Source organism: Nerophis ophidion, linkage group LG19 (assembly GCF_033978795.1).
Source record: "Nerophis ophidion isolate RoL-2023_Sa linkage group LG19, RoL_Noph_v1.0, whole genome shotgun sequence".
NCBI lineage: Eukaryota > Metazoa > Chordata > Actinopteri > Syngnathiformes > Syngnathidae > Nerophis > Nerophis ophidion.
The window spans coordinates 18223734-18344826 of NC_084629.1; the positions used below are offsets into that span (position 1 = coordinate 18223734).

Consider the following 121093-nt stretch of genomic DNA (forward strand, 5'->3'; position numbering starts at 1 on the left):
GTATTTTTTTCACTGAAGCTGAAATATGCAAACTTTATGGGATGCCATTAAAAGTTCAAATGTATCATGTGTGTCAGATCTTGACTTTTTTTGCGCTTCACGTTTCAATACCATGGCCAAAAAAACAAACAAACAAAAAAAATGCCCATTTTGGATCATGTAAAATCACTCATAATTATTTAACACATTTTAAATCCAGTTTAACACATGAAGAAACAATTTCAAACATCCTTTGGTTGGAAAATGTTTCGATAACGGACTTGTGGATTGATACCAGAAGTTTAATTAATCCATTTAATCATTAAAATAATAATAATGAGTGTAATATATATATAATCATATATTACATTATATAGTAATATTATATATAATTAAAAAAATAATACAAATGATAAAAATTAAATGAACAGTTAAATATTTATTTACATTGAATTATATACACATAAATCTGAGATTTTTTTTTACTGACTATATCAATCAATCAATCAATGTTTACTTATATAGCCCTAAATCACTAGTGTCTCAAAGGGCTGCACAAACCACTACAACATCCTAATGATTATTATTGTCAGTAAATTGTGCTATCTGACACATGTATTTACTAAAAGCTTTATCATTAATAAGGACACTTTTATTTTGTTACCAAGCTTACACACCTTGATTTATTTCCGATCATTTCATAGAAACCTGGTGGCGAGCTTAAGAGGATATAACACAATGCATGATGGGACAGTCTGCAAAGCGACAATTCATACATCAAAGTTGATACAAGAGTGCAGATGTAGAAAACGCAGACTCTATGATTCTATCTTAGCTTTTACTCGATCACGTGAATCAGCAGCCGTCCAAAGGTTGTCGGCTCCAAAAATAGAAAGTCTAAAAATGATCATCAAAGTAAAACGTGTCATGATGATTTTTACACTTCCTTTGGAGTGAACCAACTAAATATCCACGGTTAATTTTGTTATTGGACCAATAGGAGGTGGATATTTATGTTTGTATTCACAAAACTCTGTTTAATTGTTCCAATGTTGTTAATATATTCATACATCTGAAATAATGAGAGTTGTGGGTGATTAAAGCCAAATAGTTTGAATTAGTTTTTCCCTAAACATGTTGATGGATTATAAAGCGGATTTTGTTCAATATTGTTGAATTGATCGCAATTAAGCCTGCCAATAAAACATTTATTTGCCTAAAATGTGTCGTATTTGGAATACATCATGATTAACCAGTTAAAGACAAAATCACAAAGGAATAGTTTGCACTAGGGCTGGGCACCGTTCACCTTAGAACCGATACAGTACCAATATCCGGTACCTGGGAATTGATACCCGTACTCAATGATGCCGATTTTCTGTACTTTTGTGTGTGTTAATAATCATTAATTGTCTATTTTTTATTCAAAAATTAGCGGATTTTGTTGTAATATCCCATTTTTGAGTCTCATTTGCAGGTATGAGATCATGTTGCAATTACAGTTGTAAGTCCCAAACATTTGATGGCAGTAGTGTATAGTTTAAAGTGTTTTTGTTGTTGCGCCCTACAAGGTGTTAATCCTGTAAGTATTGTACTTATTACGCATCCCCCTGTGTGTTTGCCAAGTGCATCTTAGTTGTAGTTTTAATTAACGTAGTTGGAATTGTTTGAATGGCAATGTAAAATCGCTAATGCTAATCAGTAGTATGTCAAGAGCAATATATACAAGCATCAAGTTTGTTCATTTTTGGAAAAGTGGAACCTTACTTTGTCTACGTTGGAGCATTTTTTTATTCTGTCAATTTCTTTGTTGCCGTTGAAAGTTGCAACATTACCTTGAGGTAGTTTGGCTGAGTCTGCTCTCAGTGCTGCCTGAGTGACCAAGTGCCTAAATGAATCAACTCACAATTTATCATCAGTTTAGTGTCAGTCTCTGACCATCAAAAATTAAGTAATGACCATTTAAGTGGTGATGGTGAGGAGCAGTTGGCACGGCCAGGCTGCGCCAACTACAAATGGGTATATAAAAGTACTGACCCATCAGCAAATCAGTGTGTCATAATTACCATTTGTACCAATTATGACCAAGATCTGAATTTGTGGGGCCCATGTTGAAAGTTCTGTGGCGAACCATAAGATCAAAGTTTGTCGCCATGCCACGCCCAGATCCTATAACATGGGTAAATTCCTTCACAATTTATCATCGCCCATCTGTGTAGTATCCGTCAATTTAACCGCAACTCGTTTGGTCAAAGTCCCTCGGAGGAGTTCATTAAAGTACGACCCCTGTTTTTGGGATAAAAAATGGCATACGGAAACCTAGATGGCCGACTTTGTGTTTGTTTTCAAATATGGGTTCTAGAGACCTTTACGTGCGTCCTGTCATGATCGACGTCTCCAGCAATTTTCGTGATGATACTTGAATCTTATGGAAGGAGCCATTTTTTTGCAAATTTTTAAGGGGGTGCTGGCGAATCCATTTTTCTAGATTCCGTGTTTGGTAACCACAAAATGTAAACTTTTTTACGTTTTTGGGTCCTCAAAATTGTGCAGTAAAGTGATGATGAAAGTACGATAACATTCTAGAAAGTTTGTATTTAGTATCTAAATCATGGGTATATATATATATATATATATATATATATATATATATATATTATTTTATTTTTTTAAATCCGTTCTTTCTAATTCATTTTCTACCGCTTGTTACTTTTGGTGTCTCCAAGCAGCTCAGGCAAATCATATTGTCATAATCGCGCTTGGACTATTATATATATATATATATATATATATATATATATATATATATATATATATATATATATATATATATATATATATATATATATGCGTTAGGTCAGGAAAAACACAGGGGCTATTTCATCCCTACAAGCCTGTTTCGCAGGTTTCCCAGCTCTTCAGGGGATTTTATTGAAGTGTCTGTGGTTGCTACATATATAAATGCTACATATATATATATAGGGTACATTACATGGGGATGTGTCCATGATGAGACTGGCACAGAAGCAAGGCACTATTGTGTAACAATGGCCACACCCCCATGTAAGGTACCCTATATATATGTATCAACTACGAACTTCAATAAAATCCCCTGAAGAGCAGGGAAACCCGCAAAACAGGCTTGTAGGGATGAAATAGCCTCTGGGTTCTACTCTATCCCGGTATTTAGCACTGTGCAATGTGCATATTATATTAATACCATGAATATCCATCCATCCATTTTCTACTGCTTATTCCCTTTTGGGGTCACAGGGAGCGCTGGCGCCTATCTCAGCTACAATCGGGCGGAAGGCGGGGTACACCCTGGACAAGTCGCCACTTCATCGCAGTACCATGAATATATAATTAAAAGTTATTAGAGTTGAATATCAAGAGCATGGGCAAGTTTGACTCCTACTAAGTGTGGAGAGAATATTTTGCATTTTTCCCATCATGCCTTGCAATGGATTTAAATGGGTATAATTCTGAATTGGATATGGTGGTTGGCTATTTTTTTTTTATAATATCCACAAAGTTCAACGAGCTGGTTGTGTTATGTGTGACCATTTTTGATGACTTTTTGTGTTGTTTGAATTTTTCCATCCTGCGTCATGACTAGGGAAGGTTGTCTGGATTGGGTCATATAATTAAATGCTGTGCCAACTATCCCTAGAAAGTCCACTCCATCGTCACTGGGTGAGTCAGAAACATTGTCCACAAGACAATGACAATAAGGCACCTTTTAGACCGCCTGATGTCTACATTTAACAGGTAAACGCAGTGGGCAACAGTTTCAATAAAGGCCTACTGAAATTAGATTTTCTTATTTAAACAGGCATAGCAGGTTCATTCTATGTGTCATACTTGATCATTTCAAGATATTGCCCTATTTTTGCTGAAAGGATTTAGTCGAAAACATCGACGATAAAGTTCGCAACTTTTGGTGCTGAGAAAAAAGCTTCGCCTTTACCGGAAGTCGCAGACGATGACATCACAAGGGTGAGGGCTCTTCACGTCATCACATTGTTTTTAATGGGAGCCTCCAGCAGCAAGAGCTATTCGGACCAAGAGAATGACAATTTCCCCATTAGTTTGAGCGAGGATGAAAGATTTGTGGATGATGATAAGGATAGCGAAGGACTAGAAAAAAAAATAATAATAAAATAAAATAAATAGCGACGGCTCCGGGCGGTGGCAGTGTGAGCGTTTCAAATTTAATTAGACACATTTACTAGGATATTTTTGGAAGATCCCTTATCTGCTTATTGTTTTAATAGTGTTTTAGTGAGATTGTAAAGACATACCTCGAGGTCGGATGGCTGCGGTGAACACGCAGTGTCTCAGAGAGAAGCCGAGGAGCCAAGCTCACAGCTGCCTATTAAACAGATACTGCAGGAAGACGAATAATCCAATGATGTCTCCGGTAAGATATATATCACAATATTCCCATCCAAAAACATGCTGGTTGACGTAGAGAAACATGTTCGCTTGACCGCTCTGTGTTAAAAACAAAGAAACACCGGCTGTGTCTCGGTGCTAAAGACAGCTGCAATACACCGCTTTCCACCAACAGCATTGTTCTTTATAGTCTCCATTATTAATCGAACAAATTACAAAAGAATCAGCAACACAGAAGTCCAAATTACTGTGTAATTATGCAATGAAAAGAGACGACTTTTAGCCGTAACTGGTGCTGAGCATCGGGGGCGGTACCTCTGGATTGGCAGACCGGGGTGGTGGTCCCTCTCTTTAAGAAGGGCGACCGGAGGGTGTGTTCCAACTATCGTGGGATCACACTCCTCAGCCTACCCGGTAAGGTTTATTCAGGTGTACTGGAGAGGAGGCTACGCCGGATAGTCGAACCTCGGATTCAGGAGGAACAGTGTGGTTTTTGTCCTGGTCGTGGAACTGTGGACCAGCTCTATACTCTCGGCAGCGTTCTTGAGGGTGCATGGGAGTTTGCCCAACCAGTCTACATGTGCTTTGTGGACTTGGAGAAGGCATTCGACCGTGTCCCTCGGGAAGTCCTGTGGGGAGTGCTCAGAGAGTATGGGGTACCGGACTGTCTTATTGTGGCGGTCCGCTCCCTGTATGATCGGTGTCAAAGCTTGGTCCGCATTGCTGGCAGTAAGTCGGACACGTTTCCAGTGAGGGTTGGACTCCGCCAAGGCTGTCCTTTGTCACAGATTCTGTTCATAACTTTTATGGACAGAATTTCTAGGCGCAGTCAAGGCGTTGAGCAGTTCCGGTTTGGTGGCCGCAGGATTAGGTCTCTGCTTTTTGCAGATGATGTGGTCTTGATGGCTTCATCTGGCCGGAATCTTCAGCTCTCACAGGATCGGTTCGCAGCTGAGTGTGAAGCGACCGGAATGAGAATCAGCACCTCCAAGTCCGAGTCCATGGTTCTCACCCGGAAAAGGATGGAGTGCTATCTCCGGGTTGGGCAGGAGACCCTGCCCCAAGTGGAGGAGTTCAAGTACCTAAGAGTCTTGTTCACGAGTGGGGGAAGAGTGGATCGTAAGATCAACAGGCGGATCGGTGCGGCGTCTTCAGTAATGCGGACGTTGTAGCGATCCGTTGTGGTGAAGAAGGAGCTGAGCCGGAAGGCAAAGCTCTCAATTTACCGGTCGATCTACGTTCCCATCCTCACCTATGGTCATGAGCTTTGGGTCATGACCGAAAGGATAAGATCACGGGTACAAGCGGCCGAAATGAGTTTCCTCCGCCGGGTGGCGGGGCTCTCCCTTAGAGATAGGGTGAGAAGCTCTGCCATCCGGGAGGAGCTCAAAGTAAAGCCGCTGCTCCTCCACATCGAGAGGAGCCAGATGAGGTGGCTCGGGCATCTGGTCAGGATGCCACCCGATCATCTCCCTAGGGAGGGGTTTAGGGCACGTCCAACCGGTAGGAGGCCACGGGGAAGACCCAGGACACGTTGGGAAGACCCAGGACACGTTGGGGAGACTAAGTCTCCCGGCTGGCCTGGGAACGCCTCGGGATCCCCCGGGAAGAGCTGGACGAAGTGGCTGGGGAGAGGGAAGTCTGGGCTTCCCTACTTAGGCTGCTGTCCCCGCGACCCGACCTCGGATAAGCGGAAGATGATGGATGGATGGATGGATGGTGTTGAGCTAATATTTCCTGACAGTCCGTGACGTCACGCGAACGCGTCATCATTCCGCGACATTTTCAACAAGAAACTCCACGGAAAATTTAAAATTGCAATTTAGTCAACTAAACCGGCCGTATTGGCATGTGTTGCAATGTTAATATTTCATCATTGATATATAAACTATCAGACTGCGTGGTCGGTAGTAGTGGGTTTCAGTAGGCCTTTAAGTACTGTGACAAATGTGACATTGTCTCACTCTACTGGTCAATAAAGACGGTTGGCTTTTTGTCCAAATTATTTTGTATCAATTGTTCAGTTTTTTAACAGCCGAGTGTGATGTTTGCAGAAAAAATGTCATGGCAACGGTGTGATTGGCCTTCCTGCTAATAGAACCCAAATTGTCTCTTCACTAATCAACACTCGAGAGACAAACAATTACACTCCTGCGTGGGGGCGGGCCCAGCTGTGTGTGTGTGTGTGTAATGTATGCAAAGGAGACATACAACATGAACACAGCCGAGAGTCACTTTGTGCCTTTTCTCTCCTACGTCAAATCAAAGTTCTTATTTGAGAAGATCGATCGAGAAGTTCTACAAAGTCCCTCTGCAGGAATCGAACATCGACAAAACTGGTAGCGAAGGCAAAATCTGACCTGTTCTCGCTGGCCGGGGCGGTGACCCTCTGCGTGGCGTGGCGGTCATCACGACAAGAACCTTGGTGTCCAGGCTGGAGCAGAAGGACCCCATGGTCAAGCGGAGGTTCAAGTCACCTCCGCGTAGGGGCGGACATCCTGCACTCGTGATGCCCTTGGTGGTCTGAGCACATCGCAGCCTATCGAGGGGGAGGAGAAGGACCTGTGGTCTGGGTCATATTATGGGATGGAGAGTTAGGAGCAGAAGTATTTGGACGGTAATGTTGTCTTTCTGCAGTTTGTCATAATTTCTCCTCTCATATATTTCGGGTCGTCATGGATGTGAACAAAAATCTCTACAATGACATTTTTTTGGAGGTTTGACATGTAGACGAGCATTCTTGCTGTATTTATTTCATTTATCGCTTTGCAAAGAAAAATACACAAAAGATGCACGGACTGACAGCAACAAAAAACAAAAACACGTCATTATTAGCGACACACCAGCTAAAAAAAAACATTTTCAAAAATTGCAGGAAGAATTTGCATAATTCAATTCAAAACGACTCTTTCATAGAGAGAAACAGCGGCCTCATGTGGTAAAGTTTGCTACTCCTTGATTTCTTCTGTTGCTCATTGGGACTCCTACTAGAACAGGGGTGTTAAACTCATTTTAGATCCGGGCCACACGGAGAAAAATTTAATTCCGACTGGGCTTGTAAAATCACGGCACGATAACTTAAAAATAAAGACAACTTCAAATAGTTTTCTTTGTTTAAAAAAATAACAAGCACATTCTGAAAATGTACAAATCATAATGTTGTTGTTTTTTTTTTCACTTACATGTAGCGGGTAATAGTATTCTACTTTCATTTGTCGTTTTTTTTACTTTCTGAATAAATTATGTGATGATGTTCATCAGTCAACTCATTGATATTAATTTTCAATCTATGAAGATAAAAAATATTATCAAAATCAAATTACAGAATGTTTATTATGTAGTTTGCTAATTTTCCTTGACGTATGCACTAACAGCATGTCGTTGTTATTTTTTTTTTACATATGTAGCATCATTTACAAAGATCCAAAAAATTGCTATTGCAACAACTAGTGGACACATTTAAAACAGCAGTTTCTTTCATTCAGAAAGGTTCTGCTCATTTTTATACTTGCAAACTCATCTCGCGGGCCAGATAAAACCTGTTTGCAATCCTGTTTTATGTTTGACACCCCTGCACTAGAAGGTGCTTCTGTGTGCTAACAAAAAACAAAAATAGGCAATTTTAGTGACACACCACCTAAACAACACTTCAATTTTTAAAAACTGCACAAAGAATCTGCATAATTCAATTCAAAACGACTCTTTCACAGAGAGAAACAGCGACCTCTTCTGGTAAAGTTTGCTACTCCTTGATTTCTCTCTTTGTTCATTGGGACTCCTTCCACTAGAGGGTGATGCTGGGTGTCAAACACATTTACATCGTAAAAAGATCAAATTCTTCCCTTCGTCTTCTCGAGCGTTTTCAGTGTTTGCTGGCAGCCGTCTTCTCCGCCTGGTACTTCCTCAGCTGGTTCAAGAAGCCGGGGTTGGGGCAGGTGGCAGGCCGGGCTGCCGCGACAACGGAGAGGGCATCGTCGAAGGACCGGTCGTCACAAGACATCAGGTAGCCGATGACTGCCGCCGGAGCCCGAGAGATGCCAGTGTTGCAGTGGACCAAGACCACGCCTTTCTGAGGGCGGCATCACGTTTGTTATTAGCAATGAAATCTTCAACAGAACAATTCAGACCACAAGTGTCAAACGTGCGACCCGTATCCGGCCTGTGAAAAGCTTTAATCTGGCCCGTGTGATGAGTTTGGGGAGTATAGAAATAGCTGCTATTCTAAATGTGTCCTCTTGATGCCGCCATGGCAATTATGGCACACGGTTTATACGGGGGCCAAACAAGCGTGCCAATAAGAGGTTCACAGTAATGCGTGACTGTGGCTCCTCCCCCTCGACCCAAAAGACACTTAAACCCTGCCGCTTACGTTTTCCGCTTTGTGCTTTTGGCACCCTCATTTCCCCAAAATGTCTCTGTCTAAAATGAGAAAAGTGGGCGCAGAGTGTAACTAAACCCTCTTGAATAGTTTGTTGAACTAGCACAGGATTATTGACGAATGAGGTATTTAATACGAGAATAGTGTTTTTGTATTTATTTGGTTCAACCCCAGACAGGCTGTGACTTCAAGTTTATTGTCTTTGCAGATACACCGAGACAACGTTCATTGTGTTCTTAATGGTGTTTTTGCAAAGGCACCATTTTTTTTAATCCAACTTTTTTTTATTGACTTTTTCACATATACAGAAAAAAAGTGCAAGTCGAAACAGTACAATTTTAAAGTCAGTGAATTCTTCATACCTTTACCCCTAAAACCACCCACCCACCCACCCACCCCACTCAGGTCGAACCAACCAGGGACACATGGCACAAACAACAAGTAAGACGAGAAAGACACACACATTCACACATACACCCATACAAGACCAAAAACAGAAAGAGACTAAAAGGAGAGAGAAAGGGAGGAAAAATATAAAAAATAAAATAAATAATACTAATACTAAATAAAAGGGAGATTATTCCTCATCTGCGTCTGGACATAAGTCAAGAGAGTTGACATGCAGTAAGAAAGGACTCCATGAACTTTCAAACACTTGAGCAGAGCCATTTAGTGAAAACCTAAGTTTTTCCAATTTTAAATTGTAAAGAACCTCTTTAATCCAACGCCCGTGTGATGGGGGGTGAGCCAGCTTCCAATTGAACAAGATCAGTCGCCTGGCCAGCAAGGTCGTAAAAGCACAGGGCATGTGTTATCAGGGCATATGCCGAAAATGGCTGACAATGGGTTGGAGGGAAAGTCTTGACCGTATGCCTTTCCGATAGTGTCAAAAATGTCCTCCCATAAGGAACATAATTTAGAGCAGGACCAGAACATATGGACATGATCAGCCGGAGATTGTTTGCATCTATTACAGGTATTGCTAACAGTGGGGTAGATTTTGGATAGTTTTGCATTAGTGTAGTGAATTTTATGGATTACTTTGCATTGGATGAGACCATGACGGGCACAAATCAAGGAGGAGTGGACCAGTTTCAGGGCAGAGTTCCAGAGTTTATCAGATATGTTGATGTTAAGATCGCTCTCCCACGAGGCTGTTATCACTGATAAAGAGTTTGGAGCAACTGAGCTTAAGGAGGTATAAATCACAGAGATACATTTTTTATGATTTGGGCTCAGAGATAGCAATGTATCTATAAGAGTTTCCGGGGGACGATTTGGGAAGTGTGGGAACTGCTTCTTTACGAAGTCCCTCACCTGAAAGAAACGAAAAAGGTGGGAGTTTGGCAAATCGTATTTGGAAGAAAGTTCAGCGAAGGATGAGAACACACCGTCTGTATAGAGGTCTTCCACAGTGGTGATACCGTGATCGTGCCAGGTCATAAATGCGGAGTCGGTAAGGGAAGGTTTAAATAATTGTTTTTTAAGTAGCGGAGTCAAAATAGATGGGCCCTGAAAACCCAAATGTTTCCTTAGCTGGATCCATATTTTCAAGGAGATCGATACAATGGTGTTTGCGCCTTCAAGTTTAAGTGGAAAGGGGAGTGGTGAGCATAAGCAAGAACGTAGTGAAAAGTGTGGAATTGCCGTTTCAAGGGATACCCAGGCCGGGAGGGTCTGAGAGCTTCCATCCATCCAGTATAGGAGTTTCTGTACATTAGCCGCCCAATAGTACTGTCTAAAATTAGGGAGTGCAAGCCCTCCCTCAGATTTGGGAGATTGTAGGACCGACTTGCGGATTCGGGCCGATCCGGCCCCCCATAAAAATTTGGATATTAGGCACCATTTTTTTTACCTCCAACCTGCAGAGTTTTGTCAACAGCAATATTTGGAATATGAACATTTTCAGAAAGTGCTTGTTCCTACTTTTGGCCAAAGTAAAACAAATAAACAAAACAATCTTGAAGTTCTCTTTGTTTTTAAGTTATCACGTAATGACTTTATCGGTGCGGAATAGATTTTCTTCCATTGGGCCTCTGAGCTAAAAATTAGTTTGACAGCGCTGATTTAGACACTTCCAGGCGAATGTGCAGTGCTGCCCGGTGGACACTAGAGGGTGTGAGAGACGAGCAGAAAGGAGGTGAAATCTTAGCTCCGCCTATCAGATGTTGACTGTGTTTAGTTAATAGTTATTTTGTGTCACTGGTTCCTCGTTAACGTCTCTGTTACATCTTCAGCCTGTCACTCACGTCTGGCCTTCACGTCCTAACACTTTAACACCCAATCACAAAAATAAATACATACCATTTGAAGCAAACACATTTTTTTTATTTGTCAGGAATTGAAATACTTTTTTTAAAAGTCCCAAATCAAGACAATTATCCAGATCAGCTCCTAAATGTAATCTCTTTGAGTTTTTAGAACTCTATCGGACATTGTGACATTTCCTGGAAAAAAGGGACCCAACACACATACTGTACAGCAGATTTGTACAGCTAAACGGGTACATATAATTTATACACACATACACATTGGCCCTTTAGACACATTTTTTTTCTCTCAATGTGGTTCCTGAGTCAAAATATTCGCTCAGCTCTGACATAAATCATGCCTCTCAGCTGGATAGAAGAAGGCTGAGGACCTGTTCCGACATGTTGGTACACTTTGACAGCCACTTTAGACTCAGAAATGGCGAGAACGACACAAAAAGTCACGTGGTTCCACCCCCATTTTCTTCGCGAGGATATTGAGTCATTCTTCATCTAAACGGGAATATATGAACATCCTAGCAGTCGGAATCCTAATGACAGCAGACCTCGTACCGTAAGTTATGTTTAATTGTTTGTTGGCTTTCATGAAGTCTGCAGTGAGTAATAATCAGTGATGTTGGAAAAAAGAAAAACGTCGTAAATACGTAAATATTAAATGTTATTATAAAATTTACAACATTACATTACATATATACTTCCATCATGTATATATTACATGTTATTATAAATGTTACAACATTACATATATACTTACATCATGTACATATTACATGTTATTATAAATGTTAATTCATTACATATATACTTACATCATGTATATATTACACATTAGAAATGTTACTACATAACATCATGTATATACTGTATTACATGTTATTATAAATGTTACTACATTACATATATAAATGTTACTACATAACATATATACTAACATCATGTATATATTTCATGTTATTATAAATGTTACTACATTACATAAATACTTATATCATGTATATAAAACCTTAGTGGAGGTATTTCGATGTTTTTAAGGGCCTTATAGTCAGAATAGAGTGACTCTTGTAGGCTACATTCTAAGCAAACTTTTGATCAAATTTATTTAATAGTTAGAATGCGTAAAAAAAAAATCTATCCATCATCATGTCTTTCATAATGCTCCTGAATGGGCAACATTTTTTAAAAACTGCAGTTCCCCCTTAACATTGTTTTAGTCTGTAACAGAACAGATTTAAAGTGCATCAATTTGCCTGAAATAAAAAAATGTTAATCCTCATTTAAACTACACATTTTTCCACTAACTTGTCCCGTTTTAATACTGAAAAACAGAATAAATAAATAATAATAAATCTAAATCAAGATTAACTTGTGAGCAAAATACATGAACCTACATAACAAAAAATGATAAATAGAATAGTGATTTTTTTTAATTTTCCTAATTAAAATGAGCAAATCCAAATTAATGGCTACAACGAGCACATTTTGTAGAGTACAGCTTTTTGAAGAATGATAATGCATGATAATGATAAAGACCATTTCCCGGGATTACAAGCCTCCCTGGCAACGCGCCGCGCCCGCCCCACTATTAGAGTTCACCCCACAAGTTCTACTCTCGTGTGTGACAATGTGTGCGGTCTCGCCTCCACCCGCAGAGACAAATGTGTTTTTTAATCATTAATTAATGTATTTTGTACAGTATATATACACTATCTTCACGTTATTGATATCTACTTATATAGAGTATATAGTAGCAATACACTTTGGATATGTTTGATCGTTACACTTGACAAACTTGTATTTGATATACGGAATTGCAAATGTATATATGGACTACGGATATATGGAGCTACGGTATGTGAATAAATATATCCAGATTTACGGGACACCTTGATTTTGTATTATAATATTATACAGTATTTGATTCTGTTCTGGTTGTCAAAAGTTTATCAAGTTAAGTTAAGTTAAGTTAAAGTACCAATGATTGTCACACACACACCAGGTGTGGTGAAATTTGTCCTCTGCATTTGACCCATCTCCTTGATCACCCCCTGGGAGGTGAGGAGAGCAGTGGGCAGCAGCATTGCCACGCCCGTGAATCATTTTTGGTGATTCAACCCCCAATTCCAACCCTTGACGATGAGTGCCAAGCAGGGAGTTAAAGGGACCCATTTTTAAAGTCTTTGGTATGACTCGGCTGGGATTTGAACTCACAACATACCAATCTCAGGGCGGACACTCTAACCACTAGGCCACTTATCAAGTGCAATGTTCATACGTGTCCAAAGTTTATTACTATTGTATTTGTATTATTATTATATAATTATTATTTAGAACGATGCCGACACTCAAGCGGATTGGATGCTGCGACGTCATCGCCATGACGACAGCGATAAGGAGGGTCATTAGCAGCCAGATGGCCTGCTGGGTAACGTGAGACACTTTTTCAAAGCAAAATCATCAGTCTGATGATGGCTGGAGTTACCACAAAGTGTGCGCACATTTCATCATCGACACACGTCCTGTAATCAAAGCCGGCCGATAGCGCCCTAATGGCCGCGCGCGGTGTCGTGTTCGGGTTAGGGCTAAAACAGCCTGGGTGACCCTGAGATGTGATCCGCACGCCGATGAGGGAAACACGAAACAAAACTTTCATGCATTATTGAGCAGCGCTGGAGGAGCAATGGGACATCTCAGGCTAACATCTTTACATGCTCTCTTTCCTAATCCTTTGCAAGTGGACTATCAACGCATCACATGACATTTCCCTTATTGATTTATTGGGGAAATATGCAATTCCCAGCAGACACAAAACAATAAAACAACGTTGAGAACATGTTGGATTAGGTCCTGACGTGGAGCAACACAAACACAACGTTGAAACAACATGCATTTTGACAACGTTTAATCAATGTTGGGTTCTGACGTTGATTTGCCATTAAAAATTTGGTCATTTTCCAACCAATATTCTACAACTCAAATACAACGTTGAATCAACATGCTTTTTAACAACGTTTAATCAATGTTGAGTTCTGACGTTGATTTGACCATTGAACTTTGGTCATTTGCCAACCAAAGACTTGAATCCAACATTACACAAAAATATTGGGGGTGAAATCCCCATTACTTATTCACGGGCGCGGCACCGCTGCTGCCCACTGCTCCCCTCACCTCCCAGGGATGATCAAGGGTGATAGGTCAAATGCAAAGAATAATTTCGCCACATCTATCATGTGTGTGACAATCATTGGTACTTTAACTTTAATATTGTCTCAATTTAAAAATACAGCTATTTTGCAACGTTGTTTCAAAGTCAGTTTTAAAGGATACAATGTATAATAAATGTTGTATCAATGTTTTGTGCCTGCTGGGTTGGCTCACCGATTATCATTATCATTTTCTGATGGCCACAGTTTGACCTTGGAACAGACCATTTCTATAAACATTGCACAAGTGATGCAAACTTGCTAGTTATACTAAAAAGATCCACTTTTAGCGTGACAACGTCACCAAAGTACCTCCGCCCGAGCCTGCAGGATGAAGTCACAACATTCCTGAAGGTGCGGCACCAGGTCTGTGTCGGGCTGGTCCAGGATGCTGACTGTCTTGTAGACGAACAGGTCGGGGAAGACGTTCTCCACGCCAAATGCCACGTTGAGGATGTGCGACACCTGACGAGCGGGTAGGTAGTTGCCGTCAGAACCGAGTGGGCGGCGTGGGGGTCCGTTTGGAAGACTTACCTTGTGTTTCCTCAAGGTGCTGAAGTCATGCGCAGCGTCCTGAGAACCTGCCCACACGCACAGAAAAATTAGGTTTCTATATAAACCATACAAACGGGTGCGAAGGGACTCACCTAGCAGCAGGTAGGGCTTGACCACGCCCACCTGGAGGTCCCACGAGGTGTCAGGGACGTACCCCAGCATCTTCTCCGGTGCGGCCGGGTCGTCCACCACCGTCATCATCGAGCCTTTCCAGGTCTCGATGATGCGGCGGCCGCTCAGCGATGTCACGCGGGTGCACTGCCTCTTCAGACGCGTGCGAGAGAAACTCTGGATCTCCTCGGTGAGGGACTGCATGACCGGGGTCTGGACTCAAGATGCAGGTGATCCTGGGGAGGGACAATGTTACAAACGCTGTGAGACTTGCAGTGGGCGGGTTTCCAGCTTCCACCTATGCTAACGCGCGTTCTGCTAAAGGTGCATTCCAAGGTTCTGTACCAAGTCTCCCAAATACGTTTGGTTTTGTGCTGCTGCTGGTCATGACACACATTTACCGCCGCCCGCGGATCAGACCTTGTCTTATTTAAGATTCTCTCTTTCTGGGGGGGGGGGGGGGGGGGGAGTCCTCCAAGATTCTTTAGTCTAAAATGATGAGAGGTGACAAGAACTGAAGTTTAACAATTTATCCTACAAATAAGGACACATAACAGAAATATCAGGCCTAGAGAGAAGGGGTCAAGCTTACAAGAGATCAAAGCAATCTCTCTAATTCAGGGCTATTCAACTAGACAATGAAGAGGGCCACAGTTTCAGGAGTCCGAGGGCTCGGAGGCCGGACATCAAAATGTGGATGTTTGGTGAGAAAGTGCCTACGCAGGTTAAATTCCTTTGAGACTTACTTATTTACAAAGTAAACACTGCGCTGTCAATAAATTCGTTATTCCTCCCTCGCTACTCAATTCCAATGTGTACAGCTCGTTAACAGCATGAAGAAACAGAAACTCCAGATGTTATGTTGGGTATTGATGTTCTTTATTCTGAATTATTTTCTTTATTTCCTTTTTTTGTTTTTCATTTCGGATTGTAAAACTGAAATTATAAGGCTAAACTGACCCCGAAAGTGAATAAGCGGTAGAAAATGGATGGATGGATGGATGGATAAACATTACAGAAGTACGGCATCCATTGTATATTTTACATAAATAATGTGTATTTTACCTAAATCATGTCCATTGTGTAATTTACCTAAATAATGTCCCTTGTGTATTTTACATAGTTAATGTCCATTGTGTATTTTACATAAATAATGTCCATTGTGTATTTTACATAAAAAAAGTCCAGTGTATTTTACCGTGTCCATTGTGTATTTTACATAATGTCCATTGTGTATTTTACATATTGTTCATTGTGAATTTTACATAATGTCCATTGTGAATTTTACATAAATAATATCCATTGTGTATTTTACATAGTTAATGTCCATTATTTATTTTACATAAATATCCATTGTTTATTTTACATAAATAATGCCCATTGTGTATTTTACATAAATAATGTCCATTGTGCATTTTACATGGACAAAATAAAAGGTTTGATGTTAATCCATTGACACAACACCATTTTTTTTATGCATATATAAATTAAAAAACATCTACAGTACATCACACAACAATGTATGTGACTCATCACAATTAAACCTGAAGTGCAGCATTCTCGCACTGTACTGGTGAAACTTAGCGCTACATGTATTAAACGACCTTTGAATGCCCGAGTTACTCTTAGTCGTAAAACAACACGACAATGAATACAAAAGAGGCGTCAGCAATTTCAATACAATAAAAACAAAAAATCTTCATACTTACAAAGATTTAACCAAGGTTACACGTGTGGATTTCTACCGTTGTTGCATCTCTGTCTACAGCACTGTGTCCGTCGCTTAAAAGGTCCGACAGAAAACAGCGACTCAAGCACTTGTTGTCCAGTCGTCATTAAACGTCTGATTTTTGCAATTTATTTGAATTATTTTCAGGGTTGAAAAAGTAGTCGTCTTCTACTCACCCCAATGCTGTTTCACTGAAAAGCCAGTTTAATAGGCCTACTCTAATTGCTGCTTTTTGAAACTGAAACTTAAGACTTGAAACTGAAACTTAACAACGCGTGTGTTTAGTGAACACATTTTCCTCCACTCTCCCTCTTCAGGCCTGTATCTCATGACATCATGGATAAAGATATATATGTGCGAGAGTGCATTAATGCCGTTTATCTCCTTCTCGCAGAACCAAGGCCACTTCTAAGGGGTTCTTATTCTGCCAAAAGGAACATCAGTAAAGTTTCATTGATAGCGTGAGGTACCTGATGCTGAGTGGTATCAAAGTCCAGCAAACGGTCCACTTCAAAGTACAGAAACCACAGCTGCGGTCCAGCTCAGAATCCCCCAAAAGAGACAACCTTCTCCATGCATGTCAGTGTTGGACCCAGTCCAGGTTCTCTGGCCCACATGGAGGACCAGGACCTGCAGACACACGTTCAATCCAGACTAGATAGACGCGTGGAGTAGTGCTGGAAGTGCAGGCTGAAGTGTAAGTGGTGTTGTGTTACCTGGCACCACCTTTCCACTCACACAATACCACTCTACTTAAGGTTCTCTTACCTTATTTGGCAACATGAGACGGCCCTTAGTATGAATTTGTATACGCACAACAACAATAATGTAGTAATACCGTGTCAATCAAAAGTCATCCTTATTATCATCGAAAAAGTATCTTCTTATTCATGCTGTACTTTGTGCACACAGTATACACACAATGACATCATACTGTTTGAAAGTAGCAGTCAAGTGGAAAATTGTCTTTCTATGCATTATTGTGTGTCAAACCATGCATCCATCCATTTCTACCGCTTATTCCCTTTTGGCGTGGCGGGGGGCGCTGGCGCCTATCTCAGCTACAATCGGGCGGAAGGCGGGGTACACCCTGGACAAGTCGCCACCTCATCGCAGCTGTCAAACCATATCCAATTGTATTTACAATCCCCAAAGTATGTGAAAATAGTGTCTAAACATCACAGCCATTTAGAATTTTTCGTAGATTCGGGAGTGGGAGAAAGTCTGATATTAGACATAGACACATTTGTTTTTGTCTTTTTATGCATTCGAAGTCGTGACTAAATAAGTCAATAAAAAGTAAGTTAACAATGGAGTCAACGGGGGCTCTCTATTTCGCCCACAAAACCCGCCACCGTTTACATCGCGTGACATGAATATTAACCAAATGTTCGTGATGCTGTTATCACAAAAGCTAACGCAGACAAAACGCTAACGCAGACAAACTATTCTTTAGCTGCGCATTGATAACAGAGAGTTAACGATAGCTTATGCTGCTGTACTGTGAGGCAATATCCTGCTGCTCCCGCATTATCGCGTCTCGGCTCCTCAGTTATTATAGATAATAAATCAAGCCTCTCATCTGAACACACACAACCAAAGGCAGCAACATTTAACCCTTTGTGTGGATTATGATTAATTCCTCATCTAAACGGGAAGATATAAACATCCCATCAGTCGTCATTGCAGTGAAGGCAGACATTGCACAGTAAGTGGTTGTTTTATCCATCTGTTGCTTGTATTTCTTGTTTAGCTCTTAGCAATACTGCTACATGAGGCTATAGTGTTACACTAAAGATTAAAGGCCTACTGAAATGAGATTTTCTTATTCAAACGGGGATAGCAGGTTCATTCTGTGTCATACTTGATCATTTCGCGATATTGCCATATTTTTGCTGAAAGGATTTAGTAAAGAACATCGACGATAAAGTTGGCAACTTTTGGTCGCTATAAAAAAAAGCCTTGCCTTTACCGGAAGTCGCAGACGATGACATCACCGGTGTGAGGGCTCCTCACATCCTCACATTGTTTATAATGTGAGCCTCCAGCAGCAAGAAGTATTCGGGCCAAGAAAACGACAATTTCCCCATTAATTTGAGCGAGGGTGAAAGATTTGTGGATGATGATATTGATAGCGAAGGACTACAAAAAAAAAAAAAAAAGGTGATTGCATTGGGACGGATTCAGATGTTTTTGGACACATTTACTAGGATAATTCTGGGAAATCCCTTATCTTTCTATTGTGTTGCTAGTGTTAGTGAGATTAAATAGTACCTGATCGTCGGAGGGGTGTGTCCACGGGTGTCTTGACGCCAGTCTCTGAGGGAAGTAACGGCAGCTGCATGGACGGCGCAAGCTCCGTTGATCTCCGGTAAGAGGCGACTTTTTACCACAATTTTGTCACCGAAACCTGCCGGTTGACAAGTGGTCGGGATCCATGTTCGCTTGACCGCTCTGATCCATAGTAAAGCTTCACCTCCGAGAATTTTAAACAAGGAAACATTGAGTGTTTGTGTGGCTAAAGGCTAAAGCTTCCCACCTCCATCTTTCTACTTTGACTTCTCCATTATTAATTGAACAAATTGCAAAAGATTCAGCAACACATATGTCCAGAATACTGTGTAATTGCGCGATGAAAACAGACAAATTTTAGCCGCAAATGGTGCTGCGCTAATATGTCCCCTCCAACCCGAGACGTCATGCGCACGCGTCATCATTCCGCAACGTCTTCAACAAGAAACTCCGCGGGAAATTTTAAATTGTAATTTAGTAAACTAAACCGGCCCTATCGGCATGTGTTGCAATGTTAATATTTCATCATTGATATATAAACTATCAGACTAAGTGGTCGGTAGTAGTGGGTTTCAGTAGGCCTTTAATCTTTTTAGCACATGGCTTCTAAAAACGTGTAGTTCATCCTCCTTATTTTCAGGCTCAGAAATAGAAGGTTATTGATCTGTTTTTCCCCAAAGCAATCGTTGTTGGCTCTCACAAAGTCGATCTTTGGTTCCTACCTCTACGTCACAGATCAGGTGACTGGCTTGCTCATTATCTCTCGGAATAGATTGGGAATCTCCGTGAGATTGATACTATTTTGATCATGTCTATTTACTCGCAAACTTTGTAGGTCTTTTGGTGTTATAAACCAAATATATATGATAATAGAGGCAACTTGTTTTTTTATACCACTATTTTAAGGCAGCGTTTTTCAACCTTAGGAAATTATGTGATTTTGCCTAATTGGTCGAAAAAATATTGGTTGCAAACCGAACAATTATAATCCGAAAATGTCTTGTTGAGTGTCTGTGCTGAGGAACCATTTAATACTGTTCCATACCAGTAGGTGGGAGCAGGTAGCTAATTGTTGTGTTGGCCTTCTTTGAGAGAAGAGAATTAGTGGTTGATGGAAGGTTACGGTTTGAATATATATTGAACAATGGTGTATTTGATGAGGACGACTTTATACTGTGAATATAGGCTACGGAGTTTCCTTTTTTAACGTTTTGCTGGCGGTGTAGCTCAGGATTTTTTCAAAGAAAATATGTACTTGGCTAAAAAAAAAAAAGGATGAAAAACACAGCTTTAGGGTTAACTTCAGAGAAAGTCCACTAGAAGGCGGCACAGTCCCTCTGAAGATTTCAGTGGACGCTAAAAGTAAGTATGCTCGGTTCTTGAGGGGAGAAAAAGTGGATTCAAGTGTCTTCTTACTGTCTTTACATGAAGAACATTCGGAGGAGGTCTAATCCTTTACAGTGCATGATCACCTTCTTACAGTCGTGGTATCATGTCAGCCATGTTTGACAGGGCGTCTACTGGATGCTGTACCAAGCCAGTGTGTTTCTTTGCAGCTGGGCTTTTGTTTATGTTGGAAAAGATTCTGGTAGTTTCCAAAAACATTGCAGTTAGTGGAGTGGGGGAGAGAGATAAACAATTTTCTGGCTTAGATCGGACCTTTTTATTGCCCTCACACACACGCACACATTTAATCAAAGACGACATAAATGTGTCAAGCTGATAAGACCTCCTTCACAAACATGAACTACGACGTCACACACACACGCACGCACACTAGTGAGAGGACGCAAAAGGAGGGAGGAAAAGAACCAAGGAAGAGAAAGAATGGCGGAAAAGTGCTGACAGGCCTTTCTGTGTATTGACACATGAGTCAGAAAACCCAGAGAGACCCTTGGTGTGTGTGTGTGTGGGTGCGTGCGTGCGTGCGTGTGTGTGTGTGTTGGCACTAAGTCAACCGAAACACGAGCTCCTACAACATCTGACAATCATTACTGCTATAACTAACACACACATACACACACACACTTTGCTGCGTCATTCCACTTTGGAAGAGCAATAACCGAGCAGAGCGTTTCATGCACTGGGGGGGTTCAAAGGTCAAGCACTGAGCAAAGCGATGATATCAGCTCATTCGCTAACATGCGTGAAAGCTGCACGGCATGCTGGGAAGTGTAGTCCTGACAAACGACAGGACGGATGAAGGTAAAGGCAGATCAATCCAAATATCCATTGAATGTATACCGAGGGGCTCATCAATATCGGATCAGTACAACATGCTCATCATGTTTTTTCTCCTTTTTTAACTTGATATGTTCAGTTCAGTTCATTTATTTATACAACACATTGAAAAACAAGCCCAGTTGGCCAAAGTGCTGTGCAGACATAAGAAAAGGGGCACAAAGTGTCACATCTACATGGTAACACAGAAGGATGAATAAAATACCATAGTAAAATATACCTTAAATGTATCATCTAAAATACTAAAATGTCATAAATAAAAAAGGACCAAGATATCCTGTCAAACTAGTTTGGAACGCTATGGAGTAAAATATGTTTTTAGTCTAGATTTAAATTGTCTCACAGATTGGGAGGACCTAACAGATACTGGAAGTCTGGGCCATGCCACTGAAAAGGTTCAATGGTTTTTAGTATAGTTTTAAACCCGGGGTCCCCAAACTACGGCCCGCGGGCCTGATCCAGCCCACCAGCGTCCAAAATCCGGCCTGCGGAGAGTCCCAAGTTTAAAAACAAAACAAAAATATATATATATATATATATATATATATATATATAAATATATATATATATATATATATATATATATATATATATATATATATATATATATGGTATTGAGCACTATTCTCTGGATAATCCAATCAAGACATATACATATATATTCTCTGGATAATCCAATCAAGACATATATATATATGTCTTGATTGGATTATCCAGAGAATAGTGCTCGATACCGTGGTGTATATATACATATATATATATATATATATATATATATATATATATATATATATAAATGTCTTTATTGGATTATCCAGAGAATAGTGCTCGATACCGTGGTATATATATATATATATATATGTCTTTATTGGATTATCCAGAGAATAGTGCTCGATACCGTGGTATATATATATATATATATATATATATATATATATATATATATATATATATACACATTTTATTTTTATTTATTTTTATTTTTTTTATATATATATTAGTGGTATAACGGTACTTGTATTTTTATTGAACCGTTTCAGTACGGTGGTGTACCGAACGAGTTTCTAACCTAAAGTCTTAACAAGCTGCTTTGATTCTTCTGCCTCTGTCTCAGCACCCAGCATTGTCCTACTCACATAACCATCTGATTGGTTACATATATAGTGGTAACAGCCAATCAGCAGTGCGTATTCAGAGCGGTAACAGCCAATCAGCAGTGAGCACATGTTGTAAATGCTTCAGCGTCGAGCAGATAGGTGATTAGCAGGTGAGCATAAGGCAGCGTACTCTCCCCAAATTATAATAAACAGCTCCCAGTCAACTACTACTAACATCACTAAGAGCCCGTTGACCTTCTAGAAACCTAAACTGCAGCTCAGCTCGCTCGCAGTTCTGGCTTGAGATGAAGGTTAATTAGCTTTTAGCGCAACGTTAGCTCAATTTGCTGAGTGTGCGTGTGTGTGTGTGTGTGTGTGTGTGTGTGTGTGTGTGTGTGTTTTACGGACAGAAAAGCTTTGAATGGCAGGGTCCCTGCTATCACATGTTGATAAAAATAAAAAATTTACATAATAAAAATCAACAACAGGCTTCCCAAATGCTGTGATAAATTAGCATGATGAGGTGACTGGAAAATGTTTAATGTTGCACATTTTATAAGTAGAAGAAAAGTTTTGTCATTTAATTTGAATTTAATCTGAGCAACAATTTGAGGCAGTTCAATGTCGATTAACGTGGGCAGATTTATTATAGTGTTCCTAATGTAAAAGGATAAAGCCATTGTTTACAAATTTGGTAAATAAATAACCCAAAAATATATATTTTGTTGTTTTCTTATCGTACCGAAAATTAACCGAACCGTGACCTCTAAACCAAGGTATGTACCGAACCTAAATTTTTGTGTACCGTTACACCCCCTAATATATATATATATACTTTTGACACCCCTGCTATAGATAATAAAAAATCAAATCTGATAAATCTATGGATAAAAAGCAGAGCCTGGCGACGCATGCGCGTTTATCATAACTCTCTCACTCTCTCTGTCTCTACCCCTCCCTCACGAATGTTGCTGCCCGCACCACATTTTTTTTGTTTTTAACCCCTTCTTAACCCTGAATGTATATTGAAAATACACGCAACCCTAACTTAAAATGCCGGACATTTGACGCATTTAAGAAACTCCACCTGGACAGCTCCGCAAAGAGGACTTATCCCGTGAAAAGAGGAGGTATGGTCAGTCTATCATAGCAGAGTTGTTGCTAGCATGCCGCGTGTTGTTGTTTTTTTGATTGATAGAAACTTTTATTAGCCGATTGCACAGTACAGTACATATTCCATACAATTGACCACTAAATGGTAACACCCAAATTAGTTTTTCAACTTGTTTAAGTCGGGGTCCATGTAAATCAATTCATGGTGCCTCGGTGTGCATTGTTTACACAACGTGCGGTGCGCTACTTAATATGTCCGTGTCGTTCGGTACACCTCCGAACCGAACCGAAACCCCTGTACCGAAACGGTTCAATACAAATACACGTACCGTTACACCCCTAATATATATATGTATATATGTGTATATATATATATATATGTATATATAAATATATACATATATATATATATATATATATATATGTATATATAAATATATACATATATATATATATATATATATATATGTATATATAAATATATACACATATATATATATATATATATACACATATATATATATATATATATATATTATTTTATTTTTTTAAATCCGTTCTTTCTAATCCATTTTCTACCGCTTGTTACTTTTGGTGTCTCCAAGCAGCTCAGGCAAATCATATTGTCATAATCGCGCTTGGACTATTATATATATATATATATTTATATATATATATATATATACATATATATATATATATATGGTGGGTAGAGCGGCCGTGCCAGAAACCTGAGGGTTGCAGGTTCGCTTCCCACCTATTGACATGCAAATCGCTGCCATTGTGTCCTTAGGCAGGACACTTCACCCTTGCCCCCGGTGCCGCTCACACCGGTGAATGAGTGATGAGTGAATGATTGGTGGTGGTCGGAAGGGCCGTAGGCGCAAACTGGCAGCCACGCTTCCGTCAGTCTACCCCAGGGCAGCTGTGGCTACAGATGTGGCTTACCACCACCAGGTGTGAATGAATGATGGGTTCCCACTTCTCTGTTAGCGTTTTGAGTATCTAACAATAGAAAAGTGCGATATAAATCTAATCCATTAGTTTTCCATTTAACTTCACCAGTTTTAAATTATTCTAATTCAAAATCGCTGAATTTTCACATTTGCCGTTCAAATACTGAGAAGAGACTTGCGGTGAGTCACAGCCAGTTGAGCCTCACCATGGATTGCGCAATGACTCGGCTAACTGCTGGCTGCTGTGCAGTGAGACCGTATTGCTATATAAATTATATTATACATTTCCATAGTTTAGTTAGCTGAGGTATGTAATGTACAGTGTATTTTGTCAACAACTGTATGTGTGCAACGTATTTGTTGTGCTGGGCAATCAAAAAACGGCTGCGAAGACGCACTGGGTGAGGCTCGCCTCCTGGTGGTAGAGGGCGCTAGTGATCCCAGAGATCATTATTGCGACCACTCGGCTAGGCCTGGGGACATCTGAAGCCGGTATGTTTTAAAGTTGTCGTTTGCCTGCATATCGTAAAAACAACCGTTCAACATTTTACAACTAATTGTAAACTTATAGGTGCCAACCATCAGGGCCGAGTTGTGACGAAAGAGTGTGTCAATGTTGAGATATTAAGCCGAGTTGGTAAGTGAATTTGTTTGCTAATAGTAGCTACTAGCCGTACCCACGTATTTCCAATCTTTCTGATCTGATTGAATTTATAATTATGTTGAGTCTTTATTTTGGGTACTTAAATATGGTGACTGAGTATTGTGGCATTTTAAGGCCATCTGCATTTTTTATGCTACAGTAAACACAATGAATGAACACTGCCGCTGGAGCGCGGTTACACCTGTCATAGTGACAACACTGTGTACTGTCGTGTTTGTTATTTTGTACATACATGTGATTGTTTAATATTGTTAATGTCATTTATTTATTGAAGTTCGAACGATAGATGACTTAATGTTGAAATTTATGTGCGCCCATTGATTGAACTCCGGGTCCTGTGTTTACGTAGGCCAGGTCCCTAAGTCTTGGATGGCGAGCTGTAGATAGGCCTCTAGCATGAACCCAAGGATCTCCACCTCCTCAACCCCTGAACTCCACCAGTTCTGTTCGGACCGGTAGGCGGCTTATAGCCGAACCCCTTGCTTCGCACTTCATTGCTCTGCTGCCTTTTGCACTACCTCATACACAACCTACCCATAAACTGAACTTTCACTACAAACTGCCATATCCACAACCCCAACCCGTGTGGCTGTATGAACTGCGAATGCACATATGGACTGCGATCAGTCTCATATGGCTCCTATAAACTTGAAGAACTTTTGATATTACTTTTTATGAATTACCTGAACTAAACCAACATTGTTTGTTGAGATTCCTTTCTGTTTTTTTCTTTTGTTTTGAATGACCATTCCTATTGTCTGTCCACTGGTTGTTGCACTGTACATGTTTAAATAACACCAGTATCATTTAAAGTATTTAATTGTGTCTGTCCTACGCTCTCCGAGTCGTAATCTAGACTTCTGATTAGCCCAAATATTGAGAACTTCTACTATACTAGCTAAAGTACCTGCTACATTAAGTTAAAGTACCAAAGATTGTCACACACACACTAGGTGTGGTGAAATTTGTCCTCTGCATTTGACCCATCCCCTTTTTCAACCCATTTGTAGGTGAGGGGAGCAGTGAGCAGCAGCGGCCGGGAATCATTTTTGGTGATTTAACCCCCAATTCTAGCCCTTGATGCTGAGTGCCAAGGAGGGAAGAATGCTGTTATGAGCTGTTATAAATAACTCGTTAACTATCTTATTCAAATGATGAATAAGATACTCTATAGGGTTCATATGTCTATAAATCTGACTGAGATTAAGTCAGTGCCTCACCAGCCATGAACCTCACCGCACGTCACTGATATATATGTGTATATATATATATATATATATATACACACACACATATACACAGCCCGGACCCCAGCCAAATTTGTTCACCCCATGCGGCCTCCGAGTCAAAAAGTTTGGAGACACCTGTTTTCAACCATAGGATTGTTGGGCCACCAGCGCCCTCTAGAGGGCGGTTTCTCAGCTGAAGTTTGTACGGGCCGCAGTTGTAATACACTTTTTCACCACTTGTGGCAGGAATGACAATATTAAACGGTAGAAGTTTGTAACAAAGTCATACAGAAGGTTCTGTCACACGAAATTTCTTCTCCCCTACAATAACCTCCCCTCCCCCATTTACTTCCGGGATCATGATTAATACAGACGTTTTGTTAACGCTATATTATAAAAATATAACGCTATATTATAAAAATACAGACGTTTTGTTAACGCTATATTATAAAAAAAATTATAAAACAATTCACAAACACAAGCTATGGGATGACGCATTTACTTCCGGGGTCACGCTTCCTCTTATGTCATCCCATAGCTTGTGTTTGTAAATTGTTTTTTATAATACAGCGTTAACAAAACGCCTGTATTAATTATGACCCCGGAAGTAAATGGGGGGGAAGGTTTTTGTAGGGGGGAAGAATTTTGGCGTGACAGTTCCTAAGCGCAGAAAATCTGACTAAAATGGTGAAGCTGTATTTTCCTTTGCACTTCAAATTTATTGACAGTTTATTCGAGAAACATATTCATTATTAATTTAGTTTTGTTTAGTATAGCACTGCGTATTGTATGTGAATTTATGTTTCCCTTCTATTGGTCTTACGGTTCATGGTTTCATATCATTTGACAATGTTTATCATGCGAAACTGTCAGTAGGTTAGATATAATTATTGAATACCATTAAAATCTAAAGCAAGATGACTTGTCTCGTGTTCATATTTGAGTGGGACCCGGGCCCCTCCATAGTGCAGTCCTCAAAGGCAAAAGGGTTAAGAATAGTTTGATCACAATTGCTGCAATATGTTTGATTTATTGCTATTTGTCCTATGACTTATTTATTGACTGTTACCAAGCGTTGATCATGATTTAAGGGGAGGTCACATGACAAGCCAAGAGAGAGAGGAAGGGGGCAAGAGGAAGAGGAGATGGAGGGGTGTGAAGAAGGGATGAGTGAGGAGGAAAGTAGTCCAGGAGGGAGGAGGAAGAGGAGGTGAAACTGTGAACAACTCGGCCCCTCCCGTTTCCTCTAGCCGCCCGCTGACCGGACCTTCGAGTCAGAACAGCACCGAGCAGCGGGACGATCGCATGGTCTCCAAAGACTCTCGCTCTTTTTTTGTGTGAAACTTCTGGCTTCAAGCTTGGGTACCGACATGCTATTGGCGGGACTGTGTGTGCCTCTGCTGGCATGCTGCGCGCTGTGGCCGGCTGCGGTCCGGGCGGCGTCCTGTGAGCCAGTTCGGATCCCGCTGTGCCGGTCCATGCCCTGGAACATGACCAAGATGCCCAACCACCTCCACCACAGCACGCAGGACAACGCGGTGCTGGCCATCGAGCAGTTTGAAGGGCTGCTGGGTGAGTGCCTAATTACACTCCCAATTAGGATGACAACTACTTCCAACTGAAATCTATTTTATTGGGTTTGCTGGCCAGCAGAATGTTTTTGAAATTATAAAAAACTATTAAAATTATAAAAAACTATTAAAACATTAAATCGCATTTTGTTCATAGTTAACTAAAAATTAATCCCAGATACAGTCGTGGTCAAAAGTTTACATACACTTGTAAAGAACATAATGTCATGGCTGTCTAGAGTTTCCAATCATTTCTTCAACTCTTTTTTTTTTGTGATAGAGAAACAGAACTTTCCTCCAGTGTCCATGTGATATCAGATGAAACATAAATTGAGTTGTTTGGCCACAATACCCAGCAATATGTTTGGAGGAGAAAAGGTGAGGTCCCAGGAACACCATACCAACTGTCAAGCATAGTTGGTAGTATAATGCAGTGGGCCTGTTTTGCTGCCGATGGAACTGGTGTTTTACAGAAAGTAAATAGGACAATGATAAAGAAGGATTACCTCCAAATTCTTCAAGACAGCCTAAAATCATCAGCCCGAAGGTGGGGTCTTGGGCGCAGTTGGGCGTTCCAGTAGGACAATGACCCCAAACACACGTCAAAAGTGGTAAAAGAATGGCTAAATCAGGCTAGAATTAAGGTTTTAGAATGGCCTTCCCAAAGTCCTGACCTAAACGTGTGGACAATGCTAAAGAAACAAGTCCATGTCAGAAAACCAACAACTTTAGCTTGAACAGCACCAATTTTGTCAAGAGGAGTGGTCAACAATTCAACCAGAAGCTTGCCAGAAGCTTGTGGATGGCTACCAAAAGCGTCCTATTGCAGTGAAACTTTCCAAGGTACGTGTAACCAAATATTAACATTGCTGTATGTACACTTTTGACCCATCAGATGTGGTCACATTTTCAGTAGACCCATAATAAATTCATAAAAGAACTAAACTTCATGAATGTTTTTTGTGACAAACAAGTATGTGCTCAAATCACTCTATCACAAAAAAATAAGAGTTGTAGAAATGACCGGAAACTCAAGAGTCATGACATTATGTTCTTTACAAGTGTATGTAAACTTTGGACAACAACTGTAGGTATAAATTTTCCATCAATAATACGTGTACCTTACACAGATCATTGTCAGATGGGGTGTCTTCATATTGCTGCATGACAATGTTTTAACCTTCTCTTTTAATTAATAAAATGTAATATTCAGCCTGCTAATCATTTTGTAATTGAAGACTTGACCAGGACATGTTATAAAATAATTTACATATATCATCCAGCCAGAAAAATCCCCCCGCTCCCATATTCCTAAACATTGCTTGAGGTGCAAATATCACAGACTAACATGACAAAACATGTCTGACAAAGCATGATCGCAATGAAAGAAAGTTTTATTTTATTCATGTCAGGGATTCCTCTAAATTGGGGCGTTGTCGATATGACATTGCATGATTTGCTATGAAGCATATATATTTTTAAATCTCTTATTAACTATAGTATGAACATATTTTTCTTAGATAATATTATTTGTTTCTATTTTTTAATTGTTGCTGCTTATTATACATTGTACTTTTTTTTTACAGCTTTCTCTAATCCCTTTAGTAACTTTTTCTTGAATAAAAAAGGTTGGCAACCAATCTAGCATCTATTTCTGGTGTTATTGGCTACTTAGAGATTCTGTTGCGCCATGTCCTTGACAAAAAGCGAGGTGCAGAGAGCCTGACATCACACTTGCTTCGCACTGCTGGGAGTCTCTCTCATAAAAGCCGCCAGTGTCATCTTAAATTGTAAAGATCGCTTTCCACGGGGATATCTCCAATATATTAAAGTATGTCCACTACGCGGACACGCTACCGCCACTCCAAACAACTCCATGCATATGGCTAGTGTTAATGTTTATGTTAGTGTATAATGGTGGTTATTTTTCCCATGGTCTGTGAACACAACGTATCGGCAGAGTATGAAGAAGTGTTGTGTGTCTATGAGTGAAGCACGGAGGCAGACGTGTCTGCACAGAGAGAATACTTTTTGGAACTGGGCCTGTTGTTAGCACAAAATTGGCCATGAAAAGTTAAAAAAAAAAAGTGTCAAGACTTTAACTCCTGGAGGCTGCAATACATTATATTACTTAATTTTGTTAGGTGTGGCGGCCAATATGAAGCCGAACATTAAGGGGAAACCCTAAACGTAGTTAAATCAGATGTATAGCGTGGCACTTTTATTTTGAACACAAAAAAAGTGTGTGATTGGTTTGAGAAAGTGTCTTGACATGTTTTAATGTTGGATCGACTGTTGGCAATTAAAAAGTCTCTATTTGACATTCTGCCAACCGTCTTTAATTTCTGTTGAACTTTTATGTCATCTTACTTACCAAATCAGTCACAGTAACAATCTAAATGTTATGCTACCACTGCACCTTAACCCTAATCTGAACACGGAAGTAAAGCACCACCCACCTCTAGAACGACGCACGCAGCAAGTGTTTGCTGCAGGGATGTTGTCTCTTCTCATAAAAAATAGTCCTTTCTTGTCAGGAGAACAACTTGCCGTGGCTTTGAACCTGATATTGCCATATGGTAGACTTTCTTTTGTCCATTTCTGCTCGCTTGTGGCTCATAAGTAGCAAGTGAAATTCAGCCAAGTTCCCCAGCAACAGCACGGCCCGAGGATCAAAAATGAAGTGACAATCGCCTGTAAAAAAAATGTGTGGTGTTATTTAAATTTAACATTGACAGCCATATACATACATATATACATATATACATATATATATATATATATATATATATATATATATATCCATCCATTTTCTACCGCTTATTCCCTTTGGGGTCGCTGGTGCCTATCTCAGCTACAATCGGGCGGAAGGCGGGGTGCACCCTGGACAAGTCGCCATCTCATCGCAGAGCCAACACAGATAGACAGACAACATTCACACTCACATTCACAAACTAGGGCCAATTTAGTGTTGCCAATCAACCTATCGCCAGGTGCATGTCTTGGAAGTGGGAGGAAGACGGAGTAGACGGAGGGAACCCACGCATTCACGGGGAGGACATGCAAACTCCACACAGAAATATCCCGAGCCCAGGGTTGAACCCAGGACAACTCAGGACCTTCGTATTTTGAGGCAGACGCAATAACCCCTCTGCCACCGTAAAGCCTATATGTATATATATATATATATATATATATATATATATATACATACACACACACATATATATATACACTTACATGTATACATTTACATATAGATATACATATATACCAGTAACATGCGGTGAACTATACACCAGGTGAGGCATAGATACTTTGGAGTTTTTTTTCTTCTTTTTTTTTACTTAAATTTATATGAGCGGGTCTAATCATTGTTGCTTTAGGTTGCACATTAGAATAACAGTAAAACGAAGGGAGTAATTTGCTTTCATAAAAACGTTATCATAATGATATTATGGTTTGACAAATTGGTCCAAAAAGTATTTGAAGAAGTTGTTATTAAATACTTTTTGGTCCCATTTTCTTTTAACAAAATAAATCAAGTATTGTGAGTGTATCTTACCTTTTTGTATTTGTACCTGAAGCAGCAGTAACACCCACAAACGCTGGCTTACTCTAATAAAAGTTCCATGTTTTGAAAAAAGAAAAAATGCTGGCTTCCACTGGAGAGACGGACCTGTGTCTGCTCGCTTTTGCGCCACCATGTCTCCCAGTGTGGCGAGTCAGATTACTGCTGAGGCATTGAACAATATATCGCCCCCTACTTTGAGGCAGAGATACTTGCTGCCTCATGGCCTGCCTTTTTCCTGTGGCATCAAGCATGTGCCCTGTCTCACGCACCTGCTCAATACACTTTCTGTGTAGCCGTCGAAGCACCACCTCTATCTGCCTCACTTCTGGTCTGCTACGTTATTTTGATCAGGAAACACAGAATTTCCGCAATTTTGACCATGAAAATTATCCAAATATACAGGAACCACAACAAAATCACATAAAAAAGCATAGACCAAAAGAGAAATATTCAAACTTATTTTAATACTCTGTTTTCTGAATATCTCATAATTATAAATGATAAATGGGTTGTACTTCTATAGCGCTTTTCTACCTTCAAGGTACTCAAAGTGCTTTGACACTACTCCCACATTTACCCATTCACACACACATTCACACACTGATGGAGGGAGCTGCCATGCAAGGCGTTAACCAGCACCCATCAGGAGCAAGGGTGAAGTGTCTTGCTCAGGACACAACGGACGTGACGAGGTTGGTATTAGGTTGGGATAGAACCAGGGACCCTCGGGTTGCGCATGGCCACTCTGCTACTGCGCCACGCCGTTCCTAGTTAACCGTAGTTAAGCCTTTTACTCCTCCTGGTGGTAAGGTGAGGCACTGCCTCACTTGCCTCCCCTGACAGCACGTCACTGATATATACATACATACATACATATGTACATAGATACATACACATAAATATACATATACACAGATATATACACACATATATATTCATACATATATACACACACACATATATATATATATATATATATATACACATATTTATATACATATACATTTATATACACACATATATACACACACACACACACACACATATATATATATATATATACATACACATATACACATACATATGTATATATATACATATATATAGACATACATATATACACATACATATGTATATATATATATATATATACACATACATATGTATATATACACATATATATATGTATAGACATACATATATACACATACATATGTATATATATACATATATATGTATAGACATACATATATACACATACATATGTATATATATACATATATATGTATAGACATATATATATACACACACACACACATATATACATGCATACATACACAATTTTGAAAAAGGTCAACTGATGACATATTTCATAAAGTCAGCATAGCAGCCCCCTACGTGACGCTCACAAGATGTCATCGAATGTAACACAGGTAAAGTGGGTGTGGCTTGGGCATGTCCATCTCCTGTAAGTGTCTTCACTCAGGAAAACTCTTCTTCCTGTCAGATGACATCAAGTAAGTCACAAGGAAGCACAGCAGGTAAGCCTCGCCCACTAAAGCTTGAGTGTCACTGATACTAATTCAATTTATTTTGTTCTGATGTCCACACACCGGACCTGGACTGGACTTTAGTCCCGGCTGAGCAAAGCCTATTAATACATCCTGGGTCTGGTTCTCATACAGTACTAAACGGCTGTGGTCCACATGGATCTGACACACGATGTGCTCTGGCCCGGTTCTGTCCTGTTTCCGCATGAACAGGTATGAGGATGTAGCGAAGCGGGTCACGGGTCATAAACTATATCATAATCCACGGCTGGCCTCTTGCTTTCCTACCGTGTCATGAAGCACATCTGGTTTGGTTCTGGCCCGGATTCTCACGCTCCTTTTTTCTTCTGTGTGATGAGCTCATGCGACCTTAAATTAAAGGCCTTGGTTCTTCTTGTTCCCTTGGAGACATCCAGAACTGATTAGAGCTGATGGAAACCATAAACCAGCAGTTAGGTCACAGAAACATTTTTGTTAACCATTAGTGGGGTTTTATTGATCCAAAACGGATGCTGCTAGGCCATCTGAGGCTGCTGTGTTTGGACTGTTCCAATGTTGTGTAAGTTCCTCGGGTTCTTTCGTAGATGCTTTGTCACACCAACAAAGTGGTTTTCAGGTCGGGGTTAGCGTTAAGAGTTAGGCCCTGGGTTTAGGGTTAGGAGTTTAAAGTTAAAGGTTTAGAGTTGAAGGGTTCAGGTGTCAGGTTTAGTGCAGAGGGGTTTGTCTTTTGGTATAGGGTTTTCAGTTTAAGGGTTTAAAGGTTAAGGGGTGTAGGTGTTGGGGTTCAGGCGTTTTACAGTTAAGGGTTTTGAGTATAAAGCTTAAGGGGTTGAGGTGTTGGGTTAACGGTTCAGGGTTGTGAGTTTAAAGGTTAAAGGGCCATAGGCATTGGGTTTGGGTGATACGGTTGAGGGTTAAAGAGATAGGAGTTCAGGGGTTTTGGATTATGAAGGTTGGTGGTTTAAAGGTTGGGGTTCAGATGTCTTAGGGTTAAGGGTTTGGAGTTTTAGGGTTTAGTGCTCAGGAGTTTATTTTTCACGATTTTAGGGTTTTGAGTTTAAGGGCTTAATGGTCTAGGGGTTTAGGCGTTTGGGCTCAGGTGTTTTATGGTTAAGGGGTTTGCATTTTAGGGTTAATGGTTGAAGGTTCCAGAAGTTGGGTTTAGTGCTCAGGGGTTTATTTCACAATTTAGGGTTTTGAGCGTAAGGGGAGGCTAGAAATGGTTCTGCAATCAAGGTCAAAATTCTGTAGTCCCCTCACACTCTCCATGACAGAAGTTGCCAGATACGCAGCCAAATCCAAATCCTACTCCAAAGAATTTCAAACGAGTCCTACGCTGTAGGTTTCTCTTGTTTATGCTTCTTACAAGGTGGTTTACTAAGTATTTATGCCACACTTTATGCATGTCCATTAGCCAAATGTATTTGTAAAGTTACGCAGCAATGTTGTAGTCGGGACAGATTGTTGACATTACCCTGCTAAAATGTCTAGTTTGACCGCATGGACCACCATGGAAATAATTTTATTTAATAATATATATTATACATGGCATAGGCCTACTTTGATGGCAAGCCAAGGCCAACAGTAAAATGACCGCTACATTTCATTCAGCATAACTCTATGTTGCATCCAACCTGACGCACTGCATTCTCTTCCATGTACGCACATCACCAACTTTCAGTGCAGAGTGCGATTCTATGAGAACATGATTTATTAATGACATATCAGGGCCATTTAAAGATAACTTGACATTAAATTTCTACATGTGGCACTTTTAAGAGTTTTGAATTTGAAAGTGTAGGGGTTTAGGCGTTGTGTTTAGGTGTTTTACAGTTAAAAGTTGTGAGTTTAGGGCTGAAGAGTTCATGCGTTACATTTAGGGTTTCGCGTTAAATGTTAAAGGGTTTAGGCATTTGTTTCAGGGTTAGAGTCGAGGTTAAAATTTAGGGGTAACTAACCCATTAAAATAATCCCCAGATATACTTTATTATCATCACGATCATGTCAACCTCATGTGGAAGATTTAGTCCAACATAAGAACACCTTTTTTTTGGTCTTCAGTATGTGATCCCTGGCCTATATTTGACCATACAGTCTGTATCCTGCATAGAGAGATTCTAGCACGCCTCTGCTGATAGTCGATATCTAACGCCTTTGTGTTCCAGAGTAGCTGAACTGCTAACGTGCACGTTCACCACATTTACTCTAATATTTTCAACTTTATCATCATTGTACAAAACCCAAAACCCATGAAGTTGGCACGTTGTGTAAAACGTAAATAAAAACAGAATACAATGATTTGCAAAACCTTTTCAACTTATATTCAGTTGAATAGACTGCAAAGACAAGATGTTTAATGTTCGGACTGAGAAACTTTTTTTTTTGGCAAATAATGGTAAATGGGTTATACTGTACAGCGCTTTTCTACATTCAAGGTACTCAAAGCGCTTTGACATTATTTCCACATTCACCCAATCACACGCATTCACACACTGATAGCGGGAGCTGCCATGCAAGGCCCTAACCACGACCCATCAGGAGCAAGGGTGAAGTGTCTTGCTCAAGGACACAACGGACGTGACAAAGTTGGTAGAAGGTGGGGATCGGACCAGGAGCCATCAGATTGCTGGCACGGCCACTCTCCCAACCGCGCCACGCCATCCCCATAAACATTAACTTAGAATTTAATGGCAGCAACACATTGCAAACAAGTTGGCACAGTGGAATTTTTACCACTGTGTTACATGGCCTTTCCTTTTAACAACACTCAGTAAACGTTTGGGAACTGAGGAGACCAATTCTTTAAACTTTTCAGGTGGAATTCTTTCCCATGTTTGCTTGATGTACAGCTTAAGTTGTTCAACAGTCTCAGTTGTGGTAATTTGAGTTTCATATTGCGCCACACATTTTCAATAGGAGACAGGTCTGGACTACAGGCAGGCAAGTCTAGTACCTGCACTCTTTTACTACATAGTCACACTGTTGTAACACGTGCAGAATGTGGCTTGGCATTGTCTTGCATGAAATAAGCAGGGGCGTCCACGAAAAAGACCTTGCTTGGATGGCAACATATGTTGCTCCAAAACCTATATGTACCTTTCACCATTAATGGTGCCTTCACAGATGTGTAAGTTACCCATACCTTGGGCACTAATACATCCCCATACCATCACAGATGCTGGCTTTTAAACTTTGCGCCTAGAACAATCCGGATGGTTCTTTTATTCTCGTTATTCCACAGTTTCAAAAAACATAAGTCCATTTTAGATGAGCTCGGCCCCAGCGAAGCGTTTCTGGGTGTTGATAAATGGCTTTGGCTTTGCATAGTAGAGTTTTAACTTGCACTTACAGCTGTAGCAACCAACTGTAGTTACTGGTAGTGGTTTTCTGAAGGGTTTCTGAGTCCATGTGGTGATATCCTTTACACCCTGATGTAACAGTTTAAAGCAGGACCGCCTGAGGGATCCAAGGTCACGGCCATTGCCGCTTACGTGCAGTGATTTCTATAGGTTCTCTGAACCTTTTGATGATATTACAGACCGTAGATGTCGAAATCCCTAAATTCCTTGCAATAGCTCATTGAGAAATGTTCTTAAACAATTTGCTCATGCATTTGTTCACAAAGTGGTGACCCTCACCCCATCTTTGTTTGTGAATGACTGAGAATTTCATGGAAGCTGCTTTTATACCTAATCATGGCACTCACCTGTTTGTTCACAATTAGCTTGTTCACCTTTGGGAAGCTCCAAATAAGTGTTTAAAGAGCATTCCTCAACTTTTTCTGTTTTTTGGCCACTTGTGCCAGCTTTAAAAAAAAATGTAATTCAAAATGAGATAATATTTGAGAAAAAATAAAGTTTACCAGTTCCAAATATCTTGTCTTTGTAGTCTATTCAATTGAATATAGGTTGAAAAGGATTTGCAAATCATTGTATTCTGTTTTTATTTACCATTTACACAATGTGCCAACTTCACTGGTTTTGGGTTTTTTATGTTTAGCTACAGCCGAACCTCTAAGTGTGAACACTGCACGCCGGTCCAGTCAATGTTTTCAGTTGGAAATACTGTGATGCAAACAGAAATGGTCTGCTACAAAGCCAAACTGTGGCCATCATGAACCCTTGACACTAGAGTCTTACTTCTCAACATGACTTCCTTTCGATGCTCTACTCTTCTCTGAGAAGTTTACACCATTCTTCTCATCTTAACACCATTATATCACCACAAATGATTTTCGGGAGCGGCACCGCTGCTGCCTACTGCTCCCCTCACCTCCCAGGGTGTGAACAAGGGGATGGGTCCAATGCAGAGGACAAATTTCGCCACACCTAGTGTGTGTGTGACAATCATTGGTATTTTAACTTTAACTTGAGGATTATCCTTCTGAAAATGTTGGTCGGATTCTACATTTTATGACAAGAGCATTAGGAATTCAAGGTGCCACTGTATTGGTATTTGCACAGTTGAACAACATTTCCCCCAAAAAACATTTAGATTATTTGTGTAACAACGTTTAGATTGGTTCCACATTAAAGAGTGGGAGGTTTTACCTGCTTTGGAAAGAAAGGTATGCTAACCTTGCCGTTTCCACCTATGACATCATGAGGTTACTTTCGAGAGGGTTTTTGAGATTGCGGTCAGAAACCCACATGGCAAACCAAACCACAGACAGTGAAGGAAGTGGACAAGCCCGGTCAGAGGAAACAATGCGTGGACCCTGGTCATCCCCGCCAGACCGGGAAAGTTATAACCAGAAAAATGCTAAGGTCGCAAGTTCAAAGAGTTCTGGGGCATGTCGGCAGCCAAACCTCAGTCTGCAGTAGTGTCAGTCTGAATCTGATACAAGTCTTGTGTCGAGTCCAGCATTTAATAGAGAAAACAATTGGTCCGTGTGGGTTACTAGTTTAGGGGTTCCTGAAAAGTAAAGATGTGTGATATTACTCTTGACAAGACCTGCAGTGTAAATCCAGACTATAGCCCTTATTTATACCTGACCTGCCTCATCAGTCATGATCACAGTGCCTACTTAAACATCATCATTAACACTTGGGAGTCAAAAACCATACCGGCGGGTCAAATTGGTTAAATATGGCGCAGTATGATGACCTAATTACACAGAGGCTTCCTTTTATATGCAACATTTAAACTACATTCAAGTCTTTAAATGGTGCAATTTGGTCAAGGCAAACCAGACTTGTAATCGAAAATTACCATGATATTATCTTGCGCTTCGCTGCCTTTGATGTTATATTCGTCTATTTTGAGGTGTACAAGAACATTGTGGTTATTTTAGAATAGATGGTCAATTGATAATAATAAGCCAATTTTAACGAGTAAGGAAAGTTGAAACGGCTACCTTGTACTGTGCATGCGTTCTTTCTGGGACTGACCCACTCGCATGTCTCCACAGGTACCGGCTGCAGTCCGGACTTGCTCTTCTTCCTGTGTGCCATGTACGCTCCGATCTGCACCATCGACTTCCAGCACGAGCCCATCAAGCCGTGCAAGGCTGTGTGCGAGCGCGCCAAGCAAGGCTGCGAGCCCGTCATGAAGCGGTACAACCACAGCTGGCCCGACAGTCTGGCCTGCAGCGAGCTGCCGCTCTATGACCGCGGCGTCTGCATCTCGCCCGAGGCCATTGTCAAGGCTGAGGGACCAGGTAATGAGCGTCTCTTTCTCAGCTCTACGTAGCATCTTTCTTGCTAACACAAGTGTAGCACCCCAACATCTTATTACGGTTTGTGTAACTATACCGCAATATTACTCTCCTGTGCCGGCATTCCATGAACTTAATCTCTCGCTAAACCTTTTGTCCTCCAACAGTATCTTCAAACAGCCTCCAATCAAGGGCCAGAATGATGTTGTTTGAAAATGATTCCCGCACTAACCATTTCTCCTGTGTCTCTGTAGATCCATACTACCAGGACCCAGCCAGGTGTAACCCAGGTGAAGTTAACTGTCCAAATTTGTTCTGTTCAGAAATGATTCCATGAGTTCTTGAACAACATGCAGACTTGCTCTTGCTGTGGTTCTCTTGGCAGAATCCAGTCCTGACTTTCCAATGGACTCCAACAACCTTCACTGCAGAGGAGCCGGTAAACTGATCAGGGAGATTCAGGGTTAGGCGGGGGGAGTCTCCCTTGGAATGGAATCATGCACTGACCCTGTGTGTGTGTGTTTGTCTGTAGACCGTTGCAGATGTAAGACAGTCAAAATGGGTTTAAAAACCTACCTGAAGAACAACTACAACTATGGTGAGTTTCCGCTAACAAACACTGTTAGCTTATACGCAAAAACATATAAGTACGCCCGGCTCCTACTTCTCAGGGCATTGAATGGATCTCAACAAGACGGCTCAGGTTCTCCTAGAAGAGGTTTCACAGACTTAGATGGGACAGATCTAGTCTAAGCGCTTGGTACAGAGTGTTTATTCTCTATAGAAAGAGGCATTTCCCCAAAAGAAAGGTGCAGAAATGACAGCTGTTAAGATGTCAAGTTAATCAACCACAATTTATTGATACAGCCCTTTGCTTCACAAACCACTTTGAAGTCCCCTGATCTTAACCCACATCAGGGCAAAGAAACATTTTAAAAGTCCAAACTGGGAAAAAAAGATACGTACAGAAGGGGCCACAGATGTAGGGACTGGCTGCAATGGATGTTGAGTGGGTACAATCATTGAATTGTTAGATGATATGAGAGTCCAGTCCATTGGGTAGCCAACAGAAGAGTCTCTTCCACGTACACAGCAAAGAGACCTCTTCCTGCACAACAGTCGTTGAGATTGAAACACTATCATTAGCTCCTAATGAATGAATGAGAAGTTGGACTAAAGTCCATAGCCCTCTTTGTTCTTCATCTTTGCAAGACATTTTGGACAAATACATGTATGCCTACAACATTGTAGGTAATCCATTTTCTGTTCCCCTTGCACAAAGCAAGGTCCAGGAGGGAGGGTTGGTGTAGAAACCTAGAGCAGGTACAACATCAGCGACTTTAGGACAGCACTTTTTGTTCCCTTCCTGCAGCGGTCCTAATACCACTTAGCAGAAGTGTATAGTAGTAAGAAAGTCCTGCGTTCGATCCCCAGGTATTTCTGTGTGGAAATCGCATGTTCTCCCGGTGACTGTGTGGGTTTCCTCCGGGTACTCCGGCTTCCTTCCACTTCCTAAGACATGCACCTGTGGACAGGTTGATTGGCAATACTAAATGGTCCCTTGGTTGTGGATGTTGTCTATCTGTGTTGGCCCTGCGATGAGGTGGCCACTTGTCCAGGGTGTCCTGCCCGGATGCAGCTGAGATAGGTGATAGGGGCAGGGAAATGCGGTAGAAAATGGTTGGATAAGTGTGTAGTAAACAGTGCCCTACTTTTTTCATATAACCAAACACGGTTTTGTGTGGCGAAACTCCAAACAAATACAACAATAAGACACAAAAGAGTGGCATTCCTCAAGGTAATATTTGAAGTCCATTCATGTTTTGTACATTCAAAGACAAGAACAGCAATGTCAGTGACCTCCATATATACTCAGAAATCTTGCAAATTATAGAAAAATATGTTTGTCCTTGGATTGTAAGTCACGTTACCCGTGCAAAAGCGTCGACATAGCGTCTGCGGTGGCGTGCTGCTTCATTTCCAACCCAAAGCGTTAAAGTGAGAGGGAGCGCCGAGGCTTATCCGGACGATTCCGGAGCCCAGGAGGATTTGGAAAGTGGACGTTTGCACGCCATGAAAGTCTTTGACCACACATTATGTTGGAGGAAGATTGCACGTTTGTTTTTCCAGTCATGTTCATGTCAACAGTGGAAGGTTACAGGATTCATGTACTTTTCCAGTCCAGTAGTTTTGGTCTGGAGGGTTCCCAGTTAAGTTGTGTGTGCTCCTCAGTGATCCGGGCCAGGGTAAGGGAAGTGAGGAATCGCGGCATGGAGCCAACGGCCGTGGTGGAGGTGAAGGAGGTGCTCAAGTCCTCCCTGGTCAACATTCCAAGGGAGACGCTGACTCTTTACTACTCGTCTTCCTGCCTGTGCCCCCCCGTGGCGGCCGGGGAGGAGTACCTGATCATGGGCTACGAAAACGAGGAGACGTCCAGGTAAACGGCGGTGGAGGCGTGTCTGCTACCTGTGTGAAGTTGGCTACCCTTATAATGGCAAATAGTAAAATAACACTGGCATTCTTTTGTGCCTTTTTCGTTTGTGCCGTTACATTTTTTTAAGTTATTTTAAAACCAGTGAAGTCATTCAGTGCCCCTCCACCTCCACTTTGTCAAATCATCTCCCCAAACCTGTTTCAAATGATTGTTTTGCAAAATCTTTTGTCAAACTATCATAGTTTGTTTGAACCTCCCCAAACTTGTCCCAAACGTTTTTTTAATGTTAGTCAAACTAGTGACACCCCGCGACCCCAAAAAGGGACAAGCGGTAGAAAATGGATGTTATTAACTATTATAGATTATGTTATTAACTAATATAGTTTATACGTTATTAACTATTATAGTTGATATGTTATCTAATATAGTTGATGTTATTAACTATTATTATTTATGTTATTAACGATAATAGTTCATGTTTGTTATTAACGATTATAGTTGATATGTTATTAACTATTTATAGTTTATGTTAACTATTATAGTTGATGTTATTAAATATCATAGTTTGTATGTTAACTATTATAGTTAATATGTTAATAACCATTATAGTGTATATGTTATTAACTATTACAGTTTTTATGTTATTAACTGTTATAGTTTTTATGTTATCAACTATTATAGTTTTTGTTATTAACTATTATAGTTTTTGTATGAATAACTTATTTTATGTTATTAATGTGTTATTATTCATAACCAGCCTGCCCACTATGTCAAAATATGCCAATTTTTTAATAACTATTATAGGTTTTATGTTCATATACATTTTATGTTAATAACTATTGTAGTTCTTATGTTAAAATACATTTTGTTAATAACTATTATAGGTTTTATGTTATTAACTGTTATAACCCACCTTGTCAAAATCGCCAATTTTTTTTACTGTATTTTTTTTAAATAAAGTTAATATTTTTTTTATGCAACTAACGTATTATTTCAAACCAACCCCTCACCTTGTCAAAATCTCTCCAAACTTGTCCCAAATGTTTGTTTTGCGCTACATTTGTGCAGCTATTTTTTTGCCTAAATACTGTATCAGTTTTTGTATTTTTAACGTGTTGTTATTCATTCCCAGTCCCACCCCCACCTTGTCCTAGCAAACATTTTTGTCCAACCATTATAGTTGTTATGTTATGGTGATGGTTATGAAAAATAACACTTTAACAAAATAACTCCAACATTTTGCAGTACAAACAACTGGCAGTGTTATTTGAACATCTTAAGTAGCTTTGCACTGTGACAGCAGGCTGATTGGGGGTGTTGTGTTGCAGGTTGCTTCTGGTTGACGGCTCCATTGCTCAGAAATGGAAGGACAAGATGGGCAGGAAGGTTAAGGTACGACAACTCAACTCTGCTTTTTATTTTAACGCCACACAACAAGACCAACTTGACTTTTGTGACCTGAGACAGCACATTTTGGCAGGCAAAGGCCAGAAATTAAATAAACAGGCAATAAATGACTATTTTCAGAAAAAGTGCCTGTTCTAAAAATTTATTTTTTTGGTCGACAATTCTTTGCCACATATCAAACACGGTTGTTGGAATTGATTCGGTGTCAGTGGCAGTAAAGACAAGTGGAATAATTCAGGTCAATGACCTTAAATCATGCTATGAATGCATGAACTCATAATTTACCCATATGAATCAATTCCAACAACCTTCCCTAATCATGGTGCAAATAATCTAACCAACGCAAAATGTCAACAGACATGGTCACATATTTTCTGTTGCATACAGAAAGGAGATTGTTCTTTTCTGGGATGTTTGTCATGGTTGGTTTCCCGCAGTGGGTCTTACACTCAAGAAGGCGGAACTGAAAACAAAAAGCTAATGTAACTCGCGTCCCTACTTTCTCCAACATGAGTCGCCGGCATGAGAGACGGGAGCAGGTTAGCTACTGAGCTAAAAGCCTGGGCTATCAAGCTAGTGGCCAACACTGCTCTTGGGGTCGGTCATCAGCGAATGGGGTTTGCCTCCGTTACACACAAGGATTTTAAAGTTAAAGTACCAACGATTGTCACACACACAGTAGGTGTGGTGAAAATTGTCCTCCGCATTTGACCCATCCCCTTGATCACCCCCTGGGAGGTGAGGGGAGCAGTGGCCAGCATTTATGGTGATTTAACCCCCAATTCCAACCCTTGATGCTGAGTGCCAAGTAGGGAGGCAATGGGTCCCATTTTTTTATAGTCTTTGGTACGACTCGGGCGAGGTTTGAACTCCCAACCTACCGATCTCAGGGCGGATACTCTAACCACTAGAGTAAGTCTTAAGATTTTTTTTAACCGTTACAGACTCCACACCTGAAGACAAAAAAATCAGGCATTAAGCATTTGGATCCTAATGTGTGCGACAATAATATCAGCACAGCAAACAGAGCCAGAGTGTAGTCCTTCAAAGCTCAAATCTGGCGTGAACAATCGCCATCTAAACTGGTGGGCGCTTCGATCCAAATGTAGATCGTATGGATATCAAGGTGGGATTTATACCTATGTTGCAGTTTTTCTGTTATTTGTGTTTTCAATAGGCAACCTCCAAAAAAATGTTAAACGATATTTACGTTTCAAGTGAAAAGTGTGGGTACAATACGACAGTCAGACATGTGATTGGAATCTCATTAAAATGGTTAAAAATAAGTCTGGGGGCCGTTGGTGGGGGGACAAGCTACTGTCTTGTTGTAAAACACATTTATACAGACTATACTGTAGCAAACGTGTCTGCCACAATCATGTTTGTTCTTAAATGTGTATTCTAGTTTAGATTTGGATTTACATGGTAAACAACTCAAATTAATGTTTTATCCAGACGCATATATTTGTCCAAAAGTGGCCAAGTGGACGCATCCGTTTGAATATTCCCTCTTTTCTTCTCCGACTCTTGTCGTCATTTGGGATGTCTGTTGTGTATTTCACTTCTTGGTTTCATGACCCGCCCTATCTTGCCTCTGATTGGCCTGTCCATAACGTTTGCCATAATCTTAATCAATCGTGACTCATCATAGTAAACAACCAACCAATCATGGATGTTCTTATATGTAAACCAACCAATCATCATTGATGTTTCCCGTATAGTTTGTCCCCTGCCCGTGGAGTTGCTTTGCTACGTAGCTTACATTTTAACGTCATCATTTTTAATGGAAGATTTGTCCAGGGTGTCCCTGCCTTCCGCCCGATTGTAGCTGAGATAGGCACCAGCGCCCCCTGCAACCCCAAAAAAAGCGGTAGAAAATGGAAAGTCAACTTCTTACATTTTAGTAAATTTTTTTTTTTTTTACGGACTGTATCCCTGCAGACTGTATTGATCTATATTGATATATAATGTATATATTGTGCTTTTTATGGTGATTTAATAATTAGAATTTTTTTATATATATATATACATATATATATTTATATATATATATATATATATATACACACATATATATATATACATATATATATACACTATTTGATTGTGAAGATGATTATTTCTTATTCTTTGGGTTATCTTTCATATTTCCCGCCCTTGGCCGTCTATATCAGGGCTGTCAATCATCCGCCTGCCAAATGAGTTTGCATAGTATAAAAATTAGCAGCAATTACTTCATGAAAAAAACTACTGTTCTAAATGTGTCCACTGGATGTCGCAACAACCATTCAAGTTTCACCCACGTCCTGCATGACACTGTTTCTACATGAAGTGTCAGCTGACTTTAAAGGCCTACTGAAACCCACTACTACCGACCACACGGTCTTATAGTTTATGTACCAATGATTAAATCTTAACATTTCAACACATGCCAATACGGCCTTTTTAGATTACTAAATTTTAATTTTAAATTTCGCACGAAGTATCCTGTTGAAAACGTTGCGAAATGATGACACGTATGATGATGTCACGGATTGTAGCGGACATTTTGTTCCAGCCAAAGCCCAGCTATAAGTAGTCTGCTTTAACCGCATAATTACACAGTATGCTGGACATCTGTGTTGCTGAATCTTTTGCAATTTGTTCAACTAATAATGGAGACGTCAAAGAAGCGGGGAGCGGTGTATTGCGGCTGCCTGTAGCAACACAAACACAGCCGGTGTTTCCTTGTTTACATTCCCGAAGGTGAAGCTTTACTATGGAACAGAGCGGTCAAGCAAACATGGTTGTCTACCACATGTCGGCGGGCAGGTTTCGGTGAGAAAATTGTGGTAATAAGTCGGCTCTTACCGTAGACATGAGCGGAGCTTGCGTCGTTCCTCGTGCATCTGTCAAAGAGACAGCTGCGGACTCTCTTGCCTCCTCCGACCGGCCGCCCTGGAACGTGGGATGCTTCCACTGTGGAGGAGGGGGAAAAAAAGCTCAGCCCGGCCCGACTGGCTGCCTTCGCTTCGGCTCGTCGAGAAACGTGGCTTCCCTCAGAGACACTGGCGGTCACCACACCCCTCCGACTTTCAGGTACGACTATATAATCTCACTAAAACACTAGTAACACAATAAGCAGATAAGGGATTTTCCAGAATTATCCTAGTAAATGTGTCTAATAACATTTGAATCGCTCCCACTGCCCTGTCTTTTTTTTTTTTAATAGTCCTTCACTCTTACTATCCTCATCCACAAATCTTTCAACCTCGCTCAAATTAATGTGTAAATTGTCGCTTTCTCGTTCCAAATCGCTCTCGCTGCTGGTGGCCATGATTGTAAACAATGTGATGAGCTCCACAACCCGTGATGTCACGCGCACATCGTCTGCTACTTCCGGTACAGGCAAAGCTTTTTTAGTAGTGACCAAAAGTTGTGAACTTTATCGTCGATGTTCTCTACTAAATCCTTTCAGCAAAAATATGGCAATATAGCGAAATGATCAAGTATGACACATAGAATGGACCTGCTATCCCCGTTTGAATAAGAAAATCTAATTTCAGTTGGCCTTTAAGCGCACCTCTGGATTGGCTGCCGCTACCCCAATCAGTCAGCTGCTCCTGCTGCAGCTGGCAACAGATGGCGGCAGACTGATGCAGTAACGACGCACAATACTTTCTTTCATTGTCAATTGTCAAAGAATTAGGTCAAATGGCCATCATCTTTTTAGTTCAAGTTCCATGCAGCGCTCGCAATCGGTTGATAGCGAGATGCGCGCCCTGAACTCCATTTTAAAAATGTGTGTTTCTACATTCGTTCTATTTAATTTTATGCTCAAATCTACCTTGTTCACATTGGTTAAGTTTGTAGTTATGTTGTCTTGATTTTGGCTATGGTGTCATTTTGCTAGTTGTTTATATTAAAAACCCCGTTTCCATATAAGTTGGGAAATTGTGTTAGATGTAAATATAAACGGAATACAATGATTTGCAAATCCATTTCAACCCATATTCAGTTGAATATACTACAAAGACAACATATTTGATGTTCAAACTGATAAACTTTTTTTTTTTGCAAATAATCATTAACTTTAGAATTTGATGCCAGCAACACGTGACAAAGAAGTTGGGAAAGGTGGCAACAAACACTGATAAAGTTGAGGAATGCTCATCAAACACTTATTTGGAACATCCCACTGGTGTGCAGGCTAATTGGGTATAAAAACAGCTTCCCAAAAAAATGCTCAGTCTTTCACAAGAAAGGATGGGGCGAGGTATACCCCTTTGTCCACAACTGCGCGAGCAAATAGTCAAACAGTTTAAGAACAACGTTTCTCAAAGTACAATTGCAAGAAATTTAGGGATTTCAACATCTGCGGTCCATAATATCATCAAAAGGTTCAGAGAATCTGGAGAAATCACTCCATGTAAGCGCCATGGCCAGAAACCAATATTGAATGACTGTGACCTTCGGCCCCTCAGACGGCACTGTATCAAAAACCGACATAAATCTCTAAAGGATGTCACCACATGGGCTCAGGAACACTTCAGAAAACCACTGTCATTAAATACAGTTTGTCGCTACATCTGTAAGTGCAAGTTAAAGCTCTACTATGCAAAGCGAAAAGCCATTCATCAAGAACATCCGGAAACTCCGCCGGCTTTTGTGGACGCAAAATTATTTAAGATGGACTGATGCAAAGTGGAAAAGTGTTCTGTGGTCTGAAAAGTCCACATTTCAAATTTTTGGGGGAAATATTCAACATCGTGTCATCCGGACAAAAGGGGAAGCGAACCATCCAGAATGTTATCGACAAAAGTTCAAAAGCCAGCATTTGTGATGGTATGGGGGTGCATTAGTGCCCAAGGCATGGGTATCTTACACATCTGTGAAGGGTTTTGAAACAACATATGCTGCCATCTAAGTGCCGTCTTTTTCATTGACACCCCTGCTTATTTCAGCAAGACAATGCCAAGCCACATTCAGCACGTGTTACAACAGCGTGGCTTTGTAAAAAAAGAGTGCGGGTACTTTCCTGGCCCCCCTACAGTCCAGAACTGTCTCCCAACGAAAATGTGTGGCGCATTATGAAGCATAAAATACGACAGCGGAGACCTCGGACTGTTGAAAGACTGAAGCTCTACATAAAACAAGAATGGGAAAGAATTCCACTTTCAAAGCTTCAACAATTAGTTTCCTCACTTCCCAAATGTTTATTGAGTGTTGTTAAAAGAAAAGATGATGTAACACAGTGGTAAACATGCCCTTTCCCAACTACTTTGGCACGTGTTGCAGCCATAAAATTCTAAGTTAATTATTATTTGCAAAAAAAAAAATAAAGTTTATGAGTTTGAACATCAAATATCTTGTCTTTGTAGTGCATTCAATTGAATATGGGTTGAAAAGGATTTGCAAATCATTGTATTCCGTTTAAATTTACATCTAACACAATTTCCCAACTCAAATGGAAACGGGGTTTGTATAACTGCAATATTTGAACAATAAATGAATGTGTTGTGGCAGTTACGGATTGTGGCAGTTTGAGGAAAAAAACATGGTTGCATTTTCAAACATGTTTTAATGACAATGCTAATGTTGAATGGCTTTGTAAACATACTTGGACAAAGTCTAAGTTAATTGTGTTTTTGAAACTGCACCAATTTTTTTTCAACTAACGAAGTGCTTGCCAAGAGGATTATTTGTAATATGTATATTTCAGAATGGCCAAAGTAAGACAAATAAATCAATCCAAAGTTGTCTTTATGCCATGATTTGACCAGGAATAGATTTACCTCCATGAGCTAAAATGAGTTTGACACCCTGATCTATACGAACCATGCAGTTACCATTTCCTTGCTAATCCTCCTGATTTGTGTGCGCAGAGGTGGGATCAGATTCTGCAAGGAAAAGCCCGAGCAGCTCATCGCCGAAGTCGCCACTGAGATGGAGTCGTGTGTGTGTGTGCGTGTGTGTGTAGATATTGCACTATGACAAGCTGTTGTAGCTGAATGTACTTCATCTCTTCATGTCAAACATTTATCTTTGCACAAACATCACTTAGTGTGCGCTCAGCGTGTGTGTTGTCGGCCAATGTGAGAGCAGAGTGGGCGGAGCCTAACCTGAGCGCGTCATCCTTTGCAGTTCCCCCGCCATAAGGGGAAGTTTTGTCACTTTTCACAGCTTGAGCAGTCGTCAGTGAGCTGCCCTGGTAAAAACATAATCAGATGTTGTTTTTTTGTCAAATAGCTGACATGATCACAGGTGTACATAGCATTAACCCTTCTGTCTCCAGCATACATAACATGCTTTGTTGGCAAGGGTGTCCAAACTCTTTTTTGATTTACAGTAAAATTCAAAAGGGTCCATTTTGATAGTTTGTATATCAAATATGCTAAAAGCAGAGATACGCTAAAATTGCCTAACATTGTGAGAAAGCAAATTCTTGCCATAGTTTATAATATACCTCATTATTTTTACTATATGCAAAGAAAACAAACTGAAAAAACACTTTGGACACCCTTGGGCTAAAAACAAAAAAAACGCAAATTTTGCTGATGCTGCACTTGAATTGGACACATTAATTCTTTTTAGCAGATGTTTAATTTAAATTAATTCAATTTAAAATGAAAGATACACAATAAAAAAGCTTTTTATAATGAATTCCTCTTTTTTTTCCAACTCCACGATTGATCTCATATGTGAAAAATTAGGGTATAGTTTGATGATTCGCACTTATTGCAATGCAAATTATTTGACAAGATTTATTTTTAGTCATTGACTTTACAGTATAATCTTAATTTGAGCAGGAAAAAATATAGTTTGTATATTCTATCTTAAGAATGTTAACATTGAGAAAATATGCACACATATAAATTCTTGTTTAAAGATTCTACAACATCCCGAGGATGTTTCATTTAAGAATTGCAAGTTTAATAATAATAATAATAATAATAATAATACTTATTTTTGACTAAAAGTCCTGCTGATTTCAAGATATACAAATCTTAATGTATCAAGTAAAAATGACTAGTTGCATTGACATATAATTTCATTATTTATTTAGTATTTTTATCATATATTTTCTCAGCTGTCTTTTGTCGTGTGTCTATGCTTTTTATTCAACCGAGAATATTTCTATCAGTAAATCAAACCTTTAATTTGATGTTACTATGATAGTTTTTTTTTCCAGATTATTAAAGTGGAACCAGTGTTTGTTTATTTTTTTGTAGCACCCTACCACAAACAGATTTGGCGCTACTTGTTGTACCATAGCTCATGAACACATTAGAATGGGACTGTCTGCAGGGGTACCTATTGTTACAACTCCGTACAGTTGATGGCATGGTAACGCTGGTTGCGGCACACAGAGAAGTGAAATGTTAGGACCCAACTTTTACCCACAAACATTGACATTTATAGAAATAAATCGAGGCACAAAACATTGCGTATTCCGATGCACTCTTTAAACCACGTGCAGCGCTCACCAAAGACTTTCCAGACACATAAATGAGCAACGCCCGATTATATTACCATGAACTAAAGCTCTTAGTCACCTGACACATGCACTACAAGATGCAAAGCAACAACACATATATTTCACAATGTAGAAGCATTCACCTGTTTGTGGATATATTGCATATTGATGTGTTTGAAAACAGAGGGGTATTAATGTATTTACACTGTATACGTAGATAATATATTGTTTATTTTGCTCATTTTCAATTGAAAGCCATGGCACTGTATACCAAGATGTGCTACATTGTGTGTGGACACACACATAAAAGTATTTCGCTGAGCTAAATATTTAATTTTAATTAATTTTAGCACAATATTTGGTGGGATAAAATCATGTTCTGAAAAAAGGAAACAAATACATCAACTTTTTTGAATATTTACATTTTGGGGGTTTATTTATTATTCAAGAATCCAAATACAAAAGAAAATCTTATATATACATATATATGCAGGCCCTGCAATGAGGTGCGGCTTGTCCAGGGTGTACGCCGCCTTCCGCCCGATTGTAGCAGATAGGCACCAGCGCCCCCTGCGACCCCCCAAAAAAAGGTAGAAATTGGATGGATGGATGGATATACAGATATATATATATATATATATATATATATATATATATATATATATATATATATATATGTATATATATATACTCACACACACACACACATATATATCTATATATATATAAATTAGTTTTTCTTTGCAATTGAGAATACATACAATTACAATACCAACAAAAGGAAAACAAAAAACAGACATACAATTATTTAAAATAATAATTACAACAACACTTGTGTGATATATACACACATATACATATATACATACACATTATATATATATATATATATACACAAACATATATGTATATACGCTATTACACACACACACACACACATATATATATATATATATATATATATATATATATATATATATATATATATATATATATATATATATATACACACACAAACATATATGTATATACACTATTACACACACACACACATATATATATATATATATATATATATATATATATATATATATATATATATATATATATATATTAGGGGTGTGGGAAAAAAACCGATTCGGATATGAATCGAATCGTTTACGTTGTGCGATTCAGAATCGATTCTCATTTTTAAAAAATCGATTAAAAAAAAAAAAATGTAATCAATCCAACAAACCACTACTCAGCAATACCATTACAATGCATTCCAATTCCTAGGGGTGTAACGGTACGTGTATTTGTATTGAACCGTTTCGGTACGGGGGTTTCGGTTCGGTAAGAGGGTGTATCGAACGAGTTTGTAAACTAAAGTCTTAGCAGGCTGCTCTGCTTTCTGTCTCTGTCTGAGCAGTGAGCACCCAGCATTGTCCCGCCCACATAACCATCTGATTGGTTACATACAAAGCCAATCAGCAGTGCGTATTCAGAGCGATGTAACAGCCAATCAGCAGTGCGTATTCAAAAAGCATGGAGTAAGTGCCGGCGTCGAGATGAGCGGATATGTTTTTAGCAGGTGCGCAGCTGACATCGTACACTCCCCAAATTATAAAAAACACTTCCCAGTCACAACTATTACAAACATCACTATGAGCCCATTGACCTTCTAGACACTTAAACTGCAGCTCAGCTCGCTTATACCTGTAGTTGAGGTGAAGGCTAATTAGCTTTTAGCGTTATGTTAGCTCATTTTGCTGTGTGTGTGTGCCTGCGTGTGTGTGTGAGCGTGCGTGTGTGTTTGCATGTGTGTGTGTATAGTAAAAGTCAACTACAGACTTCCCAAATGCTGTAATAAATTAAGCATGATGACTTGACTTGGAACTGTTTAATGTTGCACTTTTTATATGTACAAGAAAGGTTTTGTCATTTTGTTTAATCAAAGCAACAACTTGAAGCAGTTTAATGTGGATTAACGTGGGTAGAATCATTATAATGTTCTCAATGTTAAAAGGATAAAGCCATTATTTACAAATTTGGTAAATAACCAAAAAAATTATATTTTGTTGTTTTCTTACTGTCCCGAAAATGAACCGAATCGTGACCTCTAAACCGAGGTACATACCGAACCGAAATTTTTGTGTACCATTACACCCCTACCAATTCCAAAACCAAACCTGACCAAGCAACACTCAGAACTGCAATAAACAGAGCAATTGAGAGAAGACACAAACACGACACAGAACAAACTAAAAGTAGTGAAACAAAAATGAATATTATCAACAACAGTATCAATATTAGTTATAATTTCAGCATAGCAGTGATTAAAAATCCCTCATTGACATTATCATTAGACATCTATAAAAATAAAAATAAATGTCACAGTGGCTTACACTTGCATCGCATCTCATAAGTTTGACAACACACTGTGTCCAATATTTTCACAAAGACAAAATAAGTCATTTTTGGTTCGTTTAATAGTTGAAACAAATTTACATTTTTGCTATCAGTTGATAAAACATTGTCCTGTACCATTATAAAAGCTTTTTATTTATTTTTTTTAAATCTACTACTCTGCTTGCATGTCAGCAGACTGGGGTGGATCCTGCTGAAATCCTATGTATTGAATGCATACAGAATCGTTTTGAATCGGAAAAATATCGTTTTTGAATCGAGAATCGAATTGAATTGAAAAAAAATTGATATATTATCGAATCGTGACCCAAGAATCGATATTGAATCGAATCGTGGGGCACCCAAAGATTCACAGCCCTAATATATATATATATATATATATATATATATATATATATATATATATATATATATATATATATATACTTAAGTTAAGCTACAAGTTACTCTCAATTAAATGTAGCTATGTTAGAGGGAAAGCTATACCCAGAGAATTGTAGCAAGCTACACTACAAGCTACACAACAAAAGTAGTTTTCTACATCATTGCTACATTTATCAGCATTTATATATATGGGCCCACATGTATAATAAATGTGTTAATGCAACTGAGAGTGTACAAATATTACTATTAACTGTCTGTATTTAGCTGGGGACACCCTACAACTACCTCTAGGAGTCCCGCGCCCCACTGTATGTATTTATTTAGTTTGTTGTATTTTGATTAGCAGTCCATTTTCTCTCTTTGTAGCTTGCAGCTTAATGTAAGCTACCTCGCTACATGGCTCTAAAAGTAGAGCTACAGGAAAAGGTACTCGTTAAAGAAGTAGTTAGGCTGCCACCAAGCTACTAGAAAACATTTTTAAGCTACATAGCTTAGCTACCTGTAGCTTGTTACTGCCCATCTCTGAAAAAAAGTGAGGCAATCAGTTGCCTCATATTTTTTGAATTCATGGCCTCAATTATTTGAGTAGAGCAGATTGTAAATATTTGAAGTTTGTGTTAAATGTACTTTTGAATTAAAATTTAATTAAACTTACCAATTAAGCCAACTCAAAAATGTTCCTCCTCGTGTCTGCTGCCTGAAGAGGAAGTGCAGGAAAATTCTACAAAATAAAAGCACTTCCTCTGTTTGTGTGTGTGTGTGCGTGTGTTTGTGTGCGCGTGTATACGTGTGTGTGTGTGTGCGTGTGCGTGTATGTGCACGCGCTGTGGCGCATGTAATATATTATATATACATCCACACAAAGAGTACAATAACAATACAAATCTCTAATGCGATTGATTCATTCTTAATTTATTCTTGATTATATTTAATGATATGTTCTTTTAAAACAAGACAAAATTGTGTTTAATCCACTGAGTTTTTAGTAACTGTGAGTTAATTATTTTAAGTAACAGTTACATAATCTGCAAACAAGTTAATATTAATTAAATATAACAAGTTTAGTCAACTTAAAAGGAAGGAAAATGTTACTCACACGCAACATTTTTGAGTAAGTACAACCTTTACCAACTTTTTATGTTATGTTACTTATTCTAATTAATTATTTTGAGCATTCGGGTTTACAGTGTTATACATCCATTTTCTGCCTCTTGTCCCTCCCGGAGGCATGGGTGGTGCTGGAGCTTATAAAGTATTTATTTTTGAAATTATTTTCTTGCAAAAGAAAAAACTGGGAGTGGGTTGGAGTTGCTCTATTTTCTTTTATTAGATTGAGTCAACTTCTTATATTTTAGTAAATAATTGTTTTTGGGTTTTTTAAATGTATTTGTTTAGGCCAACACAGCACATATAAGTTTTACTGTCAGCACCTAAGGGGAGATTTTATTAAATCTAACCTGTTTTAAAAAAGTTTTTATTACAAACCCCGTTTCCGTATGAGTTGGGAAATTGTGTTAGATGTAAATATAAACGGAATACACTGATTTGCAAATCCTTTTGAACCCATATTCATTTGAATGCACTACAAAGACAACATATTTGACCACATAACTGATAGACATTTAATTTTTTTCAAATAATCATTAACTTTAGAATTTGATGCCAGCAACACGTGACAAAGAAGTTGGGAAAGGTGGCAATAAATACTGAAAAAGTTGAGGAATGTTTATCAAACATTTATTTGGAACATCCCACAGGTGTGCAGGCTAATTGGGAACAGGTGGGTGCCATGATTGGGTATAAAAGCAGCTTCCATGAAATGCTAAGTAATTCACAAACAATGATGGGGCGAGGGTCACCAATTTGTAAGCAAATTGTCGAACAGTTTTAGAACAACATTTCTCAATGAGCTATTGCAAGGAATTTAGGGATTTTACCATCTACGGTCCGTTAAATCGTCAAAAGGTTCAGAGAATCTGGAGAAATCACTGCACGTAAGCGATGATAATACGGACCTTTGATTCCTCAGACGGTACTGCATCAAAAACCGACATCCGTGTGTAAAGGATATCACCACATGGGCTTAGGAAAACTTCATAAAACCACTGTCAGTAACTGCAGTTGGTCGCTACATCTGTAAGTGCAAGTTAATTAAAACTCTACTATGCAAAGCGAAAGCCATTTATCAACAACACCCAGGAACGCCGCCAGCTTCGCTGGGCCCGAGCTCATCTAAAATGGACTAATGCAAAGTGGAAAAGTGATCTGTAGTCTGACGAGTCCACATTTCAAATTATATTTGGAAACTGTGAACGTGGTGTCCTCCGGAACAAAGAGGAAAATAACCATCCGGATTGTTATAGGTGCAAAGTTCAAAAGCCAGCATCTGTGATGGTATATGGGTGCATTAGTGCCCAAAGCAAGGTAACTTACACATCTGTGAAGGCACCATTAATGCTGAATGGTCCATACAGGTTTTGGAGCAATATATGTTGTCATCCAAGCAACGTTATCATGGACGCCCCTGCTTATTTTAGCAAAACAATGCCAGGCCACGTGTTACAACAGCGTGGCTTCGTAGTAAAAGAGTGCGGGTACTTTCCTGGCCCGCCTGCAGTCCAGACATGTCTCCTATCGAAAATGTGTGGCGCATTATGAAGTGTAAAATATGACAGTGGAGACCCCGGACTGTTGAATAACTTAAGCTATACATCAAGCAAGAATGGTAAAGAATTCCACGTTCAAAGCTTCAAAAATTAGTTTCCTCAGTTCCCAAAGGTTTATTCAGTGTTGTTAAAATAAAAGATGATGTAACACAGTGGTGAACATACCCTTTCCCAATTACTTTGGCACGTGTTGCAGCCATGAAATTCAAAGTTAATTATTATTTGCAAAAAAAAACAAAGTTTATAAATTTGAACATCAAATATCTTGTCTTTGTAGTGCATTCAATTGAAAAGGATTTGCAAATCGTTGTATTCCGTTTATATTTACATCTAACACAACTTCCCAACTCATATAGAAACAGGGTTTGTATAATTTCGATTACGATAAACGTGTTCAACCAAAAATCAATTGAGAATCAAATCGTCACCCCAAGTATTGGAATCTAATCTTGAGCCGCCCAAAGATTCCCAAATCTATTGAGCAGCATCATTTTATAGATGTCAATATCAATTTATGTATGCAGAGTCTGACGTTTGTGCCTACGCAGTGTTTTACTATAGAATCCACGCATTGTTTTATAAATGGGGCGGTATAGCTCGGTTGGTAGAGTGGCCGTGCCTGCAACTTGTGGGTTGCAGGTTCGATCCCCACTTCCGCCATCCTAGTCACTGCCGTTGTATCCCTGGGCAAGACACTTTACCGACCTGCTCCCGGTGCCACCCACACTAGTTTAAATGCAACTTTGATATTGGGTTTCACCATATAAAAGCACATTGAGTCACTAGAGAAAAGCGCTATATAAATATAATTCAATTCACTTCAAATGAGGCCCCTTGTCTGCCAGAGAATAAAAGAACTTAGCAGCAGGGACCTGTGTTGCCAATTTAGGGGGTATTTAGTTGAACAACAAATCTATTGACTCTTTTTGAACACTTTAAGATGAAACATACATGCAAATACAAGCTCTCACAAAAGAAACACACCCTTTTGTCTCTCCCACTGCATCTCTAAAAGTTTACACATGCCTCATGGTCACGTATGGAAATTAGACAATGACATCACCAAGCCCCAGATAGGTTGCACTGGAGAGGCTCCAAACCAACAAACAAATGAACGTCAAAATAAATATACAATATTTTGGTGATTATGATGGCATCTTATTGTTATTCTGCCAAACTGGAAGCCATATGGCCTAAATCTTTCATATTTCTTAAGAAAACCAGCGAAGGGAACGTTAACCAGTGTGTGTGTGTGTGTGTGTGTGTGTGTTTTCTTGTATTTCTACCCTGCTTGAGACATCAACAGGGAAAAGTACCTTCCATATGAGGACTGGTGAACAAGTTAAGACCGAAATCATGGTCCCAATACAGAAAACCATTCCATCTAATAGAAAGCCAAATATTAAAGTACGTGAGTATTGCTATTGCTCCAAAGTGAGGATTTTTAGTTGATTTAATGTGCATACAAAAGTAAACTTTTTTTTCGTGTGTGTGTGTCTTGTCCAGCTTCTCAGGCAAATTGTATAGTTGATGTAGATGCACATATTGGCTGTTCAGATTTACTTTACAAAAGAGAATTGTAGGATACTTCTCTCGTTGCTTTATTGTATTTGACTTTATTGAATGTATTTATATTATCATTTGGTGCAGCTGGGTCGGAGCAGGAGAGGATAGAAAGAGAAAAAAAGGAAGACAGAGGGGGAAATTGTGGGGACAATAGGGGGATTAGACAGAGGGACAAAAACAACAACAGCAAACACAACAATAACAACAACAAAAATAGAGCTACATCAGCACATACGATATGTACAAATGTGATGGTAAAAGTGATAGCAAAGAAGCAGTTAGCAAAATAAATAGTACAGAAATGACGATGGGCATATTTACACTATAAATGGAACATTACAAATACCAATAGAGATAGAGCTATTCATAATGAACAAAAGTAAACATTGACGGGTGCGAAGGCAGCAATATAAGATAAAACAAGACGGCAGCTAAAGAAAGACATCCCTATTAATCACTGAAAAACCCGCCAGGTGAACAGCTGATTTTACGACTTCCGGTGCTGACGTAAGACAACCCGCGTCCCATATGAACAAACACACTGCGGTACTAAGACTATAGTGGCCATTAACAGTTAGCTTCTACAGCTGGGATGCCCAAAGTGCGGCGCAGGAGCCACCTGTGGTCCGTGACTCGTTTGTCATCGGCCTTAAGTACATTACAAAAAACAAAAAATAGAGATCTCATTGGTGGTGAAATCTATCAAAATTAGGGTGGTGCCAAAAAGGAGGGATTTTTCAAATTGACTGTTTGTCTGCCCTGGTCAACAAAAAAAACAACAAGTTGGGCTACAAATTTGAAGTTCTCCCCTTTGGCCAACATACTGTATGTAATAACAACTGTGTGTAAAATATTGAAATGCGCCCCCTTTGGCCCCAAAAAATTTAATAAATACAAAAAATATGCATAAAGAGACATACTGTAATAACTTGAAGTAAGTAATAAAGATTAAAAAACAATTACAAACAAAAAAAAAAAATAACAATTAACTAAAAGCTTATCTATTGATATATTTAGAAAGGGTGGTCCTAAAGAGGTAGGCATTTTTCGGAGGCTCATGAAGGTAACAAATACAAGAATGTGTGTGTGTGTGTGTGTGTGTGTGTGTGTGTGTGTGTGTGTGTGTGTGTGTGTACGGGCGCACATCCAGCAGTTCCTACCTACTTATTTCCAGCCGTGTTTTCTCAGCTGCACTTTCCATGCTAGGGAAGAGAAAATGTTTTCTGGGATTTAGGGCCATTTGCGCCTCCTCATCCAGCTCCTGCTCGTCTTCGCCTGCGTGTTTATTCCAGCTGAATACACACCTGGCACGAGGAATAAGGCGGGGACTGTTCCTGTCGCCTGAGAGCTTCTATTCACGTCTGTGCACACACAAACAAAATATTGACGGAGCGTATTAATAGCAGCATGATGGACAGCAGAAGGATGAAGAGGTGGACAAACATTCCTCCATTTTAATGTTCTACATCTACTTACACTGAAAAATTTGTTGCACCCTCCAAGACAAACAGGCTCACTGAGTTGGTTTAGTGTGACCTCATTAAGTTGCTCCCTTCTAGCAGGAGGGGGACAAGGAAGCATCTGGAGGTGGAGAATAAGAGGGCACACCATCAACACACTACATCATTCCAAAAGTCTTAATGTTGAGACCAACACTGACACCTGCTGGTTAAGAGTGACAACACACACGCCCAAGTAAAAAAAAACAAAATCTAAAAAAAAAAAACAACGATACACAAGTAAACAGGAATTTTCTGCAGGTAAAAAAAAAAACGATTCAAAACTATCTTCTGCAAAAAAACAACAATGATGTGCAACAATAAAAACGAGTTTAAACATTTGTCAATAATTTTCCACTGAGGGATGGCAATCGAAAACCGTTTTTTGTTCGGAACCGGCTTCTAGTGTATCAATCCCAGTGGTAGGCTGTCAAGGCCAGCAAGGCCTTCCCTGCTGGCCTAACAAAACCAGAAATCATGATCATAATTAAAAATAAATGTAATTTATCATTTACTTTTCCTAAATATCTAAAATTATTGATATTATTTTTATGTCATATAATGTTCATTCCAGTGCTGTTTTGAGGTTAGAGTTTTTATCTAATCACAATTCAGCTATCTTATGTTGCCATGCTGGATGAAATCTCCCCGGATCCTTTAGAATCAACAATGCATGCATCTGTGCACAGTAAGTGAACGGACACATAGACTTGATAGACGATTGCGATAGCCAATCAGTTCACAAGTTGTTGTCAGTAAGGCCTTCTAGCTGGCCTCACGTTGTGATTGGATACTCACTTGGGACCCCCAAGTGAGTATCCAATCACAAGTTGCGAAAACAGGAAGTGGCACCGGAGCCATAGAAAGCCACAGAAAACTCACCGGTACTCACAAAGAAGGAGAGCAAAATGTTGATTAGTTGGCAGATATATATATATTTGCAAAGCCATTTTCAAGAAGGATACTTAAGAGAATCTAAATATTTTGAGACAAGGTTGGCCCACACCTGAATCTATTAGTCTGGATGGTTCGCTTCCCCTTTGCTCCGGATGACACAAGGTCTAATGTTTCCAAATACAATTTGAAATGTGGACTCGTCAGACCACAGAACACTTTTCCACTTTGCATCAGTCCATCTTAGATGATCTCGGGTCCAGAGAAGCCGGTGGCGTTTCTGGATGTTGTTGATAAATGGCTTTCGCATACAGATGTAGCGACAAACTGTATTTAGTGACAGAGGTTTTCTGAAGTGTTCCTGAGCTGAGCCCATGTGGTGATATCCTTTTGAGATTGATGTCGGTTTTTGATACAGTGCCTTCTGAGGGATCGAAGGTCACGGTCATTCAATGTTGGTTTCCGGCCATGCCGCTTACGTGGAGTGATATCTCCAGATTCTCTGAACTTTTTGATCATATTATGGACCATAGATGTTGAAATCCCAAAATTTCTTGCAATTGCACTTTGAGAAACGTTGTTCTTAAACTGTTTGACTATTTGCTCACGCAGTTGTGGACAAAGGGGTGTACCTCACCCCATCATTTCTTGTGAAAGACTGAGCATTCTTTGGGAAGCTGTTTTTATACCCAATTATGGCACCCACCTGTTCCCAATTAGCCTGCACACCTGTGGGATGTTCCAAATAAGTGTTTGATGAGCATTCCTCAACTTTATAAGTATTTATTGCCACCTTTCCCAACTTCTTTGTCACGTGTTGCTGGCATCAAATTCTAAAGTTAATGAATATTTGCACAAAAAAAAAGTTTATCAGTTTGAACATCAAATATGTTGTCTTTGTAGCATATTCAACTGAATATGGGTTGAAAATGATTTGCGAATCGTATTCCGTTTATATTTACATCTAACGCAATTTCCCAACTCATATGGAACCGTGGTTTGTAATAAGTTGATGTCACTTGTTACAAAATGTTACATTCTTGTGTATTTTTCACATGATTTATTTTATTAAACTCTACAAAAGAATATTGATTTCTTATATTCATTTTCACATTTGTATCCCTATGCTCTTAAGAGCTCACTTTAGGCTTTGTAAGGTCATGTTACCTCTAAACCAAACTAAATTGATGCTAATCTACCTTTTTTTCCTCAAATAAGAATCGTTATAAGAACCGTTAACATACCGAATCATAAAGAAGAATCGGACCAGGAAAAATCTTATCAATTCCCCCTCCCTAATTTCTACCCTTTGGGCAATAATATTCTAAACCTGTGCGATCTACAAACTTACGCTCAGAGCACCCGTTATTCACACTCTAAAACGATGGTGCTGCTAAGTCAATTTAAGGCCATGAGAGCTACTGTCATTTGCATAGGGTGCTGTGCGCCCCCAAAAAAAAGAACAATAAGCAGGGTGGGGAGTAAAATACATGGGGGGCAAAAGAGGGGGTGGGGGGGGGGGGGGACTTACAGGTTGAGCTTGCTTCCCCTCTTTTCTGTACGCCAATTTTACCCCCCACACTGCTTCTTCTTTGTTATTTTTGGCGGACGGCACCATGCGCAAATAACTGTAGCTATCATGGCCTTAAATTCATCCAGCAGCAACACGTGTCATTGTAAAGTGCAAATTACTGGTGTTCTGAGTACAAGTGTGTTGAGCACGCAGGGTGGAATATTGCTACCAAAAGTTTCAACTTAAAAGAAAAATATTTTTAAACTTCTAGATCGTATTTTGACTAGCAGAATTGTTTTCTTTACTTGCGATTTGTTGAGCGTGAGTGAAAACGTTTTTGTGTGTTTGTGGAGTTTTGGCAGTAATATCACTTCAGAGTTGTTCTTCTTCTGTAACAGCTTTCACTTTTCTTAGAACCCATGAAAAGTGATGTACAAAGATATTTTCCGCCATCTGGTGGCTGAAGCATCACAGTACATGACATCATGACTTCATCGTTTTGTTTGCCAGGCGTGACCAATCCATTACCGAAACTGTATTTTGGAGTACTTTGGTTTTATTTTTGTACATTCAAGAATATAAACTGTTTGGTGTGTGTGTCAGTAACAGTAGTGTCTCACAGTTTTACCTCACAGAGTAAATACAAACCACAGAGACCAAATAAAATCAATTCTAAAGGAAAACAAGGCGGAAGTAGCCCATGACAAGAGTCCAGTGCGTCGTCAGTGCTGCGTCTGTCTTGGGAGTGTTGGAAGGGGCCAATCTGTGGCACTAGCTCCGCCCATCGGCAGCTAGCTCCGCCCCCTCAGAGTTCATCCTGCGCAGACAGAGCAGTTATTCCCGCCGTGGTGTTGGAGTTATGTTTTCGTTTGGTTTGAGGCTTATTGTGGCTCACCTTCTTTTTGTTGTGTGACCGCGATGACAACTGCTGTAGCCTCTGCCTGATGATGTCTGCGATCACGTTAGCCTCCCGACTGTTGATATGTTCTCCGCTTTGTGCGTGCTGTCAACACACACCTCTTATATTTAGACACCTGTGTTCCATGTATTAGTAGGGATGGCTGTTGTCTACATTTTTAACCCATATTATTACCAAATCTGTACTTTAGAAATGGTGCTGGTGCCTAAACCAACACTTAAAAATGGAAAACGTGGCAATTTTGTAATTGTTTGTTTTTTATTGAATTTTGTGACATTTAAATTGAACAGGGACTGATAACTTTATTTCAGTAATATAAATTAGGCAACTCTGTGATGAGGCGGCGACTTGTCCAGGGTGTACTCCGCCTTCCGCCCGATTGGAGCTGAGATAGGCACCAGCGCCCCCCGCGACCCCAAAGGGAATAAGCAGTAGAAAATGGATGGATGGATGGAAATTAGGTAATTAATACATTCAAAAATAAGAATACAACATACCACAATTTATCATGGCAATTGTCGCAATGCAGAATATGCAGAAATTGTAGTTGTAATGTTTGAACCTCACAATTCTGGGTGTTCCTAAATACCAACTGGTATATAAGAATAAATGGCAATAATTAAAAAAACGCGGTCAAACTCCCGATAGTTAGTATAAACGTTTTAAATTAAAATTATTCGAAAACACGTGATCGATTACTGCACTTTAATAAACTCATGGACTGGTTGGTGCCAGCTCTCTAGCCTAAATACTAATATGAAAACAAGAAATATTAACATCATTCATTAAGAAACGACATACCCCAATGTATACTTATACAGACAGATTAGTGTCTGATAGGGGTGTCAAAAAAAAAGTACTTTCAAATGAATCGCAATCCTTATTTGTAAAAAATTATATTAATAATTCATTTTAATTTATTTTTATAATTTGTTTTTAATATGTCCAGTCCAGCCACCTTGGCAAATCAAATTGTTGATGTAGATGATTGTCAAGATTTACTTTATAAAAAAATAAGTGTTGGGTACTTCTTTTGTTGCCTTATTTGTATTTGACTTTAGTAATGTTTGGGTAGCCTCGTAATAAACAAAACCAATTCTCTTTTAAGTCATATAGAAATGCATCAGGGCTGTTTATTTTAGGGAGGAATGTAATTAATCATAGAACTAGCACCCAATGTTATTAAAATAGTATTGATCTTGAATCGAGAACAGATTCTGAATCGAATCAATACCCCAAGAATCGAATCATGTGGTGTCGAAAGATTCACAGCCTTGGTGTTTAAGCAACTGAACTGTTAAATTGTGTATATTGAATCTACACGAAGTGACTGTTCTATACTCCGAGAAAAAAAAAAACAAGGGTTTACGGTACGTTTAAGGCCCGCTGAACAGAATAGGACGCCAGATGGTCCGCCAGAAATAATAAATAATAATAGATTTTATTTGTCACATAATTTTCATTTAAATACATCTTAGAGTGATACATTACAAAGCAATATTCAAAACAATACAAGCTTAGCCACTATAACAGATAAAATAGGAAGACAAAAGCGAAAAATAAGAAACACATAACATGCAAAATAGTGGCTTTTTTTAAGAGTGCGTCTATTTATTTTACTTATTTTTAAAAATTATAAATGGGCTATACTTGTATAGCGCTTTTCTATCTTCAAGGTACTCAAAGCGCTTTAACACTATTTACATGTACACCCATTTACACACTGATGGCGGGAGCTGCCATGCAAGGCCCGAACAACGACCCATCAGGAGCAAGGGTGAAGTGCCTTTCTCAGGACACAACGAACATGAGTAGGATGGCGGAAGCTGGGGACTGAACCAGAGGTGCGCCGTCCCCAAAATAACTTGGTCAAAAGATTTCAGTGTGTGTATATAGGTATTCTTGCAACATATCGGCCAAAGGTGGCTGAGTTCGCATTTATTTAACACGGAAATAAGGCATCAATAGCTTTTTCTGGGTACTACCGTATGCACGTGTCATGTGTTTCGGTTTTTATTAATGTATGTATTAAAGTTAAAATACCAATGATTGTCACACACACACTAGGTGTGGCGAAATTAGTCTCTGCATTTGACCCATCACCCTTGATCACCCCCTGGGAGGTGAGGGGAACAGTGGGCAGCAGCTTTGGCCGCGCCCAGGAATCATTTTTGGTGATTTAATACCCAATTCCAACCCTTAATGCTGAGTGCCAAGTATGTGTGAGTGTGTGTGTGTGTGTGTGTGTGTGTGCGTGTCCGTGCATGTGTGTGTGTTCTCACCCTCTTGGCATGCTGGTATGGGTAGAAGCGCACGGTGGGGTAGGCGGTGATGCCTGCCGATTGACATATCTGATAGTGAGCCTGGCAGTCGATCTTGCCAGCTCGAACCTCCCCTTTCAGGACCTGTCAACCCCACAGTGACCCGGCCCGTTTAGACCACCCCTATTCACCTTTCTTGTCCGCAACAAAACCAAGGAAAAAGGTGAGACTCACCCGAGCCAGGACCTCAAACTCAGGGGCAAAGTGTTGGCAGGGTCCACACCAGGGGGCGTAAAAGTCCAGAACCCAGTGGTCGTGACCTGCCACAACCAGAGACCTGAAGGAGTCGGGAGTCAGATCCACTGACGCTTTGGGCAGCGCGCTGGATGTGAACACAACGCCGATAGTTAATTGAACACGCGAGCCACGCTTAACGAGGTGAAGAAAGATGGCGACTCACCTGAGGGCCCAGGATTTCAGTGAGTGTGCGTCTCTGTGCCAGCCGTTGTAACTGCTACACATGATTAACATACAACATTAGCACTGCTACTCAATTCATCTACACAATATTATTTGATTCCTTCTATACTGTGACTGTTGGGTTACAATACAACTAATTAGGGATGGGTACCGTTCACATTTGAACCAATACGGTACCAGTACTCAACAGTGCCAATTTTTGGTACTTTTGTGTGTTTGTAAATATTATTATTTGTGATCAAATTTCATTTAAAAATGACCTGATTATGATAACGGCTGTCCAGTTCTTATATCTGGTTTTATTATCACATCGCTTCGTTTCATTTCCACCGATAACATTAAGTTGAAATTACATTTGCAGGTCCAAGATGTTAGATGGCAGTAGGGTACAGTTTATGGTGTGTTGGTTTGTCTTTGCTAAATCTAGTCTTTTGTTGTGCTCTAAAGAGTGTTAATACAGTAAGTCAGTTGTTTTCAAACTTTTTTCACCAACTACCATTTCAGAAAACACTTGGCTCTCCAAGTACCACCATAAAAACCAACAGTAACATACAGTAGTGAAGTGAATCATATTTATATAGCGCTTTTCTCTAGTGACTCAAAGCGCTTTAAATAGTGAAACCCAATATCTAAGTTACATTTAAACCAGTGTGGGTGGCACTGGGAGCAGGTGGGTAAAGTGTCTTGCCCAAGGACATAACGGCAGTGACTAGGATGGCGGAAGCGGGAATCGAACCTGCAACCCTCAAGTTGCTGGCACGGCCACTCTACCAACCGAGCTATACCGCCCCGTAGCGTAGTAGGCCTAAATAATCACTAAAAACAGGGCAGAAGTTCTATTTAACAGGAATATTAAATATTTTGGCCACTGTATCGTTACACAGTTTGGACAGTAACACTTTGTTTAAATATTTAACTCGGTGATTAGTTGGCGTACCACTAGATAAAGGCTATGTACTGCTAGTTTGAGAATCATTGCTGTAAGTATTGTACTTATTACACACCAGCTAGTTGAGTGTAGCATGAATCTTAGTTGTAGTTTTCATTACCAACTTTGGAGGTGTTGAAATCGCCTTGTGAAATTGCTAATGCTAACCTGTAGCATGTCTACAGCAAAGCCAATGTATATTAGCATCAAGCTAGCACAATTTTGGGAAAACGGAGCCTTTCTCTACTTACATTGGAGGGGTTTTTTTGAGTCAGTTTCTTTGTTGGCATTGAAAAGTGCAACATCAACGGAAAGTAGCTTGGCTGAGTCGGCTCTCGTGCTGCCAAGTGGCAAAGTGCGAGGATTCAGGCGGGATTTTTAGTGAACTGGTGCCCGGTCGGTGCCAAAAAGGTACATGTTACAGGACACATCCCTATCTGTGAGGCACGCCGGAGTACTTACGTGTAGACACCTGGTTTCCTGGTACTTCCCGAGTACAAGCGGATTTCGGGATACGCTCGCACGTGTTGACTCTGGCAGAAGGACTGAAAGCGCTGACAGTCCACAGAGCCGACCAGAATCTGACCTGCCAACATCTGTGAGGGGAGACGCTTGTTAGGACATGTTTTATTACAGACAACAGTTGCGGCACAGTGTGTGTGTGTGTGTGTGTGTGTGTGGTTACCGTACCCGCGCCATGCGCCTCCACTCAGGCAACAGGGCCTGGCATGGACCACACCACGGAGCATAGAAATCCACCGCCCAGATCTTCCCTTCTTCTCGACCTGAGGGGGATAAAGAACGCCTGGAGGAAGTATACCAGCTCCTTCCAAGGGGGAAGGTTAACGGCACATGTGGAACACGAGGTTCACCTTGAACTTTGTCAGAGAAGGTAGGAGGATCTAAAACCACCACGGATGGATGGATCAGGTCCTGTAGGCACAGAATCATCATTGTCTTTGTGTTTCCGGGCAGTCGTTACAAATCACTGTACGCCAAAAATAACCCGTTTCTTCCATCAGGCTAAAACAACTGTCAGAGCAGTTGCTGTGAAATAACCCTGGAATAAATCTTTAGTCACCTCTAATTATTTAGACAAAATCATCTGGGAGGACTCTTCCCTGCAAAAAGGGACATTCACAATACTATATTCATCTTATTATCCCTGCACATACTAGCTATTTAAGTACAACAAATTCCCTGACAATAAGCCACTTCTTTTGTCCTATGCTTTGAACCCTGCGGCTTATAAAACGGTGTCGCTAACTAATGGTTTTGTCTTCGCTGACGGCCATAATGCAAATAGTCAAGATACAGAATTAAGGGCTTGTGGATCAGTGTGTGTCTGGGTGTCTTAAGTCTTCGGAGCTGTAGGTCACATGGGTGTAGGTGGGTGAGTGTTAAAGTATTTAAAGAGAGTAGATACACCCGGAGGAAACAGGAAATAGGAAAGGGGAAGAGGAGAGGAGGAGCCGATACATTTGGGTACCACACTTTCGCTTGGCTTGATTTGGCTCTATATTTCATTTTGTTTATCACTTGTTAGTCATATTATTTTGCAAACCCATTAAATACTCTTCAAATTCACTCAGGAGTGAAGTGCGTCATTCAAGAGACAAACCCATTCTTATCCCTCCAGCAACCATCGAGAAACGTGGCCGCTACACAAATTGTTTAAAAAAAACAAGCAAAAACACTGAATGGGTGTTATTGTTTGTGTTATGCCGCCATCCTTTGGACAAGTTCACTCATTGCAGGTGCTGCATTCCCGTTCTGTTCGGCTGAGCTTTCAACCGGAAGTACAAGTGCCATTCCGCCTTCTTGCCGCCCATAGCATTTTTACTAGTATGGATTCTTCATTCGTCAATCCAAGCAATGTTTATAATTTTTACGAAATAACTAAAACCATTTATACCTCCTAAACCATGTGTGATGTCTATAGTGAGTGTTCTCATGCATATTTGTTTACACTGTACAAAAAAAAACAGTCTACCAAGTCAATTTTTTTGTGTGTTGAACAAACCTGGTCAATAAAGCAGATTCTGATTCGTGACACAGTTATGCAAGATGTACACAGATTACTTTACATTGTGTCAAAACGCCCTTTCTTCAGCGCGGTCCCATGAAAAGATGAAATCAAATATTTGCAGGAGGGTTAGTGGTGTACAGTGTTCCTTCCCTAGTACGCGGTTCACTTTACGTGGCCTCGCTGATGCACGTTTTTTTTGTGTGTAATCTTTTACAGTGTTGCATGCATTTTTATTTTTTTTTTACAGCTTATGAATGCGCATTGTGTTGTGCGTTTTGATTAGCTAAGGGACAGGAGACCATTGTCAATCAATCTTTTTCATGCCATGTGTCCTGTACACCAGTGGTCCCCTACCTTTTTGTTTCTGTGGACCTGTCAACGCTTGATAATTTGTCCCGCGGCCCGGCGGGGTTGGGTGGGCGAGGTGGGTGGTGCGGGGAGGAGATTCTTTTTTTTTTTTGTCATGAAAAAGGGAGTTTTTTTGGGTTGGTTCACAAATTGTAAGTGTATCTTCTGGTTTTTATGTTGATTTAATTAAAAAAAAATAAAATAAAATAAAATAAAATAAATAAAAAATTCTTCTGTGGCCCGGTTGTTGGGGACCACTGCTGTACACTACAGAATGCCTTCAGTTTGCCTAATTAAAACATTGTTTAACGCGAGCAATGTGGCTCTTTATTGTTGCATGTTGACCTAAAACAGGTTTTGATCTTTGATTTCATTTTTTAATACAGTAGTGTACCTTGTTTACCTGTATGTCATCTTTTTTGTAAGGGGCGCTGGAAGCCGGCAGACCCGTCGGCGATCCTGTTCTGTCTCCCTGTAATGTTTGTCTGATCTTGAATGGGATTGTGCTGAAAATTGTAATTTTCCTGAAGGAACTCTCCTGATGGAATAAATAAAGTACTATCTATCTACTGTACTTTTTTTTTTTTTATCCACCAAGGTGTTTAAACGAGAGTAATGTGAGAAAATGTTCATGCCTGTCTAAGAAAAGTTTATAAAGCGGGTTGTTAGGGGTTTTATAGCCTTAGAACCTATGTGAGAAATGAAAAAACATATACTGTGCAGTAATGTAAACGGAAAAAAAACATAATAAATGAAAAAAACAACCTGTAAATTAAAAAACATGCGCAGTAAATGAAAAAAAAAAATCCTGTAAATGAAAAAACATATAGTGTAAACGAAAAAAATATATAATAAACAAAAACACATAAAAAAGTAAGATAAAAATAAAAATCTACTTCTACTACACGGATTTCACTTAAAGCGGGTATTTTTTGGAACGTAACCCCCGCGTTAAAGGAGGGAACACTGTACTCACTTTGTGTGAGCGTACCTGTATAAACTCCAGAATGCCGTCAGCAGAGTGTTGTCCTTCATATTCATGAACGGATGATCCATTGAAGATGACAGTGGTGGGATAAGCGTGTATGTTGTACTGGGAACATGGACACAACAGTTAGTGTGCGTGTAGTTTATAGAAATGAATGGTAGAACTCACCGTGGAGCAGAGGTCCTGGTGGATGGTACAGTCCAAAGTACCAAACTTCATCTGTCCTGCCAGCTGAATAGAGGCTTTCCTCAACTCGGGGAGTAAAGCTCGACATGGAGGACACCACTGTGTACGCAGCGCAACACAACAGCTACACAACTTCTGTTTAAAGCTTGTCGGAGAAAAACTGACCGGTGCAAAGAAGTCAACCAGCCAGGCCTCCTTCCTGTCCGAGGGGAAGTTGTCGGGCCTCAGGGTGGTTACGTGAGCGCGGACGCTGTCCCGAGCGAAAGCTACAATGTTGTACAGCACGTCCTTGCCTACAGGGGACACAATGACGGGCTTATAATAAAAAAAAAAAAAAGGATTTGTGCAACAAACTTACCGTGGTGTATTTCAAAGTCGTGGACTCCCAGGCCTTTGAAGACGGCCACGCAGGCTTTGTGGATGTAGAGCGACTGACACAGCTGCGCGTCAGCACTGCAGTCCACCCGGCCCACCTGAAATGACACACAGGTCACACACACACACACACACACACACGCTCTCAAGGCCAAAGACTGCGCAGACCCACCTGTATGTGGTCATTGTGGAAAAAGGCCTGGAGCTTCTTGTATTCGCTGGGGTTCCTGTGTCCAAACGTGAAGCTGACCAACCAGCGGTGACGGGCCAGCTTGCTCTGAGACAGGAAGTAGAAAGGGAGTCACCAACGGGGACGCATTTCAGGAGTTTGGCGGGGAGTCTTTACATGGAAGGTGTCGGCGGTGAGCAGCTGCAAGTCTGGGAGATGATCGATGACCTGAGTGTAAATCTCTCTGCTGTCCAGAGTGCGGAGCCACTGAGAGGAGAGGACAAGTCAGCACATTGTTGTGTCCCCATGTGCACGTGTCAACTCACCAGGACACTTCCTTGTTGATTTAGGGCACTTCCTGGTGGGAACAACGCAGTGGCTCCACTGGTTACCTGGCAAGAAACAATCAAATCAATCGATTAAAGTTTGATTGATTTAAACTTTTATTAGTAGATTGCACAGTTCAGTACATATTCCGTACAATTGACCACTAAATGGTAACACCCGAATAAGTTCTTCAACTTGTTTAAGTCGGGGTCCACGTTAATCAATTCATGGTAAGTATCCTTATATTGCTTTTATCTTACTGACGCCACGTTGTGTTCATTAAATATGCCTGGTTGTCAAGCTAGCTCTGTTCTCAATGGGTACCAGGAGCCATTTATCCTTTATCCAAGAAAAAATGCCCTACACTCATGGTGTTTTCGACTGTACAAATCGTGAAAAAGGATAAACGCTTATTTAGAGTTTCTCGAGAGATAATTAAAAATGCCGGAAGAGTGCAAGAGTTTACGAAACAACGATGTTAGTCAAAGGTAGCAGAGTCAAAGAATGCACGAGTTCGCAGTGATCACGTTGTTAAATGTTTGTTTGATATACTTTTAAACGTTACTAATTCCCATTTAAGTATTATCTTAATATTATTTGTATTGCTTAAACACATGTTTGTTGTGAGAAAAGCACCAACTCCATGAGTCTAAATTAACAAAAACAAATGTAAGCAAACCTAAAAGAGTTAAGCTTTTACCAAAGGCAGCAATCATATGTGAAGCTTTTAGGACATACACAATGTTGACATCTATAGTTTTATTTTGATAGACAGGGAAAAACACATTACTCATAAACAGTTATATATATGTATATATGTATGTATGTGTATATATATATATATATATACACACACACACACACTCACATACAGTAAATACACACATGTATATACTGCAAGTAAATATGTATGTATACAATGTATCTATCTCCATAATGTAATTAATTTAAAATTAAATACCTCAAGTTTTGGTCTTTTAGTATTTTTAACGGTGAGATTAAAATAGAAATTAATTAGATACATTTTGTGCAGATCATAATGAATTAACCGCTCATGTTTTCCAATCGCTTGACTGCACTAATTATCTAACAATGACTCTTCCAGCAGTCAATTAGTTATACAGTAGGTAGAGTTTTATTTTTGCCTCATTCCTGTGAGAATCCTGCGTGTGACTGAAGCATGAAGGAGTAAGAATAGCCAGGACTAACTGCAGTGTACTCACACAACCACAAGAAAGTACTTTTACCTGGAAACTCTGGCAGAGTTGTTGTTGTATGCTGCAGTCCATCCATCCCACCTTCACCAGGCCGTCCTACACAAACAACCAGCATGACCATGCAAATACTGACCCGGCAACTGCAGTCCAGGGAGTTCTCACCAACATGGAGGCCAGTTTCTGCCTGGTCCTGGACTCCAGACAATCTGTGGAAACCAGCAGAGGCGCTTTGTTAGTGCGGTGGAAGCCGCTCATGTGGACGCGAGCCAGCTCGTCCGAGGTATGTCAACGTTAACCTCAGCGAGCTGGTACTGGTGAGAGTTATACCTCCTGTGTCCGAGCAGAAGGTGATGAGCCAACCCAGCCCTGACGCGAAGGCACTGTCGATCTCGCCGAACACGTTGCCTAGCAACAACAGAGTAGCCCGGTGAATCTGTAGGCCCGTCTGATAAGGTGAGTGCAACTCACCTTGCCGCAGCTGTGTGACGCTGGTCTGGATGAACTGCATGCAGAAGGTCACCAGCTTGTCTTTCACACGTTCACCACTGAACTTCACTGGTTTCTACTCCAGGAGGGATGGAAATTAGATGAAATTTGAAATGTTATTAGTCTCTTCAAATAACATAGGGCTGTCTTTTGATTGATTGATTGAAACTTTTATAAGTAGATTGCACAGTTCAGTACATATTCCGTACAATTGACCACTAAATGGTAACACCCAAATAAGTTTTTCAACTTGTTTAATCAATTCATGGTCTCTCGTATGGAGTACTTTAGCACATTTTATTACGTCTGAATTGACACACTTCTGAACTTAATTAGTTTTTTGAGTGCATAAGTGTGTTTATGCTGAGAACTACGCCACTCACAACAGTCAAAAAGCTTGTTAGTGCCGCCCAAGTGGGTCCCTGAAAAGATTTCAAAAATGTATGAAAATGGAAAAAGATGACATCACGCCCGGTTGTCTCTTTGCACTTCGGCACTTGGACGGACGACTGGTACCTTCTAGGTAATGTTGAAATTTTCAACGCCAACAAAGAAATGTACTCTTTTTTTCTTTTTTTTCAAAAACTCTCCAGCCTGAGTAAAGTGAAGCTCCATTTTTCCAAAAATGTGTTAGCTTAATGCTAACATACATTGGCTTTGCTGTAAAATGGGACTATTTAATGGCGATTTCAACACCTCTAAATTTGTTAATGCAAACTACAACTAAAATGCAAGTTACAATCAAGTAGCTGGTGTTTAATAAGTACAAGACTTTCTGGGGCGCAACAAAAAAACAAAAAAAACACACCTTAACGTTACTGCCATCTAACGTTTTGGTCATGCAACTGTAATTGCAATTTAATATTATATTTGCAAATAATATAATAAGTACAAAGTAATAAAACAACAACTGGACAGCAGTTATCGTTATCATCTCATTCTTAAATGTTGCAATAAAAATTTGATTTTATTATATAAAATAAGTATATCTATTAGCACACAAAAGTACCAAAAATACCGGTAACTGGTATGGGTTCAAATGTGAACGGTACCAATCCCTGGTAGACATACAAAATAAGTGTCCTTTCTGGAACAATACTGCAATGTAAGAGCATATTGTCAATATAAACATGTATTTAATAATTACTGTTGAATAACACCAAGCGGTGTGCAGCTTCAGCGGTCGCGGAGGCAAAAACTCGGACATGGGAAGAGTTCGGGGAAGCCATGGAAAACGACTTCCGGACGGCTTCGAAGCGATTCTGGACCACCGTCCGCCGCCTCAGGAAGGGGAAGCAGTGCACTATCAACACTGTGTATGGTGCGGATGGTGTTCTGCTGACCTCGACTGCAGATGTTGTGGATAGGTGGAAGGAATACTTCAAAGACCTCCTCAATCCCACCAACACGTCTTCCTATGAGGAAGCAGTGCCTGGGGAGTCTGTGGTGGACTCTCCTATTTCTGGGGCTGAGGTCGCTGAGGTAGTTAAAAAGCTCCTCGGTGGCAAGGCCCCAGGGGTGGACGAGATCCGCCCGGAGTTCCTTAAGGCTCTGGATGCTGTGGGGCTGTTTTGGTTGACAAGACTTTGCAGCATCGCGTGGACATCGGGGGCGGTACCTCTGGATTGGCAGACCGGGGTGGTGGTTCCTCTCTTTGAGAAGGGGGACCGGAGGGTGTGTTCCAACTATCGTGGGATCACACTCCTCAGCCTTCCCGGTAAGGTTTATTCAGGTGTAATGGAGAGGAGGCTACGTCGGATAGTCGAACCTCGGATTCAGGAGGAACAGTGTGGTTTTCGTCCTGGTCGTGGAACTGTGGACCAGCTGTATACTCTCGGCAGGGTTCTTGAGGGTGCATGGGAGTTTGCCCAACCAGTCTACATGTGCTTTGTGGACTTGGAGAAGGCATTCGACCGTGTCCCTCGGGAAGTCCTGTGGGGAGTGCTCAGAGAGTATGGGGTATCGGACTGTCTTATTGTGGCGGTCCGTTCCCTGTACGATCAGTGCCAGAGCTTGGTTCGCATTGCCGGCAGTAAGTCGAACACATTTCCAGTGAGGGTTGGACTCCGCCAAGGCTGTCCTTTGTCACCGATTCTGTTCATAACTTTTATGGACAAAATTTCTAGGCGCAGTCAAGGCGTTGAGGGGTTCCGGTTTGGTAACCGCAGGATTAGGTCTCTGCTTTTTGCAGATGATGTGGTCCTGATGGCTTCATCTGACCGGGATCTTCAGCTCTCGCTGGATCGGTTCGCAGCCGAGTGTGAAGCGACCGGAATGAGAATCAGCACCTCCAAGTCCGAGTCCATGGTTCTCGCCCGGAAAAGGGTGGAGTGCCATCTCCGGGTTGGGGAGGAGACCCTGCCCCAAGTGGAGGAGTTCAAGTACCTAGGAGTCTTGTTCACGAGTGAGGGAAGAGTGGATCGTGAGATCGACAGGCGGATCGGTGCGGCGTCTTCAGTAATGCGGACGTTGTACCGATCCGTTGTGGTGAAGAAGGAGCTGAGCCGGAAGGCAAAGCTCTCAATTTACCGGTCGATCTACGTTCCCATCCTCACCTATGGTCATGAGCTTTGGGTCATGACCGAAAGGATAAGATCACGGGTACAAGCGGCTGAAATGAGTTTCCTCCGCCGTGTGGCGGGGCTCTCCCTTAGAGATAGGGTGAGAAGCTCTGCCATCCGGGAGGGACTCAAAGTAAAGCCGCAGCTCCTCCACATCGAGAGGAGCCAGATGAGGTGGTTCGGGCATCTGGTCAGGATGCCACCCGAACGCCTCCCTAGGGAGGTGTTTAGGGCACGTCCAACCGGTAGGAGGCCACGGGGAAGACCCAGGACACGTTGGGAAGACTATGTCTCCCGGCTGGTCTGGGAACGCCTCGGGATCCCCCGGGAAGAGCTAGACGAAGTGGCTGGGGAGAGGGAAGTCTGGGTTTCCCTGCTTAGGCTGTTGCCCCCGCGACCCGACCTCGGATAAGCGGAAGATGATGGATGGATGGATGGACTGTTGAATATTACTTACACATACAAAGTTTCCAAGGCTTTAAGAAAGTATCCAATAACAAAAGTGTCCGCATCACTCAACTTACTGCGCCATGAGCCTAACTTCATGACAGAGCACATTGTCAATATAAACATGCATCTAATAACTATTGTTTAATATTACTTACACATACAAAGTCTCCAAGGCTATTACAAGGTAACCAGTAACAAATATGTCGGCATCATACAACTTACTGCGCCATGAGCCTAACTTCATGACTTATCACCAACAAAACTATTACCGCTTCAACTTAAAGACAGCGTACCCAGACAGTAAGTGTTTTTCACACCTACTTTAGTTCTGCTTGACTAATTCCACTTGATCAAACCTGTTCTAACGTTCCACACTACAAAATGATAAATGTATTTATGATTCCTGACGATATTGTAACGGATCTACATTGGTATCGGCCAACATTCAAGCCTCCGATATATTGGCATTGTATCGGAAGGAGAAAGAAGTTCCATAGTTGGTCGCGATCTTGGCTACAAAGAGGAGGGAGAGAGGTTAACTGGAGTGTTGGCAATTCACTATTAAAAGGAGAACGTGTGTGAGTTGAGACACTATGAGGGCTATTTATTTATAGTATGTTCAATAAGTGAATACAAAGTATTGCTACCTGTCCTGCTGTGAAAATGTAGAGGCTGGGGTAGCTGCTGATGCCTTTCCTGCGACACAGGTGGTTGTTGTCACCGCAGTTCACCGCCCCGATCCGGACCACGCCGTCCATCTCCTTGGCAAACTCTCGCCACTGAAACGCACTCGTTATCACTTTTGACACAACTCTCGGGCATCACAGTGCCAACACAAAAAGGCAGACGCATGATGGTGCGACAAGGTGTGTTGCGTTACCGTCGGCGCCAGCTCGTGACAATGTGAACACCGCGGGAAATAAAAGTTGATGAACCAGATCTCTCCTGAATTCACAGCCGCCTCTGAAACACACACGTTTCACTTTAATAACAAAATAAAACAACAGGAAACCTAGTACACATTTTAGACATGTAAAGTTAAAAACCTAAATTAAAAAAATACATTTGTATGATAGTCACAGTTTGACCCTGGAACAGAATATTTCTATTTGGGGCGGCATAGCTCGGTTGGTAGAGTGGCCGTGCCAGCAACTTGAGGGTTGCAGGTTCGATTCCCGCTTCCGCCATCCTAGTCACTGCCGTTGTGTCCTTGGGCAAGACACTTTACCCACCTGCTCCCAGTGCCACCCACACTGGTTTAAATGCAACTTAGATATTGGGTTTCACTATGTAAAGCGCTTTGAGTCACTCGAGAAAAGCACTATATAAATAAAATTCACTTCATTTCACTATTTTATAATGTTTAGTTTGTACTGTTAAACTTCTTTTTGCACTTATAAACCATTAAGAATGTTTAAAATGTGTCTTAAAGCTAAATAAGCTTGTATTATGGTCACAATGTGATTCGGTAACAGATCATTTCCATTTTAATTTCCATTTTAATACTACTTTAAACATTGCCACACATTTTTTTGCATTTGTATGAGAGTTAAAACTGCAAAAATGTGACTAAAGACACTGCCTATACACATTGTATGTTGGTCACGGTGGCAGAGGGGTTAGTGCGTCTGCCTCACAATACGAAGTTCCTGCAGTCCTGGGTTCAAATCCAGGCTCGGGAACTTTCTGTGTGGAGTTTGCATGTTCTCCCCGTGAATGCGTAGGTTCCCTCTGGGTACTCCGGCTTCCTCCCACTTCCAAAGACATGCACCTGGGGATAGGTTGATTGGCAACACTAAATTGGCCCTAGTGTGTGAATGTGAGTGTGAATGTTGTCTGTCTATCTGCGTTGGCCCTGCGATGAGGTGGCGACTTGTCCAGGGTGTACCCCGCCTTCCGCCCGATTGTAGCTGAGATAGGCGCCAGCGACCCCAAAAGGGAATAAGCGGTAGAAAATGGATGGATGGACTATACTTTGGACACTTTTGAGACCGTTAAGAATGTTTACAATGTGCCTTTTAAAACACAGTACTAACACTCATTAAACCTGTAAAATGGCCACAGTTGGACCCTGGAACAGATTATTACCTCCTTTGTTGTTACTTATAAGTATTTTTACACTTTTGAGATCATTAGGGAGGTTTTAAATGTGCCCCAAATAAAGCTTGTATAATGGCCACAATTTGACCCTGGAACAGAGTTCCATATAGTCTTGTTTTTACATTTGACTAATACACTGACTCAATTCTTTTTCTACGTGTATGACAGTTAAAAATGCTAAACTGTGACTCTAAACATAGTCTGTACACTTAAAAAGCCTAGATGTTGGCCTCAGTTAAACCATCGAACAGATGACTAATATTTCTATCTAGATTTGATTTTACATTTCACTACTATACTTCTTTTCACACGACAAGAACCGTTAACATTTTTTCAACATAAGACTTCATACACTGGCTGTAGACCAAATTAAGCTTTTATGATGGCCACAGTTTGACCTTGGAACAGACTATTACTATTACTACTATACTTTTGACACTTTTGAGACCGTTAAGAATCTTAACAACGTGCCTTTTAAAACACAGTCCTAACACTTATTAAAGCTGTAAAATGGCCATAGTTTGACCCTGGAACAGATTATTACTAGCCTCATTTGTTGGTACTTTGTGTTTTTACACTTTTGAGACCATTAGGGAGGTTTGTCACGTGCTTTTTTAAAAACACTTGGTAAAGCTGTAAAGCGGTTTAACCCTGGAAAAAACTATTACATTTTTTTCCTGTTTCGTTTTTACTTCTATACTTTTGACACTATTGAGATCATTAAGAATGTTTGCAACGTGCCTTTTAAAACACTTATTAAAGTAAAATGGCCACAATTTGACACTGGAATAGATTATTTCTGTTATACATTTGATAATAATTTTCCTCTGGGAAAAGTGGTGCACAGGTTGGATTGCGTTGATACAAAGGTGAAGAGGATACGACACATTCTTACCAAAGTCGCCGCTGTCCAAGGTGATGATCTCCAGGTCGTCATCATAGATGCCTGAACACGACGACAGAAGTAATCATTCATTATATATTGGACAGTTAACACCTTCAAATGCTGCCCACTCACCAAAGTCGTAGCGGTAGTAGTTCCAGCTCTCGTAGCGTCCTCCTTGCTGCTCGTCCAATCCCTTCTCTCCATATTTGTCGTATTTCTTGCGCAGGTCCTCATCCTTCAGAACCTCATAAGCCCGGTTCACCTGCAGGAACTTCTCGTGGGCCGACGAGTCACCCTGTAGACATTTTATCAATGTAAACCGGTCTTTCCATCGGCTTGATTGATTGATTGATAGATTGATACTTTTATTAGTAGATTGCAAAGTTCAGTACATATTCCGTACAATTGACCACTAAATGGTAACACCCGAATAAGTTTTTCAACTTGTTTAAGTCGGGGTCCACGTTAATCAATTCATGGCTCATGTGATGTCGCTCACCGGGTTCTTGTCCGGGTGCATGGTGAGGGCAAGTTTCTTGAAGGCTTGTCGGATCTCCCTGGTCGTGGCCTCCCTGTTGACCCCCAGCAGGTTGTAGTAGTCGCTGCCGGCGGCACACACGGCCCCCAGCACGCTGACAAGGAGCAACCATGATAGGAGGATCCAGATGGGATGGTGGACACACCTGGAACACATCACCTGTCCTCCCATTGCAGCCACTAGACCAGATAGGAAGACACAAACTAAATTAGGACTGGTTGATGTTGACGAACCAGGTCACTTGCATTTCTTACTTGGTTAAACTTACTTACTTCAAAAAACAAGTTTATGTTTTTCAGTGTTCTGTTGCGGTGTGTGCACACCTGTCCATCTGAAAAAACAGTATGTGAGAATGTCCTGTCCTTTTGAATATTATAATTGGCAAACCACACAAAAACATTTCATTGGAAATTGAGAAAAAAAAAACATTTAAAAAGTAAAATAAAGTAAAGCCGCTGCTCTTCCACATTGAGAGAAGCCAGATGAGGTGGCTCGGGCATCTGGTCAGGATGCCACCGGAACGCCTCCCTAGGGAGGTGTTTAGGGCACGTCTAAACGGTAGGAGGCCACGGGGAAGACCCAGGACACGTTGGGAAGACTATGTCTCCCGGCTGGCCTGGGAACGCCTCAAAATCCCCCGGGAAGAGCTAGACGAAGTGGCTGGGGAGAGGGAAGCCTGCTTAGGCTGCTGTCCCCACGACCCGACCTCGGATAAGCGGAAGAAGATGGATGGATGGATAGAATGTCCTGTCGTTTTGTATATCATAATTGGCAAACCACACATAAACTGATTCATTTGAAATGGAGGAACAAAAAACATTTCCCCGCCACTAAAATAAACTTAACATTTGCTATTAAGTAGCAGAAAGGCTACATAGCTAGCTAGGATAGCATAATTAGTTTCCATATGGCTAATTAACGCCCTTCATTGTGATGCTTAGCTGTTTATAATGAACCATTTCGGTTTGAGTCGAAAGTCTCTCAACACGAACCAAAGTTTACTTTTTTTTAAATATGCTTTTTACCTGTAATGCGTCTTAAAACTTTTAGAAGTCTCAGCTGATAACATCCGCATCCACATCCGTCTTACGCCGGAATGAAGTCTGCTGTTACAAACTTCACTTCCGTCCGGTGCCTTTCCAAGTAAAAGCCACATAGTCGGCCAGGCTAAAGTACGTGGATGACAGTTTCTGTAAATACGTTATTTTAACAATAAAGTTAATAATGTACCCATTTTATTCTGGATCCCACTCATACGTACGCACAAAATTGTTACATTTGTTGAGTCTGGTTTTATTTTGACAACTTGACCAGTGCTCATACTGTGATGACATTGCACAGGAGTTTGGTACGTTCAAGTGTAGAAACGACGAGCGCACATTTCTACTTTCAATACGATCTAAAAAAATTGATCGTAAGGTAATTCATCAGTTGTATTAAAATATCAAACAGCGATAAAAACTTCTGTAAAAAAACAATAATATTCACTTAATGTTAAGAAGTTGTCATGAATACTAAATGGTTGGCAAGGGAAATCCTTAGATCCCTGAACGCATCTATTTAAACTGCTTTCACTTCCGGTGTGTTTATGGAAGAAGAACCCTCGCATCGCAACCGGCAGGCGCTCCTAAAAATAAAACGTTCGGACCGTGACACTTTTTAAAACAATTTTTATTTTCCTATTTAGGCAACATCAATTCTTTAAAACTCTGCTCTTCAAAATTTGTCACTCTCGGCTCTCTGACACGTTTGCTCGCACCGGTAGCCTCGTTAGCTGACGTTAGCTCGGCGTCTCTGCCTAAGTTTGAAATCCGCGGCCAGGAACAAAAGTTGGCCAAAGTGTGATGGAACTACAAGGTAAAGTCACTCTGAGCACAGCTGAACGTGTCTTTAAAGGCCTACTGAAATGAGATGTTCTTATTTAAACGGGGATAGCAGGTCCATTCTATGTGTCATACTTGATCATTTTGCGATATTGCCATATTTTTGCTGAAAGGATTTAGTAGAGAACATCGACGATAAAGTTCGCAATTTTTGGTCGCTAATAAAACAGCCTTGCCTGTACCGGAAATAGCAGATGTGCGCGTGACGTCACGGGTTGTGGAGCTCCTCACATCTGAACATTGTTTACAATCATGGCCACCAGCAGCGAGAGCGATTCGGACCGAGAAAGCGACGATTTCCCTATTAATTTGAGCGAGAATGACAGATTCCTGGATGAGGAAAGTTAGAGTGAAGGACTAGAGGGAAAAAAAAGACAAGGGCAGTGGGAGTGATTCAGATGTTATTACACATTTACTAGGATAATTCTGGAAAATTATTTATCTGCTTATTGTGTTACTAGTGTTTTAGTGAGATTATATGGTGCCTGAAAGTTGGAGGGGTGTGACCACGGGTGTGGTGACCGCCAGTGTCTCTGAGGGAAGCCACGTTTCCCGACGAGGCGAAGAGAACGCAGCCGTTGGGGCCAGGCTGAGCTTTTCCCCCCTCCTACACGGTGGAAGCATCCCACGTTCAGGGGAGGCCGGTCGGAGGAGGCAAAAGAGTCCACAGCTGCCTCTTTGACAGGTGTACGAGGAACGACGCAAGCTATCCGCTCATGTCTACGGAAAGAGCCGACTTATTACCACAATTTTCTCACCGAAACAACCGTTTGACATGTGGTAGGGAACCATGTTCGCTTGAGTGCTCTGTTCCATATTAAAGCTTCACCGTCATCTTTAGGGAATGTAAACTAAGAAACACCGGCTGTGTTTGTGTCGCTAAAACCGGCCGCAATACACCGCTTTCCACCAACAGCTTTCTTCTTTGACGTTTCCATTATTAATTGAACAAATTGCAAAAGATTCAGCAACACAGATTTCCAGAATACTGTGTAATTATGCGATTAAAGCAGACGACTTATAGCTTTGATCGGGCCGGAAAAACATGTCTGCTACAATCCGTGATGTCACGCACGCGCGTCGTCATACCGCGACGTTTTCAACAGGATACTTCGCGCAAAATTTAAAATTGCAATTTAGTAAACTAAACCGGCCGTATTGGCATGTGTTGCAATTTTAATATTTCATCATTGATATATAAACTATCAGACTGCGTGGTCGGTAGTAGTGGGTTTCAGTAGGCCTTTAAATGCGTGGTACTGTTTATTGTTGGCCATCTTTTTTAAAAGTGTAGCTGCTTGCTATCCGTCATATAATTCTACTTTAGTCAATTTTTATTGTTTTATAGGTCGTTAAATATTTTACTGCACATACATGATCATATAAGTTATTTAAACAAACTTGCTACAATTTGATAAAACGTCTAAAAATAGTATAACATTTAAAAGTTAATTGTTGTTCCCTCATAGCCAATCTGATGATTTAAGAGTGTCTTGTCCCACAGTCGGATCAGAACCCATGACCCTGGGCTCCCCCACGTCCCCCAAGCCCACCCTGGGCGCCCAGTTCCTCCCAGGCTTCTTGATGGGTGACCTGCCTGCGCCTGCAAGCCCGCAGCCCCGCCCTTTCAGCCTGTCCACGCCCATTTTGGAGAGCACAAGTGCCCTTAAAGGTGAGGATGTCAATACCTGTGTGTTCTCGTCTTTATATTAATGTGTGTTCTGTGGGGGCAGGAACAGGAAGCTCCGCCCCACAGCCTGTAGTCCACACCCCGAAGGACAAAAGCGGAGCGCCGCCCATTCGCAGCATCCACGACGAGCTGGTTTCTACAGGAACGCCTCTGAGCGCCAACAGGCAGGTTGGTATGGCGGCGACGTCCTGTGAACTATCAAGGGTGACTCGTATTCATTAACTCTGTACGTGCGTCCAGTCTTTTCCCATTATGCACTCCCCAGCGTCGGCCCGCCAGGCGTCCACTCCAGGTACACCAACGCTGCCTCTCAATCGGCGTACTTCCACACTTCAGCTTTTTTTTTGTCCAGGTGTGCAGCAGGTGTGCATGTCTCCAGCTCAGGTGGACCCCTTTTACAGTCAGGGAGAGGCTCTGTCCTCTGAGGACCAGCTGGACCAGACCTGGGTCACCGTCTTTGGGTAGTCTCGGTTTTCCTCACCGCTAACACTCTAACGCTCTCTGGACTGTACTCACATTTTGTTTTTGGCTTTAAAGTTTTCCTCCTGCCTCTGCATCCTACATTCTCCTGCAGTTCGCTCAGTATGGAAACATCCTCAAACACACGGTGAGGCACACACACACACACACATTTATATATATATATACATTTTTTACCGCTTATTCCCTTTGGGGTCGCGGGGGTCGCTGGTGCCTATCTCAGCTACAATCGGGCGGAGGGTGGGGTACACCCTGGACAAGTCACCACCTCATTGCAGGGCCAACACAGACAGACAACATTCACTTTATATATTAGGGGTGTGGGAAAAAATTGATTCGAATACAAATCGCGATTCTCACGTTGTGCGATTCGGAATCGATTCTTTTTTTTTTTTTTTTTTTTTTATCGATTTTTTATTACTTTTTTTTTTATCAATCCAACAAACCACTACACAGCAATACCATAACAATGCAATCCAATTCCAAAACCAAACCTGACCCAGCAACACTCAGAACTGCAATAAACATAGCAATTGAGGAGACATAAACACGACACAGAACAAACCAAAAGTAGTGAAACAAAAATGAATATTATCAACAACAGTATCAATATTAGTTATAATTTCAGCATAGCAGTGATTAAAAATCCCTCATTGAAATTATCATTAGACATTTATAAAAATAAAAAAAAAAGTGTCACAGTCGCTTAAACTTGCATCGCATCTCATAAGCTTGACAACACACTGTGTCCAATGTTTTCACAAAGATAAAATAAGTCATATTTGTGGTTTGTTTAATGGTTAAAACAAATTTACATTATTGAAATCAGTTGATAAAACATTGTCCTTTACAATTATAAAAGCTTTTTAACAAAAATCTACTACTTTGTTAGCATGCCAGCAGACTGGGGTAGATCCTGCTGAAATCCTATGTATTGAATGAATACAGAATCATTTTGAATCGGAAAAATAGCGTTTTTGAATCGAGAATCGCGTTGAATAAAAAAAAAAATCGATATATAAACGAATCGCTACCCCAAGAATCGATATTGAATCGAATCGTAAGACACCCAAAGATTCGCAGCCCTATTATATATATATTTTATTACATAATTATTTTCTTTTTTTTTTTTTTTTTTAAGAATTTTCTTATTTTGGAGAAATGTTTCCGAATTTTTACGGAATTATTTTGTGAAAAATTTCATTTTATTTTGTGGATCTGATTTTGGATAAAATATTTGTTCCCTAATGTTGCTGAAAACCTGCCTTTTTTTGTAAATAAAAAAAACAAAATCCTATTTTTCATTGGATTTCCAAAATGTTGTTAAAAACAGTCCCCTATTTTGCAAAAAATCTTCCTTATTTGAAAACAATATTTTTTCTTTACATAAAATCTCTCTCAAATTTTGTAAAACAAAATAAATTAAAAAGTCCATTGTTTTGTTGAAAATTTGTCCTATTTTCCCTTTACATTGTGGGAAAATGTAATTTTTGGAAGAAAATGTATCCCTCTTTTTTCTGAAAATTTTAAATATATATTTATATTTCATAAAATGTCCCAAATGTTGCAGAAATGTTCCCTTATTTGGAAAAAAATTCCCTGAATCTGCGAATATTTTCCTTATTTTGTAAAAAACGTTTTAATTTTGTGGATTAGAATGTATTTCTCCCATTTAACTGAAAATTTCCCTTATTTTGTAAAAAATAAACCAACGTATTTTTCATCAGATTAACAAAATGTTCTTTAAACAGTCCCCCATTTCCCTTATTTTGCACAAAATTTACAGTATTTAAAAAAATATTTTCATAATATTTCCTGAATTTTGTAAATCCAATCGAATGTATTAAAAATGCTGAAAATTGTCTATTTTGCAGACAATTCTTATTTTCCCATTTTGTTAGAAAAAAAAGTAAATAGATAATATTTAATTTTTTGGGCTGAAAATCTCCTTTTTTATGTTAAAATAATATAAATATATATTTTTTTAAAGATTAAATTTTTTTTATTTAACAGTCCCCTATTTTGCAGAAATATCCCTTAATTAAACAAACAAACCGGGGGGGAAAAAAAAAAAAAATATATATATATATATATTTTTATTTTTTATTTTTTTTATTTTGTAAAACAAAATAAATAAATTAAAAAGTCCTTATTTTGCAGAACATTTCCAGAATTTGCAGACAATGTCCCTGATTTTGTGAATATTTCCTTTATTTTGTGAAACATGTCTTTTTATTTTGTGGATTTACTTTTTGGATAAAAATATATTTCTCTAATTTATTTATTTATTTGCTAAAAATCTTACTTATTCTTAGAGTTCCAGAATGTTTTTAAAAAATCCCCTATTTTGCAGAGTATTTATTTATTTAGCAAAAAATCTCCCTTATTTAAAGAAGACATTTTTGTTTTCATAAAATTTCCTGACTTTTGTAAAAAATAATTTTATTTGGCTGAACATTTTTCCTTACAACTTCCATTATTTTGTGGGAAAATATTTTTTTGACAAAAATTTATCTAATGTTGAAAAACAGTCCCCTATTTGGAAGAATAATTTATTTAAAATATATTAATTTTAATAATAATAATAAAATGATTATTAATAATAATTTTTATGAATTATTCTTATTTTTGCTGCAAATTTCCCTTATTTTGTAAATATTTTTTTTTTTAATACGTCCCAAATTTTGCAGAAATGTTCCCTTATTTTGCAGAAAATTTCCCAAATTGTGCAGACATTTTCCCTGACTTTGTGAAAAGTTCCCAAATATTGTGAAATATTTATTTTTTGGGATAAAAACATTTTTTTCTTTCATTTGCAGAATTTTTTTTAGGAGAAAATAAATTTTTTTGCAGAAAATTTCTCGTATGTTGAAAAACAGTCCCCTATTTTGAAGGTTTCCCTTATTTTGCGGAAAATCTCCCTTATTTAGAAAAAATGTTTCCAAATGTTCACAAAATTAAAAAGTCCCTTTGTTTGCAGACAACTTCTTATTTTGTAAAAAAAAAATCCCTTTTTATGGAAAATTTGTTTTGAGGAAATGAAATAAAAAAAGTCCCCTATTCCGTCAAATGTTTCCCTCACTTTGCTGATACCCCTTATTTAAAAAACAAATTTTACAATTTCCCAAATTAAAATGGCCTTTTTTTAGCTGAAAAAAATCCTCTTTTTTGCAGAAAATATCCCTTATTTTGCAGACAATTGAAATAAAATGTCCCCTATGTTGTGTGTACTTCCCTCATATAATGACTGCTTGCAGATGGCGTCTCCTGGTAACTGGATGCATCTTCAGTATCAGTCCTGGCTGCAGGCAAGGAAAGCCTTGTCCAAGGACGGCAAAGTCTTCGGAGACGCCATCATGGTGGGCGTCAAACCCTGCATCGACAAGGTACGTGTGACCCACGCTAAGTTTAAACCCGCTGTGGCCTTTGACGCCCACGTTCCTGTTTTCAGAGTGTGATGTTGGAAGGAAGCGAGGTCGCCGCCTCTCCTCGCCGCAGCTCCGCCCTCCCCTCCACCCCGCGCTCCGCCATCAGGCCGCTCAGCGCCACCTACAGGAGCTCGGGCAGCGACTACCAGGTGACTAACGGCCCCTATCCTGACAAAAAAAAAAAGCTCCATTTTAACGTGGTGTGTGCATGCAGGTGGTGACGGACAGACAAACTCCAAGGAAGGACGACAGCTTGGTTTCCAAAGCAATGGAGTACATGTTTGGTTGGTGACATCATCATGACTTCATCATGACATTGGTGCTGCTGATTGGATGATTGGAGACTGTGTGTGTGTGTGTGTGTGTGTGTGTGTGTGTGTGTGTGTGTGTGTGTGTGTGTGTGTGTGTGTGTGTGTGTGTGTGTGTGTGTGTGTGTGTGTGTTCTTTTATCATCTGATTTTTAATGTGTAATAAAGTTTGTACATGAATTGAAAGTGTTCTCTCAGTGGCAGTAGGCCATTTTTCCTTTTCCCAAAGTCGCTTACAAATCTTGTCAGTTGCGTTTCCAGGGCCCGTGCAGGGAGCCTGTTAGAAATACTGTTTTTTATTCCATACATTTGGACCTTTTTGCAGCCCTTAACATGCAGGAAAAGTCCCCATAGTTTTGCAGGGGCGTCGGGTCTGGTGAAATATTTTTGCAGGAGTGTCGGGTCCGGTGAAATTTTTGATATTTTCGGGGGCCCCCCCAACATTAAATGTTACATTTGACTCAGTAGCGCCCCCTTTAAAAATGTGAAGAAATCACCCCCCTGCTACCAGATTCACACACGTCGATCATGAGAGGACACACACAAAGGTCTTAAGAAGCCAAATTGGAAAGTAAACAGGAAATGTTGACCATCTTGGTTTCGTGGGCCAGTTTTAGGCTGAAAAGGGGTCATACTTCAACAAACTCCTCCAAGTGACTTTGACCAAATGAGTCGCGGTTAAAATGACAGGCAATAAATTGCGAGGGAAATTTGCCTACGCTATAGGATGTGTGCGTGGCACAGCGCCAAACTTTGATGTGATGGCTCACTACAAAATTTGAAACAAAACAAAAATTGAATAATTCAACTTGATAAATTCATATCTTAATCGGTACCAATGATGACAACCTGAAGTGTCTCATCGGTCAGTATCTGTCCGTACCCATTCGTAGTGGGCGGAGCTTGGCGCCAACATTTGTTGCACCAGTGAAACTCATCACTTGAAATGATCAGACAAATACTAAACTGATAAAATGTGAATAAATTTAGCCTCGCTACACGATGTGGGCGTGGCAAAACGGCAAACTTTGATGTGATTGTTCGCCACAAAACACGAGACGTTAGTAACTTGGCTCCACAAGTTCAGAATTGGAGTACAAATGATGATGATGACGCCCTGAAGTGCTGGATTGATCAGTATTTGTACTTATTCATAGTGGGCGGAGCCTGGCAGTGAAGACAGCTTCTCGCCATCATCAATTAAACTGTCATTACGCCACTTTAGATCAGTGCTTTTCAATTATTTTCTGTTACACCCCCCTAAAAAGAACAAAACATTTTATGCGACTATACATAGTATCATTTGTCTATAAAATTGTTATAAGCACATTTCTGCATAACAGATTATCTTTATTGACATTAGCAGGGGAAAAAAGACACATAGAAGAATAATTAATGCTTTTTAGACTAACAGAAAGATTTAAAAAGGAAAAATTAAAAAAAAAAAACCTTATTCAAACTATGAATTTGTTTGGACCATTTGATAGTGAAAAATAAATAAACTCATTAAATGATAATACATCCATCCATGTTCTACCACTTGTCCCTTTTGGGGTCGCAGGGGGTGCTGGAGCCTATCATATTGATCAGAATACATTAACTCAGGAGCACAATACAGAAAAAAAAGATTAACCTACAAAACAAAACTAAATAAAACAAATTGTTCTGATTGTTTTTTCTAAACAAAATTAGGAAGTTAAGATTAATGTCTACAATGAGCACGTTTTGTAGCGCACAACTTTTCAAAGTATGATACTGATAAAGCATACATTATCCCCCATCACACGGCATCGCACCACGCCTACCTTTACTGCCCCCTGCCCTTAAATTGCACAAAGAATATTGAGAGCAATGAGTTGAAATTTTAGTTATAAAGTGTACATATTTTACAAATTACAGTAATTGTCTAAAGTATTCCCAGCGCTTCACTTTTTCCTCTAATCATTTTTGTCCTCAAAATTCTACATACAATAACCCATAATGACTGAATTGTTTTTTTTATTGCATACTTAGCACTAAGTAACTTTTCAACCATCATAAAATGTTTTCATAACTTTTAGGATGACACATGGACTTACAACTGAGGGGGTCTGTATCCCTCTCGGTGGCACTTAACGACTTTAAAAACTACGGATATATATTTATTAAACGTAAATTGAGCAAATTGGCTATTTCTGCCAATTTATTTAAGTGTGTATCAAACTGGGAGCCCTTCGCATAGATCAGTACCCAAGAAGTAGCTCTCGGTTTCAAAAATGTTGGTGACCCCCGCACTAAGGTGTAGCTTTGTCGCCCTTTACTGGTCAAATTCAGCGCCACATGTGTTAAACGCGCTTAAATCTAACAACACGACCACCAATACACAATACATCAAAAAGTCAGCGATTTCAAGACAAAAAAAACTACATATCTTTCTGCACGATATTTACTCACAAAGGTTTGACTGAGTTTCGTGATGAAGCTACACGCGTGGATTTATATCGTTGTTCCTTCTTCTTTGGAACAGGTCCGTCGCTTGAAATATCCGACAGGAAACAAGGACTCGAGCACTTGCTCGGGGCGGAACATTCGTACTTTGTCGTCGAGTCGTTGTTCAAAGTCCGGTGTTCGCAATTAGTATTTTTTTCATTTTTATCTAACAACAAAAATATATATTCAAAAATATATATTCAATGTACATAAAGGTCTACATATTCAACGATTTGAAAGAAAATACTAAGCAAATACAAGTAGAGTATTAAAAATACTTGTCAAGTGTGTACCACGCCTTCCGCCTGAATGCAGCTGAGAAAAGCACCAGCACCCCCCGCGGCCCGAAAGGGACAAGCGGTAAAAAAATGGATGGATGGATGGATGGAATAATAAACATATGATAAAATACAAAATACAAAATTAACTTTTATTTTTTTTTTTCCAAAAGAGATACCAAATTTAAGTTATTTTGTCCTTTAACCATTTTCCAATATTTACCGAAGTACATGTCAAACTACTCCTTAACGTAAATGACCGCCATAACCACAACACCAGGGAGAGCTCCACAAACCTCTTTAAACCCAGATTCTGATATAACAAAGGTCTTAACTCATTCTCTTTCTATGCCACATCAATGTGGAATGCACTCCCAACAGGTGTAAAAGTAAGTGCATGTCCTCCTTCAAAACCGCTCTAAAACAACACCTCCAGGCAACTTCATACCCTCCTCCATTTACATCCCATCTCCCCGGATTGTAGATAACCTAGTGTAAATAATCAAATGTTCTTCTAATGTATGAACCTGTTCCTATGCTATCTGAACTCACTATGTTCTCTGCTGGCTGTACATATCCTACTAAGTCAGACCTACACTGTTTCAATGTCCATTTCTCTGTTGATGCAATTGTTGATGACTGAAGTACTGATATCAACCAAAGCTCCTCATCCCACCGCCCGGATTGTAAATAATGAAAATAATTCAATATATATATACTATGACGATTAACCTGTGTGATGACTGTATTATTCTGATAGTATATATTTGTACCATGAATTGATAAACGTGGACCCCGACTTAAACAAGTTGAACAACTTATTGGGGTGTTACCATTTAGTGGTCAATTGTACGGAATATGTACTGTACTGTGCAATCTACTAATAAAAGTTTCAATCAATCAATAATCTTCCCTTTCCTTGGGTTCTTCATGTTAACTATCTATCTGTCAACTTTTTACGTCACAGACACAGACAAGTAGGACGAAATAGTTTTCACAGGTTTGACGTTTGGAATTTATTTAGACCTGGATCTGGTAGCTGTCAGGATGGCCGAGCGGTCTAAGGCGCCAGACTCAAGGTGACAAGCCTTCTTCTGATGGGACTTCTGGTCTCCAAATGGAGGCGTGGGTTCGAATCCCACTTCTGACACAACTTTTTATCATGAATTGAATAACGTGGAACCCGACTTAAACAAGTTGAAAAACTCATTGGGGTGTTACCATTTAGTGGTCAATTGTACGGAATATGAACTGTCCTGGGTAATCTAATAATTACAAATTTCAATCAATTATTTATATACATTTTTTTTGACATTGGTCAAAAAAAGAAATAATGACAAAATAATCCATGTTATAATGAATTATTTTCAAAGCTCCAATTAGTTCAAATATTTCACTTAAAACATTTTATGTGGTAAATATCGCATATATTGTGTAGTTGCCATATATAAACATAAACGTTTTCTTTGACAAAAGAGCATAAAACAAACAAAATAATAGTTTAAACGTAAAATCAACAATAATATCTGACGTTGATCTCGTAATATAAGTGTTATAAGTAAAAAAAATTAAAAAAAATTAAAAAACTGATAAAAATGTATCACTTTATGAGTGGGGCACCTTTTGGATCCCAAATATATTTAGTGGTATTTTATTTATCTTTTCACTGTGATTACTCAAAAATAATAAATAATTAAAATCAATGGTGTCCTTCATTATTGATCTCTTAGAGCTCTAATTACTAAATATTGTATATTTCAGTTTTACTATAAAAAAAAATGTTTTTTTGACAGAAAAGCCATAAAACCTTTTTTTTTTAAAGTTGATATAGAAATGTACTGTAAGCGTTGAATAAAAAAATTATAATTAAAATTTGACTTATTTTTAACATTTTAATAACTGAGACCCTTTATGGTCCCTGGGACCCCTAAAGGAAAAATACATTTAAAAAATCCATATATTTTGTTATGGTTTGAAAATGAAAAATATCAAAATGGCCCCCGCATGCTTTAATTTTTCCATGTGTGGCCTTCAGTGGAAAAAGTTTGGACACCCCTGCATTAAGGGGAAACATCCATAGTATCATCTATTATTGAAAGTTAGCATACAGACTCACGGACCAGGACCCAAATCCGGCCTGGAAATGAAACCATACTGGCCACTGAGTTTAGTTCAACACTTGGGAGACGAACATTTTTGCAACAAATACTTAAAAAGACAAAAGGGGCTCCTGTTGCGTAATAAAAAAGCTTTGCCTTTACCGGAAGTATGTGCGCGTGATGCCATTGGTGTGAGGGCTCCTCACATCCTCACATTGTTTATAATGTAAGCCACAAGCAGTAAGAGCAATTCGGACAGAGAAAATGACAATTTCCCCATTAATTTTGATCGAGGATGTAAGTTTGTGGATAAGGATATTGATAGTGAAGGACTAGAAAAAAATAAGTACAGAAATAAAATAAAAAGCGACGGCTCCGGGCGGCGGCAGTGTGAGCGTTTCAGATGTAATTAGACACATTTACTAGGATAATTCTGGAAGATCCCTTATCTGCTTATTGTTTTAATAGTGTTTTAGTGAGATTGTAAAGACATACCTCAAAGTCGGATGGCTGCGGTGAACACGCCAGTGTGTCAGAGAGAAGTTGAGGAGCCAAGCTCACAGCTGCCTTTTTTGACAGCTACTGCAGGAGGACGCATAATCCACTGATGTCTCCGGTAAGATATATATCACAATTTTCCCATCCAAAAACATGCTGGTTGACGCAGAGAAACATGTTCGCTTGACCGCTCTGTGTTAAAGCTTCACAACAAACAAAGAAACACCGGCTGTGTCTCGGTGCTAAAGACAACTGCAATACACCGCTTTCCACCAACAATATTGTTATTTATAGTCTCCATTATTAATTGAACAAATTGCAAAAGATTCAGCAACACAGATGTCCAAATTACTGTGTAATTATGCGATGAAAAGAGACGACGTTTAGCCGTAAGTGGTGCTGAACTAATATGTCCCCTCCAACCAATAACGTCACAAACACACGTCATCATACGCGTCATCATTCCGCGACGTTTTCAACAAGAAACTCCGCAGGAAATTTAAAATTGTAATTTAGTAAACAAAACCGTCCGTATTGGCATGTGTTGCAATGTTAAGATTTCATCATTGATATATAAACTATCAGACTGCGTGGTCGGTAGTAGTGGGAAATTAGATGTTCTTATTTAAACGGGGATAGCAGGTCCATTCTATGTGTCATACTTGATCATTTCGCGATATTGCCATATTTTTGCTGAAAGGATTTAGTAGAGAACATCAACAATAAAGTTTGCAACTGTCGGTGTTAAGAGAAAAGCCTTGCCTCTACCGGAAGTCGCAGACAATGACGTCGCAAGTGTGGGGGCTCCTCACATATTCACATTGTTTTTAATGGGAGCCTCCAACAAAAAGTGCTATTCGGACCGAGAAAACGACAATTTCCCCATTAATTTGAGCGAGGATGAAAGATTTGTGTTTGAGGATATTGATAGCGACGGACTAGAAAAAAAAAATAAAATAAAAAAAACGAGTTAAAAAAAAAACGCAAATGCATTTGGACGGATTCCGATGTTTTTAAACACATTTACTAGGCTAATTCTTGGAAATCCCTTATCTTTCTATTGTGTTGCTACTGTTTTAGTGAGTTTTACAGTACCTGATAGTCGGAAGGGATGTCTCCACGGGTGTCTTGACGCCAATGTCCCAGGGAAGTCGACGGCAGCTTCATGGACGGCCTAAGCTCAGCTTTTCTTCGGTAAGAAGCGACTTTTTAACCACAATTTTTTTAACCGAACCTTGCTGATTGACATTTGATCTGGATTCATGTTCGCTTGACCGCGCTCTGATCCATAATAAATTTTCACCTCCGGGAATTTTAAACAAGGAATCACCGTGTGTTTGTGTGGCTAAAGGCTAAAGCTTCCCAACTCCATCTTTCTACTGTGACTTCTCCAATATTAATTGAACAAATTGCAAAATATTCAGCAACACAGATTTCCAAAATACTGTGTAATTATGCCGTTAAAGCAGACAAAATTTAGCTGTACGTGTGCGTAGCGCTCATACCTCCTAAAAACAAGTGACGTCTTGCGTAACACGTCATCATTACACAACGTTTTCAAGACGGAACACCCGGGAAATTTAAAATTGTAATTTAGTAAACTAAAAAGGCCGTATTGGCATGTGTTGCAACGTTAATTTTTCATCATTGATATATAAACTATCAGACTGCGTGGTCGGTAGTAGTGGGTTTCAGTAGGCCTTTAACAGTCCTAATAGCCAGCAGAGGGCACCGTAGCGCTAGCTGGCGGGATGCTGCAGCACCGCTACGCAGCCAACAGAGGGCACTGTGGCTCCATCTGTGCCACACATGCAGGCCTCTTGTTGGCTCAGGCTTGCATCAGAGGAAGTGACCTCTGACCTCCCAGCAGTAAACACATCACACTGACAAAAAAGTACGATTGCTGATGAGTCCAAAATATTTAGAGGATAATCCCACCCCGGTTCCCACCGTCGTCATGGGAACGGAACAGGAAGTGCCAGTTTAGACTTCCATCGGACTATTTCTGCTCCCGGCATGCCGACCTTTCACCCTGTCTTGGTTTTCCATGAGCGACGCGTGCCGTGATTCAGCAGCCTCCATTCCATAATAGTCAGGAAGCAGGGACAGGTTTTGGATGCGGGGAGATGCGCTTGCCCGTGGACACGACAGATGCTTTAGCGTCTGTGTCGCCGTGGCAACGCCCGCGGTCACGCCAGCTGCTCTGGAGGTCATCATGGAAAACAAGCTCATGTGACCGGAGCATGAAGATGGGCGTGACATTGCAGACAGGAAGTCAGCTCTGATTGGATGCCAGTATTTTCCAAACAGGAAGTTCTTGATACTACTTCCATTAGTACACTTTGTACACTTGCTACTTAACCATCACAATATTATTCTTTTCTCCTTTACAGTCAATTGTAACCACTTAAGTTAGCCCCTTCCGCTATGTATCCAAGATGGCGACTATTGAGGGCGCTCAGTGTCCACGCTCACCATTCGTGTTGGACACACTGATAATGTTCAGTGTGGGTGACAGGAAGTGGCGACCCCCTAACATCCTGTCTCATTTCCCATGTCCTTGACTTGTCGGTGGCCACAGAAACGGCACAGCACAACTGTGGTGAGTTCAAGGCAACTGAGGACAACAAGGACTGTGCGCTGTATAATTCACACCAACAGGGGGCGGAGTCAAGACTATTAGTGAAGTCACTGAGCGTGAGAGTCTCCTGCACACTACGTTATTCGTTAGCATGCATCAAAATTTGTAGTATTAAGAAGTATTCCGTAAAACTTCCAAATATTAATTGAAAAAAATATTTTGCAGAAAAATCCTCTTTTTTGCGGAAAAAAAATCCCCTTTATTTTGTGGGAAAATATTTACTATTTTGCAAATTTTTTTACTTTCCTTAATATTTCAAATTATTAAAATCTTTTATTTTGTAAAAAAAACAACAACAACAAAAACAAACAACAAATAACAAATCCTGTTTTTCTTACTTAAAGGCCTACTGAAATGAGATTTTCTTATTTAAACGGGGATAGCAGGTCCATTCTATGTGTCATACTTGATCATTTCGCAATATTGCCATATTTTTGCTGAAAGGATTTAGTATAGAACATCGACGATAAAGTTCGCAACTTTCGGTGCTAAGAGAAAAGCCCTGCCTCTACCGGAAGTCGCAGACGATGACGTCACATGTTGATGGCTCCTCACATTTTCACATTGTTTTTAATGGGAGCCTCCAACAAAAACAGCCATTCGGACGGAGAAAACGACAATTTCCCCAATAATTTGAGCGAGGATGAAAGATTCGTGTCTGATGATATTAATAGCGACGGACTAGAAAAAAAAAAAAAAAACGCGATTGCATTGGGACGGATTCAGATGTTTTAAGACAAATTTACTAGGATAATTCTGGGAAATCCCTTATTTTTTTATTGTGTTGCTCGCGTTTTAGTGAGTTTAACAGTACCTGATAGTCGGAGGTGTGTGTCCACGGGTGTGTTGACGCGCAGTGTCTCAGGGAAGTCGACGGCAGCTTAATGGGCTGCACAAGCTCAGCTGATCTCCGGTAAGAAGCGACTTTTTAACCACAATTTTCTCACCGAAACCTGCTGGTTGACATTCGGTCGGGATCCATGTCCGCTGTGATCCATAGTAAAGTTTCACCTCCATGAATTTTAAACAAGGAATCACCGTGTGTTTGTGTGGCTAAAGGCTAAAGCTTCCCAACTCCATCTTTCTACTTTGACTTCTCCAATATTAATTGAACAAATTGCAAAAAATTCAGCAACACAGATCTCCAAAATACTGTGTAATTGTGCCGTTAAAGCAGATGACTTTTAGCTGTGTGTGTGCGCAGCGCTCATATTCATAAAGGCCCGTGACGCGTACACGTCATCATTACGCGACATTTTCAAGAAAAAAGTCCCGGGAAATGTAAAATTGCAATTTAGTAAACTAGAAAGGCCGTATTGGCATGTGTTGCAATGTTAATATTTCATCATTGATATATAAACTATCAGACTGCGTGGTGGGTAGTAGTGGGTTTCAGTAGGCCTTTAAAAGTATAACTGTAACCAGGAATAAGTCTTCAAGTAACAATATTCAAATACTAACTTTGTTGGGTAAGACAGACTTTGGTTTTATTCTAAATCCAGTGAAACAGATCAGTGGTTTTAGCAGATTATAAAGACTTTCAGGTGTTTATATATGTTAAAGTATTTGGCAGACACTTTTATCCAAAGCAACATACATGAAAAATACATATAAAACAATCACTGTAAACATGATCGTTTACGGGAAGAATGTAATAGAAAATATCAATACAATGTGTCAAGACAGAATAAACTCTCTGCTGTTAAAGTTGAAGTTAAAGTACCAATGATTGTCACACACACACTAGGTGTGGCGAAATTATTCACTGCATTTGACCCATCACCCTTGTTCACCCCCTGGGAGGTGAGGAGAGCAGTGGGCAGCAGCGGTGCCGCGCCCAGGAATCATTTTGTGGTTGCAGCAACAGAGATACAGTCTATTGGTCCGTAAGATATATAGATATCTAGTATATTCATACATTGTTTATGTAGGATATACACATGTATATATAACCTAATCATATTGTTCCTTCAACTTAAAAATAGCTGACCGTTTTTCCCCCTTCTCTGGGATTATTATTCCAGTTTTTGATCTTGGACATATGGTCCACTTATAGCATATAAGATATTCTATTACTGTTAAGCAAACTATGAACACTCCAAAAACATGTGTCATTCATCATAGTTACACATATGACAAAAAAGCGCATGAAAATCAGTGGTATTCAGTGAGATAAAATGCGCTGACAGTTTCATTGCTCCTGCCAAAAGAATTGCACTTAGTAGAGTAGATCACCACTCCAAGATGGCGGCCGCGCGTCTCGTCTCGTCAGCGCCAGTAGACGCTCCTGACGTTATGAAGTGAGGGGAAACTGAGTGAATAATGACAGGTTATATGATTATTTATTTTAAACTCTTATTCAGGCCACTTTAAAATTAATATGTCGGCATTTATTTGAAAAAAATTAATAAATAAATAAAAATAAAATTAAATAAACGCCAAATTATTTAGGGGGGGCTTAAGAATATTTTAGGGGGGCTTGCAGAACTTTTTCCCTATTTTGTAAAAAATTATCATAATAATACTTTGTGTTGCACATTTTTATTTTTATATTTGGGATTTAAAAAAAAAAATGTTTTGCAGAAAATGTAGACATTTCCCTTATTAAAAACGTGACATTTTAACATTCATCAATATGCTTTAAAGTATTAGTAAGTATTTAGTAAAACAAATGATCTTATTATTTATAAGAAGTAGTTAAAAGTCCCCTATTTTTGCAGAAAAAAAGTCAAATTTTTTGGCAGAAAATTCCCCCTTATACTGTAAACAAATTGATTTATTTTGTGAACATTTTTTCCTTATTTAGCAAAACAATTCCCAGTATTTTGTGGAAATACACATTTTTCCATTATTTAGCAGAACATTTCCTTTATTTTGCATTCATCAATATTTCTGTTGTATCAAACTGTTCTCAAAAAAAAAGATTTCAGTTTCTTGGTGACTTTTGTTTGTTTTACTGACAACCACATTTTTTCTTCTTTACCAGCGTGTGTGTGTGTGTGTGGAGATAAGCAGAAGCACCACAGCCACAGAAAGATTAAATTCAGGATGAAAGCCCCTTCCCTTCTCACACACACACACACACACACACACACACACACACACACACGCACACACACACACACACACACACACACACACACACACACACACCACACACACACGCAACACACGCACACACACACACACACACACACACTGTAACGGTCATTTCAAGCATCAGTTTTCCTGCCAGGGGAGTTTTGTAGCACAGAGTGTCGACATCATTCATTACCTTGTCCACAAGAACACGTTTTATTTAAAGAAGTACTTCAGTTTTCATAGAATTCAAATATTTGACGAGCATTTTGCGTGGAACAAAGCAGTCTGTTGTGTTGGCATAATTCCACGCAATCCAAACAAAACATCTCGGGTTCAGCCTTTAAGATTTGATAAAGAAGGTGAGAAACACTACTGAATTCAAAATATCTTGTAGACAATCAACATATTTTGCAAAATGTTGATTTTGTCCAAGCAAAAATGGTATCAGTGCACAATTGAAGATAACACAACACGTGTGTGGCGCTGACGGGGCGTCGCCACGGTGATGAGCGATCTCGCCCAGGGTCGAGGCGGGAAACCCACTTCCTGTGGAGCACGATGGCTGCTGTCCCATTATTATAACATAAAAAGGCAGTGAAAAGTATTTTAACATTAAAAGTAGTTAAAGTATTTTAACATAATAAGTATGTAAAGTATGTTGTTGTGGCTTGTGCAGCCCTTTGAGACACTTATGATTAAGGGCTACATAAATACACTGGGATTGATTGATTGATTGTAGTATTTTAACATAAAAAGGCAGTCGAAAGTATTTTAACATACAAAGTTTTTTGAAGTATTTTAACATAAAAGGCAATAGAAAGTATTTTAACATAAAAAGGCAGTAGAAAGTATTTTAACATACAAAATATTTAAAGTATTTTAACATAAAAAGGCAGTAGAAAGTATTAACATACACAAAGTATTTAAAGTATTTTAACATACAAAAGCAGTAGAAAGTATTTTAACATAAAAGGTAGTATAAAGTATTGTAACATACAAAACAAAGTATTTTAAGGTAAAAGAAAAATGATTTTAACTTAAAGTGGAAAGTATTTTAACATAAAAAGAAGTGGAAAGTATTTAAACATAAAAAGGCAGTAGAAAGTATTTTAACATAAAAAGGCAGTAGAAAGTATTTTAACATAAAAAATATTTAAAGTATTTTAACATAAAAAGGCAGTAGAAAGTATTAACATACACAAAGTATTTAAAGTATTTAAAGTATTTTAACATAAAAAAGCATTAGAAAGTATTTTAACATAAAAGGTAGTATTAAGTACCCCGAAAGGGAATAAGCGGTAGAAAATGGATGGATGGAGGGTAGTATTAAGTATTGTAACATACAAAACAAAGTATTTTAAGGTAAAAGAAAAAGGATTTTAACTTAAAGTGGAAAGTATTTTAACATAAAAAGAAGTGGAAAGTATTTAAACATAAAAGGCAGTAGAAAGTATTTTAACATAAAAAGAAGTGGAACGTATTTAAACATAAAAAGGCAGTAGAAAGTATTATAACATAAAAAGTATTTAAATAATTTTAACATAAAAAGGCAGTAGAAAGTACTTTAACATAAAAAAGCAGTGGAAAGTATTTTAACATAAAAAGTATTTTGGCATACATCGGCAGTAGAAAGTATTTTAACATAAAAGGCAGTAGAAAAATGTTAACATAAAAAGTCAGTAGAAAGTATTTAACATAAAAAGGCAGTAGGAAGTATTTTATCATAAAAAGTATTTTAAGTATTTTAACATAAAAGGCAGTAGAAAAATGTTAACATAAAAAGTCAGTAGAATGTATTTAACATAAAAGGCAGTATAAAACATTTTAACATAAAAGGAAGTAGAAAGTATTTTAACAAAAAAATGCAGTAGAAAGTATTTTAACATCAAAAGTATTTTGACATACATCGGCAGTAGAAAGTATTTTAACATAAAAGGCAGTAGAAAAATGTTAACATAAAAAGTCAGTAGAAAGTATTTAACATAAAAAGGCAGTAGAAAATATAACATAAAAAGTATTTTAAGTATTTTAACATAAAAAGGAAGAAGAAAGTATGTCAACATATAAAGTATTTTGAGTATTTTAACATAAAAATTCAGTAGAAATTATTGTAACATACAAAGTATTTAACATATTTTCACATAAAAAGGCAGTAGAAAGTATTTTAACATAATAAGGCAGTAGAACGAATTTTAACATAAAAAGTATTTAAAGTATGTTAACATAAAAAGGCAGTACAAAGTATTTTAACACACAAAGTATTTAAAATATTTTAACATAAAAAGGCAGTAAAAAGTATTTTAACATAAAGTAGAAAGTATTTAAACATAAAAGGCAGTAGAAAGTATTTTAACATGAAAAGTATTTTAAGTATTTTAACATAAAAAGGCAGAAGAAAGTATGTTCACATATAAAGTATTATAAGTATTTTAACATAAAAATTCAGTTGAAATTATTGTAAGATACAAAGTATTTAACGTATTTTCACATAAAAAGGCAGTAGAAAGTATTTTAACATAAAAAGGCAGTAGAACAAATTCTAACATAAAATGTATTTAAAGTATGTTAACATAAAAAGGCAGTACACGGTTTTTTAACACACAAAGTATTTAAAGTATTTTAACATAAAAAGGCAGTAAAAAGTATTTTAACATAAAGTAGAAAGTATTTAAACATAAAAGGCAGTAGAAAGTATTTTAACATAAAAGGAAGTAGAAATTATTTTAACATAAAGAGGCTGAAGAAAGTATTTAACATACAAAGTATTTCATGTATTTTAACATTAAAAGGTAGTAGAAATTATTTTAACATACAAAGTATTTTAAATATTTTAACATAAAGTATTTAAAGTACTTTAACTATAAAAGCCAGTAGAAAGTCGGGTCTTTTCAGCGAGATAATTGTATTTGTGTGAGGGAAATTTGTTTAAAAGAACAGAATTTCCTTTATTTTGGGGAGGAATTTCCATTATTTTGTCGAAAAAATGTCCCTTATTTGGCAGATAATAATCCCTTTTTTGAAGAAAAAAAACATTTTTTGTGGAAATGTTCCGTGATTTGTGAAATTTACCCTTATTTTGCATTTGGAAAACATTTATCTTTTGCACAGTTTTCCCCCTCATTTGTTAAAAATCTAGCTTTTTTGTAAAAACATTTTTCATAAAAATGTCATCACTTTTGTAGGAGAATTTTCCTATTTTGTAAAAAAAATTCCTTATTTGAAAGAAAATATTTCGTATTTTCCAGAACATTTACTTTTTTTTTCTGGAAATGTTTGCTGATGTTGTAAACATTTCCATTATTTTGCAAAAAAAACCTAAACTTTATTTTGTGCAAAAAATAAATATATTTTTGAATAAAATTAATTGCCCCTTATTTTGCAAAAAGTCTTTTTATATATTAAAAAAAAAAAATTCAATCTTATTTTTCATAAAACATCCCTAAATATCCACCATTTGGGGAACATTTTCTTTAGTTTTTCTGATCAATTTCCTAATTTTGTGAAAATGTTGCCTATTTTGAAAAAAACAAACAAACAAAAAAAAAACATATATATATATATATATATATATATATATATATATATATATATATATATATATATATACATAAAAATGTAAATTTTTTTGTAGGAAATTTTATTTTTTCCTATCGTTTTGTCTTATTTTGGAAAAAAAATCTTCATAAAATTTCCGCTATTTTGTTGGCGAATTTCCCGATTTTGAAAAAAAAAAATTTGGCAAAAAATCTTTCCTTATTTTCCAGAAATGTTCCCTTGTCTGAAAAAAAACAATACAAAAGTAAATTGTAAATCCCTTATTTTGCAAAAAAAATATTTATTTTGTGTAAAAATATATTTATGTTTTGCATTAAATATATTTTTTTCTTATTTTGCAAAATGGTATCTAATTTTATATTAAAGCAATCCTATTACCTCTTTTTGCAAGACATTTCCCTTTGTTTGCTGACAATTTCCCTAATTTTGTGAAAATGTCACTGAAACATTTTTTTTAATCCTTTGTTTTGTGGAAAATATATATTTTTTCCAAAAAATGCTTGTTTTCTCAATTTTGCTGAAAATCCCCCCTTACTTTGTAAAACACATTTTCCATAAAATTCCCCAAATTTTGTAAAAAAAAAAAAAAAAAAAAAAGTTAGTCTTAATTTGCAGAAAATATCCTCTTTTAGCGGGAATTTATTTTATGAAAAACAATTTGCATTTACTTTAATATTGGAAAAATATGTTTTTTTGTGCAATATATGCAATTCCTTAATTTGCTAAAAATGTATCTTCTTGTTTTGTAAAAAAAATAAAAAATAAAGTTTCTTATTTTGCATACAATGTATTTTATTTTGCTAAATACTTTTGTCATTTTGGTCAAACATTTCTTTTATTTTGCAGAAATGATAGATGGATTATGCTCCCATAGCGCCTTTCTACATTCACACGTCGAACCCGGAATCGAACATGGAGCCCTCAAGTTGTAAGTATGCAGGTTGTTATGGTAACAGCGATACAGTGTTACGTCTACTTCAAGTCAATATTCTAAGCTATGGGAACAAAACATGCTAACTTTGTGTAACATTTATAACCACTTCATGTAATTGTTATTCATTCAAAATGGAGCTGCTGGTGGTTTTGCACACGGCTGATGTAAACATTGCTGGCCGGGAGTGCCATGTCTCTGACGTTAATCACGCGTGTTTAGCTAGGCGTGTGAAGACTCCGCCCCCTCCAGACATGCGAGGAAGGAAGACGAAGCTGCTTCAGAGTTCCTTCAGGTGAACGTCAGCGCAGATAAGACACGTCCAAACACTCGCCGGCTTGACAGAAAGCAGAGCGGCGGAGTCGTACTCGCTCGCATTTTTCACATACGTTCTCTCTGATGGCGCACACTCCGCACCAGCAGGGGGCAGCGTGTTTGTGTTTGTCGAAACGATGAACGCCATTGTTTGACAAGAAGGGGAAAGTGAAGTCACATGGAGTTAGTCAACTCCCAAGCTGTTATGGAGGCCACAGTTTGACCCTGGATCAGACTATTTCAGAAGTGGGTGTGCTGTTTGTGTAGCAACACAAACTACTCTTGTGTTACTTACACACAGCAACAGCTTGTGTTGCCTGTGGGACAACACACACACACACACACACACACACACACACACACACACAGGCAAACACACACAAACACAGTTACTGCTTCAGGCTTTGAACTCATGACTAATTCAACATATGGACACACACACACACACACACGCACAAACACAGAGTGTTATCTTCCAGTTAATTAGCACTGTAATGATGATGATGGATTACAGTAGATGGGAGTTTCTTTACGTTGATTCTAAACTTCCAACATTGTGACTTGGTTCACACACAACAGCATAACAACATTAAAAGAAGAAGCACACACGTGCTAACCAAAAGTATCGAGATGTTCTGTTCAACATCTTTTTTTCTTTATTTCAGTCTATTTTTGGCACAGACACTAACAGGACTGTCCTTGTCTCGCTAATGGCCTTCGACACACACACACACACACACACACACACACACGTACACACACACACACACACACACACACACACACACACACACACACACGTACACACACAGAAAACACTCTCATATTCAAGAATTTTTTTTATCAAATAATTGGGCAAAAACATTTTTAAAGCGAATCACAAGATTGATATTAGTTTCCACAAAACACTAGCATTTATAGACTAAAAATAGAAAATATACATATATATATACATATACATAGATATATACACACACACACACACATATATATATATATATATATATATATATATCCATCCATCTTCTTCCGCTTATCCGAGGTCGGGTCGCGGGGGCAACAACATAAGCAGGGAAACCCAGACTTCCCTTTCCCCAGCCATATATACAGCTATATATATTTATATATATATGTATATATATATATATATATATATATATATATATATATATATTTACACACATATACTGTATATATACATATACACACATATATATACATATACAGTGGGACAAAAAAGTATTTAGTCAGCCACCGGTTGTGCAAATTCTCCCATGATGACAGAGGTCTGTAATTTTCATCATAGGTACACCTCAACTGTGAGATACAAAATGTGAAAAAAAAAATCCAGGAATTCACATTGTAGGAATTTCAAAGAATTTATTTGTAAATTATGGTGGAAAATACGTATTTGGTCAACCATTCAAAGCTCTCACTGATGGAAGGAGGATTCGGCTCAAAATCTCACGATACATGGCCCCATTCATTCTTTCCTTAACACGGATCAATCGTCCTGTCCCCTTAGCAGAAAAACAGCCCCAAAGCATGATGTTTCCACCCCCATGCTTCACAGTACGTATGGTGTTCTTGGGATGCAACTCAGTATTCTTCTTCCTCCAAACACGACGAGTTGAGTTTATACCAAAAAGTTATATTTTGGTTTCATCTGACCACTCTTCCCTTATTCGTGAACAAGACTCCTAGGTACTTGAACTACTCCACTTGGGGTAGGGTCTTCTCCCCAACATGGAGAAGGCACTCCACCCTTTTCCGAGCGAGAACCAAGGACTTGGACTTGGAGGTGCTGATTCTCATTCCGGTCGCTTCACACTCGGCTGCAAACCGATCCAGTGAGAGCTGAAGATCCTGGCCAGATGAAGCCATCAGGACCACATCATCTGCAAAAAGCAGAGACCTAATCCCGAGGCCACCAAACCGGAACCCCTCAATGCCTTGACTGTGCCTAGAAATTCTGTCCATAAAAGTTATGAACAGAATCAATAACAAAGGGCAGCCTTGGCAGAGTACAACCCTAACTGGAAACGGGTCCGACTTACTGCCAGCAATGCGGACCAAGCTCTGACACTGATCATACAGGGAGCAAACTGCCACAATCAGACAGTCCCATACCCCTTAATCTCTGAGCACTCCCCACAGGACTTCCAAGGGACACGGTCGAATGCCTTCTCCAAGTCCGCAAAGCACACGTAGACTGGTTGGGCAAACTCCCATGCACCCTCAAGAACCCTGCTGAGAGTAAAGAGCTGGTCCACAGTTCCACGACCAGCACAAAAACCACACTGTTCCTCCTGAATCCGAGGTTCGACTATCCGGCGTATCCTCCTCTCCAGTACACCTGAATAAACCTTACCGGGAAGGCTGAGAAATGTGATCCCACGATAGTTGGAACACACCCTCTGGTCCCCCTTCTTAAAGAGAGGGACCACCACCCCGGTCTGCCAATCCAGAGATACCGCCCCCGATGTCCACGCGATGCTGCAGAGTCTTGTCAACCAAGACAGCCCCACAGCATCCAGAGCCTTAAGGAACTCCGGGCATATCTCATCCACCCCCTGGGCTTTGCCACAAAGGAGCTTTTAACTACCTCAGCAACTGCAGCCCCAGAAATAGGAGATCCCACCACAGATTCCCCAGGAACTGCTCCCTCATAGGAAGACATGTTGGTGGGATTGACGAGGTCTTCGAAGTATTCTTTCCACCGATCCACAACATCTGCAGTTGAGGTCAGCAGAACACAATCCGCACCATACACGGTGTTGACAGTGCACTGTTTCCCCTTCCTGAGGCGGCAGATGGTGGTCCAGAATTGCTTCGAAGCCGTCCGGAAGTCGTTTTCCATGGCTTCCCCGAACACCTCCAATGTCCGAGTTTTTGCCTCCGCGACCGGTGAAGTTGGACACCGCTTGGCCCGGCCACAGATGTATAATATCAAGCACTTATGCATGGAGACTGTTTTTACAAACATTTGTGAAAGAATGAGCCACTCTCAGGAGCTCCGGGATTTCAAGCGTGGAACTGTCATAGGATGCCACCTGTGCAACAATTTCAGTCGTGAAATTTCCTCGCTCCTAAATATTCCAAAGTCAAGTGTCGGCTTTATTATAAGAAAATGGAAGAGTTTGGGAACAACAGCCACGTAAACTGACAGAGAGGGGTCAGTGGATGCTGAAGCGCGTAATGCAAAGAGGTTGCCGACTTTCTGCACAATCAGTTGCTACAGAACTCCACACTACATGTGATCTTCCAATTAGCCCACATACAGTACGCAGAGAGCTTCACGGAATGGGTTTCCATGACCGACCAGCTGCATCTAAGCCATACATTACCAAGTCCAATGCAAAGCGTCGGATGCAGTGGTGTAAAGCACGTCACCGCTGGACTCTAGAGCAGTGTAGATCCGTTCTCTGGAATGATGAATCAGGCTTTTTCATCTGACAATCTGATAGATGAGTCTGGGTTTGGAGGTTGCCAGGAGAACGGTACATTTCGGACTGCATTGTGCCGAGTGTGAAATTTGGTGAAGGAGGAATTATGGTGTGGGGTTGTTTGGGCTTGGCCCCTTAGTTCAAGTGAAAGGGAATTTGAATGCTCCAAGATACCAAAACATTTTGGACAATTCCAAACTGGAGCGGGCCCCTTCCTCCTTCAACATGACTGTGCAACAGTGCACAAAGCAAGGTCTATAATAACATGGATGACAGATTCTGGTGTGGATGAACTTGACTGGCCTGCACAGAGTCTTATCCTGAACCCGATGAATTAGAACGGAGACAGAGTCGGGCCTTCTCGACCAACATCAGTGTGTGACTTCACCTAAGCGCTTTTGGAAGAATGGTACAACTAAAAAGTGGCATTTTAAGACTAAAAAATTTCAACATGAGATTAAAAAGTAAATTATATATATACATACACACACACACACACACACATGTAATGACCAAAAGTAGTCTCTATAGGCTTAGAATTAGCATCTTAAAGACTAGCATCGATTGACCAAAAAGTAGTATCTATAGACTAAAAAGTAGCATCCAAACTTGAAATCTAGCATCTTTAATTTTAAAATGGGCGTGTAGTCTAAAAACTAGCGTCTACATACTAAAAAAGTAGCATCACTTGGCTAAAAAGTAGTATCTAAAGACTAAAAGGTGGCATCTATAAATTAAGAACTAGTGTGTTTAGATGAAAAATGATCAAATAGACTATAAAATAGCATCTATGGACTCAAGATTAGATCCAAGACACAAATAATTGGCATTTTAAAGGCCTACTGAAACCCACTAATACCCACCATGCAGTCTGATAGTTTATATATCAATGATGAAATATTAACATTGCAACACATGCCAATACGGCCGGTTTAGTTTACTAAATTACAATTTTAAATTTCCCGGGAGTTTTTTCTTTGAAAACGTCGCATAATGATGACGTGTACGCTTGACCTCACGGGCTGTTAGGAATATGAGCGCTGCGCACACACACAGCTAAAAGTCGTCTGCTTTAACCGCATAATTATACAGTATTTTGGACATCTGTGTTGCTGAATCCTTTGCAATTTGTTCAATTAATATTGGAGAAGTCAAAGTAGAAAGATGGAGTTGGGAAGCTTTAGCCTTTCGCAACACAAACACACGGTGATTCCTTGTTTAAAATTCACGGAGGTGAAACTTTACTATAGATCAGAGCGGACATGGATCCCAACCGAATGTCAACCAGCAGGTTTCGGTGAGAAAATTGTGGTAAAAAGTTGCTTCTTACCGGATATCAGCTGAGCTTGTGCCGTCCATAAACCTGCCGTCGACTTTCCTGAGACACTGGCGTCAAGACACTCGTGGACACACCCCTCCGACTACCAGGTGCTATTAAACTCACTAAAACACTAGCAACACAATAGAAAGATAAGGGATTTCCCAGAATTATCCTAGTAAATGTCTCTAAAAACATATGAATCCGTCTCAATGCAATCACGTTTTTTTTGTTTTTTTTTAAGTCCGTCGCTATCAATATCCTCAAACACGAATCTTTCATCCTCGCTCAAATTAATGGGGAAATTGTCGTTTTCTTGGTCCGAATAGCTGTTTTGGTTGGAGGCTCCCATTAAAAACAATGTGAGGATCTGAGGAGCCCTGACACCGGTGACGTTATCGTCTGCGACTTCCAGTAAAGGCCGGGCTTTTCTGTTAGTACCGAAAGTTGCAAACTTTATCGTGGATGTTCTCTACTAAATCCTTTCAGCAAAAATATTGGCAATATCGCGAAATGATCAACTATGACACATAGAATGGACCTGCTATCCCCGTTTAAATAAGAAAATCTCATTTCAGTAGGCCTTTAAGACGAGAAACTTGCAACAAAAGATTAAAAATGGGCATCTTTAGTCTAAAAATCTGCATCCATAGATGAAAAACAACAACTTGCATTGTTGGACTGAAAACGAGTGTTTATAGACTAATAACTTGCAATGTAAGACTATAAATTGGCATCTATTGACTAAAATAGTGAATATAGACTATGAACTAAAACTAGCGCTAGCATGTTGAAGTAAACCAGTAGTAAATAACAGCTTATCGGGGGGGGGGGGTCGGCCATGTTTTTTGTTTACGTTGGACTGGAATGCTTTGAAGTGTGACCTGTAAGATCCAAGTAGATATTTCCCAAATGCGATGAAATCCCCAACCATTCGTTGGGCGGTCGCTAGCATCCCTAAGCCAACCGCACCGAGCTAGCATCGTGCGGCTAACAACTAGCATCACTATCAACGACGCGTACAGGCTAATCAGTCTTGAGCCTCGCATTAGGACGGCAGTGAAAAATGTTCCCGCCCGTGTAAGGCGTCGCACATGATGATGTCACACACACACACACACACACACACACACACACACACACACACACACACACACACACACACACACACACACGCACACACACACACACAGGAAGTAAAATTAGTCATCAGAAAATCATCAGCGAGCACAGCAGGAGGTCTTACTTACAAACTGAAATATGTTTTTGGATCTTTCCAGAATTGTGTCATTCTAGCGCACACGCACGCACACACACACACACACACACACACACACACACACTGATGGTAGCAATTAGCAGACGTTATCATGGCCTGGAGACGTCACAAGCTGTTCAGACGACCCCCCTCAAACTCCACAATCTCCTCCTTCCACCCCCATGGCGTGTGTGTGTGTCTTGTGTGTGTGCATCACGGCAAAAATATTTTCACTTACAGTTTTTATTACTGACCTACATTTGTGTGTGTGTGTGCGTGTGTGTGTTAGTGACCACAGGCTCATGTCCACATATGGTTGTCACACACACACAGACACACCACACACACACACACACACACACACACACACACACACACACACTTCCTTCTGTTAAGAATGTGATGCTGTGAGGATCATCCCGCATGCTCGTCGCTATAGCGACCATGACAACATGACACTGCAATACTAACGTTAGATGGAGAAGTTAACGAGGAGAGGGTGCGTTGCACTCTTTGGTTGTGGAGTGTATTTTTTTGTTACACAAACACACCCGAACACACGCACACGCCAGCTATCAAAGGGTTGTATCTGGATTTGGTCATGCCGATGTGTCATCATTAGAAGTGAAAACAGCAGGGATGCTCCATCTATTAGCATTCCACTGATAACAAACACACACACACACACACACACACACACACACGCACGCACACACACACACACACACACACACACACACACACACACACACACAACAACACACACACACACACACACACACACAACACACACACACACACACACACACACACGCACACACACACACGGAAATATCAGGGTGGGAGGGGCTACACAATCACTGCTGAGGTCACATGATCGCACACTTCAACATCAGCGTCAACAACTACACCTAGGGACAGTCCCGGCCCCTTACACACCTGCCCCCTGAGGGTGTTGGCCACGCCCCTCTCAGCGCCAAGAAGGAAGTGGAAGGCAAACAGGAAAACACATGACGACCACATGACTGACGCACAACACGCTGACCTGACACAACAATGACAGTGAAACGACAACACAACTTTACACTTGTAGCAGCACAATAATGACAATAGTGACGCAAACGCCGCCGCGACAAACCACAACTACCATGCCACAACAACACAAACGTTAGGAAAACACAATCATGGCACAACAACAGCACAAACATACAAACACAATAATGACACAACAGCACAAACGTTACAAAGACACAACAATGGCACAACAACAGCACAGACATTACAAAGACACAACAATGGCACAACAACAGCACACACATTCTGAAAAAAAGCCAATAGTGACACAAAAGCAAAAATGCAAGAAAAACACAATAATAGCACAAAAACAGCACAAACACAAAAACACAATAATGGCACAACAGCACAAACCTTCTAAAAACACATTAATGTCACAACAACAGCACAAACATTATAAAACACAATAATGGCACAACAACAGCACAAACATAAAAACACTATAATGACACAACAACAGCACAAACATTATAAAAACATAATAAGGGCCCAGCAACAGCACAATCATTATAAAAAACACAATAATGGCACAACAACAGCACACACATTATAAAAACAATAATGGCACAATAACAGCACAAACATGAAAGAGACACAATAATGGCACAACAACAGCACAAACATTACAAAAACACAATCATGGCACAACAACAGCAGTAACATTAATACACAATAATGGCACAACAACAGCACAAACATTCTAAAAACACAATAATGGCACAACAGCAGCACAAACATGATAAAAACACAATAATGGCGAAAAACAGCACACACATTAAAAAACACAATAATGGCACAACAACAGCACAAACATAATAAAAACACAATCATAGCACAACAACAGCACCAACATAAACACACAATAATGGCACAACAACACAGACATAAAAAACACAGTAAATGCACAACAACAGGTCAAAGATTACAAAGATACAATGATGGCACAACAACAGCACAAACATTATAAAAACGTAGTAAATGCACAACAACAGCACAAACATTATAAAGACACAATACTGGCACAACAACAGCACCAACATAAACACACAATAATGACACAACAGCACAGACATAAAAAACCACAGTAAATGCAAAACAACAGCACAAAGATACAATGATGGCACAACAACAGCACAAACATTATAAAAACATACGAAACGCACAACAACAGCACAAACATTATAAAGACACAATACTGGCACAACAACAGCACAGACATTATAAAAACACAATAAAGGCACAACCACAGCACAAACATTAAAAACACAATAATGGCACAACAGCACAAACATTATAAAAACACAATAATGGCACAACAACAACACAAGCATTACCAAAATACAATAATGCAACAACAGCACAAACATTAAAAAACACAATAATGGCACAACAAGAAACACAAACATTATAAAAACATAACAGTGGCACAACAACAGCACAAACGTTATTAAAACACAATAATGGCACAACAACAGCACAAATCTTATAAAAACACAATAACGGCACAACAACAGCACAAACATTATAAAAACACAATAATGACACAACAACAGCACAAACATTATAAAAACACAATAATGACACAACAACAGCACAAACATAAGAACACAATAATGGCACAACAGCACAAACATTATAAAAACACAATGATGGCACAACAACAGCACAAAAGTTGCTAAACACACGCTAACACAACAGTAACTATTGTTAAAAAAAATGACAATACTGACAATATAACAGCAAAAATATTACAGCAACACAACACCGGCATAAGAACACCAATGTTACAAAGACAGACAATGGCCCAACAGCTCAAACATTAAAAAAGACAACACAAGAATGACACAGAACAGCAGAAACTGCAAACAACACAACAAAAGAACAAACATTGCACCAACACATCAATGACACAATAGCACAAATGTTACAAAAAACACACTGCCAGCACAAACATTGCGAAAAACACAATAATGACGCAACAGTACAACAATAACACCACAACAACACAGGTGTGAGATACAAAAGCGCAGAGCAACACAACACACAAATCCAAACGCTTGTTGTGGATGTATGCTAACTAGCTAACGATAGCATGCTTAAGTTTTTTGCTAGCCTTTTAGCTATTTTTTACATTTAAAGCATAAAGTCATCTTGAAAATATGCTAACTTTTCTAACGTTAGCATGCTAACCTTTTTTAGCTAATTCTGCAAGTACACACTTAAGTGTCATACACTTCGTCAATTTCTACATGAACATTTAAAAAAAAAAAATCACACTACCTTTTCGTAGAACTTTACATCGTCAACATTCATTCAGCAACAACAGCACAAACGTGGAGGGGAAACAACACAATAAAGACACGACAATGCGTTAGAACAACAATGAGAGAGCAACACACGATGACACAAGAGTGACATACAACAGCACAGAGCAACACAACAATGCCACAGCATGGACACAACACACAAACCTTGTTATGGATGTTTAGCATGCGGCTAACATGTTGAGTTTGACTCCTCCTGGTCAGCCTTGAACCAGGAAATGAGCAGGAAGTGATGAAAAGAAAGCAGGAAGTAGATGAAAAGTAAACAGGAAGAGAGACAACATCTTTGCTTTGTTTGTGGCTGACGACACAACACTCTTTTTGAAGGACTCTTCTCAAATTCGTCTAGCCTTAGATGTGATTCATGTTTTTTCCTTGGCTTCTGGTCGCCGTCTAAATTTGAACAAGTGTGAACTAATGGTTGTGAAGAGATGTGAAATGAGGTCTATATGTCAAATTCCAGTTAAGGATAGTATTAATTACCTAGGCATACTTATCACTAAAAATTAGAGTTCTAGATCGGTCTTGAACTTTAATCATACTTGCCAACCTTGAGACCTTCAGTTTCGGGAGGTGGGGGTGGTGGCGTGGTCGGGGTGGGGCGGAGGCGTGGTTGGGGAGGGGAGCGTGGTTAAGAGGGGTGGCGTATAATTCACCAACTCAAATATTTCATAAATATTTCATATATATGTATGAAATACTTGACTTTAAGTGAATTCTAGCTATATATATTTATTTTATTATATATATAAATAAAATAAATAGTTGAATTTCAGACGGCACCAATCAAATACACAGTAATAAAAACACAGTTGTTCTACTAACTGTACTGTGCTTGCTGGTTACTAAAAAAAACAACAACACTTATCTTTCACTGTTTGAGTGACCTTTGTTCTGCCATTTGCTTATTGGCGAGCGATCTCCGAATCCGGGAACATGTCCTTCACGGATTTGTTGTAGACATCCGCAAATGAGAACGGGATGTTGCTTCCAGCTATCAGCATAGCCATCTTTGTCTCAGCATAAGATACACCATCCGAACTCCATTTTGCGAGGTGGCCCATAATACTGGGTTGTGAACGATGCTGCGCTGCGGACACTTTGTGCTTTGCTGACTGACCGTTCATGGCTGAGTGGATCCGTTCACCGTGTTCAATGGAGAAGTCTGTTCTACAAAATTTACAGGCAACATACCCTTTCCCCTTCGAACTCTCCTGGATAAACTGAAATTATTTTTTCCAATCGTTCTGGAACTTGCAAGAGTATTTCTTTATTTTGCTCGTCGACGGTGTAATATATTGGGTTGGAGTCAATAACCAGGCGACATGATAAAGTTACGTCTCTTTACTGTGGGCTTCAGAACAAACATTCTATTCTATGTACAGTAGATGGAAGTACTGTCCTGTTTATGAGGGTCACAACATTGAATCAGGTTCTCATGGAGCTGGAGTGGGCGTGGCCTCCAGCTCCGTTTGAATTTCGGTAGATTTTTCAGGAGAAAATTTGTCCCGGGAGGTTTTTGGGAGAGGCGCTGAATTTCGGGAGTCTCCTGGAAAATCCGGAAGGGTTGGCAAGTATGACTTTAATCCAATTGTAGAAAAAACAAAGAAAAGATTTAACCAATGGCTACAGAGAGATTTATCCTTAAAAGGCAGAACCCTGCTTTCCAAAGCAGAAGGTATTTCCAGGTTTACGGATGCGGCTATTTCTTTAGATGTTAACCAAAAAATATGTAAAACTATTGACAAAATACTTCTTGACTTTATTTGGAAAAACACAATTCATTATATTAAGAAATATGTTATAATCAACAATTACAATCAGGGTGGTTTAAACTTTCTTGATTTCACTAGACTAAACAACACCTTTAATATTAATTCGATAAGACACTATTTGAAAGAGCCTACCTCAATTTGGAACTTCATTTCTCATCATGTATTTTCTAACATTGGAGGCCTAAAATTTTTGCTATTGTGTAACTATAACATTGTCAGGATTCCTGTTGCTTCCACAAACAAGCCCTTCTGGCATGGTCTCTTATCTACAAGCACAATTTCTCACCTAGCAAATATTTCATTTGGAACAATAAAGACATATGTTACAAAAGGAAATTATTTTTCTCAACAATTGGTTCAAGAATGATATTATTTTAGTGAGTCAGCTTTTCAATAAGGAAGGTCAACTTTTTAATTACCAAGAATTTCTCCACCATTTTAAGGTCCCTGTGACTCCCAAACAATTTGCCATTGTATTTGATGCCATTCCAACAGGTGTTGTTATGTTGTACAGGGCTTACACATCTCCTCTTTCTGCTGGAAAAATTGTGAATGATCCACTTGACACTCCTGTGGGGAAACTTTGCTTTGATCAGAAAAATGATTGTGTGTCTTTCTCCTATGTAATTGTTGTCAGGCTTGCCACTGACCGTTTGTTTGTGTTTTAGTTTCTCCTCTGTGTGTTTAGTATTTCCTGTCCTTAGTTCCTGTCAGCACTCTTATTTTGGTTCAGCTTCCTGTTTGTCTCCCTGAGTGCTTGGTTTCCCCTCAGCTGCGGCTGATTGGCACCTTGTAATACCTGGTGTCAATCAGCCCGCTCCTATTTTACTTGCTTTGTTCCTCCGGTCAGGGCTGGATTATTCTGTCAAAGTTTGTTGTTGACGAACCCCAAAATGCAGAGAAGGAGGCAGGCATCGAATAGGGCAGGGGTCGGGAACCTTTTTGGCTGAGAGAGCCATGAAAGCCAAATATTTTAAAATGTATTTCCGTGAGAGCCATATAATATTTGTTTTAACACTGTATACAACTAAATGCTTGCATTTTTAAGTAAGATCAACATTTTTAGCGTATAATAATTATCTTATTCTTTTTGATAACATTGTTATTCTGAAGCTAACCAATAATAAATAAAATAATTCTTACCATTAATGCGATTTCTTAAACAAGCAGGTAGAGAAACGGATGGATGAATTAAAATTCCCAAGAAAGTTTTATATTTTGAACGTTATTTTTAACACTGTGATTACCAGCGGAATTATTCATTACTTTTAATGTTAAGCAATGTCAGCTAAGATTTATCTGAGAGCCAGATGCAGTCATCAAAAGAGCCACATCTGGCTCTAGAGCCATAGGTTCCCTACCCCTGGAATAGGGAAACATGGTTTAATTCAAAACACTAAGACAAAAACCAACAAAGGGCACAAACAAAAAGCGCGCACGTGGGTGGATAACAAACAAAAAAGGCCTAGCGTGGAAGCTAACAGGTATCTAGCAGGAAAACAGAAGTTGTACTTGTAATAAGACAACAAACTTGGAAGCAGGGAACAAAAGACAATGAGCTACAAACTACTATCGAATATAGCTTACCGCAACGCTGCATAGAAAAGATATGATACGACACGACACAACAGGTAGCAACGACAAGAGCGACATGCAATACAAAAATCCAGCCCTGACTGGAGGAACAAAGCAGGTAAAATAGGAGTGGGCTAATTGACACCAGGTGGGACCAGGTGCCAGTCAGCCGCAGCTGAGGGGAAAGCTAGCACTCAGGAAGACAAACAGAAAGCTGAACCTAAATAAGAGTGCTGACAGGAACTAAGGACAGGAAATACTAAACACACAGAGGAGAAACTAAAACACAAACAGTCGGTGGCAAGCCTGACAATTGTGCTCTGGAATAATGTTGCGAATGACATCTGTTGGGTCAAAACTTGGTCCCTTCCTAACAGGTATTTACCTACCAACAAAGTCAAAGAGATATCTTTTAAAATCATTCATCGTTATTACCCTGTAAAAACTGTGATGGTTAGATACAAGAAGGACATTGATGTTACCTGCACCTTTTGAAACATGCATCCAGAGTTTACCACCTGTTTTGGACTTGTGAGAGCACCCGATCACTATGGCATCTGTCGTTTCATCCTGAACAATATTCATGATAAATTTGTGCTTTGTTTTAAAGATGTGCTATTTGGTTTTACATTGTATGAACAAAAATTTGAGAAGGAATTTTGCCACCTCATTATTCTATTGGCTAAGTTTCATATTCATAAATGTAAGTTTCTCAATACCCGACCTGTTTTTTGTGCCTTTAAAAAAGATCTGGAACTTTACATTAAAACGCTCTCTACCTCTAACAACAAAAAAGCTGTGAAAACGATGATGCTGTGATCCAAATTTATGTTATTTACTGAAATTAAGTGAGCCTATGGCTTTGCACTTTGTTTATTATATACAAACCCCATATCCATATGAGTTGGGAAATTGTGTAAGATGTAAATATAAACGGAATACAATGATTTGCAGAATTCTAAATCTTTTTTAAAGGCATAAAAGACAGGTCGGGTATTGAGAAACTTACATTTATGAGTATGAAACTCAGCCAATAGAATAATGAGGTAAAATTCCTTTTCAAAGTTTTGTTCATACAATGTAAAACCATATAGCAAATCTTTAAAACAAAGCACAAATTTGTCATGATTATTATCCAGGATGGAGCGACAGATGCCCTGCCTGACCACGTTTTGACCCAGCAGATTTCATTCACAACATTATTCCAGAGCGCAATTACATAGGAGACAGACACACAATCGTTTTGGAATAAGCTTTCTGATCAAAGCAAAGTTTCCATCACAGGAGTGTCAAGTGGATCATTCACAATTTTTACAGCAGAAAGAGGAGATGAGTGAGCCCTGTACAACATAACAACTTTGATTGATTGATTGAAACTTTTATTAGTAGATTGCACAGTACCGTACATATTCCGTACAATTGACCACTAAATAGTAACACCCGGATAAGTTTTTGAACTTGTTTAAGTCGGGGTCCACGTTAATCAATTCATGGTATCAACACCTGTTGGAATGGCATCAAACATAATGGCAAATTGTTTGGGGGTCACATTTTAAGGTCACAGCATACTTGCCAACCTTGAGACCTCCGATTTAGGGAGGTGGGGGGCGTGGTTGGGGACGTGACTAAGAGGGGAGGAGTATATTTACAGCTAGAATTCACCAAGTCAAGTATTTTATATATATATATATATATATATATATATATATATATATATATATATATATATATATATATATATATATATATATATATATATATATATATATATATGTATGTATATATATATATACATATATATATACATACATATATACATACGTAAGAAATACTTGACTTTCAGTGAATTCTAGCTATATATATTATATAAATAAGAGAAATACTTGAATTTCAGTGTTCATTTATTTAATAATAATAATAATAATGGATTAGATTTATATCGTGCTTTTCTATTATTAGATACTCAAAGCGCTCACAGAGAAGTGGGAACCCATCATCCATTCACACCTGGTGGTGGTAAGCTACATCAGTAGCCACAGCTGCCCTAGGGTAGACTGACGGAAGCGTGGCTGCCAGTTTGCGCCTACGGCCCCTGCGACCACCACCAATCATTCATTCATTCATCATTCATTCACCAGTGTGAGCGGCACCGGAGGCAAGGGTGAAGTGTCCTGCCCAAGGACACAACGGCAGCGATTTGGATGTCAATAGGTGGGAAGCGAACCTGCAACCCTCAGGATTCTGGCACGGCCGCTCTAACCACTACGCCATGCCGCCCCATTTACACATTTACACACACATAACACTCATCTACTCATTGTTGAGTTAAGGGTTGAATTGTCCATCCTTTTTCTATTCTTTGTCACTATTTTTCTAACCATGCTGAACACCCTCTCTGATGATGCATTGCTGTGTGGCACACACAAAAGTGCTTTCATCAAATGCACTAGAGTCTGGAATCTTCCATCTCTCCCTAGCATGGCCCAAAACCGGTCAATAGGTTTCTGAGGAAGATCTTCACTGCTAAACACTTGGTAGTCCACTACTTCTTCCCGGAGGCTATCCAAGTGCAATTGCAGCTGCGGCTTGGAACTTACAAGCGTATTTCTTCATCTTACTCGTCGTCGGCGTCGCCATAGCTGTATCTTCCGCGTTCTTCTGCTTCGTTTCCTTGTTGTGTGCGTAGTTGTGCACTGCACTCTCTAAAAGCCGTAGATGTTATTGTCACATATGCATGCATGTACAGTAGATGGCAGTATTGTCCTGTTTAAGAGTGTCACAACTTTGCTCTTTACGGCAGACAAACTGCTTTACGGTAGATGAAAACGTGACTGCTGTTGTTGTGTGTTGTTACCGCGCTGGGAGGACGTTAATGAAACTGCCTAAAAATAAACCCACATAAGAAACCAAGATTTCGCCCTCGATCATTCTACAGTTATAACATCATTGGGCAGGCACGCTGTTTATATTGTGGGAAAGCGGATGTGAAAACAGACTGTCGACACGTCATTTAGGTACATGTGGAGCTGGAGGGGGCGTGGCCTCCAGCTCCGCCTGAATTTCGGGAGATTTTCGGGAGAAAATTTGTCCCGGGAGGTTTTCGGGAGAGGCGCTGAATTTCGTGAGTCTCCGGAAAATCCGGGAGGGTTGGCAAGTATGGGTCACAGGGATCTTAAAATTGTTGACAAATGATTGGTAGTTAAAAAGTTGACCTTCCTTATTGAAAAGCAGACTCACTAAAATAATATCATTCTTGAACCAATTGTTGAGGAAAAGAGATTTCTTTGTTTGGTCTTTTGTTTACACGCGAGAAAGAGCGCACGCCGCTAACGGCGGTCATGTTGGCGGGCGGGCCAAAACGTGGGACGTCCTCATGGTGAGCGGAAGTGAGACCACATTCCGGCGCCATGCGCAGGAAATGCTAACAAACACTTTGTGTCAAAGTTCCTGTTGGACAAACGCATCCGACTATTTTAGTGACGAGAGAGAGGGAGGAACAGATGTTGGAGACGTTTTGTTCCACTTGAAACATCCTTGTTTGCAAATACTTCACTTCCTCTACTTCCTGTTGTAACACTTTGCTCTTTCATCTTCCAACATGGACGCTACCACAAGAACATACTGCTCTAAGTACTTACTGTACCCCAAAAAGGGACAAGCGGTAAAAAATGGATGGATGGATGTACTGCAGTAGTCCCCTGTAATACTCGCAATATTACTTCAAATAAAGTAGTGAGCGAAATGTGCAATACTAGTATTGACCTACATTTACAGACTTTTTAGGGGTATTTAGGAATGAACTACTCACACTGCTAAAAGTCACTGTTCAAAAACAAGAAAAAAAATACAAAAATGAGGGGTATTTTATTTGAACTAAGCAACATTATCTGCCAATAGAACAAAAAAATTCGGCTTGTCAAGACTTTCCAAAAGGAAGTATTTCAGTAGCTTTAGGAGTGTTTGGCTTGCTAAAACTAACTAACTTTTCGGAAGTACTTTAGTTTATTTAGTAGTATTTGGCAAACTTTTAGGAAGTATTTCATTTGATTCAGGAGTATTTGGTTAACTTTTAGGAAGTATTTTAGTTGTTTTAAGAGTATTTTGGTAACTTAAGACAATATTTCAATGAATTTAGTAGTATTTGGCACACTTTTAGGAAGTATTTCAGTAGCTTTAGGAGTATTTGTTTGACTTTTAGGAAGCATTTAAGTAGATTTAAGAGTATTTAGGTAACTTTGGAAAGTATTTCAGTTGATATTGGCTCACTTTTCAGAAGTACTTTAGTTGATGTAATAGTATTTAGCAAACTTTTAGGAAGTATTTCAGTTGATTTACGAGTATTTAGGTGATTTAAGACAGTATTTCAGGGAATGTAGTAGTATTTGGCTAACTTTTAGGAAGTATTTCAGTAACTTTAGGAGTATTTGGTTAACTTTTGGGAAGCATTTAAGTAGATTTAAGAGTATTTAGGTAACTTTGGAAAGTATTTCAGTTGATACTGGCTCACTTTTGGGAAGTACTTTAGTTGATGTAGTAGTATTTAGCAAACTTTTACGAGTATTTAGTTGACTTAAGACAGTATTTCAGTGAATGTAGCAGTATTTGGCTAAGTTTTAAAAAGTATTTCAGTTGATGTGGTAGTATTTGACTAACTTTTAGGAAGTATTTCAGTTGATATTGGCTCACTTTTCGGAAGTACTTTAGTTGATGTAGTAGTATTTAGCAAACTTTTATGAGTATTTAGTTGACTTAAGACAGTATTTCAGAGAATGTAGTAGTATTTGGCTAACTTTTAAAAAGTATTTCAGTGAATGTAGTAGTATTTGGCTAACTTTTACGAGTATTTAGTTGACTTAAGACAGTACTTCAGTGAATGTAGTAGTATTTGGCTAACTTTTAAAAAGTATTACAGTTGATGTGGTAGTATTTGGCTAACTTTTAGGAAGTACTTCAGTTGATATTGGCTCACTTTTCAGAAGTACTTTAGTTGATGTAGTAGTATTTAGCAAACTTTTACAAGTATTTAGTTGACTTAAGACAGTATTTCAGTGAATGTAGTAGTATTTGGCTAACTTTTAAAAAGTATTCCAGTGAATGTAGTAGTATTTGGCTAACTTAAGAAATCTTTCAGTTGATTTATAAGTATTTAGATAACTTTGGACATTATTTCAGTTGATATAGTAGTATTTGGCTTCATTTTTAGGAAGTATTTCAGTCAATTTAAGAGTATTTAGGTCACTTAAGACAATATTTCAGTTGATTTACACTTTGTAGTACAGTAGTATTTAAGTCCCTTAAGACAGTATTTCAGTTGATTTACACTTTGTAGTACAGTAGTATTTAGGTCACTTAAGACAGTATTTCAGTTGATATAGTAGTATTTGGCTAACTTTTAGGAAGTATTTCAGATGATTTAGGAGTACTTAGGTCACTTAAGACAGTATTTCAGTTGATATAGTAGTGTTTGGCTAACTTTTAAGAAATCTTTCAGTTGATTTACAAGTATTTAGATAACTTTGGACATTATTTCAGTTGATATAGTAGTATTTGGCTAACTTTTAGGAAGCATTTCAGTCGATTTAGGAGTACTTAGGTCGCTTAAGACAGTATTTCAGTTGATATAGTAGTATTTGGCTAACTTTTAGGAAGTATTTCAGTTTATATAGTAGTATTTGGCTAACATTTAGGAAGTATTTCAGTTGATATAGTAGTATTTGGCTAACTTTTAGGAAGTATGTCAGACGATTTAGGAGTACTTAGGTCACTTAAGACAATATTTCAGTTGATATAGTAGTATTTGGCTAACTTTTAGGAAGTATTTCAGTTTATATAGTAGTATTTGGCTAACTTTTAGGAAGTATTTCAGTTTATATAGTACTATTTGGCTAACTTTTAGGAAGTATTTCAGTCAATTTAAGAGTATTTAGGTCACTTAAGACAGTATTTCAGTTGATTTACATTTTGTAGTACAGTAGTATTTAGGTCACTTAAGACAGTACTTCAGTTGATATAGTAGTATTTTGCTAACTTTTAGGAAGTATTTCAGTCAATTTAAGAGTATTTAGATCACTTAAGACAGTATTTCAGTTGATTTACACTTTTTAGTACAGTAGTATTTAGGTCACTTAAGACAGTATTTCAGTTGATTTACACTTTTTAGTACAGTAGTATTTAGGTCACTTAAGACAGTATTTCAGTTGATATAGTAGTATTTGGCTAACTTTTAGGAAGTATTTCAGTCAATTTAAGAGTATTTAGGTCACTTAAGACAGTATTTCAGTTGATTTACACTTTGTAGTACAGTACTATTTAGGTCACTTAAGACAGTATTTCAGTTGATATAGTAGTATTTGGCTAACTTTTAGGAAGCATTTCAGTCGATTTAGGAGTACTTGGGTCCCTTAAGACAGTATTTCAGTTGATATAGTAGTATTTGGCTACATTTTAGGAAGTATTTTAGTTTATATAGTAGTATTTGGCTAACTTTTAGGAAGTATTTCAGTTGATATAGTAGTATTTGGCTAACTTTTTAGGAAGTATTTCAGTCGATTTAAGAGCATTTAGGTCACTTCAAACAGTAGTCAGTAATTTTAAGAGTATTGAGGTCACTTTTAGGAAGGGTTTCAGT

At 39.3% G+C, this 121093-nt stretch overlaps 4 protein-coding genes and 1 non-coding gene across 18 annotated transcripts; 3 read left to right on the forward strand and 2 right to left on the reverse strand.

The window, feature by feature from the left end:
- Window positions 1-6744: 6744 nt before the first annotated feature.
- On the reverse strand, window positions 6745-60687 carry dusp19a (dual specificity phosphatase 19a). Of its 11 annotated transcripts, none has more exons than XM_061879383.1 (9): window positions 58362-60687; window positions 58046-58246; window positions 45255-45362; window positions 33196-33335; window positions 30243-30477; window positions 17091-17250; window positions 14760-15127; window positions 14538-14690; window positions 6745-8446 (listed from the first exon to the last, which is right to left on the reverse strand). In XM_061879383.1, the coding sequence occupies exons 7-9, from the start codon at window positions 15093-15095 to the stop codon at window positions 8240-8242; spliced, it is 696 nt and encodes a 231-aa protein (XP_061735367.1). In that variant the 5' UTR covers window positions 15096-15127; window positions 17091-17250; window positions 30243-30477; window positions 33196-33335; window positions 45255-45362; window positions 58046-58246; window positions 58362-60687; the 3' UTR covers window positions 6745-8239. The 11 variants fall into 11 exon arrangements, with proteins under 11 accessions (XP_061735367.1, XP_061735370.1, XP_061735376.1 ...); XM_061879386.1 differs by lacking the exon at window positions 17091-17250 and having other exon boundaries at window positions 58046-58087; window positions 58190-58246; window positions 58362-60685; XM_061879392.1 differs by lacking the exon at window positions 17091-17250 and having other exon boundaries at window positions 14760-14806; window positions 14873-15127; window positions 58362-60675.
- On the forward strand, window positions 27394-49046 carry frzb (frizzled related protein). The gene is made up of 8 exons (XM_061879381.1): window positions 27394-27784; window positions 38318-38566; window positions 38818-38853; window positions 38949-39002; window positions 39096-39161; window positions 40796-41000; window positions 42326-42389; window positions 48269-49046. The coding sequence occupies exons 1-8, from the start codon at window positions 27583-27585 to the stop codon at window positions 48326-48328; spliced, it is 936 nt and encodes a 311-aa protein (XP_061735365.1). The 5' UTR covers window positions 27394-27582; the 3' UTR covers window positions 48329-49046.
- Window positions 60688-61329: 642 nt separating the features above from the next.
- dnajc10 (DnaJ (Hsp40) homolog, subfamily C, member 10) lies at window positions 61330-79200 on the reverse strand. Its single transcript, XM_061879393.1, has 26 exons — window positions 79065-79200; window positions 78312-78370; window positions 78001-78218; window positions 77634-77796; window positions 77511-77561; window positions 75396-75478; window positions 75163-75294; window positions 71487-71580; window positions 71346-71423; window positions 71181-71224; window positions 71049-71114; window positions 69801-69866; window positions 69652-69741; window positions 69478-69582; window positions 69289-69403; window positions 69096-69223; window positions 68913-69029; window positions 68748-68849; window positions 66252-66312; window positions 66070-66164; window positions 65842-65975; window positions 64432-64485; window positions 64206-64353; window positions 63993-64115; window positions 61687-61794; window positions 61330-61608 (listed from the first exon to the last, which is right to left on the reverse strand). Coding segments are annotated over exons 2-26 (2388 nt in total). The 5' UTR covers window positions 78313-78370; window positions 79065-79200; the 3' UTR covers window positions 61330-61596.
- Window positions 79201-79576: 376 nt separating this feature from the next.
- On the forward strand, window positions 79577-86008 carry nup35 (nucleoporin 35). 4 transcript variants are annotated; one of them, XM_061879398.1, is made up of 9 exons: window positions 79577-79656; window positions 81427-81594; window positions 81656-81780; window positions 81853-81904; window positions 81965-82073; window positions 82150-82219; window positions 85350-85478; window positions 85544-85669; window positions 85735-86008. In XM_061879398.1, the coding sequence occupies exons 2-9, from the start codon at window positions 81441-81443 to the stop codon at window positions 85810-85812; spliced, it is 843 nt and encodes a 280-aa protein (XP_061735382.1). In that variant the 5' UTR covers window positions 79577-79656; window positions 81427-81440; the 3' UTR covers window positions 85813-86008. The 4 variants fall into 4 exon arrangements, with proteins under 4 accessions (XP_061735382.1, XP_061735381.1, XP_061735379.1 ...); XM_061879397.1 differs by having other exon boundaries at window positions 79600-79896; XM_061879395.1 differs by having other exon boundaries at window positions 79600-79896; window positions 81853-82073.
- Window positions 86009-89616: 3608 nt separating this feature from the next.
- On the forward strand, window positions 89617-89725 carry trnal-caa (transfer RNA leucine (anticodon CAA)). Its single transcript has 2 exons — window positions 89617-89654; window positions 89680-89725. It is a non-coding gene; the product is annotated as a tRNA-Leu (tRNA).
- The last annotated feature ends 31368 nt before the right edge of the window (window positions 89726-121093 follow it).

What these genes read in the sequence shown, in the direction of transcription:
- dusp19a (XM_061879389.1), bottom strand. Translation starts at nt 15,095, where the DNA reads ATGCAGTCCCTCACCGAGGAGATCCAGAGTTTCTCTCGCACGCGTCTG. An exon ending in GCACCTTGAGGAAACACAAG is followed by an intron (nt 14,691 to 14,759) that starts GTAAGTCTTCCA and finishes CCCGCTCGTCAG; the next exon opens with GTGTCGCACATCCTCAACGT. An exon ending in TCCTGCAGGCTCGGGCGGAG is followed by an intron (nt 8,447 to 14,537) that starts GTACTTTGGTGA and finishes TGCCGCCCTCAG; the next exon opens with AAAGGCGTGGTCTTGGTCCA.
- frzb (XM_061879381.1), top strand. Translation starts at nt 27,583, where the DNA reads ATGCTATTGGCGGGACTGTGTGTGCCTCTGCTGGCATGCTGCGCGCTG. An exon ending in TGTCAAGGCTGAGGGACCAG is followed by an intron (nt 38,567 to 38,817) that starts GTAATGAGCGTC and finishes GTGTCTCTGTAG; the next exon opens with ATCCATACTACCAGGACCCA. An exon ending in GAAGAACAACTACAACTATG is followed by an intron (nt 39,162 to 40,795) that starts GTGAGTTTCCGC and finishes TGTGCTCCTCAG; the next exon opens with TGATCCGGGCCAGGGTAAGG.
- dnajc10 (XM_061879393.1), bottom strand. An exon ending in CTTGGACAGCGGCGACTTTG is followed by an intron (nt 75,479 to 77,510) that starts GTAAGAATGTGT and finishes TGTGTGTTTCAG; the next exon opens with AGGCGGCTGTGAATTCAGGA. An exon ending in ACATTTTCACAGCAGGACAG is followed by an intron (nt 71,581 to 75,162) that starts GTAGCAATACTT and finishes CTCCTGGAGTAG; the next exon opens with AAACCAGTGAAGTTCAGTGG.
- nup35 (XM_061879395.1), top strand. An exon ending in ACCTGGGTCACCGTCTTTGG is followed by an intron (nt 82,074 to 82,149) that starts GTAGTCTCGGTT and finishes TTGGCTTTAAAG; the next exon opens with TTTTCCTCCTGCCTCTGCAT. An exon ending in GCTCGGGCAGCGACTACCAG is followed by an intron (nt 85,670 to 85,734) that starts GTGACTAACGGC and finishes GTGTGCATGCAG; the next exon opens with GTGGTGACGGACAGACAAAC.